The sequence below is a fragment of the Pogona vitticeps genome, chromosome 5 (genome assembly GCF_051106095.1).
Source record: "Pogona vitticeps strain Pit_001003342236 chromosome 5, PviZW2.1, whole genome shotgun sequence".
NCBI lineage: Eukaryota > Metazoa > Chordata > Lepidosauria > Squamata > Agamidae > Pogona > Pogona vitticeps.
In genome coordinates, this window is record NC_135787.1 from 33638248 (window position 1) to 33782426 (window position 144179).

Here is a 144179-nt window from a genome sequence, read left to right on the forward strand (position 1 = left end):
TTTCCTAACATCAGGGTCTTTTCCAGGGAGTCTTCTCATGAGATGGCCAAAGTATTGGAGCCTCAGCTTCAGGATCTGTCCTTCCAGTGAGCACTCAGGGTTGATTTCCTTCAAAATAGATAGGTTTGTTCTCTTTGCAGTCCAGGAGACTCTCAAGAGTCTCCTCCAGCACCACAATTCAAAACCATCAATTCTTTGGCGGTCAGCTCTCACTTCCATACATCATTACAGGAAAACCATAGCTTTGACTATGTCACTGGTTCTTAACCTTGGGTTACTCAGGAGTTTTGGACTGCAACTCCCAGAAGCCTTCACCACCAACTGTGCTGGCTGGGGTTTCTGGGAGTTGCAGTTCAAAAACATCTGAGTAATGAAGGTTAAGAACCACTGGACTATGTGGACCTTTGTCAGCAAGGTGATGTCTCTGATTTTTAAGCTGCTGTTGAGGTTTGTCATTGCTTTCCTCCCAAGAAGCAGGCATATTTTAATTTCATGGCTGCTGTCACCATCCACAGTTACCATGGAGCACAAGAAAGTAAAATCTATCACTGCCTCCATATCTTCCCCTTCTATTTGCCAGCAGGTGATGGGACCAGTGGCCATGATCTTGGTTTTTTTGATGTTGAGCTTCAGACCGTTTTTTGCACTCTCCTCTTTCACCCTCATTAAAATGTTACTTAATTCCTCCTCACTTTCTGCCATCAGAGTGCATATCATCTGCATGTCGGAGGTTGTTGATACTTCTGGCAATCTTAATTCCGGCTTGGGATTCTTCCAGTCCGGCCTTCCGCATGATGTATTCTGCATATAAATTAAATAAACCGGGGGACAATATACAGTCTTATCGTACTCCTTTCCCAATTTTGAACCAATCAATTGTTCCATATCCAGTTCTAACTGTTGCTTCTTGTCCCACATATAGGTTTCTCAGGAGATAGATAAGGTGGTCAGGCACTCTTTAAGGACTTGCCATAGTTTGCTGTGGTCCACATAGTCAAAGGCTTTTGCATAGTCATGAAGCAGAGGTAGATGTTTTTCTGGAACTCCCTGTCTTTCCCCATAATCCAGAGCATGTTAGCAAGTTGGTTGCTAGTTCCTCTGCCCCTTCGAAATCCAGCTTGTACTTCTGGGAGTTCTTGGTCCACATACTGCTGAAGCCTACCTTGGAGGATTTTGAGCATAACCTTGCTAGCGTGTGAAATGAGTGCAATTGTATGGTAGTTGGAACATTCTTTGGCACTGCCCTGGATTCATGAGGATTAGTTTTTGAAGTGCTAAGCACCCAGACTAGGCTGCAATCAGCTTCTAAAAAACCTAGGGAAAATGCTTAAATAAAACAACAGTTTTCCTGATGCAAAGAGAACTTAGTTCTTAGAAGCATTAAAATGGAGGCAGCTTTTCTATTTCTTGCTAATTAACCCATCTCGACTTTATTGCTGATTAGTATGACAGGCCATAAAAATAGCACTGCTTTATTCTCAATCTCAACATGGCTTTCAAATGGAATTGTAAGTGATGCATCAACACTGCTGACCTTCTGCATTTACTTCAAAGTACAAACAACACAAATGGAAAAATATGCATATATTACACTGTAAAGACAACACAGTTTAAAAATTATGCATCTCTTCATTAACCTTGGATAGAAAACCTGATTAGCAATGAACAGTATCTGACAGGCAGAAAATGAACAGATGCACTTACGACAAGGAGATGAATATAATCTCAACAAGGAAGGGAACAGCTTATTGTGCTACACTATTTCATATTGATAGTTTGAACTATGCACGTAAGATTAACTAAGCAAAATAAAATAGGTCATGCACAAACATGATGCAAATCCATGGAAGCATGCATATGAGAGAGATTCTTCACTATGTACAGTGTTAAATATATCTGAAAAGGGCATATGATTCTACATTAAATGTCAAAATGAGCAATGGGTGAAAGATGCTGCTCAGTCCTTGGCATCAAACGAGGATAAAAGATTATGCTCATCTGTCATTTTTGTATATTCAGTGTGCTAAATGGGGATGCCCTCCAATATTTTTCAGACAAAAACATGTTTGCATGTGTGGAACATGAAAGTCGTTAACAATCATAGGAATGGTTTTAAGAAGCCTTATAGTCCCAGTGATAACTAGGGAGAGGGAAGAAAAGTTTTCAGACCAACTGAAATGGCTAAAGAGTTATATGGATCTAATGTGATTAAGAAATACAATTCACAAGAAGAAAACTCAGCAAACATCTGTTAAATATATAGAACTTATATACAAAGTGATTAGTCTTGAGAATATCAAATCTTGCCTGTAACATTACCAGGGGATTGTGATGGTTCAGTTTTCGGGGCTGTCTGTTCTTCCAATAAAGGGCGAGTCGGTTGAGGTAAATCAAAGGGTTCAGTATTTATTGCAACATCAACTCCAACAGGGTGCACCCCCAAAAAGGGGTTCAAAGATTCTTGCAACATATTGCTCGGTTTTAACGGGGTCCATAAACCATTTACAAAAGGGTTTGTTGTCTCTGGGTTCCAAGGTCCTGTTAACAACGGCACAGTCCCCTGCCCAGGGTCCAGTTCTTCGTCCAGGGATATCAACGGTAAAGTCTCTTCATCCCCGCTCCACTCACCCCAGGACGACCCGTCTCCCCCATCGACTCCCCAGGGGCCAGGTAACCCCCCCAACTTCCTCAATTCGGCTATATGCCTTTCTTCCCGGAGCTTCCTCCTCCACTCCTTGGCTTCGGTCTCACCCCAATACGAAGGGCGAGGTTTCAGCCCAAGCTGGCGGCGTTTCTCCGCCTCCTCATGGGGGACTCGGACCTGCTCCCATTTGTGGGTCCAGGGATCCTCCATCCAGATCCACTCCCATCCCCCCCCCCCGGTATCTCTGTCGGCTTCCCTCTTATATCTCCCGCCGCTGCCTCAATCTCCTCCCTCCTTCTTCCCGCCAAAGATTCCCTGGGTCCCGGGGAAAGGGTTAACCCTTTCATAGTCGCCCCCAAGTCTCGCGTATCTACCCCCTTATTCAAGGTAAGGGGTTCGGCGACCACTTGTTCCTAATCTGGGGTCTCCATGTCTTTCTCTTCCCGACGCGTTGGGGACGGAGGTGGGGATGTCTGTGTGTGAAGGGTTCTCTTCGAGAGCGACGGCACTCCCACTAAGGCCTCCACTTTGGGGGCCTCACAGTGATAGCTCAGTGATTTAGGCAGTCCTTCTAAAGGCAGCCTATAAATGAGATAAATAAATAGGTATCTGGCTGCAGAACCAGAGGTTGGGAGTTCCATCTCCCACTGTTCCTCTTGGGAGAAGAGGCAGCCTGAGTAGTTCTGGGCAAGCTCCACAGTCCCAGGGCACCTTCAGAAGAATGGAATGGTTAACCACTTCTCAGTATTCTCTACCTAGAAAATCCTGGAAAGGGTCACCATAACTCAGAATTGACTTGACGGTAATTATTACTATTACTGTATTATTATTAGGAATGGGAAGTGGCCATAACTTTTACACATGATTAAGTAAATAAACAATTAAAAGCAAAGCAAAAGCAAAGCGTGCTGCTTATATACCGCCCCATAGTGCTTCATGCACTCTCTGGGCAGTTTACAAGTTAATTTTGCAGGCTACACATTGCCCCCCCCCCCCAGCAAGCTGGGTACTCATTTTACCGACCTCGGAAGGATAAAAGGCTGAGTCAACCTTGAGCCGGCTACCTGGGATTGAACCCCAGGTCGTGAGCACAGTTTTGGCTGCACTACAGTGGTTTAACCACTGCGCCACGAGGCTCTTCATTAAAAACAGCTGTATTGTTTTGTTTCAGCATATTTAAAGAATAAAGAGATATGGGTTGCAGAGTAATAGTTTTGTTTCAAAGTGAGCTTTCGTAAATTGAGAAAGTGAATTGTACTCCATGAAAATTCACAATGAAATAAATCTCTTAGTCTTTAAAGAACCACAAGATGTATCCTCTTTTTTTATTCTTTTCTGGCACATATATGAGGGATGATCTCAATCATGTGCTACATTACCTGGGAGTACACCCAGCTATAGACAGTTGGAGATACTGTACTTTGTTGATTTTCTAATACTGTCAAACACAGACTTCAGGTTTTACTTTTAAATGCTCAAAGCAAGGCACACTCATTTCCAAGTTCACATACACAAAGCATACAGATGCACACCCTCACCCAGAAAAGAATAACACTCTTATTAGCCATTTTAATTCAACGCTGTCATCATTCCTTAAGAACCTTTCCAGCCTGATTTGTGTTTGTTTGGAAATAATTCCTCAGAGTTCAGTGGACCTGAATCAAAAGCAGGAACAAGCGGATTATAGATTTGGCTGGAAAGGAATGTCACATATATCAGTGGCATTTCTGTCCAAACTTAGAGCCCAATCCCATGGTGTAAATTTTTCAGATAACAGGAACATTTACATAACATTTTAAGAGTGTCTTTCACAAACCTTGACTTGGGCATTAATGCCGCGGCTAAAAGAAAACAAACACCAAAATTACACTTACGAGGTAAGCCTAGATAAAAGGATTCCACAGTAAAATATCGTTGCAAGATGGATTGCATTCATCTTAAACGTTCCGTCATTGACCTCTGAACGTTTACTTTTGATCTAAACTGGTAGGTTAATAATTTTGTTACACTTTGGAGTTAAGATGAGGCCCTCTTTCGTCACTGGGCGCTCTAGTATGCGGCCTCCACGCCCCACAAGGTATGGGATTTCTGCGTTACTTTTATGGATTTGTTACTAAATTGCCTAGATCGGAGCTAAAGGAAAGAGAATGCTTGCATGCCCAACATCCTCGCTTCCAAATAAGAAAACGCATAACTTCCATATCCTTGCCACTAGAGGGCCCACTGCCCAAAGGCGGCGAACGCAGCAACAGCGCCTTGTGCCTGCTCTGAGGATCGAAAACAGCCCAGAGCGCACGCGCTGCGGGTTGTGTGCGACGCGGTGACGTCATACGCAGCCATTCTTTCGTCGAAGTGCCAACGGCGCGATTTTTCAAAATGGAACCTCGCACGGAGGGCGTTTCTCCCCGGCCCCCTTAGCGGGGAGGGAGAGGCCTGTGGATCGGCAGCGGGAGCGAGAGACGACACCGAGTACCTGGCCATGCAGCCGTGATAAGGAGGCAACGAACTGAGGCGGGAAGGGCGAACTCCGCCGCCATGGCGACCTGTATCGGGGAGAAGATTGAGGTGCGGAAACGGGCCATTGAGCCTCCGGGAACGGGGAGGAGGAGGAGGAGTGGACCGGATCGAACCATTCGCCACTTGAGGGGGTGTCTCGGCCCAACCATATCTCAGTCGGGGGAAGGCAAGGGTTGCTGCTCTCCCAGTTCGTCCGGTCCAGCCTGTGTTGACAAGGGAGTCGGCGCTGGGGAGTGGGCGGAGTTCCAGGGATGCCGTGCACATTTTAAACGCCGTGCTCGGCCCCGTTTCTTTTCCTGCGCAAGAGAAGGTGGTTGCCTTCCCAGTCCCCTTCCATCCAGACCCGCAGGCAGGCAAAAGTGGACACCGTATGGGCTCTTCTGCGTATATTTACTTGGAAGTAAGCCCCAGTCTGTTCAAAGGGGCTTACGTTGCAAGTAAGTATACATAGGACTGTAGCCCCAGAATACATGGGGTGTGGTTTTGCGATTGAAGTTGACAATATTCCCCACACTTACGGGGAGTAAGGCCCGTTCAGAGTAACAGCGCTTGGGACTGTGCTATAGAATGGGGGGGGGGGAGGAAGGAAGCCCCTTTAACCCACTGCAATAGTATTTCTTTGCCACCTGCCAATGTTATACCGCAGAGGTGGGGAATATTTTGCCTTCTAGATGTTTTGGACGACAAATCTCCTAATCCCTTACCAATGACTAAACTGATTGGGGCTGGTGGGGAACATCTGGAAGGCTGCAGAAAGAAATTCAGTGGAAGGGCCTTTTTGTGTTCTTGCTTTTTTACTGTCATTGAAATCTTTACCTGCTGAATTGCTACTTGCTATGCAGTTTTTAAAAGTGATGGTTATTTACTGTGCCAGAGAAAAGTAGTAATTCTGAAAGGGCTGTCCAAATTCAGCTAGAGGACTGTGCTTCAGGCCCCAGCGAAAGGAGAGAGCCTCTGACATAGGTCCAGTGTACATCTGCTCACCATAGCCCCCATCATCACCTGTAGCCCCATAAAGCTTTTGCCTCTACACTTTAACTCTGTTGGCATGTTTAAGGTTTTAAAATCACTTTAATAACTTGGGTGCTTAAAAGTATCCACGTTGCTTTAGAATGGATTCTAATCCGTATTAATACAGAACCAAGAAGATGAGTTTAGATGTATAGTAACACTCTCACTCAGCACCCATTTTTTGCATTTGTATCGCTATACATCCTTAAATTTTGTAGTTCCTGAAAGAAATTGAAAATGATATATGCTTGCATATCATCTACCCATGTTATTTATTCATGGTACATTTGTTGTAAAAGATCTCTTAATACATTGATGGTCAGGGGGACCTCCATAAGAGACTTCTAATTTACTAATCTTAACCTGATAGCCTGAAAATATAAACCACAAATGGCCAGATGATTGCCCCCCCACGCTTATAGCATCACAGTATGTTTGTTTGTAAGGATATGCTTTAATCTTATTTTGAAAATTTTGGCAGACTTGTTCAGATTAGGCTGTGAGCATGACAGTATGTATAAGAAAGAAAATTGCAGCCTTTCATTAAATACTTTTGTGAACCACCTGTTCATGTGATATTAATATTACCTTCGGTAACACCACATCTGTGCAATCTGTAATTCTAGAAGCAATGTACATATGCCTCAGGAAGATTCTCATTAGTAAAATAAATAAGCTGGCTGCCTAGAACAGTTGAACAAACCAGTAGGAATGGTTTACAGCAGTAGTAAACTTTACCATGTTATATTTTTGTTCATGCTGCCCAGAGGAAAAAGCAAAATTTGCCAAAACTAGCTCCTGAGCAGCAAGAGTTTGCATGCCTCACAACCTGATATTTCCCACAGAATTACTGTGGGAAGTGTGCAGAATCTGTAAGCCTCCAACTTTCATCAGCACCAGCCAGCATCACCAACAACAAAGAACCATGGAAGTTATAGCCCCATAACACCAGGAGGTTCACAGTTCTTTCATCTCCCCTGTGGAATGGCTTTGTTTACATTTAAGATACCACGGACTGTCATACTGAATTTGGAGTATCCCTTCTTATGTCTGACTAAACTATGTTTTATGCTAGTGGTAGTGTGTATATATCTATTGGATAATGCTTTTTATAGTTGATGTTGTACTTGACTATCTAAACTTAAATCAAAGTGAATACAAACTTTGACTTAAAAGACAAACAAGTTAATCTGAGAATATTTCCATAAGTGTGAATTGTGAAAAAGCAGGAATACTGTGTTCAGCAGAACTGTGTGAATACTCTGAGAGTATATGTGAATACTCTGAGAGATTGAGGCTGTAAGCTTACTTGGAAACCTGGGTCACAAAAATTAATGGAGCCAATTTCAGAGTAAATATGCATAGAGCCAACGTACAGACCTGAAGATTTATGCACATTTACTTGAGATTAATGCATACTATGCATTCTGAACCATAATAGCCTTCAAGTAAATATGCATAACATGGTTTAGTATATATAACTGGATCTTTACCACTTACTGTATTCCAACAGTAAACCAAGGTCCAACAGGTTTTATGATTTATTCTAAAATGAACTGTTATGTGAAAGGTGGCTTCAATAAAATGTAAAACTGATATATGAAATTGAAATTGGCGAACTATGGTTTTTCATATTGCAAAAATGGTCCTTTTAAAAGTACATTAAAGAATCTGAGGTAGGAAATGTTTGTCAGTGAGTCAGCAAATGTTTTTCTCTCTTATAGAAGTCTTTAATTTTAAAGTAGGCATTCTTATCTGCAGTTATTTTGGAAAAGAGGAGGGAAGCTTTTGAAGGAAAGTTTTCATATGCCCAACGGAACGGTGTCCTTCTTTGCAAAATCTTGAATGATGATACTGTAGCAATGATGCATATTTGAGAAAGTTAGCATCAGCACCTGCAGTAAAAACTATCTCACTGCCAGTGATCAAATCAGAGCCTCACAACTGTTAAGGGATGAACTTTGCTTTCTCACTTGTGTATATTGATGCCACACATACACCAGCCAACATTATTAAGATTCTAACAGTTGTTCAAATGATCACTAAAGCCTAATATTTCTACTATTGAATTTTCCCTTGATTAGCTTAAGCAAGCAATGATTTAGCTTATACAGTATTCTGCAGAGACAGAGCTCCCCCAGCAATTTGGTTATGTCACTCTTGCAGTGGTGTTTCTTGAGAAAATGGAGTGATATAAAGTATTGCTAGTGTTTACTTAAGTTTGATTTGATAGTTAATTGTGTTGACCTAATCATAGGAAGTCCTAGATTACGTTTACGTGTTCTTCATAGACTTGTAAAAGTTCTTGTCAATCACTCATAAGTATGAACTGGTACAGCAGAATTTTACAATGCTCCTCAATCTTGCTGTTAAGAGTTGGTGGTTGCACTTAAGCAAATAAACACAACTCTAATATTAAGATTCTGTTGTTTTCTACCCAAACTGTATAGTAACATTTTTAGTAATTTACCTTGTAATTTCAGCTTGAATCTGGCTCTTACGCTAACAATTGAGTTCGAGGAAAAAACTGTAATTTGGCAGATGGAGTTGTCTGATGAACTAAGTTGGCTAATGAAATCAAAATGCCAAGATGACCCATTTCTGCCTAATATACCGTGCCTGAAATCCTATTGCTCAGCCTAGTAAGTCTCAGGTGGAGTAGGCCCATTGATTCTGTAGAACGTACAGAAGAGGTGACTCATAAAATAGCTCAGTGGTTTAGGTATCAGAGCTTGGGAGTTTGATTCCCCACTGTGCCTCCTTGACAGGAGCTGGTTCTAAGATTATTATTATAAATCCACACTGATTCAGTGGGTCTACTTTATATAATAATAATCATCTTAGCTGGAAGGAACACTGTCCATCAAAATCGAGTCCATGTCAAGGAGGCACAGCAGAGAACAGAACTCTCTGCCTCTGGTTCTAGCAGCCAGATATCTAAACCCCTGAGCTATCCAGCAGTTCTTTAGTTGTGATTTGTTATGATAAGCACCAGGATTTCCGCCAATATATTGCTTTCTTGCTTTACGGTATACTCTAGCTCATATTGTTGCAATTCTACATAATTGTAACATACGCAGTCGTTTAAAATTGGAGATGAACTGCGTATAGTTTAAAGCAGCACCAGCCCTCTAAAACGGAAACAGACGGTTCTCTCCCAAACTATAGAAGAATAGCATTAACTGACAAAGCCCACCTCGAAACAAGCTCTTCATGCATATGCAGTTTTGCCCGGTTTCTGAAATGTCTTTTCGAGAGACATTTAGGCAGTTCCTTGTGTTGCAGAACTGCATGCTCTAGAGCAGAGACGTTTCTCCAAGTGAGAACAACAAGCCCTTGCTTTAGGTGTATCTACAGCTGTAGGAACACGTATAACCGCGTCTGTCGTGTGGCAGGTGCCAACGTGCCCGCGTTTCCTCGGAGACAAGCCGCGGTCTGGTCGCTAGGGCTCCTTCCCAAGTCGCTGGGAATGGGCTTGCGCTTTTCTGGGCTTCTCTGCGCGGCGGCAAGAGCGGGACGGCCCGCGGGGGCATGGCCGTCTGCTCGCTAGGCTGCTATGGCAGCGGCGTCTCCCCTGGGGGCGGGAGAAAAGGCGGCAGGGCCATTCGTCGGCCCGCGCCCCGCGGCTGTCCCTCAGTGGGTGCGAGCCTCTCTTTCTCAGGATGCCACAGTGGCTTCTCAGCCTCCTGCTCTCTCCCTTGCCCAGCGACGGCACTTTCGCCGCCGCTATGCCGCCCTGCTGCCCGTGGGAGACTTCCATTCAGGTAAAGCCGCCGTCTTCCCTCAGCCGCCGCCAGGTCTTCCTTCGCTCTTCCCGCCTCCGCCGCCTCGTTGCCCTCGATTTGCCTGAGCGTGCCTGTTCCGGGGCAGCTGGAGTTTCCAGCCCCCCAAATTCGTGCAGGTTTCCTCCAAAACACACACAACAAAAACAACCTGGATGCTAACATTTGGGGCGTTGTTTTTGGTGACGAGAGAAAAGGACAGGGGTTGAGCAAGGCAAGAAAGTTCAGTCAGATAAAGCTGAACCATCTAATGGGGGGGGGGGCTGGCTTTTAAAGTCGTTGTGACAAAGTCAGAGGAGGAAATGTTTACTTCTCTGCACTGTAGCTCTCTGTGCTGGCTGCGGGATTCTGGGAATTGTAGTCCAACAGAGTAATGTGCCCCACTTCTGGAAGACGTTAGGAACTGTGGTAAGGTAGCACAACTGAACTAAACTTGCATCCCTTAGATACTCTATTGCTCCCTTGGCTGGGACGTCGCTAGGGGTAGCGCATTGGTACCTCTACGAATGGGGGAAATTTTTACTTACGAAAGTGTGTAGAGTTATCAACTGGATGTGTTGTGGAGACCAAAGAAAAAAGGATGGTGAAGGCACTAAAGTCCTGTAAGAGGACAGTTCAGGTGTGAATCATGTACAGGCAACTGAGAGGCATGTTTTTTTTTTTTTTTTTTTTTTTTTACTGTTTTTTGAGATGGGAAACAGAAGCTAGCCTGGCTTGGTTCTTATTCCATCTTCTACTGCAAACCCATTGCAATGTGGAACAAGTCTTTCCTCCTACATTAGTATGATATACTTCAAGCTGATCTCACAATTTTCTGTTCAAAATCTTTCCTTGTGGCTTTCTTGCTTGGGATCAGGAATTTAACTTAAACACACTAGTTGAATCACAAGGGAAACTGTTATAATAGGATTTTTCCCACAGTATATTGTCTTCTACTACAAGTACCTGGTTGGAGAATTGTTGATAGAGTGTACTAAATTTTTCAACGAAAAAGCCAAAAATAAGGGTTGGCTACATCTTTATTAGACCAGCTGAATGAAGAGTCCTGCAAGACTTAAGTGCTTGCCTGTTTCTGAGATTTTAGTGGTATAATAAAGGTACTGTCCATCCTCTTCTTAAAAATGTTTAGTGACTGAAACTTGCCTGTGTACACAGAATAGAGGAACATGTAACAATAGTAACAAATTTCTTTTTCTCTCTCTCTCAGGATTTCAAAGTAGGGAACCTTCTGGGTAAGGGCTCCTTTGCAGGAGTCTACAGAGCGGTATCCTTGAAAACAGGCCTAGAAGTGGCCATCAAAATGGTAAGTACAATTGGACCAGACCAGGTGTAATTAGGGAGCCAGAAGACAAGGGAGAGTATGGAGTGCCAAACTACTGGTGAAAAGGGCATGGGATGCAGCCCAAAATATTCATGGCCCTTAATCTAATAAATATCACGTTTCCCTTCCTGATGTGTTAAATTGTGACAGTTTTCTTCAGTTCCTGATTTTCTTAACTTACCTGGTAATTTGCAACTCAGATTTCAAAGGTAGCTTTCTACTGTATGTATAGTCAAGTACCTTTTTTGCCATACTTAGCTGTGCAAAAATAATGTAAATAGACACTAGAAATCTCAGACCTCAACCCAGTTTACTTCATATTGGAAGGGCTTGATCATGAAAATGGTGCTGCAAAAGTGAATAGTTTTTTTTTTCTTTATGAGTTCTCAGCTTTCAAGATGAGGATTTTTTTTTACCTCATTAGCTAATTACATATGTCAATTTATTGCTCATTATGTTGGTTGCATTGTTTGGCCTCTTAGGTTTAAAAAAAAATCCTTTGCCAAAGAGAAAGGCCCAAGCAGTCTGGGCTAGACATTAGCCAGAACAGCCACTGGTGAGAGCTAATAAGAGTCAATCAATATGCAAAAGCTTCCCCCACCTGCTGTTGTTGTTTGTATTTTGAAGGAAGCTGCTGTTGGCACCAGTTGTAGCTTAACCTGACATAACTATCAGCTTGTTGATGATTTTTGTTGAGACTACAATGTAGATAGCAAGGGATAAAAATACCCTTGCTCTGAATTGCAATCAATTAATCAAACAATCAATGTATGAGCTCAAAGCATAAAATATGATTTATTTTTCAGATTGACAAAAAGGCCATGCACAAAGTTGGAATGGTGCAGAGGGTTCAAAATGAAGTGAAGATACATTGTCAACTAAAACATCCCTCCATACTTGAGGTAACTATTTACATGAATGTGTAGAAACATTTATAACTGAGCTTCAATTTAGTCTAATATTAACTTTTTCTTTGCTAGCTATATAACTACTTTGAAGATAGTAACTACGTGTACCTGATATTAGAGATGTGTCATAATGGAGAAATGAGCAGATATTTAAAAACCAGAAAGAACCGTTTCTCTGAAGAAGAAGGTAAGGTTGAAATATGTTTGTTGTACACACTTTGAATCAGTATGCCAGGTTGGGATAAAAAAAGAGCTATTTCATGATATAGCAAATGAGATTTTCTTATTTCTTTGAATAGTTAACTTTTATATCTGTAGCACAATCCTGTTGACTGTTTTTTTACACAAGTATAAGAGAAATGGTGTAAATCGTGGTGACAAATTGCCTCAAGTTAAGAAGTTAGTGTTGGCATTTGCTGTTGAGTGCTGAGTTGCGCAACTCAGTGAAAATGCCTACAATAACTTCTTAACTTGAGGCAATTTGTCACCAAGATTTACACCAACTTCATTATGCTGGCAAGTATAATCAACAGGATTTGGGCTAGTACTTTCCAGAGTTTAATTTTATTTCCATAAGTGGTTTACTGTGTTGGATGAAGGCTAATTTTTGAGAAAAACAGTTCCACAACTAACTGGCTTGTGAAACTGACTGTGATGTGCTTTGGTTAACAGAATTCCTAGAAATACAAGCCAAAATCATATTGGTAATTTATGTATGTATAAATGAAATATTATAAGTTGCAGAGACAAATTGCCTCTAATTAATGACATACAGGTTTTATTACTGGTTGTGTAAGAAGCATACAGCTGGGAACATGACTGGCATGTTAATTAATGGCAATTTGCCACTGCAATATAAGCAATCTTGTGTTTGAATAAAGATATGTGTTTCTTCCGGAACTGAGACTGATATATTTGTAGGGGATGTAACAGCATGTGTTGTATTAAATTCATGTATAAACTGTAAGTGCTTTTTAAATGCTTTGCTCTTGGCTTTATTAATTTGTAGCTTAAATGTGAGAAGCATCTCAGTTTCTGGATTGCAATACTGGCCTCATTCACACAAAGAGATAAACCAAGGTTTTCTAGTATCCTGACTTAGTGTGAACCAGTTACATACTATTGCACACAGCCTCTTCGGTCCCAATTTTCTGTCCTTGCTAGCACAGCCGGGTGGACAAATCAATAATGTTTGTTTAGCACCTTGGCTGCACCTGGCTTCTGGGCTTGGCATTCCTTTTACAAGCCAGGATTTAAAGATGAAGAGCAAAACCGTGGTTTGCAAAGAGACAAATTATGACCAATGTGGAGAATATGTTAAACAAAATAGCCTTGTTTTGCTTAGCTAATCATGCTGCAAGGAAAAGCCAAACAGGACTGAACAAATTATCTGTAGTATCCAGTTTATTCATAGCAAATTAAGATTATCTGGGATTTTGGTGTCTCCTTTTCTGAGAATGCGGCAAAAGTGCCACTAGATGTCTTCATAATAAGAAACAGATTTGGTAAAAAAGTTTAAAGAGATGATAGTAAAGATACTTTTTGACTTTTCCTCCCATTCTGATTTAATGCAGTTCGCCATTTCATGCATCAGATTATTACAGGAATGTTATATCTCCATACTCATGGCATACTGCATCGGGATCTCACACTGTCTAATCTGTTACTTACCAACAACATGAACATCAAGATTGCTGACTTTGGGCTTGCAACCCAATTGAAAATGCCTCATGAAAAACATTACACAATGTGTGGGACTCCTAATTATATTTCTCCTGAAATAGCCACAAGAAGTGCCCATGGACTTGAATCTGATGTATGGTCATTGGGGTGCATGTTTTATACACTTCTGACTGGAAAGCCACCTTTCGATACTGACACAGTAAAGAACACCTTGAACAAAGTAGTGTTGGCAGATTATGAAATGCCAACATTTTTGTCAGTAGAAGCTCAAGATCTTATTCAACAGTTACTTCGCAAAAACCCAGCAGATCGTTTAAGCCTTTCATCTGTATTGGATCATCCTTTCATGTCAAAATCTAGCTCAGCAAGAAGTAAAGACCTGGGAAATGTAGAAGATTCAATGGACAGTGGAAATGCCACAATTTCTACAGTGTCTCCCAGTGTCAGTACAAGTAGCAGCTTTAGGGAAAAGAAAAGACTTTTAATGGGACAACCACTTCCCAACAAAATAACCATTCTTCCCAAAAATAAAACTGCTAATGATGTCTTATCTGGTTGTGGAAGCATATCTCACAATAGTTGGGGACTTCCAGGAAAAGAAACTGGCAATATTGGTAGAGGAAGAACAATGCAGTCAATTGAAGAAAGACCACATTCACGCTACCTCAGAAGGGCACACTCCTCTGAAAGATCGAGTGCATCCTGTAGCCAGAATCAAGGAGAATCAAGTCATGTGGAAAGATCACATTCCATGGAAGTCCTCCCAAAGTCTAGGGGAGGGCTAACAGAAAGCAAGAAGGACTTTTCGCCTGCAAATAGCAATTGTGATATTTCTACTGTATTTAAAGAAAAGCTTACCACTACTGGCTCTGGCTCAATGGAAAAGCAACTTTCTCCACCAGTGAAGGATCAAACTAGGTAAGAATCTGTCTTATAACTGTTTTTAAGATAGTTGTAAAATTGCATAATGGCCTCATCTACAGTAATGCCAAATAATGGTTCAGTGTTACATAAATGAGCCCATTGTTATTTACCTTCTCCCTTCTGAGCACTTGCAACATGAGACTTGTTTTCAGTTTAATTTACCACAATTAGCCTCTAACCATTAGATCTTTGACAAATTGTTATTCAATTTTAATTGCAATTTAGAAAACAAGGTAACTGCTTTAATAGCATCAGATATTAAGAGTATTTTTATCTGAAATAAACCTATTATTTATATTAAATGGAGGAAATTTATTGGCCAGAATCCTGCTGGCAAGTGACCATGCCTAAGGGAAAATGCGTAAGTGTTGGTGGCAAATTCCTACTCGTTAATTAGGTACTAGTTGCTTTCCATGTTTTGCCCTTGATCACGTGATCAGGCATATGCTCAAAAACTCAACCAGCACTCGTTAGCAAGGTTTATGCTGTTTCCTTTATGTGGGTGTAAATTCCCAGCCAGTATCTGTGTATATGCTGTTTTTTTAGTAATCAAACTATTGGAATGAAACATATTTCTCTTTAAGTCTTTCTTGTTTTTCTGAAAAGTACTTACACATTTCTTTCTTTTTAGTTCAAATTATCTTTGCCCAATGAAGCCCAATGTTGGTTTATTAGGACTGAAGCCCCAAACAGAAATAATGCATCAGTGGCTTGGGAATATGCAACTCAATGGTATGGATTTATTTAATTAGAGTTTTTTAGTGTGAGTGTTGGACACAAATGGGCTCTATCTACAACAAATCCATCTTATGTGCACAGCTTGCACCGTTACTGTGACTGTATCCAAAAGCAGTGGCATAGTCTGAAAGATTATAAAGGGAGTTCCTTGTAGACTGATTATGCTACTTGTTATTAATAGATATTTTTATGTTTTGAGGATTCATATAAAATGAAATGTAATTTATTTTTTGAAAATAAATTTCCAAAATTTGTTTCCATTTTCTAAATTTCCAAAATTTGTTTTCGTTCTGCAATTTATGTTTTATGAAAGTAGAAAATTTTCATCTTGAAACCCCTGAATTGCCTGTATAGAATGAAAACAGCAAGTGATTGCTAGCCAGAAGGGTAGGATTACCACCAGAAGGGGAGTGGGGAAAAAAAGAATAGGAGCAGAAGGGAAGGAGGAGCTTCCTTTCCTGTGCATCATATTACATCATATACTGAAAGATTACAGGATGCAGCAGTAATTTAGGCAAGGACCACTTAAATGTTTTCAGATATTGTCTTTTTGTTTTGAATTGCTAGGAATCCCTTAGGGAATTGTAATTTTAGGAAAACAGTTGGGATTATTTGAATCCTCACTTTATTTTCTTCTTTATTTTTGTTTAATTGTCCTGGCACTTTGGCAGAAGGGCTGTATGTGATAATTCAGCCACATATCTGAACAGATGTAGCATTGTTTTTATCCATGTACAAATTCTTTAATTCACCACTCCCAAACCATCTGGCTGCACTGGAGACAAGAACTCTAAACACAGTGTTTAATTTCTACCAGTATGGCTAAGTTTGAACTACTGTACACAGATAATAAATTCAGAAAGCAAAAAATTAAACTTAAAAAAATCTGGTAAATATTTCTGCATGTTGTTTCTAATTGTTGGATTTGAAACTATGTAGAGAAAAAGGTTGTGTGACACAATACCTGGTTTACTAGATATATAATGCTGGGAACATCCTCGTAATGCAGGTGTAAGATAAAATTATGTCATAAATTAGGCCTGGCAACAAGGAATTATACAACTCAGTTATTTAATGTGGTAGCAGAAGAGTGCTTCCTGGATAGTACTTCCACTTCAGTGCTATGATATAGCTTACTGCAGGTGCAGTGTTGAATTGTATCCACGTAGTTACACATTAGGATTTTGCCCAATGGCTGAAATCCTGTTACTTAGCATAGTAAGTTGCAAATAGAGTAGGCCTGTTTAAACAATGGCTTCAGCTTCTCCATAAGTTCCATTGAGTCACTGGGCCTATTCTAGTTATGACTTAGTATGCTAAGTAACAGGATTTCAGCCAATAAATGTAAATTGATGATGTAGTTTATTTAAAAGTAATACTTCCAACTTGTGTGCCAGATCCTGAAGTAAATAAAATGAGATAGTGTTTAATGCTTGAAAGGTCTAACTAGCATTGCCTCTTTTTAGAAACAAGTTCTCTCCTGTAATTGCTGAGAAGAGACCTGTAAATGAATTTTCAAAATCATTTAAAAACTTTTTTTCTCATTTTAGCTCAGATGGCAGAACCTTCATATAACACAAATAGGAATTTTCCATTCCATCTTAGTGTGCCTCAAGAGCCAGTGAAAAGTGCATGGAATGTCTTGAAAGGCAAAAATTCTCCTGATTGCACACAGTCAGTTGTGGAACCACTGGACACAAAGAAAAGCACCTCTGGATTTCCTGCTTTTGATCTCCATCTAGTTCCTGAAATCACAAAAAAAGGAGGCAAAGAGCCACAATACAGACACCAAAAATCTACCCTGCGAAGTACTGTATCTCCTCTGAGTGCTCAAAGATTAAAAACAATCAGGCAAAGAACAAAAAATGCAGTGGTATGTGCTATGTTCTATTTCAGAATAAGAATAGGAGTCTTTACATGTTGTTAAGGAATTACAATGAAATTGATGTATTAAAATGATCAAATTTTTAAATACTTACATAGGGCTAAATGCAGTTTTCAATTCATATGAGACTAGATCCATTGAATGAATGGGATTTGTTAACCAACGTTTATGCAAGTCAGATTAATAGTCGGACTGACAATTGGATCTTGCCCATATTAGAACTGTGTCTGATTAATGTCAATTTTCTGTATTTGGCACTACAATCCCAGGCATTTAGCCACTTAAAGATTCATAATTAGGGAATGTTCCAGTGTCCTCTCTGTTGTTTTTAGATGTATTGATGCGTGCAGTGATTTGCCCAGCTAAAATGTGTACCTGCTCCTGACAAGAACAACAGAGTCAGCTAGATCTTATCAGATTGCTTTCTGTCTTTATTGCGGCACAGACATCCTATGAAAAAAATCTTGTCCTCTGCATTTTAGGGGGACTAATTTTCTAACATCACTGAGGCACAAAGCTAATGACTATCCAGCATCAGCAGTAAGTCTGCTGTTGTGTTTTACAACTTTAGTGACCAATTGTTTAACTAGTTTCACTTGAACAAATCCCCAATGAGATCACTACTTTAAGATTTTTTTTTGTCTAAAATGTCACTTAAGACAAATTATATACAACACTTTCTTGAGTGTAATTTATTTGATACCATAGAATGTGAGAAGTTGTAAGGTGATACTGGTTGGAAATAGTTTTATTTTTATCTTGTTTTGATTTGTTTATTATTGTAAACTGCTCAGAGTAGTACTTCAGCACTAATGGGGAGCAGTATACAAATTTAAATAAATAAATATGTTCATCTGTAAAACTATTCTGTTGGGAAATGTGTAAGCTTTTGATAATGTATTATTTAATGGAAATATATTTTAATTACACACTACTTCCATGTCAGTCACTGAATTTTAAGTTTGTCAGTTCTTAATTTTAAATTAACTTTGCCATTGATTTGACCTAAACTTAGGCACTTGCAAGTAACCTGGGAGAAGTAAAGTCCCATGTCCCCTCCTTTCTACAGCTTTCCTGTCATTGCTCTGTTAGTGATAAAATGCAGGGTTAGAGGACTCTACTGAATAGGGTATGCAGTGGAGTGAAAATTTTCTGCCAGCAGAAGGTAGATCCAACTCCAGGCTTTTCTGCCAAAGTATTCCTGTATGGTTCTCTCCCCCTCCCCCCACTTTAGTTCTCTTTCTCTCTCCCCCCCCCCCCAGGTTTTCCTTTCCTGGCATTAATTTGATCCTCCTATTTTCTTACCTTCCCCCAGTATTTATAAATCTAGTAGGGTTGAAACATTCAGACTGTTCCCTCATAAGCCCACAGCAGCCTAGAAGTTAATCACAGTAAAATATCTTCTGTCCAGGTGGATAGTACTTTTTAAAGCACAAAACCAGGTTCTCGACTGTACCATAATATTTTGGGTCATTTTGCTCTATGAAATATTTACATAAGATTTATAGCAAAAACATTTTATTTAGGCTGTTCTGTTTTTCAACTCATATTCTAGGTGAGTATTCTAGATACAGGAGAAGTCTGCATGGAATTTCTAAAAGAATATAATTCTAAAGAATTTGTAAAAGAGGTTCTGAGAATATCTTGTGATGGAAGTGAGGTAAGTAGCTGATTATAGTTTTTAAAGTTGTCAGTATTGAAGCAATGTGTTTATGCTTAACAAACTGCATAGAATTCAGTGATCCTGGGTTATGGTACAATTAAGGGTGTTTCTCATGCCAACAGATTTCTTGCTGTTTAGGTTTAATTACCAGAAATAACTAACCTGTATATGGCTTTAAAATATCTCTGCATCCAAGGGACTGTATGTCTTGTTATGAACCTGTTAAGGTCTTCAGGAGAGGCTCTTCTGAGGACATCACTGTATGTGGAGACCTGTTTGATAGGTATACAGGAGAGGACTTCTTTGTGTGCTGCTTCCAAACTGGAATTCTCTCCCCTCCAAACTGTGAGCAGTTCCCACTCTCTCTGTTTGGGGGGTGGGGCAATGAACACTTTTTAAAAACTGGACTTTCAAACTAATGTTAATGTGGTTTTTTAAAAAAATGTGCACTGTTTATTGTTACTTAATCATTATTTTCTTCTGAGCACAGACTTTGTTAAAATAACCACTGCTATTCAACAGTTATATGAGTGCTACTTTTAGTGGAAAAGCAGGGTAAAATGTTATAAATAAATAGTTTTCACTTCTGCAAGTGTGTTTGTACAATATGAGGTCCTAAGAGTGAGCAACTGATTTATTTTTTATTCTCTTCTGAACACTCTCTTAGTGAACAGCACCTGATTCAGTTAATCAGTCTACTCATTCTGTACCTGGGAAAACTACAGAAAAGCTTGTTTATTGTGGAAAGCAAATGGCTCCTTTTGCAAAAATAGAAAAAACAAATTTGAACATATAGTTCTTAGCTATTGTTTTTCTGTGTATTAAGATCACAGTTTACCATCCAAATGAAGGAAGAGGCATGCCCCTTCATGACAGACCACCACCACTTCCTGAAGACTTACATGTTTATACATTTGACAGCCTGCCTGGTAAGATCAGTTTCTATGAGCCTATTTGGAAATACAGACTAATGTGCATCTCAGTCTTTTAACATGAGAGCAGATGACTTTTTTTCAACTCTGACACAACTGGATTTTGAGGTTGGGTGGATGGGAACTGCATGGAGAGAGTAAATCATTTCCTGTTGTTCTGAGGGAAGCCATTCCATCAACACTATGAGCACCTCTACCTTATGTTTCTCTACTTATCTTACCTGCTCCATAGTTAGCAACCCTATAAAATGAGAGTGTGGAAATAATTTCCAGAAAATTTTTAGTGTGGTTGTTTATTTAAAACTACTACTATTATGGCTGTACAGGAATAGCAAAACAGTAGTTCAGTACCAAGTACATAAGATTTTTTAAAATAGCTATTCACAGTATGCACAGTTAGCTTATTTATAAGGAAGAAAGCACAGACCATTCTTGTTTCAGTTACATTTCTTAGACAACAGGTTTTTGCTAGTTTTTGTGATTTTCTTGGCTTTCCAAAAACCTTCCAACTTCCCCAGTTCTTTTTCTCTCTCAACATATGTTTACATACTTTACTGTTACTTCTGTAACTTTTGGCTACCCAACTTCATTTTTATTCCTCTTGGCTTCTTCAGGTTGAAGTAATTCTAGGGACATTTTGCCAATAATTATACAAATAAATCTCTAATGTGAAGACTATAGTACAGTGGTGCCCCGCATAGCGATGTTAATCCATTCCGGATTAATCGTCGCTATGCAAAAACATCGCTAAACGGATTGAAAAACCCCATAGGAACGCATTAAACTTAGTTTAATGCGTTCCTATGGGGCCCAAACTCACAGTTCAGCGAAGTTCCTCCATAGTGCTGCCATTTTCGCACCCTCGGTAAGCGAGGGCAGGGCGTGAAAACTTGCGGTGGCCATTTTGGGCACTCGGCGGCCATTTTGGAACTGCCAATCAGCTGTTGTAAAAACATCGCAATGCGAAGATCGGTAAGCGAAACGCTTACTGATCATCGCAATGCGAGTTTTTGCCTATCTAAACGTTGCAATGTGATTGCTTTTGCGATCGCAAAAGCAACATCGCTATGCGAATTCATCAAACGGTGCGCTCGTTAAGAGAGGCACCACTGTACTTAAATGTTGCTCTAGTAATGTTTACTGTATTTTCTCACTGCATGTTCTTTTGTATGCAATAAGTAACTTTAAATATTAGGGTGTATAAGCTAAATGTAAGCTGTTCAGCCAGTTTCAAAGTGTGGTATCAGAAGCTTCTGAAAAATAAAAACTTCCACTAATTTCAGTATTCAATACTAGCTTTTTAGAAATGTGTAACAAAAGCTGACAGCAAAATTTGAAAATGTGATGAACAATGTGACCCATGGGCATGTACTCCCAGATCCTACTAGGAATGTCTGTCAGTTGTGCAGAAACTCAGCCTTGCAGCTTACTTATTGAATCAAGGGACTGTGTATTTAGACTATTATATAAGCCAGCAACTCCTTCAAGTAGCATTCAGTGGGTACTGTAATGTATGTTGCTGCCATTAGTGCTGCTTAAAGAAATATATGTAGAAAGAACAAAAAATGCAGACTGCTTAGGGCTTCCTTTCCCAAGTCCAGATTGTGTGCCTGTCCTTTCCAGCCACAATGCTTGGAATTGTGTCCATGTGCTTCAGGGGCCCATCTCCCCAGGTTAGTAAAATGGGTAAGATCCAAATTATTTATTTGCATTGAGGCAAAGGAGAACTGATGTCCTTTTAATAGCCTTTTAAAATGGCATATGTCTTTTGTGGGATTGTAGCAAGAAGAAAATAAATTGAAGACTTAAAGCTATATTTGTTGTTGCAGAGAAGTATTGGAAGAAATATCAGTATGCTGCCAAATTTGTACAGTTAGTAAGATCCAAAACTCCCAAAGTTACTTTCTATACGAGGTATGCCAAGTGCATGTTGATGGAAAATTCTCCTCCTGCTGATGTGGAAATTTGTTTTTATGATGGTATGTATTCTTATAAATTTCCTAAATAATAATAAATTTATATTATCCAGCAGCTATGGCTCTATAAAAGCATGTGCACCTCAGCTACTCATGATACTTGTTTTAAGAAATTTTGTCAACTGACTCAGTATATTCTACCTAAAACATATACTTCTGAAAATTCCATATTAGAATTGTAATGACTGAATATTAGTTTTGTTTCACTATCAAAAGCAGCAGTAAATAACATTTTTGTGATATTTTTATTAAATGTTAATTATATTCATTAGGAACTGATAATAAAACTGGCACTATATTTTTCTTGACTACTTATCTGAGTGGTTGATATGTGTTTCATCCAGCATTGTGCAAGTAAAATTCTGGTTGTGCAACAAGACATTTTCCTTTGTACCCTTTCACTCTGAGTAGTACTGGATAGTATTATTTGTAACTCTGTGCTTGTCAGCATTTTTATTTCTACTGTAAGGAGATGTCCAGTGTCAGTATTTAAAAAAAATATTATGATAGAATGGAATCATTGCTGCTTCAGCTGAAGAAACATTTCCTTTTTTAATAGGAGCAAAAATTCACAAGACAGCAGGAGTAATCCGTGTAATAGAAAAATCTGGAAAAATCTATACAATAAAAGAAAATGAAATGGAATTAGAGAGAGAAATTCGGATATATGTTGATCATGCCAATGAGGTAAGTAGTGTATTTTTAAAAAGTAAGTGTGATGCACAAAGTAGCTGCTTCCAAACAGACTGGAAAAGCCTATGTGGCTTTTGTCAAAAAGGTTTTATGGATTTAATAGCCATTAAAAGCCCATGGAAATTTATTAGCATAATTTGCTTTGTTTCATCCTTCTTCATTCTGAGTACCACATTCTTGTTACATGTTTAAACCATCAGTATGTTTTCATAGTATGTGTGTGTTTTTTTTAAATACAGGGACATCGTATTTGCCTGGCACTGGAATCTGCCATTTTGGCAGAAGAAAGAAGTGAAAATGTTCCATTTTTCCCCATTATTGTTGGGCGGTAAGCATTCTCTTGGATTTTATTTCTAATATAAATGTCTAAGTTGTAACAGGGAATTTTCATATTTTGCTTTGTTACAATCTTACTAAAAATAGTCAAACATATGAACATAGTTTTTCTTAACCTTTTTTTCAGGAAACCAGGAAACCCTGAGTCTCCAAAAGCTTTGGTACCACCTTCTGCTTTAGAAGATCAAAGTGTGTTCGCACATACAGCTGTGGTAAAGAGTGATATTGGTGGCAGATCGGAATTGGCAAGTGAAGCACCCAGCAATACCCCCCCTGTAAGCAAACAAGCATGTAGATGTTTTTTCCCCAACATAAAAAATAGTTCTATTGCAAATCTAAGTCTGAATCTCATTTTTTTAAAGTAAGCTGTGGATTCTATAGTTAGTTTCAAATTCTTGTTATTTTAAAAGGATGAAATTCTTGTTTAGGTATCATAGGAGGAAGAGCATTCTTAAATATTAAAGCTTCACACAAAAATAGAAGGTTCAATTGCAACATTTTTTTTTTATTTCCTTCCAGATGTTGTCGTATGAAGGATCTGCATTTACAGCAAATACAGCAGAATCAAAGGGCTCCTCTGGTCTTCCGAATGAGCGTGCTGCAAATTCACCTCAACTGTTGAAGTCTGTCTTTGTAAAGAATGTTGGCTGGGCTTCACAGGTGGGTCAGTGTTCCATAACCAAGAAGAAAAGTCAGCCACCTGGGCTAAGAGAGAAATGAAAATGCAAAGCAATAGCTAGCAACAGAAGTTGTGAGGCATCTTTTAACTGTATTGCTTGCTACTAGGCCTTTTTTGTCTCCTTTTTGGACCTGACCTTATCTGCAGATCAGGCAGTATCTGATCATTGCATTAAGAAGAATACGAAGACTGGTACCTGTTTAATTCCTGCATTTTAAATTAGAACATTCGCAACATAGAAAAAATAATCAGAACTAGCTAGCACGTGAAAGTGCTCAATGAAACAAAATGTTAACTCCTGTGCTGATCTTTGTCATGTGATCTCTTTGCAGTTGTGTCTGACCTTGCTAACAAAAGATTAAAACATGAAGTATAAAATGTGTTAAGTGACTCTTAAAATTTAAGTTTTTGGATTAATTTATAATCCTTGCTTTCCTCTGCCAGCTGACCAGTGGGGCAGTATGGGTTCAGTTCAATGATGGATCCCAGCTGCTGGCTCAGGCTGGCATTTCTTCTATTACATATACATCTCCAGCTGGTGACACTGTCAAGTAAGTACCCATCTTGAAGCATATGCATTCTATTTCAATTACTTTTATATTGTTCAGTATTAACACTCTTAGATTTCGGAAGTCTGGTGTTCCATACCCTCTGCTACTGCTGAAAATGGAGAACTACCATATTTTTCCATGTATAAGACAATAAGTTTGTCAAATCTTTAGACTAAAAATTGAGGGTTATCTAATACATGGAAGTAAGCTGAGGAGAGAACAAAACGGCCCATACCTTGCCTCTGCAAACAGGTTGCCTCCAATCATGAGGTTTAGTTTCCTACATTCAGGAAAATTTGCTTCCTCCAGTCACAAGCCTTATGTAACTGACGTCAGCTGATGCAGAACAAACCAACTGCAACACATCTCGTGGAGGTGGAGCATGTAGGCAGTGCTCAGATGCAGCAGAGATTCGTAATGTCCGAGCGTTCTGAGCCCAGAGGCTGAATAAAGTTAAAGTGTGACGCATAATATGACAGTACTGGTATTTAAATGTTATCTAATTACTAAATTAAATGTGTTCTGTTTTATGTTTAAAATATTGATTTCTTAATTTTGGGTTAGAAGAGTTGGGGCCATCTTATACATGGAAAATGTATAATTGTATACATTTGTATATTTTATACTGCATATTATTTACTGGCAATCTTCCACTGAGCCCCATCTCCTTTGGGGGCCATAAAAATTATTGGGCATGTTTGCACATATCTACAAGTAGGGATGAGCTTATGCAAAATATCAGGCTCACATAGATCCCTGCTCTCCCTTCCTATCTAAATGGTGAGAAGAATAACCTGGGCTTCAGTTTTATTTTAGCACATTCCTGGTCTGGTGTCACTGGAAACCTAGGAATTATTGTTTCAAATGGACTTATTCTTTTTAAATAAGCAACAAACCATCTGCGGAGTCTGAAATTGACTGTTTAGCAATTTCCTAGAGTTTATTTTAAACACATATTCTTGGTTTGCTTTGTAATGACTGACCGGGAATCTGGAAAAACAAAACTGATTTCTGAGTTATTCGCCCCCCTCACACTGAAGGGGAGGAAGCCATTCATATGGATGCTTTGCTTCTTGTGCATGCAGCTCTAAACTATGATTTACTATTATGTGCAAATGTTCCTGTGACTCAACAAATGCAATAAAGGTTCACTATAATTCCAGGAGAACTTTGTGTATCATTTGCAGTTGAGCATCAGAAATAAACACAAGATTTGACTAAACAGTTGATTTTACTATTTACCTTGTCTCTTATTCTTATTCCTTTTAATTAAACTACTAGTAGAAGTTTCATTTGTAGAATGAATTATTGTACAAATGGAGGATAATAAGATCTCTTATCTGTGCCCTTAGGGAGTGAATTGAAAATTAACCTCGCATGAGAAGATCAGGGACAGTTTCTACCTTTGTTCATCCTTAGATTAATTATCATGGAGAGGCATAAGATGGCTCTTTCTGGTGCATGAAGTTACCAGTTCTACAGCAAATTAAAAACTGACCCACTATACTTAGTTTTAGATTTTAACTTTTTTTCAGTCTCTTAGGTTCCCCCTGTATAGATAAACATAACGATTTCAAGAGTGTTGGGGAAGAAAACTTGTATTGGGCAAATCCAAATATTCTATTCTCACAGAAGAATCTCCATAGAACAAAATTTGTAGTTTCAACTTCCAAGATAAACCACCCAGTTTTTCGGGTATAAATACCTATCTCAGGATCCAGAGGCTAACAAGCTCTAGTAGTCCTTGTGTATAAACTGTTACCTAAAATAGAAGGTAGTTAATTCCTTCTGTAGCTGGTTAACTTCTGCCATAATCTGTGTGGTCCCATAAAGCACTGGTAGTTCTTTCTTGTTTGTTCCAAGTTGGTAGGCAAGATTTTTAAAAAATGCAGTGGTGCCTCACATTACAATGTTAATTCGTTCCAGCGAAATTGCTGTAGAACGAAAATGTAATGCGAAATAAAAAAGCCCATAGAAACGCATTAAAACCCAATTAATGCGTTTCTATGGGATTGAAACTCACCGTCCAGTGAAGATCCTCCATAGCGCGGCCATTTTCACTGCCCGTGCAGCGAGGAATCTGTCCCAGAAAAGAGCGGGGAGGCATTTTTTTACCTGGTGGCCATTTTGAAACCGCAGATCAACTGGCTGAAAATCGTTGTTTTGCAAGAATCGGTTCCCGAAGCAGGGAACCGATCATCGCAAAGCGAAAAAACCCCATTGGAAACATCGTAACCTTCATCGTAATGCGATTTTGTCGTTAAACGGAGCGCTCGTCTTGCGAGGCACCACTGTACAGTAAACTCTCTGCCAGGACTAGCATTTTAAGCAGCAAAGGGAATTTTATGGCAGAATACAAGTGGACAAAATATATATGAAATAATCTACATCAAACTTTAGATTTCAATTCTGATAAAACTGTTAAACCAAAAACTAGACACTGACTTAACAAACTATTCAAACATTTTTCTTTTTAAATGAGAAATATTGTAGTTTAATGGTAACCAAAAGTGCAAAACATGTTAATAGACAGGGTCATATCAGTATTCATGTCAGATTTCCATAACTTGCATTGGCTATTTGATGAGGTACTAGAATGCATTTCAATCGTGTGGCGGGTCATATGCCAAATTTTGCAATTGATTCCCCTTGACATTTTTAGTTCAGTCATGTCCAACTCTAGGGGATGTTGCTCATTATGTTTTCAAGCCGTAGAGCCAGCGCTTGTCCGAAGACAGTTTCCGTCGTCATGTGGCCAGCGTGACTAGGGAATGCCGTTTTACCTTATCACCGAGGTGGTGCCTATTTATCTACTCACACTTACATGCTTTCGAACTGCTGCTGGGACAAAGCGACGGGAGCGTACTCCATCGCATGGATTCGATCTTATGACTGCTGGTCTTCTGACCCTGCAGCACAGGCTTCTGCGGTTTAGCCCGCAGTGCCATCACATCCCTCTGTTAAAAACAAGAGGATCCATTAAAAGCAATTCTCAGCAATAGTGTAAAGTGGTACAGGCTTCATACTTTTAAATTTGGGATTGATAAGAACACTAACCCACCCTATGAAGAGAAGTGGAGTTAAAGAGAATGGCTGTACTGGGTTAAGAACTGGAACTTCCATACGTTTGTGGACTGCAGTTTCAATGAGACAAGTACATCTGAAAGGACACAGGTTTCCCATCCTTCATAGCAGGGCTTGGGAATGTGTGGCTCTTTAGATGTTGTATTGGGCTCTAGTTTCCATGAGCTTAGCGGCAGGTAAGATATGGGGGTAGCAATTTATTAATATCTGGAGGGCTGCAGTTTGCCTCTCCTTAACTGGATAGGTAGAAGGCTTTCTAATGCTATGTAAACACTGATTTGTTGAAGCAAGTATAAATTAGCAGTGGTATAAGCTGTGAACTGGATGAAAGGGACTTTTTATGTCAATTAGTTTCCATGTGCTATTGAGTTTACTTGAAATTTTTCAATTTTCTAGGTATGGAGAAAATGAAAAATTGCCAGAATATATTAAAGAGAAGCTACATTGTTTATCTTCTATTTTGGTAATGTTTACCAATCCAGTGGGTCCTCACTGACAAACTGTTTGGATATGGCTTGGGAAAAAACAACTTCAGGGTAATAGAGGCATTGCTGTGATATTCAAAGAAGAGTGCTTTCAGTGAACTCAGTCCTTCCTTCCATGATGGAGTTGCAGTGTTCATTTCAGCTTTTAAAAGCATGATTAGTCAAGGTAAAATTGCTTGCATTTTATATAATGGATTGCAGTAAATGTTAGTTCTCCAATTCTTTCTCATAAAGGGAGTCTGAACTTGTATATATGTGTGTGTTTTCCCACTATTACAGCAGTCATCAAGTGTCTCTCTGAACTGTATATGTAAATACCTTGTATTTTACTTTCTGCAAACATGTAAAGTGTACTGTTTTATAAGTGTTTTATATTTTGAAACTTTTTCTAATGAAATATCCCTGCAAAAGCTTTTTAAAAAAATAAATGCAGTGGAATTTGTTCAGGTCATTTCCTTTATTTAACACAACTGCCTAGGTGTATTCTATTAGAACATTGATAGTAGTTAGACAGTAAAACTTCACTTCTGTGGTAAAAATCTGCAAACATTGTACACTTGCACACACTGTGGGGTTTTGAGTTCTTGAATTAAAGGAATAGGCTCAATTCACAGTCAGTCCTGAAGAACATGGTTTAATGTAAACAAAGAACCCATTCTTTCTAGCTTTTCTTTTTAGTGACACAAATGAAGCAGCTGTCTTGTGTAATTAGCAGACATCGAAATGTTGGAATGCAGTAAGGCATTTATTAGAACTACCCGTAATGGCTAAGAGAGAAACAAATATAAAACTTCTGTTGTGACTTTTGCTTTATGTTTTCTAAATAGAAACCACATTTACTGTGACATTTACTGTATTAGTTTGTGCATGCTTTTCCAAAGTAAAAAATGTAGATCAGTTCACTGACTTCACATTATATGTGGACCAATTCAGGGGTGCATGTATTGTTGTATGTTAAGACCAACAGTGCACATCCATACTTTCTTTTCTTTCTTACTTTATTCTCATCATAGTGGTGCACAATTTAAAATTATGGACATACATGTAATATTGGTAAAATTAAAAAACAAATTGATATGTTGAGATGATTAAGACTATTTTGGCCAGAAGTGGGTTACTTCAATAGCATTACCGTGACCATTTGCTAAATCTTTTGTACACATGCTTGGGTATAAATTGCATGTAACTGCTGCATTGACTAAATTTCTCCACAGTCACAGAAAATTTGTCCTGGATCCAAGTTGCCCCATTTTACTCGATTATTCTTTGATCTTCTTACTGTGCTTCAAAGTATTAAGTGACTTCCAGATGGTCCAGCTAGTCTTGTCCTGGTGGAGACACTCTTTTAGCATTCATCAGCGCGTGTTGTTCTTTTTCTACATAGGTTTAGCCTAGCCTCTTCTGGTTAAATATTTACAGATTGAGGTGTGCAGAAAACTTTCCTTTGATTTTGATAGTCATTTAGGGGGGTTGGTGTCCATGAAGTAGATGAGTTTGATGGTGTATTACCTTATTTTATTCATTATTTGCTAGCACCTCTCAATACCCTTCTGTAGGGGTCCATGCCAGCCCAATAATACACTTTTTCAATGGGGGCAGGTTTCAGTCAGCCAGTAATAATCCTGCATGATTCATTAAGAGCTATATTCAATTATTTGACATGTGCTGATTTGCACTATGTGGCACTAGTATATTCTACTGTGAAGAAGCCCAGGAACAAAGCTGCTCTTACTGTTTGTTGGGTGTGCACCCCAGCCTGACCCAGCCACTTTCCTAAGTATATTATTTTTGATAGCAGCCTTGTAGGTCAGGCTTCCAATCCAGAGTGATGCCCAGATATTTTTTGGGTAAGGCAGTGTTCCATATCTTACCCTACCAAGTAACTCAGAGCTTTTTCTCTGCTTCTCTGTTCTGTAAATGGAAGGCACAGACTTTTTAAAGGGTTTTGTTTCAGCTGGTTTTTATAATGTGAGAAAAGATTTTCTAATACCAAAGTTACCTGTTGCTCAATGGCCTCAAAGGTTTTGGAAATGTTGGTTGACCGTTTGTATAAATGTCAAAAAGTAATGGTGTCAGGACTGTCAAACTAGGGGGGAGGATTACACTTCATATCTATGCACTTTTCTAGTCTTTCCACACTGTGAGGGTTTCCACATTCTAAATTAAATGCCTGGCTCAACAATTGTACATTTGAACTGTATTCTACAGTTACTTTACGTTTATCACATTTGATGTCAAGAAGTATCTCTACAGAGCTTTTAGTGGACTGTAGTTCTGCCACAATGCTTCTTCAGACATTTTCCATTTATGAAGCTCAGTTACAAATTAAGATTTCGATATAAACTTTGATGACTTATAAACATGCAGCTATCAGAAGCCAATCCACATGGAAAACACAGAGGGAGAGGAAGCAGGGTTAGGCCCATCTGGCTCTTTTCTTAAAAAACACTTTGGGGGAGTGTTGTCTGGCCTTAATATAAGAATGTTTTTGGTATTTACATATACTGTATTTTTCCATATATAAGACTATACTTTTGTCTAAAATCTTTAGACTAAAAATTGTGGTTGTCATACACGGAAGCAAGCTAAGGAGAGAACAAAAACAAGTCTAAGGGAAAGAAGGAATCAACGTGATTCTGCAGGGCTTTGTGCTTTCCCTTCCACTTGCTAAGCCCCACTTAGATTTCTTAGTTTTGGATCAGAAAAGTGGGGGGGGGGTTCTTATACATGGAAAAATGCAGTACTTTTTTTCTGTGTGTTCTTCCTTCTCTATTATGGCTTTTACATTTTTAGGCATGAGTACTTCCCATTTGATTAATTCTTGTATAACAGAAGGGACTGCTAAGGCTAAGATCATTAGACACTAAACACAGTGGTGCCTCACTTGACGTTAATTCGTTCCAGGAAAATCACTGTAGAGCGAAAACATCTTCAAATGAAATGAAAAAACCCATTGAAACGCATTGAAAACCGTTCAATGCGTTCCAATTCCGCTGAATACCTGCTCGTCCAGCGAAGATCTTCCATACGGCGACCATTTTCGGTGACTATAAAGCGAGGAAAACAGCCGGTGGCCATTTTGAAACCCGCCGATCAGCTGTTTGCTGATCGTCGTAAAACGAAAATTGGTTCCTGAAGCAGGGAACCAATCGTTAAACATAAAAACCCCATTTAAAACATTGTTTTGCGATCGCAAAAACCTAATCGTATAGTGATTTCCTCGTTAAGCGAGGCAATCGTTAAGCAAGGCACAGCTGTAGTATTAAAAAACAGACCATTCTACTTCTATCTATAGTATACTATTTCCTCATTTCTCAAGTATTTAACTGCCCCCTTATTACCCTGTTTTCCTGAAAATAAGATCTAACCTAAGCCCTAGTATGGTTTTTCAGGATGTTCATATTATAAGCCCTACCCAAAAAATAAGCCCCAGTTAAGTGAAACCCCGCCCTCCACCATTGTGCAGCAACCAGAAGATGACATGACTGTATTTGAATAAATGTAGATTGTTGTACATGGAGAAAATAAAATATCCCCTGAAAATAAGCCCTACTGCATTTTTGGAGCAAAAATTAATATAAGACCCTGTCTTATTTTCGGGGAAACACGGTGTGGCAGTAACTGAAGCACCATTAGGTTTTCTGTGAAAATCCATTAAGGAATTTCCATTTCTGGATATGAGGTAGTTTTCCCACACACCACTAGCTTCCCAGTTGGCAATGCAAAAATCAGATAAACAGAAACAAAATCAGGATTCCTTTAGCAGGGATGTGCTTCATTATCCTCACTGTGTGAAGGTGCAAGCTAAGCAAAACAGGCTTCTTGACCCAAGCACCAGCCCTAGAATCAGTTCTGCGGCTGATGCCTGAGTCAGTGTTACTGTGGAGACGGAGGCAGGAAAGGGGCTTTATCTTGCTGAGGAGAGTGTGTACACAGCAAAACTAATTCCTAAGAGCCAAACAGCTCCAGGTAAGGCTCCTGCCATTATGCAGCTCAGTGAGAGATCTGCGGGATGGATTATTCTATGCTTTACAATTAGCATTACCAACTATTGCCTCACAGTTCTGCTTAAAACAATCAATTTAACAATTAGATTAAGGCATGAAACAAAGACATGACTTTGAAGTGAACAGCAACATTACTCCTGTGTAATACCATGCTTCCCCAAAAATAAGACAGGGTCTTATATTAATTTTCACTCCAAAAACACATTAGAGCTTATTTTCAGGTGGTGTTTTATGTTTTTCATGTACAACTATGTACATTTATTCAAATACAGTCATGTCATCTGGCTGCTGCACATGGTGGAGGGCAGGGTTTCACAACTGGGGCTTATTTTGGTAGTAGGGCTTATATCATGAGCATCCTGAAAAATCATACTAGGGCTTATTTTCGGGAAAACGGGGTAGAAAACTACAGTGGTGCCTCGCAAGACGATTTTAATTTGTTCCGTGAAAATCGCTGTCTTGCGAAAAAATCGTCTTGCGAGGCTCCCTATGGGAACCTCGCAAGACGAATGAAATTTATTCGTCTTGCGAAGCATCGCTCGGGGAGCGCGTCTTGCAAAGCATGGTCATAGAAAAAAAATGTCTTGTGAGGCACCATAGGGATCAGTAAAACCAATCATCTTGTGGGTTTTTGGCCCCCCGAGGCAATCATCTTGCGAGGCACCACTGTAGTTGATCCTTTCATTTCTATTCATGAACAACTTTACAAAACACCTTTGTGAAGTAGTGTCAATTCACAAGGAAGTAAATGATAAATAACCTAATCAATAGTGAGTGTACTACTAGAACAGCATCTGTATATTCTTCAGTACTCAGGGGTACAGCTATCATGGAAGCAAACACTTCGCAGAAGAAACTGATGAAAGTACTACTGGCTTAATACCTTCCTAAGAAGAGATGCTTTGTTGATAAAATGGAAACAATTGGTTGAATCTAAATGATGTTTTTGTACTCACTAAATGACTTTTTAAAACTCCACACTGCAGGGGAAGGCAAATGCAATCCCAAGAGGACTTACTTAAGCAGAAGCAAAGTAGACACTCTACACCTCATCCTGTTGCATTTGTAAAATTCCACTGGTTATTTTTTCTTCTACTCAATCCCTTGAGTCTAAAGTATTCCGTTTGAGATGTCAATACAACTTTAATTAAAATTAACTGTTGCCTCATTCATTCCTGTAAATTGCCCAAGTACTTCTGCTAGCAAGCTGCTGAACTTTTTATAATGAAATGTTAATACCATGCTCAAAGCATGTTTAATGGAAACACCGGATGATGAAACAATCACTCTATCTGAAGAACAAAATCACCTGAGTAGCTTGAATTTAGTGTTATCTAAACTCAGCAGTTTCTCTGCATCAAGATACAGTATGTGGCATTATCATTAAAACAGCACTACTGTGGACAAAGTGAGGTTATTCCCAGATAAGGTATCATGCCACGGGAAGAGCTACACTCAGGACTATAGAGCAGCAGCAAGTAAGTAGAAATGAAAGATCTAAGAAACATTACAAATAATTGTTTCACTTCGAAGTCCTACGACAGAAAGGTCAAAATCCCGTTGGGCAAACTATGCCTGTGGAAGAGTAATAACTTCTCTGGCACGGGAAACTGCTGAAAGATTTTACTAATTAAAGCTTTCCTCCTCCTGCTCCACAGCATGAAATGGATTACTTGTAAACTGGACATGTCAGAACAAAGAAGGTAGAAGTCCTTTATTACAAAAAGTCTTCCCTCTGCAAGTTATACACAGACAAAAATTATACTGCAAGATTACGGGCACATTTCCACTGTTAAAGAGGATGACAAAATTAATTTTTCTTCAATAAATATTTAGTATGTGCAAGAATGAGATAAAAGGAACTATAATTTTGTTTACTGTATTAGCTTCTGTAAAATTTGTTACACAGCATTCATTAAAATGGAAGAGGTAGCATAAAAACATGTTTTGAACTTCAGTTTGAAAAATATAAAACCTTGATTCACAGAATCAAGGTTTTTTTTAAAGGTACCACTGCCAAGTAATTATACAGAATTAGGATCAGTGCTTTCTTGTAGCAGAACTGTTCTATTACCCACTTTAATCACAGCATTCTATTAAATTGAGTATTGCACCATCGATAAGTCTACTAATCAAAATAGTATTTTAGTAGTAGTATGGTATTTTGTCAGAGGACCTATACTGGCAACGATTCTCTCTAGCTGCAGTGAAAAACAAAACATGATTTGTAGTTATACACAATTAAGAGCTCTGCTCTTGAAGTCTCTCGTATCTGACAGAAAATGCAACAAGTCTCTTGTACACGATTTCTAAGAGTAAAAGAGAAAGAACAACAATCCAGCATACTAGGCTGAATGCCCAGCGAGGTCCCAAATGTGTGTAAAGTTGGCTGACAAACACTGGGCCAAGTATACGTGCACCACTTCCACACGCAGTTAGCCAGCCCATGTAGACTCCCTAGAACAGATCAGAAGACATTACTAGGTGTTAATTGGTTTTATTCAATAATTACTTTATTCATTTAGTTTTATAATTCACCTTTCCCACAACCAACTAAGGGACACAGCTAAAAAATAATGCATTTTAAAAATCACAATAAATTGAGATTTTTATAACTGAAACAAAGATACAGTGGTGCCTCGCTTAACGAGCGCACCGTATAACGATTAAATCGCATAGCGATCCCGGATCGCTAATGCGATCGCACAACGTTGTTCCAATAGGGAAAAATTCGCTTTGCGAAGACCGGTAAGCGTTTCGCTTACCGATCTTCGCAAAACGACCCCCGCCGATCAGCTGTTCGGCGGCCGAAATGGCCGCCGGAAGCCGGGAAATGGCCTAAAATGGCCGCGCGCAGCGTTTTCGCGCCCTCGTTAAGCGAGGCGAGGGCGCGAAAATGGCTGCCGGCCATCCTGAAGCTTCGCTGAACGGTGAGTATTTGGCCTATTTGGAAATCGCTGCCCCGTTCAGCGATGCTTCAGCATAGCGAAGGTTAATCCGGAACGGATTAACCTCGCTATGCGAGGCACCACTGTACTGTGTTTCTTACTACCAAAACATATTAAATGTACTTTGTAAACTCTAAAGTCAAATTTGAACTAGATATTTTAAATATCAGTTTCTGCTCTGATTATTGTATAGGTGCAGCCACACTGTCATATACTGCTTAGCAGTCAAGATAGCACAGTGCAAGCCAATACACCAATTACCAACTCATCAGCTTATCTAACAGCAAGAAGCTTGGCAAAAGATGAAAAGGGAAAATTCTTATTTGAATTTGCTACAGTAAAACTGGTAGCAATCAGCAATTAGAAAATGATAAACATTCAAAGATGTCTAAGGGAGCACTAAAATGAATGAATAAAGACCAAAATGCATAAAATGCAGAAAACTAGAATATTGGTTGTATAATGAGAAACAAACAATTAGTATTGCTGCACCATATCATTTAAGGGAAAATGAATGGGAAAGGCATTGGGAAAATTCAAGGAAGGGAAAAACATTAACAGAAAAAGACCCACACACCAGTCCTGCAGCTGGTGCATGTTGTTGTTTAGTCGTTTAATCATGTCCGACTCTGACTGTAGAGCAGATCATTCAAGCCTTCTTAAGATGGTGCTAAAATCAACCTAGGCAGTAGTCTTCTAGTCGTTTAGTCGTGTCCGACTCTTTGTGACGTCATGGACCAGAGAATGCCAGGCCCTCCTGTCTTCCACTGCCTCCCGGAGTTGGGTCAAATTCATGTTGGTAGCTTCAATGACACTGTCCAACCATCTCATCCTCTGTCGTCCCCTTCTCCTCTTGCCTTCACACTTTCCTAACATCAAGGTCTTTTCCAAGGAGTCATCTCTTCTCATGAGATGGCCAAAGTATTGGAGTCTCAGCTTCAGGATCTCTCCATCCAGTGAGCACTCAGGGTTGGTTTCCTTCAGAATGAATAGGTTTGATCTCTTTGCAGTCCAGGGAACTCTCAACAGTCTCCTCCAGCACCACAATTCAAAAGCATCAATTCTTCGGCGGTCAGCCCTCTTTATGGTCCAGCTCTCATTTCCACACATCACTACTGGAAAAAACAGTTTTGACTCTGCGGACCTTTGGATTGGTTGGTTGGTTGAAAAGTTGCTTTGTTCCTGTTAAACTGTGTTTGGTTTAAAAGTTGGTTTTTAAAATGTTCTTAAAATGTGTTTTGTTTGAAATGTGTGTTTTAGCCTTCTCTCTCTCTCTGTGCTTCAAAGCACAAACCTTTGTCTGAGGGGTCTGTGTGTCCCAGTGATGACCTTCTTTCTTTCTTTCCTCTTTTCCACATTGTTCTCTCCCTCCCTCCCTCCTGTCCTGCCTTTGGCTTGGCTTGGCTGAAAAAGTGAATTCCAGAGTCCTGCCTGTCTTTTTGCTGAAGAATTCTGTGGGTCAGAACGCTGGCTTGCAAAGACTGGGCTAAGGTGAATTCCAGACTCCTGTCTCTGTGTTAAACATGCTTTAAAATTGGCTTTGTTGAAAAAACGATTTCAGAAGTGCTTTTAAAACTGTTCCTGCCTCTCCCCTCCTTTCTTGAACTTTTCTTGACCTAAGGAAAAAAAAGAAAAAATATCCCCCTCTAGTGGTAGAATGCAGAATAGCAGCTTCCCATTAGTTTCTATGGACGGAAAACAGCAGATACGGATTAAATGGTTTTCATTGCATTCCTATGGGAAATGCAGATTCGACGTGCGAACTTTTCAACCTGCGGACCACTTCCAATATGGATTAATTCCGTAAGTCGAGAATCTACTGTATTTGCAAGGCCTTGTTGGACAGCCACTTTGCTTTCTTACATTTCCTTTCCTTTGGGATGGTTTTTGTTGCTGCCTCCTGTACAATGTTATGAACCTGTATCCAGTTCTTCAGGCACTCTGTCCACCAAATCGAGTTCCTTAAATCTGTTCTTCACTTCCACTGGTGTATGTAATTTCCTCTAAATGTGGAAAAGTGGCCCACTGGTCACTTTCTGTGAAAGCTCGTTCCTGTCTGGCATGGAGACATTCTCTAGGACAGTGGTGGCAAACTGCTTTGGGTTTGTGTGCCCAGACTGGGGGGGGGGGGGGGGAGAGAAAAAAACCAGCAGGTGGTATGACACGGCAGTGGCTGCAGAACTGGAAGTGGCAGCGGAAGGGGGAATCCTGGCACGGAGGTGCCTCGAGATCCCACTCCAGATCCACTGCCAGCTGCTCCAGATTCACCTGCTGAAGCGCCAACACTGCGGCTGCAGCTGCCTTCTCAGGTTTGGCTATGCGGGGGGGGGGGGAGTAGCGATCTGGCGACTTATGGCTTGCGTGGCAGCAGAAAGGGCTCTGCATGCCACCTGTGGCACGTGCACCATAGGTTCGCCATTGCTGCACTAGGAGATATGGCCCAATCAGGGTCTTTTAACTTAGTTAAGAGACAGAATGAATTGGGAGGGAGACACCAAGATGACTCAGGCAAGGGCAATGTGATCTCTGGTCATGTGTTATTTGCCTTTTCCTGGTACAGTTGTGGAGTTTACCAGAATGGGGAAAAATTAAAAGTATCTTATGCTGCTGTAATTGAATGTTAGCTGATGGCCTCCAAGTGTTACTTGGTAAGGAAATCTGTCTGCTCCTGACAAAAGTATTCCTCTGTGTTACACATCCCAAGCGTCGAAAGGCTCTAGAAATTGAGTTGTTTGTTCATTTGAAACAGGACACGTGGAAGCAACTTGGGACTTCCTTCATTATAGCTGCACTGACTGTAAAAACAACTGCTATGTGGCTTTATCTCCTTATTTCAAAGAAAGACCTTCTCTAGTAGCAAAACAATGTCAACAAGAAAACGTAAGATATGTTCTAAGTTCCAGATAGTGCCCTGTTGTTACCTGCACTTCTATAAGAACTTCTGGTTGAATTAGATATTGTATCTGTTTTTTTAATTCAAAGTTTAAATCTTACCTGAGGTTTTGGACCCAAAATCTTGGAATACAAAGTGTAGGACATAACATTACAGGCTGGATAACCCAGTCCCATAAGAATATCAGTGGTGATGTACTGGCCCAAAGAGATTACTGGAGTATAAAGGCACCAGGACTGCACAACAGGACACCCTGTTGTTTCAACAGTATTATTGGAAGGCAACTGTGTTTGCAGTGTCCAATATACAGCAAGATTTTCACCAAAAGCTGTTCTTGGAACAGAATTATTCTTTATATCTGTTAAGATAAATAAAAATAAAGATTAAGCTATTGAACAGTATATCTATACCATGTAAAGACACATATTTAAAAGATAGCAGAACTGAATAATTTTAACATTTATATATGTACCTTCCCACTGGATATTAGGTAGCTGATGCCCCCAAGGTAATAAAATAAAGAATCCAAGCAAGATTATCACTAGGCCTCCATAAAGTACTGCACGTTCACCAGTCCTGTTGGATAAGGAAAACTAGAATTACAGCTTTCATAGTAGTTAGTGTATTGCATTTTAAAATACATTTGATTCTGTATACATACAAAGTTCTGTTTTTTTCTATTTAATATATGGAATACTGGTAGAGAAAATATTTTAAGTGCATACATGCTTAAATCTTAAATAAAAAATGGAGAAAATTAGCAAAGCCACCCCAAAACAAAGAACCACAGACCAAAACTAAGCACTGAGTTAATTAACATATGATTGAATAACCAAATATCCATATCTAATTACTCTGCAACTAACACATGCTTGAATGCTGAAGAATTGTTAATGTACACTTGGCTCCTACTTTAGTGATGCTTGTTTACAGACAATGAAACAATATAGTTTCAGCAACTTACCTTTTGGAAAGGACTTTTACTGCTAAGAACACAATAACAGATTCAATGCCAATAGCACCAAGGATTATGCTGTTAATAAACACAGCTTTTTTCCTGGTCCAGGAATACATATCCATTGTCAATGGTGTAACTATGCTAGAAAATAAAGATACATGAACAGGGTTTGTTTGTTTGTTTTTTGCAGAACCCAACAAGGGATCTAACAGATCGGGGATCTTACAGGCATATATCTCTAATAAATCAAGATGCCAAGATTTTTACTGCTATACTAGCAAATAGACTAAACATTATAGCAAATTATATTAAAGAGAATTAATGTGGTTTTATAAAGGGAAGACAAATAGATAATTTACATATTTAAGGCCTTTGATTGTGTGGAATGGTCAACATTAAAGCTGCTTATAAAGGGTTGGGGATTTGGTAGAAGACCTATAGGGGTTACAGACCAATTATATTCAGATAATATTTCAGAAGTAATAGTTAATGATGGTTTAACACAACATATTTTTCTAGGCTGAGGTACAAGACAAGGCTGTCCACTTTCACCACTATTGTTGTGTATGGTTATAGAACTGTTAGCTAATGCAATAAGAAATGATGAATCAAAGGATTAGGTAAATATGATACAATTAAGATTAATTTATTTGCTGATTACTCATTATTGACCATTAAAAACCCATTAGAAAGTATGGATAATATTAAAAAAATGTTATGTCCCTTTACTTCACCACTAAAATTAGTGACCGATATAGAAAATTTCCCAGCAAACCTGAAGGATTTAGCTGATATGTTTAAGGACAAAAAAGTTGCCAGATTGAAGGATTAAAATGAGACTGAAGGATCAGATTATAGTTAAATTTCAAACTAATAAATTATCATGGTATAATTATATCCAGTTAGATAGTTGGACAAATGAACGGTTGAAAACTAATGGCAAATGTAGAGAATGTATTAAATACGAACAATCACATGAAGACATGCAGAAAGATGCTTTGATGAAGGGAGTAGTAAGTAGAATTTATAATCTAATTTTGGAGCAAGAGGAAAAAAGACAGAAACAGAAGGTTTGAAATCAGTTTGGGAAAATGATTTAAAGGCAGAAATTAAAACAGGATTGGATAAAAATTTGAAGGATGAGAGTTTTAAGATTAATGTCAGTAAGAATAAAGGAAATTTAAAAAAAAATAGTTTAAGGTGGTGTATGACTCCGTGAAATTGAACATAATAAATTCAGACTATTCTAAGGCTTGTTGGAAATGTGATGAAGAAATTGGCACGTATTATCATATGTGGTGGGAGTGTGAATGGATTCAAAAATTTTGGAAACTGATTTTTAAGGAAATATGTGATATGTTTGGAAAAGATATTGAATTCAATTCTAAAATTGCTTTGTTGCCAATTTTTGGTAAGACAGAACTTGATTCAAAGGCACTGATTTCCAATTTTATGACAAGTGCTAGAATATTAATGGCTAGATTCTAGAAAGATAAAAATGTTATTAGGTTAGAAGATTGGTATAATGAAGTATGGGACATTGCATTAAATGATAAATTGACTACTGAACTTAAGATAAAAAGAGGAAAAATAAGTTCAAATATTTTTATGCTATTTGGGGTAGATTTGTTGAATTTGTATTAGTGAAAGTAAAGGGGAAAGTCTCTAAACAACAATCAATACAATTTTGGAAAGGAAGTTTGTATTAAAAGTATTGCTCCAAGGGGTTCCGTGGGTATAGGGTGCATGTTGGTTTAGACTGCAGAGTAAGTATTTTATATTTGTTTTGAAAATTAAAAAAAAATAAAAAAAATACATAAAAAAGGAATACATATCCATTGTCAATGGTGTAACTATGCTAAAAAATAAAGATACATAAACGGGGTGGGGTTTGGGGTTTTTTTGCAGAGTAGTGTGTTTTGAACTGATTATAGGTAAAAACAAAAGTAAAAACAAAAACATGGTGGCATCTTAAAGACTAACTTAGTGGACCCTCGATTTACAGACGGCTCCACTTACAGACTTTTTGAGTTACAGACTTCTCTGGCCGCAAAATTTAGGTTCGACTTGCAGCCGGAGAATTGACCTACAGACCAGAAACAAAACCAAAATGGAACAAAAACGGCCGGGTACGGATTAATCAGTTTTCAATGCATTGTAGGTCAATGGAGCCTCGACCTACAGACTTTTCGACCTGCAGCCACCGTTCCAGTATGGATTACTTCCGTAAGTCAAGGGTCCACTGTATATGTTTTTTAATGTGAGCTTTCATGGTCAAGTCCACTTCATCAGACCTTCATCAGACATAAGAGCTTATGTGTGATAAAGTGGACTTCTACACAAAAGCTCACATTAAAAAAAGTTAGTCTTTAAGCTGCTACCATTTTTACTTTTGATTTTATCTGTAATGCTTGTTCAGACTAAGACAGCTACCCCTTCTACACCCTGAACAATTGAAAATGTGAAACTGAAGCCATCTGCAATGGAACTAAATTGGTAAAGTCAATTTGGCATCCATCCTAAGAGCACAATGAGGGTGAAAAACAAAAGGAAGCATCAAAGCAGAAAGCAACTAATAAGAAATAAAAACAGATCCTTGCAAAAGACATTCAGAAACAATTATTAAAAACATCACCATCGGGCACATCACCATCCAGAGAGCTGCTGGTGAGCCTGTTCACTTATCTGTTAGGAGAGTGGCAGGCAGCTCCCGAATTGCCTCTTTCTTTCATACTGGGTCAGCACTAGGGGAGGAGCAGCTAGAAAAACTGTTTCTGACTTGGCACAGCCTATTTTTCCAGTCACTGTTTGCATAAAGCTTTGGCCCCAAGGTTCACATGAAGCCTACCACTAATTGAAGAAAGAGCCAGAAAAAGCATAAAAGAACTACGACTGTTCTTTCATGCTTTTTCTGAAGGTAAGTATGCCCCTGTTGCTGCCACATATCTTCCTTCCCTCCCTTTCTTCTTTCCTCTGGAGAACTGCCCTCTCCTTCTACATCAGTTTCCCAAGCTTTTTTTTTGACACATTGTAGGTACTGACAGAAAGAACCCTGCCTGAAACCATACAGGGGAAATCAGTATCAGCTATACTGGACTAGATGAATCAATGGTTTGACTTAGTACAAGGAAAGTTTCCTATGTTCTTAGGTATACTTACGTTTCAAAGATTGCAAAAACAAATAAGATGACAAAGAAAAGAATGTTTGTTGATACTACAGCAACATGGTCAATATTTCCTTGATTATCTTGACCCAACTCATCATTTTCTGTGTAAATAAAAGATGATATGATATAACAAAGGGATACAGAAACCCAGTTCAGATATAAGTTTCATTAAATAAATCAAACAATAATAATTTAATGTAACATTAAAACTACATATAACTATACTTTTTTTGGAAAGCATTAAATATTGGCTGTTAAATTTCCTTTCAGAAACCGATGGTTTAAAGGGCATGTGTGAAGTAAAGAAGGAGGAAAGTGAGCCATCCTCACCCACAGAGACACCAGAGGAGGAGAAAGGGAAGCTAGAGGTCTGTCTGGCAGAAGGAGGAGAGGGAGGAAAAGGGGAGGAGCTAAAGTGTCAGTATGGGAGGAAAGGATAAAAAAATCAAGGAGACAGGAGATTAGGCAGTAGTTTCGAGAATGAAGGAGTAGATTCAAAGTATGAAATAACGCATGGACTTTTGAAAGACTTTCCTAACCTAAAGGTCGGTGAGTTGTCACCAGACCCGGAGGTGAAAAGAGAAGAAGAGACGATGTTTGAAACTCAAGAATGGACAGTGATTGTTTTCCTGTGGGTACAACGAGGTGGAAGGAAGGTGATCCGGCTGGATCAGATGTAGAACAAGCCACCGAAAAAGGGAGACTGGGTTTGACACCCATGTTGCGACACCATTTGCGTGGTACGGAATGCCCCTCTGCGGAATCCCAAGGATCAGGAGCATTTTGGTCCAGCCCCTCAGTGATCAAGAAGAACTTTCCTCATCTAGTTATGGACCTTTGCCTGATTTGTCTTATGATAACCCGGTTGCAATGGTTGTTGAAACACCAAGGGTTAATAAAGTAAAAGTTGTAAACAGTACGGACAAGTCTCAGTCGTTATTTGAGGAACTCCCACAACTTTCAAATGAACCCAATCACAGTATGTCACACAAAGCAAGAGAAGCAAATATACACTGATATTTATCACAATATTATGTTGGAAAAAAACTGAATGTGTGCAATGGTATCATGCAGGTAATTTTCCTCCTATGTCGCATGACCAAGGTAAAGGTAAAGGTTCCCCTTGACAATTTTTGTCCAGTCGTGTTCGACTCTAGGGGGCGGTGCTGATCCCCGTTCCCAAGCCATAGAGCCAGCGTTTTGTCCGAAGACAATCTTCCGTGGTCACATGGCCAGTGCGACTTAGACACGGAACGCTGTTACCTTCCCACTGAGGTGGTCCCTATTTATCTACTCGCATTTGCATGCTTTCGAACCGCTAGGTTGGCGGGAGCTGGGACAAGCGACGGGAACTCACTCCGTCGCGTGGATTCGATCTTACGACTGCTGGTCTTCTGACCCTGCAGCACAGGCTTCTGCGGTTTAGCCCGCAGCGCTACCACGTCCCTGTCACATGACCAACTTCACATCTAATGTAGAACTGGTTGTGACAGACATGCTGGAAATGTGTGGTATACCCACTTGAACAATTACTGTTGTGTTCACAGTTCTTTGTGCTTCAGAGTTTAAATGCATCTAAACTGAACCTGTGCTGAAGTGAATTGCAAGGACACCCATCAGGAAGCGAAGACTAAATACAAATCCCTACAATGTATTTTTTATAGTGGATGGGGGGTGAGGAATACAAGGACATGTAGTTCTTTTCCTTTTACAGAACAGAGGAATAGGATAAATCATTAATGTGCACTTCTTTCAATTGCAAAATGTGACAAAAACTTGCACAGTAAACATTCTGTACACAAAAGGTCTATAAATGCATGTTGAGCCAATCTCTGTACATATTACAATTTTTCATTTGCTTTAACCAGTCTGAATCATTTCACCAGATGTCATTCACCCAGCTGAAAATCTTCTCTCATGGCACATTAACTACAGACCTAAAGTCACTACTGTGGCTAGCAGCAGTTAGTCCTTTCAAGGAGCCACAAAGCTCCACAAAGTTACAGCAGTTGTAAGAATTTGCTCCATCGTCACCTTGTCCAATAAGGCAACAATTCTTCCTGATAGTCACACTCATTGCCTAAAGCTCAGTAGATCCCCCTTGCCTAGTTGTTTCTATTATTATGTCAAAGGATACAAAAATATATTAAGTTCTCTAGAATTACCTTTTGCTGCATAGTTAATGCTATTCTGTGGATGTCCTGTGTCATCAACACGATGTTCTCTAAAAATTAAAAATGTATTAAAATATTATTTGAAAACACTAAACAAATTTTTCAGCAACAGTAATACTTAAAAGATCCAGTGCTATAGTACCACCACATTATGCTACCAATTGTTTTAATATTTATAAGTACTATCAAAGCTATGTTGAAGTAGTGCTCAGTACCACAAATTACCTGATAGTCCTTCTTGACCAGTGGTAAGAACAGCTAACTATATTCGACATAAACCTTTTATTGCAATGCATTCCTATCCATGATTACTCAAATTTTTGACTGCACATGGGTGTTCATCAAGCTTGGCATTACAAGCCTAGGTTTGCTGCACAAGAGACATACAAATTCAAAAATCCACATATAAATGTGTGGGCCGGGTTTCCTTTTTTAATATAAGTTCCATAAAGGGGGCTGCAAACTCAGCTCTGAACTGGCATATGCCTCTATCTCAAACGAAAAGATACCTGTGTTTTGATATAGGGCCTTTGAGTTTTTCTAAACTCACCTGAATACTTGAAAGAAACAACCATATGTGGGAGATCTGTAATTATAATTCTGTAGGAATGCATTCCAAGTCTGGGTGTAACACAGGACAAAACTACTTCTCGTGTGCTTGATAAATTAATCTCTACGGGCAAGAGCATCTTTAGGCATGCCTCTTCTGCAAATCTTAATATAAAAAGGGAAATATATCTGAAGATTCTCTGTCATCTTATGATTCATCTGGAAGTTGAGTCACCGCAACTGGACTTCTTATTAGGTTGAAACATTTCGCTACTCATCTAAGTAGCTGAAGAAGAAGCTACAGTATTTGGATGAGCAGCAAAACGTTTCAACCTAATAAGAAGTCCAGTTGCCATGACTCAAATTCCAGATAAACAAGAAAGGCTCATAGCAAACCAGAAAGCTAAGGCCTAAGCCATTTAGGGCTTTCAAAATGAGAAATGAAACCTTTTATTAAGTTCAGAATACCGTAAGTAATAAATGGCTTCTTTAAATATTGGTGTAATGGCTTCAGTATCATATTAAGGACAGTAAAAATTTGGTAATGTTAAACACAATATTTGTTAATCAAGAAATTCAAACAAAAAGGAGGCCACTTTCCCATTTTTTTGTCTTGAATACTATCAGTTAAAATGCCAGTAGGGTCTATTCTTTAAGTTTGTACTCTGAAAGATATTATTAAACAAACTGCATGAGGATTTGTGGTCTAAATCTAACATAAACAAAACAAAAACTGGTAGCAGAGGTCTGTTCTACCTTCTACCTGTGCAAGTAATAACAAATGGATAAATTAACAAATCATAGTACTGGACAAAATAGCCATAACACTGTTTTCAGAAGCGTAGTTTCTGAAACTTGTGAGAGAATACCAATGTTTGCTAAACAGGAAGAAAAAGCAACTCTGTCTTAAGGCTCTGCAAACACAACTGCACTAGATCCCCTCCCATTATGCTATTTAGAATTGGACTGTCACCAGTGCGATTGTGCTTGAGCCACCAGAATAAAACCTCTGGATACTGGCCAGAATTGTCTTCCTTATCTACAATGTGTACAAATTACCTTTCATAAATGAACTTTTCAACTTTCACTTTAAAAGGGCTTATGTATGAGGGAAGCTTAAAATTTCATTCAATGCCAAAAGAAAACAATCTGCAAGCCTAAGGATAACAACTTGGAAAATTAAATGTGCATAGACAAAAAACAACAAAAAAGGGGGGGATATTTAGTGTAAACCATGTTCAGAAACATCTGAAGTTGCCAATTACCTAAATAAAGCTAATATCAGAACAATGTTAATAATTCCTAGGAGAGCTCCGAATAGAGCGGGTGCTGTGTACATGTTCAGTTGAAGATGAATGATTTTCCACGTGATTCCTTGTTCACCCACAAATGTAAAGAGTGTCTGAAAAACTAACAAATTGTAATTAAGTTAATTACAATACAACTTAAAGAGCTTCAGTGAAAAGACTACAAGTTTTTAGCAAATTGAAACTACAATTTATTTTAATTTTCTTAGAATAGTTACCATTCTAAAAAAGGATTACAGGCAGATTTTGGTTTACATATGCCTCGGTTTATGTAATTTTCAGTTAATGAGCCAAAATCCATAAGAAATAATGCCTTGGTTTATGTTTTTACGTGGGGTTTTTGCTGTACGAAAAGGACGCATTGCGCCTGGAGTGCTGCCCCCATTGCTACAGCAATCCGTGTTCTGGTTTATGTAATTTCTGCATTATGTAACGTCCCGGATGATGGATTAATTTTGTAAACCAAGGTACTACTGTATACAATATTTTATAAATACATCACAGTATGAAAAAATGAATAATTATTACCTCTGCTGATGAAATGCAAAGAAATCAAATAGTACTTAAAAGATTTCTAATCCAAAATATCCTACATTAGAAAAGAACAAAAGCATGACATATATTGTACCTGGTCCCAATATGAATCCCACTGCTTGGCAAGCACTAGTATTTGCCATGGCACTAGTTCTTTCAGAAAGAGAAGTGGCACCTGCAATGTATGACCGAACTACTGCAACATTTCCTAAAAACATGAGCAGAAGAAAGCATGTTTTCTCAACACTCAATAATATGAAAAGCTATGTATCTAATTGCATCCATAATCAGCCCATTAGCTACTACAAGAGCATGCAGAAGTCTTCTTTTATCTTCTTGCCACATTTGAATGTATGTCACTAACTACACAAACCCACCCAAAAGACATGGGAAGTACAAAGGTGTTCCCCATGTTTGTTCTAAAATGATTAACTGTACAAAACTGTGACTTTCAGAACTTTTTCAACCTGAACTCATAAAGCACAAACAAATCCTGCTTTCCCCACAGCATTTGCAGTCTAAAATTAAAAACTGAGTAAATACCCTTTTCAAGACACAGCAAACAAGAACGTCTTTAAACTAATATAACATATCCAGCTATTTCAGGCCCTCCGATGTCACAGAAGATCTCTATTACTCATGAATCACCTACATAAAACACTGCTTTGAGCTACCACTGGCTCACGCCACAGATCTGTTAACAGAAATGATATCTGTGTACATTTATATCGAGTTCACACAATGGAATTACAACTTTTAAGCAAGAGCTTCTGAAATCTATTTTGCTGGGACAACAACACTGAATGGAGCCTGTCAGCAAGAGACTTCTGTAACTGCTTATAAGATACGGCAATGTAGGTTGAGTTTAGCATTACCTAAACACAGTTCATCTACATCAAAAGATGTGCCATTATCATAAAAACAGGAGTACTAAGGACAAAGAGAGATTACCAAATATAGCCTCATATACTTTCTAAAGGCAGTAACACAGGAACAACTACACTACAGCGAATAAGTAGAAATAGTATGTCACAAATTGCTCCATTATGAAGTTCAACTAGATGAAGGACAAAGCAGTGAGTTATGCCTGTGGAAAAGTGTTAACATCTCTGGCAAGGGGAGATATTTGGTAATGAAAAGCTACCTCTTTCTGACTCATGGCTTGTCCGACTTATGAGTAACCTGTTTCATTGCATTGGGAACTGTGGAACAAAAGATGGAACACTCTGATTATCAAAAATATCCCCCTGCTAGTACTGTATCTACCAATCATCAATTTAAATGCTTCTATTACCTGCACCAAACCCCACTAGTGTTCGCGCAACCAACATGTAGTATTTGTTGTGTGCAGCAGGTAAGTGGACATAGGCATACAGGCAGTTGGCAGCCACTGAAATAGCAGTTGAAACAACAAGAGGTTCTCTTCTTGGCCTGTAATTAGACCATGCACCAAACAAAGGTGACGCTACCATTTGACCAATGCTATATGAAGCAATAATCCAGCCCAGGAAACTTTCATCTGCAGTTTTATCTATCTGTAGAAACAACAAAAGTAACGAAGAATGGCACCATTTTATTGATCAGCTTCCCAGCAACACATCTAGAAGTACCACACAATATTTAGAGGTAATGAGAATATTTTATCAGCCGTTTTATTGAAACATGGTCATTTTAAGTAAATGCAATTTTAATCACAGTCAGATCAGATATACTGAAATCAATGGGGACTTTGCACTGATTAACAATTCTCATTCATTTAAATGGGTCTAGTCTAGCTAGGATTAAAAGTGTGTTGATTCTATTAAGTAAACTTGAAAATGAATATTTAAAATGGAAAACAATACTTCTGAATGTTCAATGTCAAACTTTGGCGAGAAACAATAACAATTAAATGTTTAAAAGTTAGAAATAGAGATGGACACGAATCTGGATCATCGGATCATGCCTGATCATTCTACCACCATAGGTACCACACTGTCCCGCTCTCCCACTCTCCTGGCCAGATTCCCCCACTCACCAGCTGGCATGTGCTCCGCTTCTCCTCCTCTTTGGTCGCTTCACCAGTCATGGCTGGAGCATGGACTTCCCTTCTCCACTTCCTCCAACAGCTGCCCACTCACACAAAGAGGCAGAGCAGGGATTGCTGCAGTGCTGCCTTTGAGTGGGCAGCTGCTGGAGAATGTGGAGAATATTAGTCCACACTCCTGCCATGAGTGATGAAATGACCAAAGTGAAGGGGTAGATCACGTGCTGGCCGGTGAGTGGAGGAATCCGGTCTGGAGGGTGGGGGACAGGACCACACAGTACCTGTGGTGCCGGTACAATGATCCAGCAGGATCCACATTTGTGCCCAACTATAGTTAGAAGTTAAGCATATTAGAAAGCTAGATATGGAAGAACTTGGGTAAACCCACTGTAGCTGCCTTCTTGTATTGATTTTGGAATAAGTCTATGCAACACCCTCCTGCCCCATGCCAATATTTAAGAAAAGATTATATTTAGTCAGAGTGCGATCATTCAGGGAAATAGCTTGCATTTTGGACCACTTATGGTCTAGTGTGAACTATTTTCCTGGAATCACATTATGCTCAGGCAGTAACAATCTAGCTCAACTACATTCTGTGGCAAAGCTGGACACTTTTGTAGGACTACTCTTTCTCTGGGGAGGAACTGGAGTGTTTCTCACATGGACAGAAGGGTTGCTTTATTTTATTTATTTATTTCATTTATATCCCACCTATCTGGTCAGGTCAGAACCACTTTATGAGAGATGCTCCCAGCAAAGCAATCCTTTCCAGTGCAATATAATGCAGGACTCTGTTATATCTAGTGACCATTCCTCCAGAAGCTACCCCAGGCTGAATTCACACTTTTGAGAACATGAACACTGAAAAACTGAAAGTAGCAGCGCCAACATTAAGACCATGATTACAGAAAAGGATGTTTAAAATTAGCATCCTATGTTAATTGATCTCACAGACTCCACAGATTGTAATTATCACAGCCAAAAACAAAGTTTTCAGACACACCCACCCACTTCATTCTGTTTCATATTTCAGTCCACCCTAAATTACTCATTCAAATGCAGGGTATTACAAACCTTTTGAAGATAAGGCCATATCGACATGATCACAATAGAAAAACCTGCAACATAAATATTGTTATTTTAGATTGCTAGAAAGCTTTTTCTCCAGACATCTGACTAAATTATCATGCTTTCCAACGCTGAAGGTTCATAGCCTATCCTTGTCCTTTTTTAAAAAAAGTTCACAATCCCTAAATAACTTTAGAATGGCACATATATCACCATCTTTTGTGCTGCATGTCCACTGAAGTCAAGGAGTAGTATGGCAGGGATGGTAAAATAGCTTACTTTGGGGTGCAACCACATTAGCAAAAATGGCAGAAAATTCTATGGGATTTGGATAGGCCAATTCATACTTTTTTCCCATTTACCACATGACATATAGGAAAATGTGGATCAGTCTGAAATCTGCACCATCCATATTTTTTGCTTCTGCCACTGAAGCATCTACTACTTTTTTTTTAAATGAACACATCTACCTAAGTTCAAGGTAAATTGAGATTGCTTGAACCAATGCAGACAAGTGTGTTCTGGTAGTTGGTGTGACAGTGCAGCAGGTGGCGTGAGCACAAATCAAGTCTGGATGGGTTGCATCTTTGCACACAATTTTTTCCTTTCTTTCTTTTTTAAAAAACAGCTTTGTGTCAGTACTGTTGTACTAGGATATCTAGACACTACCACAAAAGTAACTGATAATAAAAGGAGGAAAGAACATCACTGCTATAGTAATTAGGAATGCAGCTTAAGTCATAAAAGCAAACAACAAATTGAAAAAAAAATCAATTATAAATATAGATTACTTCTAGGAGACTGAAAGAAGGGAGATTCTACTTCCCTGGACATAGGAACAGTGTTCTTACTGCTAGTCCAAAGACTGCAACAGGGTTTGAGCAGTATCTGCAGATGGTCATTCCAAACTACTATAAAACTTTGCTTAGTTTCCTTTTCCCACCTCATCCCTTTCTTCTTTTGCATCTGTTGCTCTGGGAGAAGTGCTTCAAATAAATATTATGATAAATTATCATAAAGAGAATTCCCACTTTTAAAAAATTTACATCCAATGCAGATATTAAGGTAACACTGCAAAACATAACATTGTCTGACATCACTTTTACAAACCGACACTGCTGAAGAACATTGTAAGGTACATTATCCGGATGGCTCTCCATCGGCTCTTGTAATGCTGTAGGGTTTCTATAACACCACCGGGGCTGTAATAATAAGAGTAAAACCAAATGTTTGAGAAAGTCTACACACTTGTTCTTAATTAGGCACCAGCTAGGGCAAAACAAACACTCAAAATAATCTATTACTACAGTAATTTATTTGGACACATACAACCCGTTTCCGGGGGAGGGGGGAGAGAAGAGCCCTTGGCCAAGGAAGCTTGAAGGAAATCACAAGGTTAAGCTTTACAATAGCAACAGTACCACAATTGCCATGTCAACAACAACCAGCTCAAATCATATTAACAGCTTCCCTATTTAAAAAATAAATAAATGAATGGTAAAAAGAAAGTTTTAAGAGGCAATGGTTGTTGTAGGTTTTTCGGGCTGTCCGGCTGTGTTCTTGAGGTTTTTCTTCCTAACCTTTTGCCAGTCTCTGTGGCTAGCATCATTTAAGAGGCAGTTCAAAAGCATATACTGATAATACCAGCCTCCTGCAACAAAGTGGTGCTAGGCTGTGTCTGAAAATGTGAAATTAATCATTCCTACAAAGCAAATCCCAAGTGATTCGCTGAAGAGAAGTTACACCAGTTCAACGGGTCTCACAACTGGAGTCAAGTAATTAATTTTAAGACGCTAACCAGAGCCTGTGAGCTTCCTGGATAACTCCGTGGTCTAGGTCTAGGAAACCACTTCTGGCACAAGATTATTATTATTAAATAGAGTCTTTGACCACCGATTCCTCTACTTCTATTTCTGCTGCCCAACTCCAAAAGCAGGCCTAAAATCAAAGACTACAATCCCCCATTAATCCTCCTTCTTCGGCCCTGACAGGCACCCCCGTCAGAGAGCCGCGCCAAAGCCATCTCCCCACCTGTGATCCTCGTCGCCATAACAACCCAGCAATGGCTCATCCTCCACCTCGACCACAGGCTCCACCAACACCGCCGCCATGACAGACACCGAAACATTATATATGGGCGTGGCCCAGTCCTAGGCCACGCCCATATACTCACGAGTCAAAACACCCCGCGTGCCCCGAGAGTCCAACTACTACCTCCCCGCCCTCCTTCCTCTGACATTTAAGAGGGCGTGCGCAGGTACGACATCCTAGCCCCGCCTTCCGCCCGGTCTTCCAGCCCCATTCGTCGGCTCGCCAGTCACGTGAAGGAGAGAACCGAGAGGTACCATTGGAAGGTCAAAAACGAGAGACAGACAGACAGACGGACGAAGAGGAGAAACTTGATTGGCTCGCGAGGTGTCTTTTTCCCCGCCCCTTCGCTCAATCATTGAAGAAAAGCAGGCGCTCGGAATCCAATGAGAGCTCGACTTGTCGCGCGGGGAAAGGAACCAGAAAGGAAGAAGAGGTGCGTGCGTGGGTGGGTGGGAGGAAGGGAGTGGCGACCTTCAATGCCTTTTCTCGTTCGTTCGAGCCGGGCAGCGAAGCGTGCTGTGTGAAAAGAAAGGTGGCCAGGACTTGTAGTAGATGCTGCTCCCTCTGCAGCAGCCGGCGCTGCCTTTCTCTCGCTCGCCTTCTCCGCATCGGTAATTTTTTTTTTTGGCCATCTTTCGGGTGCGGGGAGGGCGGCAAAAAAAAAAGAGTCCTCGGGATTTGCCCCGGCTCTGGGGAAACGTGCAGCCTGACTCGTCTCTCTTTGGCGGAGGGCGGCCTTGGGGTGAGGAGATAGTAAAAGCAACGCCCCGCTCTCTTTGCAGCTCTAGGTGTTACGTGTTCTCCAGCCTTCGCGTGACCGTCACAGGGCTTGCAAGGTATGGGAAGAAACGGAGGAGTGCCTCTGGCAGCTCCACACTCGCTGTGAGTTTCTGTGGCCAAGTCGGGATTTGAATCCGAGTCCTAGTCCATCCCTCTATCCACGCATACTTAGAAAATGAGGAAGCATCGGGTTTTCCTCTTAACGTGCACGAGGTCACTATCAAACCATCCTTGTTTATTAGACCAACCAGTTTGGCATGGCTCTCTTTTGCCATGGTCCAACAACCCCCACAACCCCTTCTGGTTGTGCTAACAAAAACATTGTCACACTGTGAGTTTTGGAATTGGGTCTGTAGCCGCTTGATAGGCAACAGGTGCACCGGATACTGAACTGTCTTCTCTCAGGGGCTTACTCAGGAGGAAGTGGAAGGTCTTTATAAGCTGAAAGTACATTGATTTATGGTTTTGATTTATTATGCTGCCTTTCTCCTCGTGAAGGTACTCAAGGTAGATTAGAAGAAACAGGAATTTAAAATGAAGGAAATTAAACCATTAAAAAGCAATTGAAGTCATGAAACATTTATTTAGAAGAGTTCAAGAAAACATAAGCAACATTAAGAGGATATAAAGGCAGCATCTAACTTGTATGAAAAGCCTGTCTGAAAAACTTTTTGCTTGTCACTGAAATAACAGGAGAGAGGGAGCCAGTTTAGCCATATGAGGACATTCCATAGCCTGGGTACAGCCACCAAGAAAGGCCCCTTTCTTAGGTCCCTGTAAAATGTACCTATAAGGAGGACAGAACTGAGAGCAGGGTAAATTAGTTCCATGGTTTTATCTTTTTATTAGGGATTTATCTCTCTGTGTCTCCTTTCCTGACTTTTCCAGCATTACAATCTCCTGTACATTCACTGAAGAAACAAAATGGATATATTTGAATAAAAAAGCCTAGCCCTGTGCTGCTCACAGTATGCTGATCTATTTGTCTTGTATCTATATGAGGAAGGGTAACTTCAGGGGCAAGTTGGCGGTGAACCATTAATTCCTCATCCTGCAGTCGCCGCCTCCATATGTGGAAAGCTTTGTTTGCTCACCAAGGTTGTGACTTTTGGCAGGCTAGAGGTGTTTTCCATTTTAAAGGATTATCTGTTCTCCAAACTATGTTTATGACAGCGAGTGGGTGTTCCTTGTTTCAAATTGTTTTCTGGAATCCTGAAACATGGCAATCCTACTTTAGCCAAATGATCTAGTAGTTGTGGGGGTACTGTACTATCATTTTAAAAAATGTACACTAAAAGAAAACTATCATGTGCACTGGTTCAGCTGCATTGCCCTGTGGGGAAAAAAAGTAGTTCAGGTAATTTAGGTACTTGTACCATTGCCATTAAAGAGAGAAATGGCTTCTGTAGTAGGCTTTTCAAGGGACCATGTGTTAAATAGTCTGTCCCCTAACAATTCTTTAGGAAAAGTGCTAAAGGAGAATTTACAGTATTTTGGGAGCTAACGCCATCTGTTGGTCTCCAAAAAGAGTAGACTAAAGTCCAGTTTGTTCAGTATGTTTACTGTAGATGGAGCTAACAATTGTATTTATTCCTATGTTAAAAGTTATTGTTATGACGTGGGCAGTATTATGTCTTCTAGACTAGATGCTGTTAATATTTTGACATGCACATGACTCATTTTTTTGCACTTTGAACTTTCAGGTATATCAGATGAAGAGACTTAAGATTGAGCTAGCAAGATCAACAGGTATGAAGAAATTACAATATTTATTTATTTAATTTATATGCCGCCCATACTACCCAAAGGTCTCTGGGTGGCTTATAGATGGATTCCACAGAGGTGTTAAATATTTGAGAAGTTTGGCAGAAATGGGTATTTAATTAAAAATTAAATCATACAGCTGGTCTTGATGCATTCAAAATCATGGGGTGGGGTTAATCATAAATTGCCATAGATTTGGGATAGGGAAACTATACTTCACTGTAGAAACATGTCATCGGTAAGCTTTGTTCTACTGCTACAATTAATACACTGATCTGAAGTAAATCATGGTGGTGGGTGCACAGTGTGTCCAAATGATGACTACAGTAGGCTGCTATATCTGCGGGGGATTAGTTCCAAGCCCCCCATAGAAAACCATGGATAATAGCGAACCTGAGAGAAAGATTCTTATTGATTTTATTGTTCACTCTTCTTATTTTCAACATTTGGGGTTACAACACAGGCTTTACTGCACACCAAGTCACTGACTCGGTATGCAACAGATAATGTCTATGGAGAATTCTTAACTTACAGCACTTTGCTTCCAAGGGTTATGCACGTTGCATACTTGTGCAACATAATTTCAGACATTATATTGTAACCTTAACATATTTTATTAAAAGTTTTAAAAACATGACACAATTTAAGCCTTGTTAATTTTCGTATGGTATATGTCCTAGTAGGGGACTTTACATATTGAACAGCTATCAAAATTTTTGAAATTTTTGCAGTGTCAGGTAAGCATGTGATTTAATAGGTTTTTCTAGACAAATACTTGAATTGAGGTTGCTACAAGGAACAATGAGCAGACTTCATGGATATAGTAAAATGAGAAGACAAGTGACCCTGGTGAAACATTAACTGTCTTTATGTTATGTCAGAAGTATGGCAGGTTAGTGCTGTTTGCTTTGTTTGATAAGCAGTAACTGAGCACAGCAACAGTACTGAAATTGTTATTTTATATCAGGGTTAAAAGAGGAAAATTAATTAAAATTCCTCCCTATGTATTAGGTGTGTACTCCAACTGTTGGCACCTCAATTTAATATGGACTTGTACCTATCCACAGTATTGCTAATTTCATTTTGGTAGACTCAAGAAGAATTATGCTTGAGAGGAGCCTAAGGCTTTGACTATCTCTGCAACTAGTCATTCTCAATTGTCTTTTTGTTCTCATACCATTGTGTGAGGTTATCATAGCTGTTGCATGGCTATTCTTTGGCCACGGCAGCTCTACACAATTACATTGTGTCGCATCCAAACCAGTCTCCAAGATTCACCAGTAGTACCTTCTTCCTGCACATTTTCTCCTATTTGTTTTGCTTTTCTAAAACTTGTTCCCAATTAGACTGTTTTCTCAATACCCTTTTGTTCTTTCAAACAAAATTTGATTTGTCTACTAGTGAATAGAAAAACATTAAAGGTGTGTAGAGCAAGAAATTCACTCTATTAAAATGGGAACAGGAAGTTAAAAATACAGCTAATAATATGATTAACAAAAGCATTATGTTGATGTGAATCATGCTTGAAAAAAGGCCTAACTAAAAATACATTTTAAGTAGGAATAATTAGGAAGAATGTTCCACACTGTAGGAGCTGCAACACCAGGTTACCATTATGTTTTTGTGTTAAAAAAAGTTTGATTTCTTTCAGCCAACACTGTATATGATGATAAAAGGATGCTCCAGTTAACAGCCCAGCAGTTGCATTATGTAATAACTGTATTTTTTGGACCTGTCCCATGAAAAGTCCCATAAATGCTCATTGCAGTTATTAAATCCTGAATATACTAGTGCAGTTATGCAATCATGGTCAAGGAAGGGCCATAGATGGTGTATCAGCTGATGCTAGGAAACATCATTTTATTCCACTAAGACATCCAGTTATAAAAATGGATCTAGGAGTATCTCTTGACCGGTGAAGGCAAACCATTTTGGGTCCGAGTGCCCAAACTGGGGAGGGGACAACGAGTTGTGGGCCGCAGTGGAACTGGAAGTGGTGGTGGAAGAGGGAATCCCAGGCACGGAGGTGCCTCAAGACCCCACTCAGGATCTGCCACCTGTTCCAGCTGCTCCAGATCCTGGCCTGCCACCTGTCGAAGCGCCAGCACCGCAGCTGCAGCTGCCTCCACAGGTTTGGCTACGGGCAGGGGAGTAGCGATCTGATGACTTATGGCTCGCATGTCCGCAGAAAGGGCTCTGCGTGCCAGCTGCGTCACGCGTGCCATAGATTCGCCATTGCTGCTCTAGAGCAATAGTCCCTGTGGTGTTTGACCTTGTTGCCCCTGTTTATTTTGGCCCTCACAAAAGCTCACACCCTTTTCTCTTCTAGCTGCCACCAGGTATTATCCTCCTAATACTGATTATGTAAGTGATACATGTGTGCTACTAAAGCTAAGGTTTATTGAACTTAGGAATCAGAGGTTTGAGTAACAAATATTCATTTATTGTCAAGTAAATCACAAAGGTAAATCACGTATGGACTGTATCGGGTGTTACCAAGGATTTGATTATGTATGGGGTTGCAAGTACGTTTATTCTGAACTACTATATACTTTTAATCAATATATTATAGTACTTATGATTTAATTCTTGCTTATTCAATATATTTTAACCTTCTCAATTCCCTCTCTTAACTCTCTCAGTTCAATTCACTAACCCTCTTCTTTTCTCTCCTAAACCCTAACTGCCATTTCACATCCCCAACTGTCTCTCTAACTCCGCCCCTCCTGCCCTATCCTTGGCTCCCCCTTTTTGAGCTGTGATGGACAGCCAGGAATGATGTCACCTGTTGGCATTTTGCCACAGTCCCCAACCTTTGTGACACCACAGTTGGGAGAGGACAGGGTCTGTGTGCAGGGAAGGCGGGGCACTCTTGTGTGCATGGTGGACAGAAGAGCAAAATTCCTGAAAAATGAGGGTGGTTCGAATGGTGGATACAGAACCCAGATTAACTTCCAAACAAATTCAAGTTGATCTGCAGACAACAGGGCACAACAGTGTCAGCTCGCACTATCCATCGCCATCTGAATCAAAAGGGACGCTATGGTAGCAGACCCAAGAGGACACCACTGCTGACACAAAGGCATAAAAAAAGCAAGACTGGAGCATGCCAAAACTTATGTGACAAAACCACAATCCTTCTGGGAGAACGTACTGTGAACAGATGAGACAAAAGTAGAGCTTTTTTGGTCAAGGACATCATGGCACTGTTTACAGAAAAAGAAATAAGGCCAGATCTGAATCCCATAGAACAGAGGTCCCCAACCCCTGGTCTGCGGCCCAGTGCCTGTCCGTAGGCTTCCTTGAATTGGGCTGTGGAGATGGATCTCCGCACACGCGCAAGGTGGGTGTGTCACACTTGCAGGTGGGCATGTTGCATGCATGCATGTGGGCGCAACATGCTCCTCTAAAAGTGTGAGGTGCCCCTGCTCACGGAGCCTGCACCCCTAACCAGTCTGTGGTCCAAGAAAGGTTGGGGACCACTGCCATAGAACACCTGTGGAGAGGTCTCAAAACAGCAGTTGGGAGAAGGCATCCTTCCAATCTGAAGGCCCTGGAGCAGTTTGCAAAAGAAGAGTGGTCCAAGATTCCACTAGAGAGGTATAAGAAACTCATTCATGGTTACAGGAAGCGATTGATTTCAGTTATTTTTTTCCAAAGGGGGTGCTACGAAATATTAAGTTAAGGGTGCCATTAATTTTGGCCAGTGCATTTTTGGGTTTCTGTGTGGCATTGTATCAGTTTTGACTTTTCTTCTGTTTTTTTGTGTTGTTCCAACGCAACCCAAAGAAATGAACATGTGAATACCAAAATAGTTGCAACTGCAATGATTTTCTGAGAGTAGGGTTTCATTTTCTGACAGAATTGCAAGGGTGTGAATATTTATGGCCATGAATGTACTTCGCTTCAAATTATTGTTATTGGGTGGCTAAAGTCTAAGATTTACAACACATATTTGAGATTTCATCACATTAGTAAGTTGAAGTGTCTGTGAACCAACAGTTCTGACTCCTAATAGAACCCCCCCCCCAAAAGCGGGGGGGAACTTTAAGATTACTGTCTGAAAAGCAGCTTTGGGAAGTCTTCTAAAAGTGAAGTAATCTCAAGCCAAACTCATGCAATTAAACTGATTTCTCAGTGTGAACCCTAACACCTCTTTGCAGCTTTTTTCATCATTATATGGTGCACTATCTTTTTCATCTAAATTGTTTGAACTACTGGAATTTTTCCAACATATCCATCTGCTAAGACTCAGATCCTAAAATTAGGCTACTCTGTACTCTCTGTTATGCTGCTTATTCAATATCAAGCCTCTCTCTGTTTAACCATCTGTCCTGTTTATCCTTCTGCCCATCTTAATGTACTTAATGTCCCTGTTTTTTGTTTATTGTATTTATTGTATAAAGCAGTCTAGTATAAAATCTTTTAGATATTTACAGTGTAAATCTTGTTATATAATTATGTGCCGTGTATAAGACTATACTTTTATCTAAAATCTTTAGACTAAAAATTGAGGGTTGTCTTATGCACGGAAGTAAGCTGAGGAAAGAAGAAAAATTAAGTGGAGGGGAAAGCAGGGATCAAAGTGATCCTGCATGGCTTTGATCCCTGCTTTCCCCTCCACTTGCTAAGCCCCACTTAGATTTCTTAATTTGGGTTAGAAAAGTGGCGGGTGTCTTATACATGGAAAAATACAGTAATTATTTTTTGTGCTAATCTTTTTGTGACTAATATTGAAGTCAAAGGTGATATAATGTTTGAGGCATGGAACTGTGAGCAAGAAAATTTCTATCTCAGGTCTCTCCAAGATAAAACTCTAAGCTTCTGTCTGCGACATAATTTTTCATGTAGAATTAGCAACGCTTTCTCCACCCTCTCACCATTCCTACACACTTGATATTCACGTATTGAACGAAAGTTCTCATGAGAACACAAGAACCATGCTGGATCAGACAAAGTTTATATACTTCAGCATTCTGTTTACTCAGTTGCCTATGGGAAATCAGCCAGGAGGGCATGAACTGAAAGCTCAGTAGACCTTTCAAACAAACATTGCAAAACTGCAGAGTACTATTTCATTTCATACCTTCAGATAGTATGTAGCAGGAACCCTCTTGTAAGTTCTGCTTAGATTTGTATGAACAGGGGTACTGCTTACTAAGTTACAAGCTAAAATTATTGTGATATGCGTGCTATGTTGCATGTACTTTATTTTTTGAGCCACATTGAAAAACGTTTTGAAACTGATGGGTGAAGTTAATCACAATAAACATATGTCATGTTGGTTTCCAATGTATGAATGTAATGACTGACTTGGATCAACACCTAGCATTTAGAATATGCATTTTCTCCTTTTGGGGAAAGACGAAATAGACAGAAAGGCTTGGGTCCTTTCAAGGAGAAAAGGGGGGTAAAATATTTTAAATAAATAAATTTATAGTATTTTTGTTTCTTCTATAGAAAGGACTACAATTCACCCTGAGAGATTTCTCTCACTTGGAAACTCTTGAATTTTCAATAAATTATAAGGTTAAGTCTATAATTTCCTCAGAAAGTCCATTTAACTTGCAGAAAACTTTTAAGTGTGTATCATGAAGCTTTGCTTGTGTTAGTCTGAGTAAAAAGGTTCAGCAAAAGGTCAGTTTATTGACCACACTGCTATTCTTACCTTTTACGTTGTTCCTGAAGTCAGGGGGCAATTCTTTCACAGTACCTCTTGTTTTCCAGGGTAGTGTACAAAGGGAATTTGGAATACAGGGGCATCAGTTTCTTAATCAGGTCTCCAGGTTAACTGCAGTTTGCAAGGGAAAAAAAGGTCTGTTCTCTAATTTCCCATTAGGCTTTGAGGAAAGCCTGAAGGAGAACAAGACTTGTTCGGCTTCTGACATTTCCAGAGCCTCAAACAAAGTGAGAAGACAAATGTTTTTCTCCTTCCAGATTCTCCGTCCACCACAATTAACAGGCTAGAGTAAATGCCTGCCACACAGGATGAGACACCTTCTGAGTCCTCTGTAACATCCAAGGGAATCGTAGAGAAGTAGTGCTTCACTTTGTACTGGTTTTCAGAGTTTCAGCCATGTTAGTACTTTGCACTGGGTGTAGGGGAAAGGCAGATACTCTTTTTGTGGTTGTATGTAGTCTCCCACTTCTTATATATGTGTTGTCGCTGTGTGTGTGTCTAGACTGTCTTACATGTTAACTTCCAGAATTTTTCAGCGAGCAATACAAGCGATTATATACAAAGAATGAGATTGCTACTTAATCATTTTTGTCTGTGTTAAAAAACATAATATTCCCTCATACCTAGGTCTACAAATATGATAATAGATGTGCCATCAGTTCAGTTCTGACTTATGATGATCCTTCTCATGATTTTTTAGGTATGTAATACAGTGGTGCCTCGCTTGACGACGTTAATCCGTTCCAGCGAAATCGCTGTTAAACGAAATATCGTCAAGCAAATTTTAAAAAACGCATTGAAAACCCTTCAGTGCGTTCCATTGGGCTAAATACCTCATCGTAAAGCGAAGATCCTCCATAGGGCAGCCATTTTCCAGTGCCTGTGTAGTGAGGAATCCGTCCTAAAGCACAGTGGGGAGCTATTTTGCACAGCGGGTGGCCATTTTAAAGCCGCCAATCAGCTTTCTGAAAATTGTCATCTAGCGAAAAATCGGTTCCCGAAGCAGGGAACCGATCATCATGAAGCGAATTTTTCCTATTAGAACATCGTTTTGCGATTGAAAAAACCTCATCGTCAAGCGGTTTTGTCGTTTAACGAGGTAATCGTTAAGCGAGGCACCACTGTACTCAAGAGAGGGTTACCAGTCCCTCCTTGTGGGAGCTATCTGAAACTGTAGCTTTCCCAAGGCCACACAAGCCGGCAGTTCTCCCAGGAGGCACACTGGGGAATCAAACTCCTGACCCCTGGCTTCAGGTGCACCACCTAGCTATACAAGGAATGGATGCTTTAACCAACATGTTTTTGTTAAGGGTTCTTGACTCTTGTAAAGTAATCAAATGCCTGCCCTGCCATTTAGGAGATTAAGGAGGTATAATTTTTATTGACTGTCTGATTTCATCTCGGATGCAAATAAAATGAGCAAATGGTTTTATAAAAATACATCGTATCTAAATGGTATGAAGTTCTAATTTAATTCCTGAATGGCTTTCTGAAGCAGTGCATGTATAGAACTGTGTGACTACGGAAAAGGATATACAAAACCTAGTGCACAGTTTCTAAGATTGTTGTCTGAAAGTTACATTATGCATAGGTATTTTTATGATTAATGTTTGGTGGTGTTATAAATAAGCACAGCTGCACTTCATAAAGTAAGAAGCAGTATACAGTACTACTTTTCAGCTATAACGCCCTGCCTCTGCTATTTTTCTAGATGTCTTTTACTAATGGGCGTGAGCAAGCTAGATGTCTTGTACAGGCGCCTTCTTCTCACTAAACTTTTCATACAAGGATGGGGTAGACCAGAAGACTTGAAAAGGTAAATTATCTCACACTTTTAAGCATGCATACTCTTTATTCATTTTAAATATGACAAAATGTGTGCTCCATAGCTTCAAAGTTTCTTCACACATTGAGAGCTTAGAATTTTTTGATAACTGCATGTATCAGAAAATTGCATACCACATTGCACAAAGACTAATATTTGTGTTGCAGCATTCTGAGAGAGGGGGCAAGAAGAACTGAACATCTAATTTACACAGTTATAAAATAGAGTTATGTACATTCTTTTTGGGCTATATGTGTATTAATATCTGAAACCAGATCCTATTTTTTCCTTAACAGAATATTTGAATTCAGAAAGATTATTGGAAACAGGGAAAAATGTCAGAATTTGGTTTCAAGAGATTATCCAGTGCACATTAATAAGGTATTAAAATGAATCAATACATTTATAGTTTAAGATTCTATTCCATTTCCCAGTTTCATCCTAATTATAAATATGTATGACTATTTATACATAGTCTTTGACTTTGACATTAGAATCTCCATTTGTTCTGGGCCTGTTAAATAAGATCAACCAAAGTAATTAATCCATAAATATTTGCTGAGCTCTAATCTGATTTAATTACCTGGGAGCTATCATAAGTATATCACAGAAGTGAGTACATCCTCTCACATTTCATAAATATTTTCGTATATCTTTTCATGTGACAACACTGAAGAAATGACACTTGGCTGCAGTGTAAAGCAGTGAGTATACAGCTTGTATAACAGTGTAAATGTGCGCCCCCTCAAAATAACGCAACACACAGCCATTGATGTCTAAACCACTGGCAACAAAAGTGAGTATACCTCTAAGTGACAATGTCCAAATTGGGCCCAAGTAGCCATTTTTCCTCCCTGGTGTCATGAGACCTGTTAGTGTCACAAGTCTCAGGTGTGAAGGGCGAGCAGATGTTATCTCTCTCTCTCTGTGTGTCTCTTAGACTGGTCACTGGAAGTTCTACATGGCACTTCATAGTAATGAACTATCTGAGGATCTGAAAAAATGAATTGTTGCTCTACATAAAGATGGCCTAGGCTGTAAGAAGATTGCCAAAAACCCTGAAACTGAGTTGCAGCACGATGGCCAAGACCAGACAGCGGTTTAACAGGACAGGTTCCGCTCAGTATAGGCCTCGCCATGGTCGACCAAAAAAGTTGCGTTCCCATGCTTAGCATCGTATCCAGAGGTTGGCTTTGGGAAACAGACTTATGAGTGCTGTCAGCATTGCTGCAGAGATTAAAGGGGTGGGGAGTCAGCCTGTCAGTGCTCAGATCATATGCTGCACACGGCATCACGTTAGTCTCCACAGGTGTTTTCCCAGAAGGAAGCCTCTTCTAAAAATGATGCACAAGAAAGCCCGCATACGGTTTGCTGCAGACAAGCAGACTAAGGACATGGATTTTTGGAACCATGTCTTGTGGTCTGATAGACCAAGATAAACTTATTTGGTTCAGATGGTGTCAAGCATGTGTGGCGGCAACCAGCTGAAGAGTACAAAGACAAGTGTGTCGTGCCTACAGTCAAGCATGTTGGTGGGAGTGTCATAGTCTGGGGGTGCATGAGTGCTGCTGGCACTGGGGAGCTACAGTTCATTGAGGGAATCATGAATGCCAACATGTACTGTGACATACTGAAGCAGAGCATGATCCCCTCCCTTCGGAGACTGGGCCGCAGGCCAGTATTCCAACATGATAACGACCCCAAACACACCTCCAAAACGACCACTGCCTTGCTAAAGAAGCTGAGGGTAAAGGTGATGGACTGGCCAAGCATGTCTCCAGACTTAAACCCTATTCAGCATCTGTGGGGCATCCTGGAATGGAAGGTGGAGGTGCGCAAGGTCTCTATCATCCACAAGTTCTGTGATGTCGTCATGGAGGAGTAGAAGAGGACTCCAGTGGCAACCTGTGAAGCTCTGGTGAACTCTATGCCCAAGAGGGTTACGGCAGTGCTGGAAAATAATGGTGACCACACAAAAATATGGACACTTCGTGCCCAATTTGGACATTGTCAGGGGTGTACTCACTTTTGTTGCCAGTGGTTTAGACATTAATGGCTGTGTGTTGCATTATTTTGAGTGGACAGCACATTTACACTGTTATACAAGCTGTATACTCACTGATTTACATGGTAGCCAATTTCTTCAGTGTTGTCACATGGAAAGATATACTAAAATATTCATGAAATGTGAGGGGGTGTACTCACTTCCGTGATATACTGTGTATAGCACAGAGATTACAGAACTTGACGTATTGTTTTGGACCCAGCTATTGTGTTATACTAATTTGAAGGTACATATTAAATTTGGCAGTCCAGAGCTCTGGCAGAAAAGACTTTCCATTCACAAAGAACATTCCAATTTTATATATTCCCTTTCAGTTCCCTCCATCCCCTTCCAAAACATCAAAGAAGGACTTTACCTTTAGGATGTCGAAACAGCCAGCAGAGCTTGTTAGAGATATAGAGTGGTCATACAGTAATTGACTAAATAGGCGGGATATAAATACAATAAATAAATAAATATAAAGCCACACTTTTACCTAGATGTGACATTCCCCTTCAGTATCATGTCCAGTTAAGGAAACACTGGAAAGGCTTCTCCTGTCATTGGTGAATCCTCTCAGTTACTAGTTACTTTTTGTTCTTCTCAAAGCTATATCTAAAAGAGTTTTGTTTTTAAATGGGAAGTCCATAATTTAGAATCTCTGATAATAATAAGAGTGTATCATCAAGTTGATTATGACTTATGGTGATCCTTTCCGGGGTTTTCAGGGTAAAGAATACGCAGAAGTGGTTTACCATTCCCTTCTTCTGGGAGTGCCCTGGGAATGTGCAGCTTGCCCAAGGCCACACAGGCTGGCTCTTGTCCCAGGAGGCACAGTGGGGAATAAAACTTCCAATCTCTAGCTCCATAGCTTGAACTCCTTGTAAGCTACTAGAGGTTCTTTCATAGAACTGGATTTCTTTTGGCAATAGATGTTTATTGGACAGCCACATTAAAAATGCAATGTTGTTCCAATAGGTGGAAGAGCATTCAGACTGTAAACTCCTGGATGGACACTTCATTTCCCCCTTGGCTCATTATGTTCCAGGCATCATGCCATCAGAATCCGTCACAGCAAGGTAACAATAATCCAATAAACAAATAACAGTGTATATATTGCTAACATAGTGAGATTTATTTGTTACTGAGATAGCCTGTTTTAGAATTTCTCAGGCAATGGAGAATAATAATTGCATGCCACTGAATGAGCCCAACCTTGCTACACTTCTTACCAGTCAATAAGCTGGACTGCTTGGGCTAATACATGCATCTATGTTTGTCCATGTTTCAGTTAAAAACATCTGAAAAGGATTTGCAAATTATTGGATTATAATTCATAAATGTGTCTTCAGTTTGAGTAAGGTCTATGTGGACCAGTCTGTGTACTGGTCTACCAGCACAAAGTCATCTTGGGAATGGTTAGAGCAATCAGGACTTACTCCATATGTGGTCCGGGAACTTCATTTTAAAATACTGTCATAGTAATAGTGCAAAATCATAGAATCATAGAAAAGTGAAGTTGAAAGAGGCCTGCAAGGCCATCGAGTCCAACACCCTGCTCAGTGCAGGAATACAATCAAAGCATATCTGCCAGGTGCTTATCTAAGTTTTTATTGAATGCCTCCAATGTTGGAGCACTCACCAACTCCCGAGGTTACTGATTCCACTGTTGTACTCTTCTAATGTTTCCAAAAAGTTTTGATACTAGATTATTATTTTTTTAAAAAGTAGGTTATGAGTATCATTGAAAGGTTTTTGAACAGAGGTTCACTCCATTGCTAATTGAGTTTGGAAATCAACTGGTTTTCACAACAGTTCTTATAAAAATTGTGAGAACTCTTCCAACCATGATCTTCTATACTGGGTTTTTGTTTTTGTTTGCTTGTTGCCTCCTGGATGCTACCCCAATACATTCTGGAGGTTTAAAAACCTGTCACTCTTTATCTGAAATCTGTTTTTATCTGATTGCAAGACTCAACTACAGTAGGCCCTTTGAAAATATCATGAGTCATCTCTGTAATTTCCATGGATTGAAAAGACCTGCTCTCATTGTGACTTACTACTGGATTTCAGCCCAGATGGCAGAAAAAATATCAATACCATCAGAGCACAACTGGGTACAAATGTTCCATATGAATATGCATTAACAGGAATTACCCCAGTGTGGAATCCGTGGCCTTTTAGTCAAAAGTTGCCTTTTTCATTGATTAGTGAAATGCTTTGGGCAAAAATGTGTCAGTAGCATTTGATACATTGAAGAAGTATATATGTTACTTATTGGTTAATTTTATTTAATGCATATAATGTTTGATTTCTTTTCTACAGGTTTCAGTTTATAGTACCAAAGACATGGAACAGCAAACACAGACCTGTGTGTATTCATTTAGCTGGCACTGGAGACCATGTAATCATACAATATTCTTTATTAATGCTTTTTGAAAATCTTGTTTGAAATACTTATTTTAAAAATATGTTAGTACTATCTAACCTATCCTTTTTAAATATTTGTCTTCTAGTACTTTTGGAGGCGGCGAACTTTGATGGCCCGTCCAATGATTAAAGAGGCCAGCATGGCTTCAGTATTATTAGAAAACCCTTATTATATCCTTTTCATATCAAAAAATTACATATGAAATACAAATCCAGAGAATAAAGTGCTTACTATCTGCTAAGCTTGGTAATATAAGAGGAGAAGATGTTGAAATGTACCAAATTTAGACCAAAATTCTGCTGTATAAATTATATCTATGGGAGAGTGATGATGTCACCAGCAGGAGGAGAATTTTTTTTTTTAAATTAAAGAGTTTGTCCTTCCGTCCTGCAGTTTGACTCATGAATAATCAGTTTCATTTCGTGGGAGCTATGGGACAGAAGGAGAAAGTCTTTAATTATAGAAAATCTCCCTCTGCTGATGATGCCATTACCCTTCTGCAGGTGTAACTTATGCAGCAGAATTTTGGCTGTTATAAACTATTCATATGATACCTGTTTGCATCATTGTGGTGCAAATGGAGTTTAGAAATTGATTGAAACTATATCTGAAAAGAGAGCCAGTGTGATGCAATGGATAGTCAGACTAGATGTTAGACCTGAGTTCAAATACTCTATCAGCTGTGGAAAATAGGGGTGTTGGAGAGCTGGCAATAGTAAACCACTCCTTGAGGATCTCACATACCAGTTGGAAGCAGATTGCTGGCACATGACTACAAATACCAGGAAAAGATGGCCTACAATTACCTGATCTAATGAAGGGTGTCAATAGTTTTAGTTGAAAAGCAGGGTTATCAGAGCAGGATTCTAAATTTTCAATAGAAATCTAGTAATACACCTATGTTATATGTACCTCTAAATAATGGTATGTGTTTATAATTTTATATATGGTTGAAATGTTTTTGAAATACTCTCTTTTAATGGCTGTATCCACAGATCCCAGAAATGGCTACCAAAATCTTCTGTTTAAAGAAAACAGACTTTCCCAGGCACAAAGAAAAGCAGGCAGAAGGATAGTTTTAAGGAAGATTAATGGAATGTGTATAGCCTCTCCTTTGAAATAACTTCTGTGGAAAATTCCCACACTTCATTTGAACATGGTTCTCCTGCAGCTCCTGAGAGGCGAACTGTCAGAAATATGTGAAGGAGTGGGGGGATGAAGTGTTGTTCTCCAATTTGAGTGCTGTGTAAGAGCTGCTCTTCAGTTTGAATGCTTCACATTTGATCTATCGGTTCACACTGGTCTTCTTTTAATTGATTCTGAGGATGTTAAATGTGCCTTTCCTTCTACAGAGATTCAGACAACTACGATTCAGATAAACTGCACTTAACATAATATTTGTATTTAGTGTTAATTTTTCTTTGGTTTTAAACTTTTAAATGACAATAATGTTAATGAAATTTTAAGGCACGATGTGTTTCAGTATTAGTTTCTTTGACTGATATCTGTACATGGATACAGAAAACCTAAAGATCAGAGGTAAGTATCCTTCAGATATTCTTGTCAATTTTCTTTCTTTTTGTCTTTGTGATATTTTGTGATTATTGGAGGAGGGAGGAATAATTATTTCAAGGCACATTAGTGCATGATGCAAATAGAAATGTTGAAAGTTGCCAATTCAGTGGTTTCACAAATTTTAAAATGACTTGCTACCCCTTTATTGCTATAATGTTTTCAGATCGTTTAAACTCTTTCCATCTTGCCCAGGAGCTGGATAATCAAAGCTATAGAAACTGGGTCATTACATAGAAGTGAACATTCTTAGATCACCATGGTTTTCCCCAGTTAAGTTCATGAAACCAAGAAAACATGTAAGGAAGCTTTGTGCAAAAGAAACAGTTTTGATCTTGTAAATAAATTCATGAGCTGAATGTAGCTATAATGTACTGGACTCCAAGTTTGTCCATTGTACAACCTCTAAAGTTACGTTGTTCAGTTGTATCTGTAATGTTACTATAACACTGTTTCTATTTAATAAAACACAACCTGAAGTTTCAGAATAAGTAGCACTGTAAAAATAATTTATATCAAGATTATGGAAAATCATTTTAAATACTTTACATTACACTAGTTGCGTATTCTACAATTTATCTGATAGCCTCTATTAAACTCTGCAGCTTTTCTCCTTTGTCATTTCTATCTACAGCGTACAGCCTTAGGTTAAGACACTTTGTGGGGATTATAAATGTTGCTAGCATATTTAATTATTATGAGCATTAAATATTTAAAAATCAGTTTGCTTTTCTTTACTTGGGAGGAAAGAAGGTCATGTCTGAAAAATGTTTCTGACCTGTTCGTGATGGGAGGCGCTCTTGTGCTAGAATCAGCTGCTCTTTTGCACTGGCTGGAGAGGGAAGGCTATGGACCCCTAGGGATGACTGGAATATCCATGGGAGGACATGTAAGAATTTTAAACAAAATTAGTGGTTGTGATCGTGCATTCAAAGATTGCTTAGGTTCGTTATGCTCATGCCCTTATATGTTTTCTATTTCTTCTAGGAATGTTTACAGTAGAACTTAACACCAAACATAAGCCATAAATTACTGCATATGAGATGTAACCCCACACCAAAGACTCATTGAGCCAATGAATATTTAGAATGTTTTGCTTGTGAATTTGTTTCATTTCCCTTCCCCACCCCCGCATGTCTGATGAAGTGGACTTGTCCCCAAAAGCTCACATTAAAATATAATAGTCTTTGAGGTGCCACATATTTTTGTGTGTTTTGTTTCTTTGGATTTTGCCTGATATACTTGCACAGACTAACATGGCTACTTCTAAAACTACAATTTCCTTCAGTATAATAACTGAAACAGCTGGGTTAGTTGCTACTAAGTGTTGTATGGAGTAATGTAAGTGAGCTGTCTAGTACATGATTTTGATATGAAAAGTCAGATGTACAAATTTGGATATGCTGTTATATTTCTATATTCCGCTAAAGTGAATAGATGGCATAGGTTGTTCAGAACTTTAAGGACACTGAATGTGCATAATCTCAACATCTGTATGTAGGCAGTCATCTGGAGGTCTAATACATCATGTATTTACATCACTGTCAGAAATGTATCCTGTCCTTGTTTGTCTTCTGATCATCAGCAAGTCTGATATACAAATCTGCTGAGACTTCTAGTGCTTTGTTTCAAAAACATTTTTGTGTGTGCAATTATATCTGTAGAAAAGTGAAAGAACTGGTGTAATGCAGCTGAGTCCCAAGCCTTTTCATGCCATCCCATCAACAAACTACGCTGTTCTCTCCTTTTATTGATGTCATTGCTATTTGGAAAGTGTATCATTTGCTTTTCAGAAAACAGTGGTAAACATTTGAAAAATAACTACACGATGTGAAAAAATACTAGCAAAACACATACATGGCCTGAAAACATTTTTAAAAATTCAGAACCTTAAAATATAAAAGTATGTGTCCTAATTTCTCCAAATGTGACATATAGCAAGCTCATACTGTGTACAGTGGTGCCTCGCAAGACTATGTTAATTCGTTCCACGAAAATCGCTGTCTTGCGAAAACATCGTCTTGTGAAATGCGGTTCCCCAATGGAATGCATTGAAATCTATTTAATGTGTTCCAATGGGGGGGGGGATCATCATCTTGCAAAAATCGTCCATAGGAAAACTGTTTTGCGAAGCGCGGATCCAGCTGTCAAAATCGCTGTCTTGCGAAAAACTGTCCTGAAAAAAATACTGTCTTGGGAAGGATGGGCCGAAACATCGTCTAGCGAAAATTGCCCATAGGGAAAACCATTTTGCAAAGCGTTATAGCGATAGCAAAAACCCATCGTCTTGTGAAATAACTGTTTTGCGAGGTAATCGTCTAGTGAGCCACCACTGTACTTCCGCTGTCCCAAATATGGTCCCAATTCAAGAAGCTGTACAAAAGGTATAACCTCATGTGTGGACTGCCCCTCCTATCAGTAGTGATTGGAACGCTGTTTTGTCTGGTCATGCAATGTCAGAGGTGCACTCTTTTGCACAACTTGTAAAATAACAAATGCTGTCTGAGCATCTATGAGAACAAATATATGTCCCAATTTTAAAATTGGCTTTTTCCTTTTTAACAGATGGCATCATTAGCAGTGTCAAATTGGCCTAAGCCATTGCCACTAGTTCCTTGCCTCTCTTGGTCTACAGCATCTGGTGTTTTTACTACGGTAATTCTTTTGTAGTTAATAATATCTGGTGCCAATATGTTGAGATCTTGAAATGTTTCAAAGCTTTAACATAAATCAAGTTTTTGTTTTTATGGTGGATATTGGTACTTTGTACAGTATCTTCTTTCTAGTCTGAACTAGAGCAAATCCATTAATTCAGATGCATGTACTGTATATAACTGTTGAGTGACTGTTCAGTTCATTCAAGCTATCTCTTCTCAATAGGATACAAATATTTGCGGGTTTGGTTTTATAGTGGAATTTATTAGGTTTTGAAGGGTTTTTTTTAAATTATGTACTTTTAAAATTGTGACATAAGAGTCTGATGAATGAAATGCATGTGCTCAGGCCCTCCATGGGCACATAGGATTGCTTCTGTGTATTTCTTCAACACATTTCGTGGTACATTGATGGATCTACAGAAGCATTTTTACAAGTGAAATTTTTCACAAAGACTTGTACAAGAAATAACTGCACCTTTTAAATTTCAGGGTGTACTCAGCAAAGCAGTGAATTGGAGAGAACTAGAGAAACAATATTGTACTCAAAGTGTTTATGAAGAAGAAATAATTCAAATGCTTGAATATTGTGGAGTAAGTGCAATTTTTCTGTGAAATAGTAACCCAGCAGTATTTGAAAATGAGTAATTAGCTGGCAGTGTGCTCAAACACTTAAGCAAAACTCATTAAATGTGAGATTACTGGAGTTTGCACTGATCTTTTTCTGTAAATTATGTTCAGTTATGTAAATTATATTTTAATAAATTTATAGCAGTGTCTTGTTAAAGTTGTAAGGGATTCCCTATTGTGCCAAACTATGTTATAGTTTGTTAGAAAGTTCCTCACAGGGTGTTATGTATGGTAATACTTAGAACCAACAAACTAGAAAAACGAATTTTTAGTCACCTTGGTGAAGATACCATAATCACTGTATGTGCATTGCTGAAATGCTATATTAATGTTAATATGATATGTATTTATGTGCTGCCAAGTCAGAATTGATATAGTGACCCTAATATCAGAGCAAGTGAAGCATTTAAGGATGGTTTACAGTGAGATTACATGGCAGAGCTAGGGAATCAAACCTAGGTCTCCTAAGTCCTAGTCCATTGTTCTATCCCCTACATCACAGTGGAGTTGTTCTATGTTTACCAAGTTCTTAATAAAACCTTCATAGGCATGTATAAATGCTTTCTCTCAAGTTCATGATGATAAATTATTGCCCCATGGATGATAGTATTAAATGTTCTTTTTGAATATGAAATCAAATTTTGTACCCCAGTTTTGTTCTTCTTTGGGGTTGGCAGTAGTTACGCTTATTTTGTTTCTGACCATGTTTTTAGAATGTGGGCAAGGGGTCATAAATAGGTAACAGAAAGCTACCAAAAATGCTGTGACAGAAAACATTTCAATTTAATAATAAATTGCTGGCATAAAATACACACAGCTCCCCCAAAAATAAAGTGATACAATATGAAATAGAAGAAATACAAAAATGTCTCTCTATTCATGTTTAATTTAGGGGTGGTTGACTGGGTGAAGTCCTGAACCGGACTGCCAAAGAGGAGCCCGAGCAGCCTCCTAAATACCTGTTCGGCAGACAAGACTGGAAACCTCTCCACTCAGGTCTGCCAGCAAAATGCCCCCCCCCCCAAGGTTGGCTGGCCAGCAGGCATACGAAGAGAAGCTTTCCCAATCAGTGTGGAGCACTTTGGGAAGAAAACAGGGACTCTGAAAATGGTGGCTGGCCTCTCAGCATCCTGGAACTTGCTGGGCTGCAAACAGAGCCCTGGGTGTATTAAGGAATCTTTGTATATTCCATATTGTATTAGGGGAGCTTTTGTGATATTTTAGCTTAAGTTAAATTGACCCAATATTGGTATAACATATATTAGAAAAAGGAATTTATATCCCAAAATGTGAAATATCTGGTAAGCAGAAGTAGGTGGACAAGCTGCCTTTTAAAAATGTCAATTAAATGTTAGTCATAGCACCTTACTTTTAATTCTGCTTATCCAGTGGCATTTCTGTTTTGGTAGACGAGCTGAAATAGCTCTAGCAGACCAAACTGTATATTCTATTGGTCAATTGAGTTAACAAAAGTTATTTTAAAATAAAATGATCTCCTATAAAATTTCTGAGATATAAATTTCAGTCCTCTTCTGTTCTCCATACTACTGTGTGGGACTATCATGAGGGTAGAATGTCAGGCATGTAAACAATATAATATTTACCCTTCTTGTTCCTGTTCCCTCACATTCTTTTAGACCTCCACTCTTGTTTTGCTATTTGTTTCAGCTGGGATGTAAGTGTGGGAGCAAATAATGAAATTCTGAAGTGAGCAAAAAGACCCTTCTTCACCCCTAGTGTGATTTTTCAGGATGCTCATAATATAAGCCCTACCCCAAAAATAAGCCCTAGTTAAGTAAAACCCTGCCCTCCAACATGTGCAGCAACCAGATGACATGACTGTATTTGAATAAGTGTAGATTGTTGTACATGAAAAAATAAAACATCCCCTGAAAATAAGCCCTAATGTGTTTTTTTGGAGCAAAAATTAATATAACACCCTGTCTTATTTTCGGGGAAACATGGTACCAGTTTTTTGTCAAAGTCCTATTACTTAGCATAGTAAATTGTATTAGAGTATGCCTGTTGAACCAGCATGCTAAGTTACAGTTGGGGTATGGCCATTTGATGAATCAATGGAACTTATGGAGGAGTTGACTCACTGTGGAGGATTAAACTACTGGTTAACTATTTGATTAATGAAGTTCAGGAATAGGTAGATCAGAAGTTGTTTAGGAGGGAGCAGTTCTGGGTTTATACTAAGGGCAATTAGAGAAACCTGATTGACTTCTTCACTTTCATATGTGTATTATATCCCACCGCTGATAAATCTCATACATCACAATATAATGTCTCAAACGATAAAATGTGTTCTTTCATATTTCATTGTTTAAAAGCAAAGTCTTATAAAAAGTTGCCAATCTTCTGTGCAGGTCTGTTGAAGATGGCCAGCATGTTTGAACTTGTGCTGCAAGCTATGTTATGTCCCAAACACTGGGCAAGATCTTTACGTATAAAACTATGCCTGCATTAACTGAACCTGAATAGTGAGGGGCAGGGATAGAAATATTTCAGTTCATTTAAAATAAATACTTCTAGTTTATGCCAGCATAAATTTACACAACAGTATTTTGCACACTATTATATAGATATTATCCTTCAGCTTTCCCAAAGGCTTACAGATTTAAATTACTCTATTTTTATTATACTTTCCTAAGGAATAAATACAGAGAAATATCTGTATATTTCAGATTAGTTCTTAATTTATTTTCTCAGGCAATTTTATCTTAAAAGGGTAATGCTGACTAATCAGGATATTATGTCAAGTTTACAGATTTCTTGCTATGTTGTGTTTATATATTCCGTAGTTTATGCTTGGGTAAGGAAAATCATTTAACTCTTGGTGGCAAATTTATGCTCATTAATGAGTTCCTAGTTGCATTCCTGGACACATCTCTAATTGCAACCAGCATCTTGTTAATGAACAGTGACAGAATTCCTTTTTATAAGCATAAATCAGTGGTAGGATTTTGCCCATCTGTCAGAATTTATTACAGACGTGCATTGATTTTTTGTGTAATTTTAATACATTCACCATTTTTACCTCTCCAAATGGTTAATTATTTTTCATTGAGCATTTTCATTCAGCTGTGACTTGCCTTTTCAAAAATAAAATACCGTAATTTTTGCACCATAAGACGCACTTTCCCCCCTCCAAAATGTGGGTGGGGAAGTCAGTGCGTCTAATGGTGTGAATGCAGCAATTTCGTCGCTGCTGGCCCTGTGGGGGGGAGCGTCGCAAGGGTCCGGGTGAGCCTTCCAGGACCCTTGCGAGGCTCCCCCACCCCCCCACGGGGCCAGCACCGGCGAAATCGCCAGCTTCCAGGTGGGGGGAACGTCGCAAGGGTCCTGGAAGCTCACTCAGATCCTTGCGACGCTCCTCCCACCCACGCACGGGCCAGCACTGGCAAAATCGCCAGGTTCTGGGGGTGTTTGGAGGCTTCCCAAGCCTCAAAACACTCCCAGAAGCTGGCGATTTTACCCCCCCTGGTCCCATGGGGGGGTGGAGGGTGGCAAGGGTCCAAGGGAGCCTTCCAGGACCCTTGCCACCCTCCCCCCCCCGCGGGGCCAGCCCTGGCGAAATCGCCAGGTTCTGGGAGTGTTTGGAAGCTTGATAAGCCTCCAAACACTCTCAGAAGCTGGCGATTTTAAAACCCCCCCGCTCTGTGGGGGGTGGGGGAGGGTGGCAAGGGTCCAAGGGAGCCTCCCTTGGACCCTTGCCACCCTCCCCCCACCCCCCGCGGGGCCAGCACTGGCAAAATCGCCAGGTTCTGGGGGTGTTTGGAGGCTTCCCAAGCCTCAAAACACTCCCAGAAGCTGGCGATTTTACCCCCCCTGGTCCCATGGGGGGGGTGGAGGGTGGCAAGGGTCCAAGGGAGCCTTCCAGGACCCTTGCCACCCTCCCCCCACCCCCCCGCGGGGCCAGCCCTGGCGAAATCACCAGGTTCTGGGAGTGTTTGGAAGCTTGATAAGCCTCCAAACACTCTCAGAAGCTGGCGATTTTAACCCCCCCCCCGCTCTGTGGGGGGTGGGGGGAGGGTGGCAAGGGTCCAAGGGAGCCTCCATTGGACCCTTGCCACCCTCCCCCCACCCCCCCATGGGGCAGGGGGGGTAAAATCGCCAGCTTCTGGGAGTGTTTGGAGGCTTGGGGAGCCTCCAAACACTCCCAGAAGCTGGTGAATTTACCCCCCCTGACCCCATGGGGGGGTGGGGGAACGTGGCAAGGGTCCAAGGGAGCCTCCCAGGACCCTTGCCAGGCTCCACCCCACCCCACCCCCACGAGGACAGCGGGGGCAAAATCGGGAGCTTCCAGGACCTTTTCTGAGCCTGGAAAGGCTCAGAAAAGGTCCTGGAAGCTGCCTATTTTGCCCCCTCTGTCGCCCGGGGGAGGCAGGGTGAGTCTCCAAAGGGTCCTAGGTTGTGTTCTAGGACCCTTTGGAGACTCACCCTGCCTCCCCCGGGGGCCAGAAGGGGCAAAATCGCCACCTTCTGGGGCTCTTTTGAGGCTTGGGAAGCCTCAGAAGAGCCCCAGAAGGTGGCGATTTTGCCCCCTCTGGCCCCTGAGGGAGGCAGGGTGAGTCTCCAAAGGGTCCTAGAACACACCCTAGGACTCTTTGGAGACTGACCCTGCCTCCCCTGGGGGCCAGAGGGGATGAAACCGCCACCTTTGGGGGCTCTTCTGAGGCTTGGGAAACTTCAGAAGAGCCCCAGAAGCTGGCGATTTCACCCCCTCTGGCCCCCGAGGGAGGCAGGGGGAGGCTCCAAAGGGTCCTGGAACACACCCTAGGACCCTAGGGTGTGTTCCATAAGATGGACCTCTCCATAAGGCTCACCAAGTTTTAGGAGAAGAAAGCAGATAATTTTTTTCCTGTTTTCTTCTCCTAAAAATTTGGTGCGTCTTATGGAAAGGTGCGTCTTATGGAGCGAAAAATACGGTAGATTCTCTTCTAAGTTTTCAGATAAATTACTAGCATTTCAGTAGCCATTTTTGAAAGTTCAGAAAACAATCTTTTCTCTTAAAACCCAAGACAGTTTTAGAAGTTATATTCAGCAGTGATTTGATTGAGAGTGATTTAAAAATTTATGACAGGAAAAGAAAATAGATTAAAAGTGAGTTTTCTGGGATTCTTTGTAGTGAATCTCAGGAATATCTTGTCACTTGATTAAATCTTAAAGAGCTGAAAACACTGTTTTCCAATTTGTGATTTAATATAAAGCTGACACAATATTCTTATTTATTTAAAATATTTTACCCTTTCTCCTTAAAAAGGAACCAAGGTGGCTTACACCATTTAAAACACAATATTTTAATGATTAAAAATTACTACATAAATATTGTAAAAGAATTTTAAAATTATATTACAAATGATCAATAAAATCAATAATACAGACATGTTAAAACAACAAGGTAAACAGTCCATTTAAAAATCTTCTCAGAAAGCCAGTCACTAAGGGAAAGCCTGCCTAAGGAGAAAGGTCTTTGTGTACAGCGGTGCCTCGCTTAACGATTGCCCTGATTACGACAGATCTGCTTTACGATGATCTTTTTGTGATCACAATTGCGATCGCAACACGATGGTCTAAATGGGGGAATTTCGCTTAGCGATGATCAGTTCGCTCCTTTTGGAACCGATTTTCGCTTTACGACAATCAAAAATAGCTGATTATCGGGTTTTCAAAATAGCCGCCGGGTGCTTAAAATGGCTCCCCACTGTGCTTAGGGACGGATTCCTTGCTATACAGGCAGCAAAAATGGCCGCCGTATGGAGGATTGCTGGACGGTGAGTTTTTACCCCATTGGAACGCATTGAATGGGTTTCAATGCGTTTCAATGGGGTTTTTAATTTCGCTTTACGATGTTTTCGCTTAACGGCAATTTTCCTGGAACGGTTTATTGTTGTTAAGCGAGGCACCACTGTACTTGTGGAATTACAGCAAAGTTGAGGCCAACCTAGCCTCCCATAGGAGGGATATCCAGAGTCTGGGAGCAGTGACAGAGAAGGCCCTATTCCATGTCCCCACCATATGCACCTGTGAGGGTGGTGGGATAGGTCTTCCCAGGCAGGCTCATAAAAGGAAATGCAATTCTTGAGGCAGCTTTGATCCAAGCCATTTAGGGCTTTATAGGTCAAAATCATCACTTTGAATTGTGCCTGGAAACAGATTGGCAGCTAGTGGAGCTGTTGTAATAGGGGTTATGTGATCCATGCAACCAGCCCGTTAACTGGCTACAGTGTTTTGGACCTGCTGAAGTTTTTGACCACTTTTCAAAGGTAGCCCCCCATAGTAATTCATCTAAGATTGTAACTAAGGCATGTGTCACTGTGGCCAGATTAGACCTCTGCACGAATAGGCGCAGCTGGTTCACTTGTTTTAATTCTGCAAATGTGCTCCTGGCTACCTCTGAAACCTGGGCGTCCAGGATCAGAGACAAATTCAGGAGCACCTCTAAGCTGCACAGCTGTGTTTACTTAAAGAGGTAGCGTAACCCCATCTAGCACAGGCTCCATCCCTGTTCCCTGATCTGCCTTTAACTGACCATCTCTGTATTTTCTGGATTAAGTTTTAGTTTATTCACCCTCATCTAGTCCAACATGAGGACATGAGGCAATTTGACCATAAAATAATGATTTCCTTATTTGAAAAGAAATTCTCATTTAAATTAAATAATAACTAATGGCTCAACACTGAATTATCACAGACGGTGTACTCTCTAATTTTCAGTCCTGCTGGGTGGGACTGTGCCTCTTTCGTGCACAACTTTGCCCCTGCATCTGCTTGCGACTCCATCCCCACCCATCTCCGGGCGTGGGGTTCCATCATGACCAGAACCAAAGGGGCTGAAAACAATCGCTGCACGGAGGAGGAGAAAAGCTGCACGAAGGGAGGTGGTGCTACCTTAGAGAGAACCTTGGTCACAGATTATAAATGCACATAACACAAACATTTAATTTGTACATGCTCAAGGAATGTATTGGGTTGAAATATAAGTGCTTCTACATTAGAGTAATGCATGATCTCACTCTTTAAGAGGTCATATTATAGATCTTTATACAGTATATATTTTAAAAACCAGGCCAAATGTTTTAGGGTTACAGGATCAAGGGATAACTTGCAAAAATACTAAATGTTGTGCATATATGCCTTAATTGAAAAGGTGTTTCTGTTTAGACAGATTCATTCAAGATGGGACAAGACTTTGTTAAAAACTCTCCCAGCAGTGTGGATAGTTTGAGAAATCTGGAGCTGAATTCTGGTATGCTAAACCTGGATATCAGGAGTGAAGTTCTATCTTCAGAAGTTAGTCGCTCTCTTGGCACTAACAAGGATTCTCTAGATCCCTCAGCGGAAGAACTGTTAGTACAAGAGGCGCAAAAAATGCAGTATGTAAATCAGACATTTTCTCCAACCACCAGTAATAAGGACTTTTCCAGTGAAGGAAAGAATCTGATACGTGGAAGAAGAGACCGTTTACAAAGAGAATCTCTAAGGTTCATGAAGGGTGTGATGGATGAATGTACCCATGTAGCTAACTTTTCAGGTACATCTTCTAATAAGAATTCTGAAACCACTGTTTTATTGTACCTTCTGCTTACTTTTGCTGCATCCAGTTTGAAGTTGTATAAACAGTTTTTGTTCAATGTATTCACGAAGGCTTTCACAGCCGGGATCTAATGGTTGTTGTGGGTTTTTCGGGCTCTTCGGCTGTGTTCTGAAGGTTGTTCTTCCTAACGTTTCGCCAGTCTCTGTGGCCAGCATCTTCAGAGGACAGAGGACAGTTTTTGTTCAAGTTTTAATTTCTGCTTTGCTTAGTAATCCCCTTTGAATGCATTCAGCTCCTAAATATGCAGTTATTTCTGTGTAACACACACTTACATTTACTTTTTTTCCTAGTTTATCTTGTAGGATCAGGAAGGTACCTGATATTGGAGATTACATGATGTTTTTATTAATTAAATTATTTGAAGCATAGCCTGATCAGTAGCAGCATTGGGGCCAGGCATTTAAAACAGGTCCAGTAAAGCTCCAATCAAATGGAAAAAGGCCAGTATTATGCCCCAGACAAGTAATGTGTTTAAATTATAGAATCATAGAATAGTGAAGTTGGAAGGGGCCTATAAGGCCATCAAGTCCAACCCCCTGCTCAATGTAAGATTATACAAGCCAGTCAAAAATCCAGTCCCACCATCCCCTATGCCTGTAGTGAGAGATGCTGCATACAGATTCTAGGTACATGTGCAACCACTGCAGATTGCAGAACTATCTTAACTTGTACCTGTGCAGGTGCAGTGTCTTTAACTCCAGATAGAGAATTATACTATAGAATACTTTTTCAGTGGGAGAAAGGAAAATAGCTTGCTGTTCAGATTCTCTTGTACATGAGATTATTGCTAGTATTTTAGTATTTTGGGAAGTTACTTCAAAGACATTTTGGTTTTCAGTTCCAGTTGACCCAACACTGATAATAGTTGTTCAAGCCAAGGAAGATGCTTATGTTCCAAGAACTGGAGTGCGTAGCCTGCATGAAATATGGCCAGGATGTGAAATCAGATATTTGGATGGAGGTCATATTAGTGCCTACCTCTTCAAACAAGGATTATTCAGGTTAGTCATTCATAATAAGGAATACAGTTTAAGCATATATGTTTAATAGCATTGTGCTTGTTAAGTGCTCTGTACATGTTTCCTGTTGTGATTGCATCTAAAGCTGTCTGTATTCAGTATAGACATAAATCCATTTTGAGCTAGGGAGCAAACAAGTTGTGGGCTCAGGCACTTTTTTTCTCCTCCTCCTAGTTTGTTCTTGCCATGTTTCAACTTGTCAGTTTGATTTCTCTTTCAGTTTGCTCAAAATAAGATATACCCCTTAAATCAAGCACAGTCCCTCAATTTTGTAGAAATGGCACACTGGTGACATACATAGTTCAAATTGCAGCTCGCTGAAAAAGAGATTCAACACATTATGTAAGACATTCTTATATGTTTTGAAAGAGAGTAAAAGTCATGTGCCAAGTACTTAGGAGATATATGTTGTATATTCATGCAGCATTAAAATCATGTCATAACACAAAATGTGGACCATAATGCTGTAAGTGATCAATGTACTTTTACCAATAGAATTAATCGTTTTTCTTCTCTCTTTTCAGGCAAGCCATATATGATGCATTTGAACGTTTTCTCCAGAAATATGCTGTATAGGTCTGTCTCACTGAACCTTTGTGTAGTCTTGCTCAGAGCTTTCTTCTTACACATTATGTTCCTCTGGTGGATTAGTTGTTATATACAAAATTAAAACTCACCAACTGAATGACATAGTCAGCAGTGTCTCATAAGTATGTAATGGCAATGGTGATCTTGCATTAATCTTATTTATGACAATTTTAGCCCGGTTTGTTAATAGAGGCACTGTCTGTAAAATATGCTATTTTTGAACCTAATTTTAATTGGAGTGTGCACACGTCAATTGAAAAGAGACCAATGTAGTACTGATCATTTTTTAAATTTTCGTTTGTATCGATTTCATTATTTATGTGCCTCAATATATGAAACAGGAATTCAAAGATGCCATTTTAACATGCTATGTATACTACTTTCTGATGCCCATCACTGCTTCTTCAAGGAAAATTATTTGTCTGGGTGCCATTCTTTTAAATGGGCATGGGGTGGGAGAAAGAATTGTATATTCCTATCCAGGAGAAACCATAAAGCTGTTCACTGAATGAGCTGCTACAACTGAAATGAAAATATGAAGATTTCTATACATGTGCTAGTATTAATATTTTAATGTTTTTTTCTTGATTAATATTTCACTGTTTCACACCATGTTGCACCAACAGAGATATTTATATTACTGTATTTTTTTTATTATAGGATTTTGTATATATCTGGAATAATAGATCCATGAAAATATGGGGTGTTTGTCTATGAAAGAATATTTCAGTAAAACGTGGATCTTTATGATCTTTACAATTCCAATTGTAAATGATAACTTGAAAAATAGTGATATTGAACTAATTGGGATAGATGTGGAAAAATAGGAATGGAATTCTACTCATACAGGAAGGGCTTCTTGGTTCTTTGCCTTTATAACCTGTGTTCCCCCAAGAAAATCTCTAGAGAGTTGAGCAACCTTATAGAGTGGCATTTAAATACTCAGCATTGAATAATGAATGGTGGAACTGTCAGAAACTGGTAAAGTTGCTTTCTGCAAAAGAAAGTGTCTCTTCAGTGTGTCCAAAAACGTATTTGAACCCAAGTCATTTTATACATTATAGAAAGTACTATATGAACATATCTGAGGTTGAAAAGTGTTTTCATAAAATCTTTAAAATGAAGTGACACAATGGAATGCATGTCTTCAGCTATCAGCTAAGCAATTTTTTTGTATTGTAATGTAATGAACACTAGATGTTTTACTGTTGAGCTTTCCAAGTAAGATGCTTAGTATTTTCTATACTGAAAATAATAACACTCTAAAAATAGCATTGTATTTTTATAATAAACAGAAATGTCTTCTGTAAATTAGCTATTTTTTTAAACACTGTACCTAATGTACAAAGGCTGCAATCAACTCACTCACTGATGAGAAAATCCACTTATCTCCTGGAACTTCTGAGTAGACATGTATAACATTTCATTGTAAGATCTGGTAAAAATCCATCTCTCTTTTGTAGCAACTTTTTGAAAGAACCAAAACTGAAGCTGCAAACATGTTGAAGACCTCAATAAAAATGTTCAGATAAGATTAAAGGAGCTGCTTCAACAGGAATTCTAATTTTTAATGTCTTTGTTACTGCTGATGCCTTGTAAATAAAAAGCACAATGTTTCTTGGCAAACTGCAAGTTAAATTCATTAGAATTGGTATTAAGGTGTTCATTTATACACAAAATCCAGTGAACTATAACTCCGCTGATCAGTTGTACAGTGGTGCCTCGCATAGCGAGGTTAATCCGTTCCGGATTAACCTTCGCTATGTGAAAACTTCATTAAACGGAAAGTAAAAAGCCATTGGAAATCGGCTGAAAACTCACCGTTTAGTGAAGTCTTCCCATAGCCGGCAGCCATTTTTGCGTCCTCCCCTCGCTTACTGAGGGCGCGAAAACGCTGCGCGTGGCCATTTTGGCTGTTCCGGCGGCCATTTTGGACCCGCCGAACAGCTGATCCGCGGGTCGCAAAGCGAAGGCCGGTAAGCAAAACGCTTACCGACCTTCGCTATGCGAGTTTCGCCCATTGGGGCCATTGGTAAGCGATCGCATTAGCGATTGTGGAAACCGCATCGCTATGCGATTTCGTCATTATACGGTGCGCTTGTTAAACGAGGCAACACTGTACATCTATTTATACTGAAAATTATTATACCAGAACCCACAGCCAGAACCTTACTACTGAGCTTGGACATTCTTGTCAAATATCTCGAGTACTGATACTACTAAGAACTGGCTTGAAAGACTTTCAAAATGGTATCTGCCAGAAACGATAAGCTTGCCAAATAATACCTTTTCTTGATGGTGCAGGAGCAGTATTTTCTGCCTCTTAATTAGCCTACAAAGTCCTCTGTGGTAGAAGCAGTAACGTGTTTGTATGACTATGAAAGTCCTGTGCAGGCATTTGCCTACAATACAAAAAAGATGAAACTGGTGAAGGTACATAGAAGCTCCACATCTAGTATTCATACATGCCTGGTGAAATTGGGAGCTTGAAATGGGGCTTTATGGGGTATGAACAAAGCTGTTTTAAAAACCTCTAAATCTTAAAAGATTGTCATATTTTGTGATGAGTGAGCCATGAGTAATTTTTTTCTCACCTGGAGAATTGCTTACTTGGATTAAACTAGTAACTTTTAAAGGACTGGCAAATAGGCTTTTCTTCATAACAAAATACTGTGTGGCCTTATTATGCTATGTTCGAATGTTTAAGATTCTGCTCTAGCACATGTGTAAAAGAACTTGCCAATGGTGATATAATGCTACATGAAAATCTTTAATTCAAATGAAGTGAATTTTAAAATTCTGTAAACATTTTTCTTGAATGCATTTTATATTATACAATAAAACCTTACAAAAACACTCATGCCACTGTGCTATATTGTGAAATGCTTTTCTATATAAATTCCTGAATCATTAGGATTTTAATGGAATTTATGGTACTGGAATTTCAAGCCAAGAAATACACATATGCCACATTTGGGGGTTCTGTAAAAATCTTAAATGCCAGCACCTTATAGTGCAGTATTCTTCTTTGTGGCTTCTGTGAATGCACACACATTGGTCTTGTCTGCGCCTGCGCTGACATTCTCAGAAGATTCTAGAGTTGAAAGTAACAATTTAGTGGCGTGATTCCCCCACAAGGCATATGCCTTTCCCACCTTCCATTCCCCTCAGTTCCTTTTTTCCGCCAAGCTGTACAGTTCTCCTTTGGAAGACTGAGCTTTCTCTAGCCTTATTGGAGCTAATTACCTCAACAGCCCTTTTCAGGGCTACTCATTTCTCTTCTCATTTCTCTTTCCTAATCAGTTGGAGCTATCTACTTCTACTGCATTTTGTCGCTTTTCCCTGCCTTTTTGATTCCCTCCTCCCCTTTCTTATGGCCTACAAGTCAAGTCATGCACTTCTTGTTCCAATAAGATCTCTCTCTCTCTCCCTGACACTCATGATCAGTGTCTTTTCTGTTTGGGTGAATCTCACCCCAATCACTCTTGTGCTGCCTGCAAAAATCTCACTCGGGCAGCACTCAAACAGAGACTTAGATCTCATCTTTGGCAAACTGCGACAAATCCTTCTTCCCCCTCCAGGGAACCAGCAAGATCCCCTGTTTCATTGGGCGAGTGACTCCCTGCAGCCCAGACTGCCCCTGAAACCGTGGTCTCCGTCCCACCTAAGGATAAAGCACAGAAAAAGAAAATTTCTAAACCAAAATCGTCTACTAAATCCTCCATTAAACCGATTGATCCCCCTTCAAAGAAGAAATCTGCAATGAAAACTCTAAAAGCGGATACCCCCCCCGCCTTGAGCCCCCTCAACTATCTCTACCCTCTCCCATTTTGGAGGAATCCTCGAGGGATGCTCATGATTCTGCCTCTGATCAGGAGAGGTCCAACAAATAACAGTCTCTGCCATGACATCAAGCTTAACACAGAGTATTGGCCATTTCCCGGCTGCGCACCAGCCCGGCCTCAGCCCATTCCAACCCTACATCAGGGCGGGCAGTTGAAATCTCGGTTTCCAATCCTGAAACTCCCCCTCTGTCTCCCAGAAAATGAACGGAGAAAAGGAAGCATGTCTCCCCACAGAGACCTATGACACCGTATGGGGACTTTCCCCTTCCTGATGATGCCATACCGTTTTTTCGACCCTTCTGTCTGGCAATCACATTTCGAGCAGTATCATACCAAGCAGCACAAATGAGCTCATCTTGCTTCTAAACCATCTCAACCTCCGTCCCCGCAAAATTGAGGTCGAACCAAGAAGCATATACCAGTCCCTTTGGCATCGTACAAGCCCAAACGTACGACGTCATGGAGCAGGCATGATCACTCGCTACATACTCCCATCAATGTCATGGAATGAACAGCCACTTGGGAGCAGCAACCCTGTGATACTCGACATCACGAACTGTCGCCAACATCACCTTATTCATCATCTTCCTCTGAAGATGAATAATCTATTCTCGCAACTCATCTCCTGATCTTCCCACTCCTGCTGATGAGACCAAAGATAACCAACATCCTTCTCCTTCAGAAGATTTTTCCTCATATTCTCAATTTATATCGAGAATGGCTAAGCTAAGGCACTTTGTCTTAACACTGAGGAACCTTCATCGCCTGAAACAGATCCTGTTTTGGACAACATCATTCAGGAAAGGTGTCCACCAGTCAACCTTTCTTTCAACAAATCTGTCTTACAATTCATTAAAGACACATGGGATAAACCTCCTTCACTGATGCAGATTTCACGCAGAACTGAAAACCTCTAAAAATCTCGTGGTGATGACACTGAATTCCTAAATAAACATCCTTTACCAATTTCCATAATACTGTAGTGGAATCTAGACAATCTAGGGGCTACAATAAATCTAAGGTCACCCCTATGAATAAAGAAGGGAGGAAGATACATATTTGAGGTAGAAGGATTTATTCTCTACAATCTTTCTTATTGAGGAACATTAATTACCAAGCCACTATGGGAGCATATTAACGCTATCTCTGGAACAAGGTATTTCCCCTTGTTGAATCAGCACCCGAAGCGATAAAGACTGACCTTATTAATGCCCATTCCGAAGCCATTATTCTGGCTAAACACCAAAGAATTGCTGCACGTCATGCAGCAGAAGCTGCTTCTAAAACATTGATCTCCATCTCAATACGACGTCATGCCTGGCTCAGATCATCTGCAATATCAGACGACACCAAATCACGGGTTGAAGATCTACCCTTTGATGGGACTGGCCTATTCAACAACAAAACTGATGAAATCATGGAGAACTTTCATAAGATGCACAAAATGGCATAATCTTACTCCAATCAGCAATTTTTGACCTTCCAAAGATCGTCCCAATCCTATTCTCAATATCAATACCAGTGATATCATCCATACAAGCAGTTTCGACCTCAACAGTCAGAACGGTCTCTCCCGACCCTCTCTTTTGTCCCCGCAATGCAACTCATCAGAGACAATCCCTTCCCAAGAATCAAAGAAAGGGTAAGCAATTCTGAATATTCTTTTCAATGTCTCCCAACTCCTAGATACCTATAACCCTCTTTTCAGAGCAGATTGGCACCATACTTACCTTACTGGTAAAATATTACTAACGATCAATGGGTCCTTGCTATTGTTGCCCATGGTTACAAAATTGAATTCTGTACCCTACCCCCATGGGACTCATCCAACCCACGCCCTTCTCTCCCATCCTTCAGGGCGAAATCGCCACTTTAATTTCCAAGCAGGCTATTATCCCTGTACCGCAATTCGATTGGCATAATGGATTCTGTTCCAAATATTTTACTGTTTCCAAAAAAGACGGAGGACTCCGTCCCATTCTTGACTTGAGACACTTAAATAGTTTCATTCAACCCCATGAATTCTGAATGCTTACCTTAGATACCATTATCCCTTTGCTTTCACAGAACGACTGGTTCATCATAATCAACATACAGGATGCCTATTTCCACATCTCAATACATCCCTCATATCAAAAATACCTCTTTTATTTTGCCAATGCTGCCTACCAATTCTGTTCCCTCCCATTTGGACTCTCTGTGGCACCAAGAACTTTTACTAAATGCATGGCACTGGTCGCAGCTTTTCTCTGTCTCCAAGGTATAAATATCTACCCTTACATTGATGACTGGCTGATAGTCACGACATCATACCACAATGCCATAGCCGCAAGAGACACCACCCTACATACACTGAATAAACTAGGGCTAAAAATCAACCTGGAAAAGTCCCATCTCCAGCCAAAACAGACAGCCACCTTCATCAGGGCAGAGATAGATTCTATACAAGCAAAAGCTTTCCTCCCTCATGAAAGATTTGCAAAAATAAAGAAGTCAATTGCCTCATTCCAACCTCTTCAAGCAGTATCTGCACATCACACACAGCGCCTCTTCGGCCTCATGGCTTCCACAACAACGCTGATACTGCATGCCAGACTCAAGATGAGACCACTTCAGACCTGGTTTTTAGCCCTGTTCGATCCCATAATGGATCCCCCTACAAAAATGCTAACAGTCACAGAAGAACTAGCCACCCAACTTACATGGTGGACTTACCTTCCAAATCTGCGGACCGGGCGATCGTTTTCGCCCCTTCAACCTGCAATACAGGTCACTGCCAATGCCAGCCCTTCTGGATGGGGGGCCACTGTCTGCATCACAAAATTCATGGCTTGTGGTCAAAACAGGAACAGACTCTTCACATAAACTACTTAGAGTTACTCGCGATCATCAGAGCTTTCAATGCCTTTCTCCCACTCATCAAAGGACAAGTCATCCAATTAGCAACGGACAATACGACAGGGCTTTTCTATGTCAACAAACAGGGAGGCACTCACTCCCTTTCTCTTCTGTACCTTGCCTTCAACCTATGGGAGTGGTGCTATCAAAACCACATATTTCCAATAGCAATTCATATCATCACAGACAACTATCTCGCAGGCCACCTCAGCCGTCTACCATCAGAAACACACAAATGGTCCCTGAAAGATACCGTATTCCATCAACTATGCAGTCGGTGGGCCTCTCCATCAGTCTTTTTGCAAGAAAGCTCAACCGCAAATGTGCGATGTTCTGCTCCAGAGCCGGGTTGGACAACCACTCGATCTGGGACGCATTCATGATGGACTGTCCATGGATTTCCTTTATCTGTTTCCACCGGTACTGCTAATCCAGCGTACAATTATTCGACTTTGAAAGTTCAGGGCTCATGCAATCCTCATAACCCCGAATTGGCCCCGACAACCCTGGTTCACTCACCTGCCATCGATGTCCGCAGACCGGGTTCATCTTCCTCTAATCCTGGATCTTCTGACTCTCAACCAGGGCATGAGCCACCATCCAAACCTGACCTCTCAATCTTACAGCATGGAAGATATCCCCGAGGTGCCTGTGCATGGTGATTGGTGGCATTCCGCACCAAGAGCAGCGATTCAACAGCCGGTCAGCTGGAGTCAGCTCAGCCCTGCTTTTCCTGTCAGTCGGAGGATTGTTTGCCCCAATCCTCCAAAGTCTACGGGAGGCTGGTGTGTGGGGAGTGCCAGAATGTGACCCAAGAGCCCCCCGGCCACTACGTCTGCCAGAGCTGCCATTTTGACTTGATGGAGAACAATGGCACCCTCTACTACAGCCACATGGAGCCTCTGGTGTACACCGTCTCCCTGCTGCTTCCTGTAGGATACATCTTCGGCCTCATCTTCACCCTGAAGACGCACTTGCACATTTATGACATTCACATCAGTGATTGCCCCCGTCCCAGTCATCATCACAGTGCGGTGGTCCACAGGTCACGTTGGAGAGCCATGATCATCCTCCTTGTGGCCACGCTCGGCATGTCTGCCTGTGCCGACTTGGCCATGGAGCACATCAGCCCCATCCTGATCAACTTGCCAGTGTCTCAGTATTTCATAGGGGTGACTGTGCTCGCCATGGTTCCCGAGCTTCCAGAGATTGTCAACGGCATCCAGTTTGCCCTGCAGAACCTCAGCTTGAGCATTGAGATCGGGAACAGCATAGCTGTCCAGGTGTGCATGTTGCAAATACCAATTGTGGTGCTTTTCACAGTCTTCTGGATCCATCCTGGTCTTCAGTGACCTTCATATCTACGTCAGCATCTTCAGCGTGGTCCTCATGAACTATATTTTTATGGACAGCAAACGTGACTACTTCCAAGGGATCGTGCTTGTGATGGTGTATTTCATTCTCCTTGCCATCTACTACTTTGCTCCGTCTCCTGCTGGCTGCTGCTTTTTCCAACTCTGCTGGGCTCCATCTTCCTGCCTCTTAGGAAGGCAGGTGTCTTTCCCCCAAGGTGTTCCTTCCTTCCTTCCTTCCTTCCTTCCTCCCTCCCTTCCTTCCTTCCAGGAAAGATCTCTCTGGGATTTGACCAATCTTGGTTTTGTGAGGGGCGGCGGGGGGGGGAAGAGAAGAAATCCGGCAAGACCACCAACCGGATCCAACTCAAAAGTTTCCTTGGACATCTTTCCCAACCAAAAAACGTTTGCTTTTCTCACAAAGAATTCAAGAGTTTTAAACGACAAAGGCCGGAGAAGGCATCACGGAAGGTTTTGGGGTCCCCTGGCATTGGCTGCGAAAGAAGCTTAGCAGGAGAAAAGGAGGGATGGTTTCAGGAAAATTCTGGAGGACCAGAGACCCGCTGGACTTTTTAAAGACTACAAGTTGGAGAAGAGCGTGTTCTATTAACATCTGTTTGTAGCTGCTGCGGATGCCACCAGGAACACCTCCAAGTAAGGTAGTCACTTGCCTTTAGATGGAGCATAATAAGCAACTTATATTTTTTAATTTTTTTTTAAAAGAAGATATCCCCGAGGTGATGGCGATCTTACAATGGACACATAAACCTTCGACTCTCTATATGAAAATAAATGGAAATCATTCATCAGGTACACCACTGATAAGCACTTACCTGCTGTACCTGTTTCACTGAACACCTTACTTACCTTCCTCCTCCATCTTTTTGAACTTGGCCTGTCATTATCCACTCTGAAGGTATTCATTTCTGCCATTGTTGTCCACCAGCCTGACAACTCCCCTTCTGCAAAACATTCTCACACCCTACTATCAAGAAATTCCTCAAGGGACTCAACAACACTCCCCCACCACATAAACGTATTATACCACAATGGTCTCTCCAGACAGTGCTAAACACCTTAATGCGTCCACCATTTGAAACTACGTCATCTTCAGGCCTGCAGTTACTTACCTCTAAAACTGTTCCTTGTGGCTATCACATCAGCAAAAAGGGCTAGTGAACTTGCCACCCTTCGATGTGACCCACCCTTTACCCAATTTCATCCTGATAAGGTGACACTGTACTTTGATGTGTCCTTTCTGCCTAAAGTGGTTTTGGACTTTCATATCAACCAACCCATTATCTTGCCGTCGTCTAGTCGTGTCCGACTCTTTGTGACCCCATGGACCAGAGCACGCCAGGCCCTCCTATCTTCCACTGCCTCCTGTAGTTGGGTCAGATTCATGTTGGTTGCTTCGGTGACACTGTCCAACCATCTCATCCTCTGTCGTCCCCTTCTCCTCTTGCCTTCACACTTTCCCAACATTAAGGTCTTTTCCAGGGAGTCCTCTCTTCTCATGAGATGGCCAAAGTATTGGAGCCTCAGCTTCAGGATCTGTCCTTCCAGTGAGCACTCAGGGTTGATTTCCTTTAGAATTGATAGGTTTGTTCCCCTTGCAGTCCAGGGAACTCTCAAGAGCCTCCTCCAGCACCACAATTCAAAGGCATCAATTCTTCGGCGGTCAGCTTTCTTTATGGTTCAGCTCTCACATTATCTTGCCATCCTTTAAATTCCCATCATCTCTACTAGAGCATATGCTCCATACTTTGGATGTCAGGAGGGCCCTGTCCTTTTACTTAGACAGGACTAAGTCCTACAGGAGGTCCAATAGACTTTTCATTTGCTTCCATGGCCCCCACAAGGGAGCCCATGTGTTGTCTCAGTCCATCTCTAGATGGATAGTTTACACCATTTCTCTAGCTTATAAACTTTCAGGAAAGTCACCTCCTGAGCATCTTCAGGCTCATTCAACCAGAGCCCTGTCAACTCTGGTTGCCTTCCAACGTGGAACCGAGATCCCAGGTATCTGCCATGCTACTAGATGGTCCACACCATCAACCTTTGTCAAGCACTACTGGCTAGATGTCAGAGCAAGACAAGATGCTTCATTCGGCAGAGCTGTGTTGGCATCCTTCCTCCTGTGACGTCCCACCTGCCAGTAAGTGAAGCCTGCTAGTCACCCATACGTGTGCATTCACAGAGGCCACAAAGAAGAAAAAGAGGTTACCTACCTGTAACCATGGTTCTTTGAGTGGTCCTCTGTGAATTCACACTACCCACCCATCCTCCCCTCTCTCCGTCACAGTTCACTTAAAGTTCTACTCTTATTACACCTGAAGGAAAAAATTTTGGAACTGAGGGGAATGGAAGGTGGGAGGAGCATATGCCTAGTGGGGGAATTACAGCACTAAATTCTTACTTTCAGTTCTAGAATCTTCCGAGAACATCAGCGCAGGCGCAGACAAGACCCATATGTGTGAATTCACAGAGGACCATTTGAAGAACTATGGTTACAGATAGGTAACCTCTTACTTTATTTTATTTTATTTATTTATTATTAGATTTTTATGGCACACTTTGCATTATTATCTAAACTTTCCCAAAAACCTGAAGGGCACAACTTCCCCTTAACATAGATATAAAATGTCACATGCTAATTGTGTTACATAATAGTTAAATCTAACCAACATGATCAGAACTACAGTGGTACCTCAACCTACGAACAAAATATTGGCACCCTTGCAATTCTGTCAGAAAATGCAACCCTTCTCAGAAAATTGTTGCAGTTGCAAATGTTTTGGTACTCACATGTTCATTTATTTGGTTTGCGTTGGTAGCACACCTTTGGAAAAAATAATTGATAAATAGCTAATATTTTTGGCCATGACGGTAGAGCAGATCATTCAAGCCTTCTTAAGATGGTGCTAAAATCAAACTAGACAGTCGTCTAGTCATTTAGTCGTGTCCGACTCTTCGTGACCCCATGGACCATAGCATGCCAGGCCCTCCTATCTTCCACTGCCTCCCAGAGTTGTGTCAAATTCATGTTGATTGCTTCGATCACACTGTCCAACCATCTCATCCTCTGTCATCCCCTTCTCCTCTTGCCTTCACACTTCACACACCAACATCAAGGTCTTTTCCAAGGAGTCTTCTCTTCTCATGAGATGGCCAAAGTATTGGAGACTCAGCTTCAGGATCTGTCCTTCCAGTGAGCACTCAGGGTTGATTTCCTTTAGAATGGATACGTTTGTTCTCCTTGCAGTCCAGGGGACTATCAAGAGCCTCCTCCAACACCACAATTCAAAAGCATCAATTCTTGGCAGTCAGCTTTCTTTATGGTCCAGCTCTCACTTCCATACATCACTATAGGAAAAACCATAGCTTTGACTATTCGGACTTTTGTTGGCAAGCTGATGTCTCTGCTTTTTAAGATGCTGTCAAGGTTTGTCATCGCTTTCCTCCCAAGAAGCAAGTGACTTTTAATTTCGTGGCTGCCGTCACCATCTGCAGCGATCATGGAGCCCAAGAAAGTAAAATCTGTCACTGCCTCCATATCTTCCCCTTCTATTTCCCAAGTAATGGGACCAGTGGCCATGATCTTAGTTTTTTTGATGTTGAGTTTCAGACCATTTTTTGCACTCTCATCTCATCTTTCGTTACTTATATATATATATATATATATATATATATATATATATATATATATATATATATATATATATATATATATATATATATATATATATATATATATATATATATATATATATATATATATATATATATATATATATATATATATATATATATATATATATATATATATTTATTTATTTATTTATTTATTTATTTATTTATTTATTTATTTATTTATTTATTTATTTATTTATTCAATTTATATGCCGCCCACACTACCCAGAGGTCATGAGGTTCTTTAATTCCTCCTCACTTTCTGCCATCAGAGTGGTGTCATCTGCACACCGGAGGTTGTTGATATTTCTTCCAGCAATCTTAATTCCAGCTTGGATTCCTCCAGTCTGGCCTTTCGCATGATGTATTCTGCATATAAGTTAAATAAGTTGGGGGACAACCTAGTCAGCAGTAAAATCAAAAAGTTTATTGAGGCAATGCCTCTACTGCCCAGAGAGGAAGTATAAGGCAGTACAGTTAATCTTCAAATTGTCCTGGTAAGACTACAATTATTTGTTCAGAGCTGTGTCGCTTCCTCTGTCAACTAACGGATCCTTCACACTGTGAGCAAAGATTGTTTTTTTTGGACCATACCTGTTTTCCTAATGATCATGTCACTATGCAACCAAGGACTTGCTATGAGATAAAGTACAAGCACTAACCAGCAATCAAACAGTATTTTTTAAAAAATCAGCTTTTCTATGGCACCTGTTCTACACATGTTGTGGTCCACAACAAAACAGCAGTGATTACAGCAAGAATGGAGAACAGCAGCATTGAGAAGCCAATGCTGACAAGAGTCAAGAGTGACATAAATAGTAGGAAAAACATCACCTGCTTTATCCCTTAGGTTTTTCTGTTACTGTGTGTAAAGTTGTAGTCTCTGTAGTTATTGGGGTGGTAAGGATGGACTCTTATTTTGATCTATCTCTTATAACACAAAGTATTTTGCAATGTCTCAGTATATTTGGATAATTAAAAACCCAACACTGCCACAATATGTACAGGGTACATTGCACCTGCTACAGAGAAGGGACAGTGAGCCCAATGATCCAGTTTTATCAGATGAATGGATTTTATACCAAAATGTGAAAGTTTGAGGTTCAAGTCACAAATAAACTATGCATAATGTGAACATATAATCCCTTTTTTTCCTAATATGAATATGCATTCCTATGGGATCCTCGCAAGACAAAAATAATTCGTCTTGCGAGGCACTGATCTTGCAAAAAACATTCGTCTTGTGAAGCATGGCCATAGAAGCCGCCGTCTTGTGAGACACCACAGCGATCGCAAAAACCATTCGTCTTGCGGGTTTTTCGTCCCGAAAGGCGTTCATCTTGCGAGGCACCACTGTATTGCGCAAGAGTGCGTAATGCTCTCTTTAGACCTATTGGTGTCTGTAAAATTAGGACTGCATCATCTGGGTATAACAGAAGGGATATATGTCTATTGGCTAGTTTTGGGGGATGGAACTCCAGATGGCTGAGCACCATTACCATTGAGTTGATATAAAAATTAAATAGCAATGGAGCTAATATACACCCTTGCTTCACACCATTATAGGTAGGAACTTTATCAGACAAGCGTCCTTCCTTCTTACATCTAATTCTGAGTGTTGTATTTTCATGCAGCTTATACATAAACTATGCATAATATAGGCATATAATCCTTTTTCTTCTAATATGAATAATTTAATGCAGTATTTTGCATAACAATTTGTTTCCTATTCTTACCACATAATATATAGCTGTTTTGGCAACTGTTTTCTTCTCCAACATCTATTTTGCAATGTGTGAAACACTTACCCCTGTAACATATTTACTAGTTTTTGTTTTGGCATAATTATCATCTTTACACATTTGAAAGGAACCAATCTCTAATTTATGTTGCTAAGTAGAACTGACAGATTCACACATATAAACTTTTTATTCTGTAACTCAATGATTTCCCGAAGAATATACATATATAAAACTGCTATTACAGTTTTTCAAGAGACTGGAAAAAGAAAGGTTTCAGTTTTCTTTAAAACTTCAGCCTGTTAATTTGTGCTATGAGAGAGCAAGCCAGAAGAAAAGGGAAGAAATTGCCTGTTAATTTGAAGAGTATTGCCAGCTGCATCTTCTCAGTCAGTGAGAGAAGCAATTTCCAAAGTTATAAAACATCTCCTGGTACCTAGCTAATTAGTGAGGAATACAGTACTGTCATTTGAGAAAAAGAAGAGAGAAGGAATGAAGTTGCTTTAACAAAATTTACCTTCTGGAAGATTCGAGGCAGTTTGGGCCTTGATTTGTGGAACAGACTGGAAAGGTGCATGATAGGTATAAAAATGGTATGGGGAATTTGCTTAGTGTAGCCTAGTTTACCTAAGAATGCTATGCTTGCCTGCTCTTTTGCTAATTGATTTACACTCTGGACCTATGCTGAAGTTCTGTTCCTACGTAAGTAGTTTAAGATAGTTTTCTTATGTTTTATGAGGATTGTTCCGGAATTGCCCTAGCCTTAATTCTTTTGAATGTTCATTTGCTTCACATACTTGATTGCCTTTAAACTTTTTGGTACTGCTTGGGAGTTTGGTTTTTTAGCAACATTTACAATAAAATAATAAGCAACTTACAGTAGTTTGGTTATTCTGGGAGAAGGTTTGATACTAAATAAAGGCCTTGTCTCATGCCCTACTGCATCGTTTTAGATGTTGTGGGTGTTTCGGTATTCCTATCTGGAAGGGATGGCATGCAGTCTTGTAAATTTTGGTAACTCCTTGGAGCACTGATTAGCAAGTGTAATTTTTGGGAGAGAGCACTGGCCAGGAAGATTTCACCCTGAAACTTAGCGACATTAAAGGCTGGGTACTGTGGTTCAGTGGTTTGTGAGAACCTCTCTGTCCTGACCATAAACTTTACATAGATAAATACATTGTTGTGTAAATAAATTGAATATTATAGCCAAGTAAAATAATTTTAAATTTTTGACCATATAACCTGAGTATTTGTTGCATTAACACAACAATCTCAAGGAAAACAAAGTGTGGTAACTCTGAAAATATTTGACTGAAACATTTCCCCCTCTTTCCTAAAAGACAGAGTGAATAAAAAAGTAGTAATTTAAAAATACTTAAAATGAATGAAAACTATTTAAAGCTAAACTGAGAAAGCAATTATTTGCAAAAATGTGTTTTACTGGCTGAAATTGTGTTGCTTAGTATAGTAAGTTACATATGAGCAAATCCACTGAATCAGTGGGAACTTTGTGAGTCAACTCCTCGATTAAGTTCCAGACTCAAATGAACCTATTCTAGCTCTGGCTTACTTTAGCGCAGTCACATCTACAGTTGAATAAACCGAATTTACAGAGGAGTTGACTCATCAAATCCCCCCTAAAATGGGTTAGTTTGGTGTGACTTACTTATGCTTAATCTCAAAATTCACATTTTCTCTCCAAGGTTTTTAAATATTAGAGAAACAGATTGTGTACGTCTTTCTCTCTCATGAGTTGTGAAAGTAATATGTGCAGATTTTGATATTTGTATTGACTTTAAATTTAGTTTTAAACCAGTTCAATTTCATACAAATTCTGAAAGTTAAAAAAAAAACAAAATCAAATATAATTTAAAGTCACTATGTTAGGAACCCAGTATTGCTTTTGGAAGATGGTACATTAGAACAGTGGTTCTTAACGTGGGCGATAATGCCCCCCAGGGGGCGATTTCATTTTTCAGGGGGGCAGTAGAACGAAAAGGGGCGGCGTGGGGGCACTGGAGCAGAAGGGGGGCGGTAGGGGGGCGCTGGAGCAAGTCAAACCTATGAAGATGGCTGGAGCCTTTTTACAGTGTGCATGAATATATATTTTCTTCCAATTTTAATTTAGTTTCAGACTTTTTGTCTTGAAATTTTTAGTTCCTGCATTTGTTTTTATGCCCTTTTTATATTTCTTTTTGTGTCTTAAAATTCACTTGCAACTAAATCATTAAATGTTACTTTTTGGGGGGCATTTCATTTTCTTGGAATTTAACTGTGTTTTCAGGGGTCATTGGATTTAAGTGTCTTTAAAAAATAAAATAAAATAAAATAAAATAAATAAATAAGATATCATCACCACGGGGAGGGGGGCGATGATAACTTCCTCAATGGCTCAAGGGGGCGTTTCTTTCAAAAAGGTTAAGAACCACTGCATTAGAATATCCTGCCAAACTAGCAGTTCGAAAGCATGTAAAAATGCGAGTATATAAATAGGTACCATCTTGGTGGGATGGTAATGACGTTTTGTGTCTAATTACACTTGCCACGTGACCACAGAAACTGTCTTCGGACAAACACTGGCTCTGTGGTTTGGAAATGGGGATGAACACCGTGCCCTAGAGCCGGACACAACTGAACTAAATGTCAAGGGGAACCTTTACCTTACATTAGAATAAAATGTAAAGTATAATGCAGTTGAACTATTTAAAATCTTGAAAGATGATGCTGTTAAGGTGCTACATTCAATATGCCAGCAAGTTTTGAAAACCCAACAGTGGCCAGAGGATTGGAAAAGATCAGTCTACATCCCAATCCCAAAGAAAGGCAGTGCCAAAGAATGCTCCAACTACCGCACAATTGCACTCATTTCACACGCTAGCAAGATTATGCTCAAAATCCTCCAAGGTAGGCTTCAGCAGTATGTGGACCGAGAACTCCCAGAAGTACAAGCTGGATTCCGAAGAGGCAGAGGCACTCGAGACCAAATTGCTAACTTGCACTGGATTATGGAGAAAGCCAGAGTTTTCCAGAAAAATATCTACTTCTGCTTCATTGATTATGCAAAAGCCTTTGACTGTGTGGACCACAACAAACTATGGCAAGTTCTTAAAGAAATGGGAGTGCCTGACCACCTTATCTATCTACTGAGAAACCTATATGTGGGAAAGGAAGCAACAGTTAGAACTGGACATGGAACAACTGATTGGTTCAAAATTGGGAAAGGAGTACGACAAGGCTGTATATTGTCCCCCAGCTTATTCAACTTATACGCAGAATACATCATGCGGAAGGCTGGACTGGAGGAATCCCAAACCGGAATTAAGATTGCCGGAAGAAATATCAACAACCTCCGATATGCAGATGACACCACTCTGATGGCAGAAAGTGAGGAGGCATTAAAGAACCTCTTAATGAGGGTGAAAGAGGAGAGTGCAAAAAACGGTCTGAAACTCAACATCAAAAAAACTAAGATCATGGCCACTGGTCCCATCACCTCCTGGGAAATAGAAGGGGAAGATATGGAGGCAGTGACAGATTTTATTTTCCTGGGCTCCATGAACACTGCAGATGGAGACAGCAGCCACGAAATTAAAAGATGGCTGCTTCTTGGGAGGAAAGTGATGACAAATCTCGACAGCATCTTAAAAAGCAGAGACATCACCTTGCCAACAAAAGTCCGAATAGTCAAAGCTATGGTTTTTCTGTCGTGATGTATGAAAGTGAGAGCTGGACCATAAAGAAAGCAGACCGCCGAAGAATTGATACCTTTGAATTGTGGTGCTGGAGGAGTCTCTTGAGAATCCCCTGGACTGCAAGGAGAACAAACCTATCAATTCTAAAGGAAATCAACCCTGAGTGCTCACTGGAAGGACAGATCCTGAAGCTGAGGCTCCAGTACTTTGGCCATCTAATGAGAAGAAAAGACTCCCTGGAAAAGACCCTGATGTTGGGAACGCGTGATGGCAAGAGGAGAAGGGGACGACCGAGGATGAGATGGCTGGACAGTGTCTGCGAAGCAACCAACATGAATTTGACACAACTCCGGGAGGCAGCAGAAGATAGGAGGGCCTGGCGTGCTCTGGTCCATGGGGTCACGAAGAGTCGGACATGACTAAACGAAACGATAATGCAGAATCTTATTAAAAATATTTGAATTTCATTAACTAGTGAATTTATTTTTACATTTGAACAAAGCCTTTAATAGAAATCTAAAAAATGTGATTTCCAAATTCACGAGTAAATAAATGTATTTGGGTTTTTTAAAAATGGAAAATGGCCAGGCTGGGGAGAAAATAGAGAATTGGCAGTCTTTCATTTTAACCAGCCAAAAGAATGTAATTATACACACAAAATAGTAATGTTTTGGTCTGCTCTTTACCTTCACGTGGGAGCATTAAACCTTTGGGCCTCAATCAGAGAAACACCTCAACTCTGATAATAAATGTTCACCAATCTTCGCTTTGCAAGGAAGGGCACTGGCCTAATAGCAACTCAAATAGCTTGGAAAACGGCTACACGTTAAATACACCAAGCCTTTAAAAATGAAGCTGCCTACATGAATGATCAATAAACGGGTCTGTGCCTTCATAACAATAAATCACTACTGCGACTGTGTGTGAGCACATTCTCTGGGGGCATCGCTGTGTCAAGCTGTTGCCACGACCGACCGACCACCACCACGAAGTCTGCAGCACGTCAAAGACTAACAAGCGTTATTTGGCATAAACTTCCATGGACTGTCGCCCAACTTCTCAAGGGACGCCTGACCAAAGCGCGCCCGAGACGCCCAACGAAAACTGCTCCTCTTTTAAGATGCCACAGGACTCTTCGTTGTGATGGAAATGACGCAGAAATGGTGTACAGTACTGTAATTAAAACTAGCTAGTTCAAGTACTAGAAAAGGAAAAACTGTCCGGAAGTTTATTGCATGCGCCCCTTCTTTGAGACGCATCTTCGGCTGGAGCGAAGATCTATCCTTCCATCCTTTCCAATCCCACCGATTCCGGTCAAGTATCGCTTCCTCACAGACACGCGTGTGAGGGGATTTTGCGAGGCTTCCGGCAACAAGCCCAGCCACCTTCCCAAGAGCCCTTTGCTCGGGCACTACCCTCGCTGAAGGCGCGGGCGCCGCCTCCTCCTCCTCCTCCTCCTCCTCCTCCTCCTCCTCCGGGGTTGACCGCGCCTTCTCTGTGAGAAGGGCAACAGGCATCGAGCTGAGGGAAAAGGGCAAGACGCGACGAAAAAGGACGGGGAAGGAGCCAAGCTCGCGGCCGTTGTGACGTCACAGCGCCTCGAAGAGTTCGGCGACTCCGCCTCGACAGCGACCCAACAAGCCGACCTTCCCTGGTCTACTCCGCCCCTTCCCACTACGCCCCCTTTTACTCCCTTCCCGGTCTCTGACCCCGCCCCCTTTCCCACCCAGTGCGGCGCGAGGTAGCGCGCACGCGACTTGCCGCGACGGGGTTTTGCCAGCCTCCCCACAGGCCCGCGCGAGCTGTTTCGCTCCCCTCACCGTTCCCGGCGGGTCTCTCTCGCCTCTTCCTTATCCTCTGGACCTTTCGAACTCTTCCTGGCTTCGCCTCCTTTCTCTCTCTCTCTTTCTCTCTCTTCCCCCCTCTTTCTTCCCCCCTCCTCAGGCGTCGCAACGGGGCGGTGGCGGTTGAAGCACTCGCTGTGGTGAATGAGTGGTGACGCCGACGCCCCCGGAGGCCGCTGTTCGGGCGGGGGGCGCGCTTCCCCGCCAGCTGCAGCCCCGGCGGGGCGGGCAAGGCCCCCGGGGGCACACAACTCCGCTTAGCGGCTCCCTCTGGTCGCTTTCTCTTCAACCGCCTCCCCCGGGGTCTCTGCGGTCGCCCCGCCGGGAACGCAGAGAGTGGGGCGAGCAGCACAGCGGCGCGGCCCCCTCCCGGCATGTCCTCGGCGGCTGCCTCTCAGCCTTTACTTCGCAGTTCGGAGAAGAGTCGTGGCACAGCCCGGTTGCCTGAAGATTACCACCCGGAGCAGCCCTTGCCTCCTTCCGGCCGAGTAACCGAAGCCTCCCAGGAGAGCGGCTCTGGGGAGGGGGCGCCGCAACACCAAGAGGACGACGACGAGGAGGAGGAGGGCGGCGGCAGCAACAACAGTGCCGGTAACGACAACCAGGAGAAGTGTCAACGGGGATTGCAACCGCGGCCGCCTCCCCCTCACGTGGCGGAAGCCCCTTTGCCTAAGGAGAACCCCTGGACCCGCTGGAAGCCTCCCCCGGCCTCTGGGAGTAGCTTGTCCCCTTCCAGCGCTTCCGCCGGCAGCGAACTGGCACCGCAGGACTCGGGTGAGCAAGCGAAAGTTGTTGGGAACCCCTGGAGCGTCGCTTTGATCTCTTCGTAAAGGCCGCGGGGGTGGGGATGGGGTGGGGACGGCGTGTGGCTTCGGGTCTCCTGCGACGGCCTCTCAGGTTTCTCTCATGCGCCCTCACCCCCCCTTTCCCCCCCCCTGGGGGAAGCGGCGACCCCAAGCGACACGGGCTTGGAGCGAGAGAAAAAAGCATGAGCTTGCATCTCCGGCTAGGTGGTGCTGGCGTCCTCTCGTACGTTGTGGACACGCTCAGTTTAGGAAAATGAGCGTAAAGGGGTGTGACATGTCCTTGAAGTTGTTTTACGAGAAGGGTGTCGAGAACGGAAAAGGCTGACGGAGCTCAATTTTAGTTGGTGGTGGCGTTGTCTGGAGGCCGCCCAAGTTTTTATTTGTATGTAAAGGGGAACATGTTCTTGTGGACGGTAGACACCAAAGGCTCTTACAACTCTCACCCAAAGACAGAGGGAGGAAATACTTTTGCTCTCACCCTAAAGCTGTAGAAAAATTGGTTCTTTTCTATTTTTGCACGATTTGGATTTTTTGCCTATTTGGTTGAGTCTTATGCTAGCCACCAATCTTTTCGGAATACTATTTCCATTTGCATGATTGTTCATAATTGTGCCTACGGGGAAGGGAAATAATATATAAAACAATTGTCTCTGGTGTTCATGTGTGAGCATTGTGACTGTAGATGCAGTGATCCTTTATGCATTAATAGTGCAGTTAAGTAAATTTCTGCAATCTGGTTTCCAGTTTTGGTAGTCTGTTAAATAAAACATTTCGTTGATACTCTGCCATTATGTACCATAAATTTAAAGACTGAAACTTCTTTACACAAACATAATTTGTGTTGAAATAGTACGTTGGTATCTACAGTTTTGTTTCTGTGGAATTAACTATATTTTTATTGAATCAAGACTTAACTATTCATAGTTGATGTACACGGTACAAGAGAAAATACACTGATGGAAGCAAATTCATTAGCCTGTTGACTGGATTGGCTGATAAGGAGATGCACTCTGAAAGTAAAATGATTTCTCTTGATACAGATTAAATACATTCCTATCCATGTGATGTGATTATGTGACTGGTTTAAAAACTAAGGTACAGTGGTGCCCCGCAAGACGGGCGCTCCGTTTGATGACAAAATTGCATCACAATGAACTTTTTGTGATCACAAAAGCGATCGCAAAACAATGTTCTCTATGTGGAAATTTCGCTTTGCGATGATCAGTTCCCTGCAAAGCGATGATTTTTTAACAGCTGTTTGGCGGTTTCAAAATGGCCGCCGGGTAAACAAAATGGCCGCCCACTGTGTTTTTGCACAGATTCCTTGCTGCACAGGCAGCGAAAATGGCTGCACTATGGAGGATCTTCGCTGGACTGTGAGTTTGAAGCCCCTAGGAATGCATTAATCTGGTTTTAATGCGTTTCTATGGGCTTTTTAAAATCACATCATAACATTTTTGTTCTACAGCAATTTCGCTGGAACGAATTAACGTCATGATGCGAGGCACCACTGTATACATAAACTATACATAACAAACAAAAGAAAAAAGTATGTTGTCACTTTTGACACTTAGATTTATTTCACAGTGAGCTTTTGTGGATTACTAAGCCACTTTCTCAGATAATGGAAAAACATTGTAGAGTCCTTATCACATGAATTGTATATAAAAATGACTTTTATATCCATAGTTTTCTTTTTAAAAATAGATACATTTAGATAATAAGCACTGTATTAATTGCTCATGCATTTCTTCATGGTGCTTTGTGTTCTTCCAAGTAACTTTAATGTATCACAGATCACAGTACAGTATGTCACCCAGTAACAGGGAACAATTAGGGAATGCATATGCCATAAGCTCTTTGAAAAGACAAAGTGTCTTGCATCAGTGACCTAGGATTTGTCTATGTTAAATTAAAATACTAAAGAACATTGAAGCATATATGTAAAGATGCCTTCAGTCCTGATCAGAAGGTTCATGAGGGTCTCAGACAGATGAGGATGCTGCCATTGCCTTCTGTGACAATCTATTTGTTCATGGCTCTGTTGCACATTGTGGGCAACAATACTCAAGTGACCTGTTACTAGAGGATCTTTGCTTTGGTGAAGCAGGAATAAATTCATTTGAATTCTTACAGATGCACTCTTTACTAATGTGTAGTTTTGCAGCTTAAATATTTGCACAAATCTAAGTTTTCCTTCAATAATTTGCATTTATATAAAATTGTCAGAGTAGTATTGTAAGGAAAAGGAAAAGGATAATAGACATAAGTAAGATGTTAATGTTGAATTGAAATTTTGGATTTCTGTTCATGGAGATGTGTTTCTAGATCATATACATGTTTAATGTAGAAGTGTCATGAATTCACCTAGGTAGCAATTCAAAGTTTGGTTATATAAAAAGATTTATAGAAGTATGAGGTGCTGTGGCAAATGTTAGGGTTGTGTGAGGCCTCCCAGTTTTTTGAGGGAGTTAGAGATTAGTGTGTCTGTGGGCCTGTGAGCCAAAAAGTCAGTGAGAGAAGAGTCTGTGTCTGTCAGTGAGTGAGAGACCTTGATTAACAACTTGTGATTTACCCATTTTATTTTGTTATTCAAATAAACACATTTTGGTTTTAAAACAACACTTGTCTTCTTAAATATTTCATACTATTGGTGGCAGCAGTGGAGTAGGAAGAGTGAGCACCTCCTGGAGGCCTGAGACAATAGAGGCTTCAGCGGGCTCGCTACATAAACTGATCAAAATGACTAGATAGGTGGGGTATAAATACAATAAATAAATAAATAAATTATGAGCCTTAATAGGTTATTTATATTTTGACTTGGTTTGGTTTGGCAAATTCAGAGCTAGTTTAGTTTGATTCAGGTTAAAATTGAAATTTAGGAGACTGAATTTTCTGTTGCACATTGATTTGTATTGGGAAGACAAAATTGTCATAACTTTTTTTTTTTCATATAAGTGCATGAAATTTAGACACATGGTAGTTCCCTTAGAGGAGATTAATCTGCCAAACTGCAGACAAATAGTTGTAGTTTTATAGTTTAAAAATAAACAGAACTTTTTTTTGCTTTCTCACAAAAATATATGAAATTTATTATCATAGTAACTGCTCCAATGAACCATAACCTTGATAAATTGAAGACAGGTAGGCCCAGAGCTTTTTCTGCAACAACCTTTAAATTTTTTGTTGTATATGTATAGGAAAAGTCCATGATGGGGATGTATAATCTCCAGGCTTAAAAGGGAAGGTACAGTGGTGCCTCGCAAGACGAATATAATTCATTCTGTGAGTAGCAGTGTCTTGCAAAATTTTCATCTTGCGAAAAGCGGTTTCCCATAGGAATGCATTGCAATGCATTCCTGTGGGAACCTTGCAAGATGAAAATGATTCATTTGTCTTGCGAGGCATCGGTCTTGCAGAAAACATTTGTCTTGCGAAGCACAGCCATAGAAGAAGCTGTCTTGTGAGACACAACAGCGATCGCAAAAATCATTCTTGCGGGTTTTTCGTCCCGCGAGGTGTTCGTCTTGAGAGGCACCACTGTACCTCCAAATGCCAGATGCAGGGGAGCGTTATCAGGAGACAGGTACCTCAGTGTTTTGTGTGCTTCCAGAAGCATCCGGTGGGACCACTGTGAGATACAGGGAGCTGGACTAGATGGGCCCTTGGCCTGATCCAGCAGGGCTCTTCTCATGTTCTTATGAAGAATTTCAGCACCACTCTCCAACCATGGTGTTTGCCAGGAGTGGTCACTGACTTTACACAGCTATTACCCCTCTTAGCAGTTACTGCATTACTCACAGATCACCAAACTATCTGATAATTGCTCCAAGTCCCTTTCTCTCTTTGCTTTGCATTACTTTGTCCTACGAATTGGAATAGTTTAGCCTAATTCTTTATTTGCTGATTTATTTCTTTTCTGTACATTTGATAATGTAATTTATTCCCCTCCATCATCTCATTGGCCGCACCTCGCTTAGCGATTGCCTCGTTTAACGATGTGTTAACTGCATTTCGCTTAGCGATGTTTCCTATGGCGATTTTCACTTAAGTACGGCAATCCGTTCCCATTGGAATGGATTATCCGGTTTTCAATGCATCTCTATGGGAAAACGCGTTTCGCTTAGCGATGTTTTCCCATAGCGATGTTTTTTCCGGAACCAATTAAAATCGTTAAGCGAGGCACCACTGTATTTGTCATTAGTTGTCTGTTTTGCTTTCTGTGTGCTTTCTTCATTTTGTTACACAGAACACAATCGATATTTTCTCAGGGTTCTAGAGCAGTGGCTTGAAATACTCAACTTTAAAATGTAAATTCGTTCCACAAAATGGGAATGCATTTCAGAACAAATCTCCTATTAGGTTACATGAGTTCTTGCTTGACCAAATACGACACATCTCTGAAACAGCCAGCTAGTGATATGCATCAATAGTGTACACAGTTCAAAACATGTTTCCATTCTAATTTTATACTATCATAAAGCAGACACAGATAACACACACAAACAATGATCTGTTTCATTGCATATGTTTTTAATTTCCTTTCACTTTTGCTGTATGAGAGTTGACAAGCTATAATCTAGCACAGAGGTCTCCAAACTACGGCCTGCAGGCCACATCCGGCCCGCAATGCGTTTTGTCCAGCCTGTTCCCTTCAGCCTGTGCGCGTGCACATGGGGGCGTGTGTACCAGGGGTGGGTGTTGCATGTGTGCATCTGCGTGCAGGGGGCAGGTGTGCATAGGCATGCACATACACATTCCTGTTCCTTCAGCTCTCTAAAACTTTGAAAGTATTTGGTATGGCCCTCACTGTAAACGTTTGGAGACCCCGATCTATCACATAAATATCTAAACAAGATAAAGCAAATTTTATGATGTAAACTTGATGTCTAACAAATGCTGTCATACACATTTGATAGCTTTTGTTTTATTGTTTAGATCTTTGTGTGCTAGATTATAGCTTAGTTGTCATGCAGCAAGGGTTAAAGGAAATTAAAAACATTCAGTGACACAGATCAGTAATGTTTGTGTGTGTTTTCTCTGTCTGCTTTATGACACTATATTAGAATGGAAACATGTTTTGAGCTGTGTACAGTATTGATGGATATCACTAGCTGGCTGTTTCAGATATGTGTAATATCTGGCCAAGCAAGAACTCATGTAACTCAATAGGAGATTTGCTTTGAAAATACAGAAATGAATTGTGCCCAAGTATGCATAGCTTTCATCTTATAAATAATTAATTGGGCATGAAAATAGTGACCTGGATGTAGCAATGTGTGTGTGGAAGGAACTTAGCAAATTGTGATTTTTCTTTGCTCTCATTTGGTACCTACCTCAGGGTACACAGGAGTAGCAAAGTGGAACTTACTCTAAAGAGCAAGAGAAGAATAAAAGACATCTCCAAAGGAAAGGGACCAGATCAGTCTGAGCACCGGTGGTGGCTAGAGGCTTGTCAGTTACAGAGTCTCTACTTTAATTAATTTTCAGATGCCATAAATAGGAATGGTGTTGTATTCCAGTCAGTGGTATGTCTAGGGTCTTGTTTACTTGAGTGAGAAAGTAAAAAATGATTTGGAGTAATTACCCTCTAATGTTTGCAGTAGAAACGGGTACGCCGTATATACACTAGCCTAACAAAGTGGGAAATATTTTGGAACAAGCACTGGCTCTGATTTGATATCCTAGGATAATCTTGGAGGACTAACATGGAGGTAAACGCATTTGTATCCACCATGTGTGTCTTCTAGTAGTTGAAGAATCCTGAAGAATTGGAGGGGGGGCAGGACTGAGGTACAAGGGGGGCACTGCCTTAATTTTATTTTAATAGATTCTTCCCTTCCTATTTATTGTTGAACTACACAGTAATGTGATTTAGACTTAGTAAGAAAAAGCAAAGTTTAAAACATGCCAATAAACTAAATCTAGAAATTAGTTGTTCTATGGAGGAATAATTTATTGTTACTAGTGCTTGAAGTTTGGGAATACAGTACTCAAGCATAAATCTATTTGAAGAAATTTAGTTTACTTTAATCAATTGTCTTTTCTCCCCTTTTTAGAATTGCAGATTTCTGCTAAAGTTATCAGAGCAGGAAGATTAAAGACAAAGAAATCCAACAAGGTGTGTATTGATATGGAAAAACAATTGTATATTCTTTTAGTTGCAGCCACTTATTTAACATATAAATATATGTATAAACCTGTATTGTGTTTATGAAGCAGTGAACAATTACGAGACAGCTGGTGATTCAGCTGTCTTTAAAAATGACCAGTTATCAGTGGGCTTACTTTGACTGCATTGCACTCTGAATCAGGTGTGAGAACTCAAGAAAATTATCAAGTAATTTTGCAGCATAATGTAGTTGCTATAAAATGGCAGTGTGTTCTGTCATACGCAACAAAACATTTGCCTGTTTGTTCGTGAAATGATTCTGAACATTAAAGTACTTTTCTTATCATCACAGGCAAATAACTTCAGTGATGCAGCAGACTGGCCAACACCGAGTGAAATCGCAAATTCTGAAGTAAGTATGCTAGAAGTGAATTTATAACTTTTCTATAGCTGATATCACCTCTTTCTGAATGTACAAAGGAAGAACCCTTTTGCACTTTACTCTTCTTCCCATCTTGCCTCCTTGTTTGATTCCCTTCTCCCTCTGTGCCGCCGTCATGCTATATCCCCAGCTAGTAACAGTGCCATAGGTTTTCCCAGCTTTTTAGGTCTGAGGTGATACAGATAAGATCTGAAACTGAGTTGTATAAGGAATCAGATGAGCTGATAAGTGTAAGAACATAACTGCTTGTAAGGTTACTTTACATGGAAATTTATTTCTTTATTCTTGAATGGCAAAGACAATATAAAATATTTTGTAAATTTTTTTCCTGAACTATAAATGTCATTTCATTTTGTCGCCTTTGTAGAACACAGTACAGTGGTGCCCCACTTGACGATTACCTCGTTAGAGGAGGAAATTGCTTAACGATGTGTCTTTTGCAATCGCAAAATGATGTTTAAATAGGGAAAATTCACTTTACGATGATCGGTTCCCTGCTTCAGGAGCCGATTTTTCGCTTTACGATGATCAGAAAACAGCTGATTGTCAGGTTTCAAAATGGCCGCCCGCTGTTTAAAATGGCTCCCCGCTGTGTTTAGGAAGGCTTTTTCGCAAGATAGGCACCAGAAAATGGCCGCCCTATGGAGGATCTTCGCTGGACACTGAGGTATTTCGCCCATTGGAACGCGTTGAACCGGTTTTCAATGCATTTCAATGGTCTTTTTCATTTCGCTTGATGAGGATTTCGTTCTACAGCGATTTTGCTGGAACGGATTATCCTCATCAAGCGAGGCACCACTATATACACAAATGGGGTTGGAATTATTATTATAGAGAACATTTCAATTACAGTGGTACCTCAATTTATGAACTTAATCCGTATTGGAATGATGTTTGTAAGTTGAAATGTTCATAAGTTGAAGCACCATTTCCCATTGAAATACATGGGAATGGGATTAATTCATTCCAGCCTTTAAAAAAAATACCAAAAATAAAAATAAACAAAGCAAGTCCCATGCTGGGACTTCAAAAAAATCATGATCCACAATCAAAACAAAACTCCCCATCCAAACCCACTCTCCAAAACCCACCCAGAACAGTTTTTTAAAAAGGAAAAGGCAGCACCTTACCAGTCCGAAGCATCCTCAGCCTCCCGGGCTTCCACTGCTGCTGTGACCATTGGCGACGGAAGGCTTGAGCCTGGCTGGGGTACTTCAGCCGCTCACCTCCCAGCTCGCCTTCCACTTGCTCCGCGCCACCCTCCGTGGGCCGATGGCGGGAAATTCAAATGGCGGAGGGTAGTGAGGAGCAAGCAGGAGGTGAGCTGGGTGGCGAACAGCCGAAGAAACCCAGCCAGCTCAAGCCTCTTGGTGGTGGGCGATCGTTGCCTCCGCCGCAGCCAGGGGCGAGTGGCTGAAGAAACCTGACCAGCTCAAGCCTCCTGGCGCGGGGCTACTGCTGCCCCTGCCAGAGCACCCAGGAGGCTCAAGCCTCCTGGCTCTGGGCTACCCCCACCACATCCCTTTCCCTGTTGGGGCAAAATAGATACAAAGAAGCAGCCTCTTCGCCACCAGCAGTTAGCAAATTCAAATTTCCCGCTCTTTCCCCCTGCCTTTTTGTGTTCGTAAGTGGAAGCTCAGTTTGCAAGTCAAAGCAAAATTTTGTGAACAGAGCCGGTTCGTAAGTCAAAATGTTTGTAGGTAGGGACATTTGTAAGTCGAGGTTCCACTGTACTCTGCAACTTTAATTGAATTGTGCAGGGCAGACTTGTTTACTAACAGGAACCCTGGTTCTTTGTGTAGATGACTGGGGGCTCAGCAGAGCCACTAGAGTTTTGAAAAAAAAATATTCCAGAGCAATCAGACTTGGCTCCCTGCTTCAGAATATAATGTTCCTGATGCACTAGCCTCTGCCAGCAGGACTCCTAGTACCTGAGATTGGAGTCCTGAATGAGGAAAGGAATTATTGAGTTGAAAGGGCCATTCTCTTCTCCCTAAAGTGCTTATGATTGGTAGGTGTGGCTGCATTCAGTGCGGCCCATGGCCTCTAAAAGGATAATTATCACTATTGAGAAGCATACAGAAAGTTGATATGGGATGAAATCTTTGCCTACTGTAGTGAACTGCACTAGAGTATGCCAGGTGAGCAATTGGGGATTTGGGGAATCAACTACTCTGTAAGTTCTAGACTGGTAATAGAATCTGGCTTTTTGATAACATTGCTTTTGGTTTCTCTGGCACATCAAAACTCTAATTGTGAATCCTACTGTATGCTACAGTAAAATGTAGTACTTTTAAGAATGTCTCACAAAGAAGAAAATTAAGTTTATTAATTGTAATGTTCTGATACAAATTTGTTAACACTGGGCAAAATAATAGGTTTCTACCCATACCTAAATTCAAAGCAGGGACAATGGGTATTGGCTAGAAATATAACAGTCATACTGGTTGCTTAAACTAGAAAAAATACCCACAACTTTTGTTGCTTTCCATTCAAGGCTTGAGAGACTGGGAGATTGAAGTGAAAGTAAGATAGCTGTGTGAACTAATCAATATAACTATAAAACTTGAAAGAAAATAAATAATATTTCTTAAAGTGCATAAGAACAATTTGAAAGAGATGCAGTTGAATGAGCCTTCTGAAGGCATCTGTATAACCGAGTCTTCCAAAATTAGAATTTTGTTCAACAGTAAACTTTGTAATGTTGATAGTCCTGCAGAGAAAGCACCTTCTTTTTTAAAACTTCATTTCAAATGAATTATTGTAAAGGGTTGTTTAGTCATGATTTTTTTTACTTCATGCTGCAAGAAAAGTAAGGGAGAATGAAGTATTGTACTATAATTGAAGTGATTGAGTTTGTTTTAAAACTGAGCATTATCTTGTTCATGATTCTTCAGTCCTTAAAAACCTGGTAGGAGTAGCATCTTGTCAAAGAACTGCCTTATAATGAATGGTGGCATGACTAAAGAGCAAATTCTTTCTTCCCTTTTACCTTTCTGCTTCCCTAAAGACTTCTCAAAAGAGGTTGAGGTCCATCTTAAATTATGATGTTTAAGAAGGGCTGCAATGCACAGAGATAACTGCCTGGAGATACATTGTGTTCTAAAAATTTCATATTTTTAAGATGAACATAAGTTAAATTCAATATAAACTGCTTGCAGTTACTACATATAACATGTCAGGATTTTATTAAGAATCATTTCAGACATCTCATCTGCAGGAGACACTGTCGAAGTACTTTCTGTTTAGGTCTAAATTTTATACAGTGGTACCTCAACTTATGAACTTAATCCGTTTTGGAACGAGACTCCGTTCCTCCAGTGTCCGGGGGGAAAGCCCTTTGAGACCTCTAAAGCCAAAAAGGCAGGGAGAAAGGGTGGGAAATTGGAATTTCCAGCCCTTTCTCCCTGCCTTTATGCAGGGAGCCATTTACGAATGGCTCCGTTTGCAAAAAATGGCATTGACTTGCAAACAGCCTCGACCTCATTCATAGGTCAAGGCTCCTTTCGCAAGTCAATGCCAATTTTTGCCAATGGAGCCGTTCGTAAATCAAAACGTTTGCATGTAGGGACGTTCGTAAGTCGAGGGTTGACTGTATTTTGTGTATTCCAAGTGTATACAGTATTTGATTATTGTTGTTGTTGTTATGTGTCCAACTGTTGGCAAACCCTGTGAATGAGTATTCTCCAAAATAGCCTGTACAAGCATAGTTTGTACGTTTGATACATAATCATATTATAGTTGTAAGTTTAAGCGAAAATACTTCGTTTTTTCCTGTCCTTAACGTGTGTGTTGGGAGGGAGGATTTAATGCCTCTCTTCTGGCTACCACAATTTTCAAGCATGCACAGTTTTGGAAGTTTGGCTCTTGCATCTTTAGCAACAAAGCATAGAGTTTTAGTGAGCTGTTTTTGAATGAGTGTGCAGAAATATTTAAGGCCTTTGAGGCCTGTGAGGGTACAATGAATACATACAGTGGGAGAGTAACAGCACACCTTAGCCCATGAATGTTTACTGTGTTATCTGTGTTATCTGTACAGTCCTTTAATGCATAGGTTCTGCATGTGGGCCCTGTTTTTTGGGGCTTCTGAGTATATGTACAGAATTTTCATTAATGCTGAATTCCTGTTGATGTAAATTTATGCCATGCAGCTAAGATGATGCCATCATCTGGCAATCGTCGTTTAGTCGTGTCCAACTCTTCGTGACCCCATGGACCAGAGCACGCCAGGCCCTCCTATCTTCCACTGCCACCCAGACTTGTGTCAAATTCATGTTGGTTGCTTCGTTGACACTGTCCAACCATCTCATCCTCTGTCATCCTCTTCTCCTCTTGCCTTCACACTTTCCCAACATCAAGGTCTTTTCCAAGGAGTCACCTGGCAATAGAAATACTTAATTAAATGAAATACTTAATTAAATGAAAACAAAGGCTTCCTGTCTCCCTGTTTCTGAGGTTAATGGGGATCCCTTTTGCCTTTGGGAGCCTCAGGAATGGGGGAGCCTTATTGGGAAAGTGCTGCCAGATCACCAGCAGTAGGACTGCCTGCACATTTACAACATTAAAGACTCCCCCCCCCCCAGCCCATTCGTTACAGATTTGTGCTTTTTACTATCTGTAACCCCTGAAGAAACCACAAAATATTAACAGGTTAAAATCTATTTGCCATTTAAAAATATTTTCCCATTGTATTTTGACATGTGTTTCCTTCATGCAGATGTGTTCAGAGGGAAGAACAAACATGCATAATATGAAGCCCAGACTTACTCCTGTGAAGCCACTCCTTCACTTGTGTGGGTGATCTAGAAAGTTATTTCATGAGCTGCAAGTGTGGTAGAAAATACTGTAGAGACTTTGAGCTGTTGCGGGAAAAAAGGCTAATAGTTTAAAGCAGCTAAAAGATCAGCTGTGTTGTTTCTGTTAACTGTTTTCCAGTGTAAAAATGTAAGTAATCAAACTAGAAAAGCTCCAATTAAGAAGGAGAAAGAAGAGAAGAATGAAAGGAAGAGTATTAGTAAAATCAAGGAAAACCTGGAAATAAATCTAAATATTCCTGGAGACAATGTTAGCGAAGATGAGACTCAGATTAACAATCAAAGAAAAAAAGGTTAGTGTGGATTGTTTTATTAAATGTTATTTATTGCTTTAACTACATTAACTGTGTTTAAACAGTGGAGGTCTGGTATTGTTTCCGACACTTTTGAAAGAATGAAATAGACCAGTGGTTCTTAACGTGGGCGATAATGCCCCCCAGGGGGCGATTTTATTTTTCAGGGGGGCAGTAGAACGAAAAGGGGCGGTGTGGGGGCGCTGGAGCAGAAGGGGGGCGGTAGGGGGGCGCTGGAGCAAGCCAAACCTGTGAAGATGGCTGCAGCGTTTTTACAGTGTGCATGAATATATATTTTCCTCCAATCTAAATTTAGTTTCGGAGTTTTTGTCTTGAAATTTTTAGTTCCTGCATTGCGGTTTGGTTTTATGCCCTTTTTATATTTCTTTTTGCGTCTTAAAATTCACTTGCAACTAAATCATTAAATGTGACTTTTTGAGGCATTTCATTCTCTTGGAATTGAATTTTGGTTTCAGGGATCATTGGATTTAAGTGTAATTAATTAATTAATTAATTAATTAATAAATAAATAAATAAATAAATAAATAAATAAATAAATAAATAAATAAATAAATAAATAAGATATCATCACCGTGGGGAGGGGGGGCGATGATAGCTTCCTCAATGGCTCAAGGGGGCGTTTCTTTCAAAAAGGTTGAGAACCACTGAAATAGACAATAGATTACTGTACTTTTTGTACTGTATGCTGGCAAACCTGGCTTTACTAATGTTTTATAATTTGGCACATTTTAGCAGTAATTTTTGCTTTAAATTTGGATGAGGATAATTTTGGTTTAAATAAATATTTGTGTACTCTATTAAAAAGGCCTAAAATATGCCACAAGTCATAGTTTGGATCCAGCTCATCAATGTTTTGCTCACAGAAGGGTCTTTTTGTGAAAGGGATGGATGGTTTGGATCCAACCCAGCATTTCTAGCCTTAGGATTGAATCTGCTTGTTGTTATTTATTTGATGTAGTATTTACTTTTCAGCGGATACAGTACTGAACGTCAGTAAAATCAGGTGGACATCATATGCACGGGGAAAACAATCTCTCCTGTTATTCAGGATGAATATTGTCATTGAAAAATATTTTGTGCCTTACATGTAGAAAGTATTTCCCTTGCCAAAGAGATGTACATTTTTTTTAAAAAAAATCTAAAAATATTTGTGTGTATTATGAGGGCTTGTAATTGGACAGCATCTTCCCCTCCCTTTTCTTCAGTTTTCTTGTCCCACTTTTCTTGTAGTGTAGAACCTTCTGAGGGCCACATGGACCACCTAAAATGCAAACAAAACAAAGAAATAACCACCCCCACTCCTTCTAGGAATTTTGCAACACAACCTCAGGATGGGATTTATGTTCCTCCCAGGTCTGGCAGAGATACTGATGTCATCCATGTACGCCATTGGGAACTCTTTCAGGCCATACAGGGTTTTATCTACCAGCCTTTGGAGAATGTAATTGACATAATTGTTTTTGGAGACCTCTGTGTACGGTCCAATCCATGCTAACTGAAACTTATTTCCTTTTATGGGTCTCAACATTAATACTTCTTCTTTAGGACCGAATGTTCTTTCTTGGGCTTTTTTGTTGTAACAACTTTTCTGTCTACCTTGGGCCCCCTTTAAGTTTTTCCCAGCTATTTCTAGAGATCTTTGTAAGATGTTTATTAAATTATCCATGTACTCTACAATCGACTCAGGGTCCCTTTCTTTATAATCTTCCCAGTTCTGTTGTAACAGATCTAAAGGCCCTCTTACTTTATGACCAAACAAAAGTTCAAAAGGACTAAAACCTGTGCTTTCTTGGGGAATATCTCAATAAGCCTATAGCAATGGTTGTAATTTATCCCTTTCATTTGGGTTCTCTGCCACATATGCATGTATCATTCTCATTTAAGTTCCATTAAATTTTTCCACTAACCCATTCGTTTGGGGGTGGTAAGGAGATGACATCACATGGGAAATTCCACAGACCTGCCATCAACTCTTCATTAGGTTGGAAGTAAAGGAAGTTCCTAAATCTGTTATTATTTTTGACGCAAAACCCATTCGGCACATATAATTAACACATTGGTCACAGATTCTGTCTCTATGTTTCTTAGGGGGACTGCGTCTGGGTATTTGGTGGCAAAATCCATAATAGATAAAATACGCTTATTTCCTCATCTAGTCCCCTTGGGTAGGGGTCCCACCAGGTCCAGACCTAAATGTTGGAAAGGGATCGAGATAACAGGTAATGGGCATAGTTTAGCTCTAGTTTTGTCATTTCCAGTACCTTGCTTCTGACAAGTATCACAAGTTTGGCATTATTGCTTAATTTGCTGCCCCATCCCTGGCCAATAAAAATTCTGCGCAACCCTTCGCTTAGTGAGAGAGATGCCCATGTGTGCTCCAAATACATCTTTCTGTGCTTTTTTCCAGAATCTCTTTTTGGTATTTGTTGTTGTTGTTTAGTCGTCTAGTCATGTCCGACTCTTCGTGACCCCATGAACCAGAGCACGCCAGGCCCTCCTGTCTTCCACTGTCTCCTGGTGTTGGGTCAAATTCATGTTGTTAGCTTCGGTGACACTGTCCAACCATCTCTCCTCTGTCTTCCCCTTCTCCTCTTTCCTTCATACTGTCCTAACATGAGGTTCTTTACCGGGGAGTCTTCTCATGAGATGGCCAAAGTATTGGAGCCTCAGCTTTAGGATCTGTCCTTCCAGTGAGCACTCAGGGTTGATTTTCTTTAGAATGGATAGGTTTGTTCTCCTTGTAGTCCAGGGGATTCTCAATAAGCGCCACAATTCAAAAGCATCAATTATTTGGCAGTCAGCCTTCTTTATGGTCCAGCTCTCACTTCCATACATCATGACAGGAAAAACCATAGCTTTGACTATTCGGACTTTTGTTGGCAAGGTGATGTCTCTGCTTTTTAAGATGCTGTCGAGGCTTGTCATCGCTTTCCTCCCAAGAAACGGGCGTCTTTTAATTTCGTGGCTGCCATCACCATCTGCAGTGATCATGGAGCCCAAGAAAGTAAAATCTGTCACTGCCTCCATATCTTCCCCTTCTATTTGCCAGGAGGTGATGGGACCAGTGGCCATGATCTTAGTTTTTTTGATGTTGAGTTTCAGACCGTTTTTTGCACTCTCCTCTTTCACCCTCATTAAGAGGTTCTTTAATTCCTCCTCACTTTCTGCCATCAGAGTGGTATCATCTGCATATCTGAGGTTGTTGATATTTCTTCCGGCAATCTTAATTCCGGTTTGGGATTCCTCCAGTTTGGCCTTTCCCATGATGTCTTCTGCATATAAGTTAAATAAGCAGGGGGACAATATACAGCCTTGTCGTACTCCTTTCCCAATTTTGAACCAATCAGTTGTTCCTTATCCAGTTCTAACTGTTGTTTCCTGTCCCATGTATAGGTTTCTCAGGAGATAGATAAGGTGGTCAGGCACTCCCATAGCGTGTGAAATGAGTGCAATTGTATGTTAGTTGGAGCATTCTTTGGCACTTCCCTTCTTTGGGAGTGGGATGTAAACTGATCTTTTCCAATCCTCTGGGCACTGCTGAGTTTTCCAAACTTGCTGGCATATTGAGTTTCACATTGGGACCAAAAATGTCCTTTGCCACAAGCATGACATTGCTTATTTGCCCTATGTTCAGAGTAAAGGGATTTATTAGCTTTTCCATTAGGGTTATTCGATTTCAGAAGGCTCTGAGAATGAAGGTCTTGCTTTAAAATGGCTTTCTTTAGCTTGAGTATGACTGAGGTAATTCTGACTGAATGAGGATGCTTGCTTACTGACGTCCCAAATTTTTCTGTCAATTTTTACCTCTGCAAATCGAGGATATTTGATCCCACTAATAGAATCGGCATATTCAGACACCTGTTGCACGTTTTTAGGATCCTTGTCTTTGACAAGATAGCACAACTTCCCTGGTAAAATTGAATAAAATTGATCTAATCCAAACACATTCCTCATTTGGTCTGAGGAGGTGGCCCATTCCTGTTCTAGCTATTTATTAAAATACTGAGTTAAATGTGATCCTAGTTGAGCAAAAAACTCCTCAGGTTTCTTTGAAATTGACCTAAATTTTCTCCTGAGATGCTCTGAATTAATCCCAAATCAGGAGTACACCATCTTTCAGTAAGCCTCAAAACCTCTAGCTTGTTCAAGAGGCATCTGTGAATAGATCTCAGATAAAACTCCCCCTATCTGTGACCTTAAAATTATCATCCTCTCATCATTTTTAACCCCGAAATCCCAACAAGCTCTCTCAAAGGAAATCAGGAAAGATTCAGGACAGTCTCCTTTCCGATATTGGGAAAATTTATTTAGATCAATATTTGAGGGATTTCCCACACTGGAATAATAATAATAATAATAATAATAATAATAATAATAATAATAATAATAATAATAATAATAATAATAATAATAATAATTATTATTATTATTATTATTATTATTATTATAATTATTATAATTATTATAATTATTATTATTATTATTATTATTATTATTATTATTATTATTATTATTATTATTATTATTATTATTATTATTATTATTGGCAGCTAATTCCAATTTCTTCATCTCAATTTGGAATTGTATTTCTCTTTGCCTGTTTTCGTGCTCAAATTCTCGTTTTTGGTTTTCTTTTTCCGATTCTGATTGGGATTTTTCTTTTTCCTATTCTAATTGGTTTTTCATAGCTAACTCCTTCAGTTTAAATTCCTGTTCTAGATTCCATTTTTCAAAATCTTGGGAGCTTTGGATATTTTCACCTTCTAAGGAAATTATTACTTGTCCCTCAGTTTCTTCATCACTTTGAATTTGAAGGTTCCCATTTCCCTCAGCAGCTTGGAGCTCAACCTGTGCCTCCATAACGAACTTTTTACTTCGTTTGGGTGGCATAAATAATACAATTTCTTATTAAATTGGACTGGTTCCTTTCCCTCACAAGAGCCAAAAGGACCTCCTCTTGGGATTCCTCAGACCTGGCTCTGAAGCCCCGAAACGAAGTCTTCCACAAGACTCTTAACAGGTAACTACTTCTTACACCACAGAGCCTAACCCCTTTCCCCTCCAGACTAAAGAAAATTCAATTTCACACTGGATTGTTTCGGATCCAACCCCTATGCCACCAATTTATCATGTTCTCGCCTGTCCCTTGGTTGTTTCACCAAGCAAAGGCACACGCTACGTATCGTTTAGCTGCCACCAGTTGATTAGATCAATTTTTTTCACTATTAATGACAGAGTTCCTGGCAACATATCATTTAAGAACCATGTAGAAATTGTTTATTGTTCAAAGTGATAAAAGGTCCAGTCAAAGTTGTTAACTCTCAACTAAATAACCTTCTTCTTTCCACTCTCAGCTGCCTTCTCTCCCTCTCTGACTCTCCTCTTTTCTTCTCCCCACCCTTCACCAACTCCTATTGGTGCATGCAAATCTCAGTATAAATATTCATCTGCAGGGTGAGCGCTACAACAATCTTTCAAGTATTTGAAAAGTACTATCATATCTCCCTCCAGTCTTTTCTCAAAGCTAAACATGCCCGTTTTTTTTTTATTCTTTCCTCATAAGGCTTGGTTTCTAGTCTCCTGATCATTCTTGCTGCCCTCCTCTGAACTTGTTCCAGTTTGTCGGAATCCTTCTTGGAGTGCGGTGTCCAGAACTAGACGTAGTACTCGAGATGAGACCTAACCAGTATAAAATAGAAAGAAATCCATGCAGTTTTGGATAAAACAGAGTTGTTTTCAAGAGGAATTTGAAAATAATAGCTACCCACCATCTTGAAATGCAGAATGGCATTTTCTGACATGATGATGGCCTATCAGAGTGGATTTGATTTAAATCAAAATTTAAATTGTCATTTTAATTTTTAAAAAGCTGGGGTTTTTTGACAATGTAAATGTTAAAAAATCAGTTTTTAAATTTAAATTGTTTTAAATCAGTTTGATTTTTAAAAATAATTGACTTTTAGCCACCTAAACTGAGCAAAGGCAAGAAATTATGTGATGAAAGACATTGTGGAAGTTGTAAGAAGTTTGCTATGATTAAAATGCTCAAAATCTCTCTAAAGATGTATGAAAGAAAAAAAGAGTAATGATGATGATGTTGCTGAGTCTTTACATTCAATGGATCAAAAGTCCTTCAGCTGTCTGTTTAGTATCTAATATTAAACAGAAACCGGCAACGAAACAGGCATTTGGAGACCTTCATCCTGATCTGTCCTTTAGTTTTCATTCACTTTTCTAGCAAGGATGACTTACAGTATCAGAACTTGAGTTCTGTCATGAGTTCAGCTGAAGATCCGGAACCTGAAGGGTTAACTGTAGCTGAGGATAATGCTGAGCAATTAGAAATACAAACACATGAATCGCCTCCAGATTCTCCTCCCCCAGTAGACAGGCTGAGGGCCAGGCTTCGGGGAAGACTTATGACAAAAAGGTCAGAGGATCACTTGAAAGCTGCCCGCAAAAACATCTGATCAACTAGCTCTGAGTTCTGACAGGATGAAAAGGCTTCCAGCAGTTCAAGGGCTGTTTTTACTATATAAACAGCTCTTAGATGGCTGAAAGTCTGTGGAAGCAACAAGTCAAACATCTGGCTTGCATCCATGCTCCTGACAACCTTGAACTTTGTTCTCTGGACCCTGACCCTGGACTACATTCTGTGTTTTGGCTTTGTACTCTGACCCTGGACTATGTTATATGAGTTGGCTTTGGTATTTGGTTATCAGCTCTGCATTCCCTGAATTCCTGACATAGGACTGGCTTATCGGACTCTGCTGTTGTAACTCCCGGGAACGTGACAAGTTCATTAATAATCAATCTAAACAAAGTCAGCCAGTTATGAAACTGAAGAAACTTACTTTTTCAAGATCTCATTGAGGTCTGTTGCTGCCAAATGTTATTCATTCCTTATCTATTACTATCTGTGGAAAAGTTTGCTAGCAAATATTGCCTTCATACAGGGGTTTAGATTTAGATGCATGCCGCAGAGAATTTACAACTATTGCTTTTCTTCAAAAGAATTAATTTAATTTCCTTGCAGGTGTGTTTCCTAGCCCTCAGGTTAGAATATTGAAACTGATTAGATAATGTGTATTTAGTTTTTCATTTTAAATATAGGATTTTAGGAAAGCTACTTTTAATTGTCCTTGTTGAAAATGAGCCTTTCTTTTTATAGGAGAGATTGTATTCAAAGTAATTGTGAAAAGTTTTTGAACTGAAAATTATTAATGTCCTCTGTTGTTGTAGGGGTGTTGTATCAACTCTTGATAAAATATGTCATTCTAAATGCAACCTAATAATGTAGAGTCTTTGTCAATATGTGATAATTGTGATGTTCCACCCAGTGTTCCCTGTTTCCCCCCAAACCAAGGTTCACTCTTTGGATACGTTTCATCTTTCTTCGCAGCCACCACAGTGAATATCTCTCACCCACACTGCACCATATATGCCTCAGACACATGCTGCCAATATAATTTATTTAATTATCTTTTGGTATTTAAATCACATACAGTGGTGCCCCGCAAGACGATGTTAATTCTTTCCATGAAAATCGCTGTGTTCTGAAAACATAGTCTTGCAAAATGCGGTCTCCTGTTGGAATGCATTGAAATCCATTTAATGCGTTCCAATGGGAAAAAAATCATCATTTTGCAAAAATCACCCATAGAGAAACCATTTTGTGAAGCGTGGATCAGCTGTAAAAACAGTCCTGAAAACACCCGTTTTGCGAGTCGTGGACTCAGCTGTCAAAATAGTTGTCTTGTGTAAATCGGCCCTGGGGGAAAAAAAGTCTTGTGAAGCACGGTCCAAAACATCATCCAGTGAAAATTGCCCACAGGAAAAACTGTTTTGCGAAGCGCTATAGCGATCGCAAAAACTTATCGTCTAGCGAATTAACTGTATTTGCGAGGTAATCGTGTAGCGGGGCACCACTGTATGTTCTTTTATTGTGTAGGATCACTCATTAAAACTTCTTGTATTTGATTTCACGTTTGTTTATTCAGGTGTTGTATTTACTTATTCACAGTAACCAACTCATTAATAATCTCTGACTATCTCTTTATCTTGACTATTCAGTTTATCCCTTTCACAACTCTCCTCCTCATTATCTCTCCACTTTCCAACTCTTCTGTTCTCTCTAACTCTCCATCAACCCCTCTCTCATTTTTTCTCTGTCTCCCTCTCCCTGTCTAATTGACTCCGCCTCTCCTGTCTTCTCATAGGCTCCTGCAGTTGAGCTTCAGCTATGATAGACAGGAGTGACATGGGCATTCTGCCACAATAATGAATTCCAATCAATATGAATATTGTATTTTAATCACCTATCAGAGTGTTTTCTTAAGAGTCTGAGATTGGGATTTGGATGGGATATGGTTTTTTGCATGCACTGGCCTTATGTTTTTGCATAGAAAGGCATTTTCTGATATTTGCCCCTATTTTAAGACTAAACATTTTAATTTAAACTATGACAAGGAATCTTTAAGAATTGTGTTTTGTGTAGGTAGGGGATTTTTTAACAACATTATAATTCTGTATTTTATGCTTGAAGGTAACAAGCACAGATGGGTGCCACTTCATTTAGATGATGTGAAACCAGATAACCAAGATAGATTAGGAACTCGAAACGGTTTGAGATCTCAGCCAGAAACTAGCAAGCTTGTGCCTCCCAGTAGACGCACTGAAACAAGAACCGGTATGTCGTTTAATATTCTTCTGTTTTGCTTTTAATATAATCACTATTTGCATGTTAAAACCTCAGTTGTATGCTCATAGGAATTTATACTGTACTCTTCTTCTGTGTCCTAAAGGCTGGCGACGAGAGAGGGAAAAACGAGATGATCATGATGAAGTTTCTAGTGTGAGAAGTGAAGTTGGTAGTGTTCGAGGATTTTATCGAGGAAGAGGGAGAGGACGAGGACGAGGACGAGGACGTGGAAGAGGAAACCCTCGAAGTATGGAAATAGCAGATTATTAATAAATGCCATTCAGTGGTAGAATATCAGATTGCAAACCTGTCTCTTGTAATATAGTTTGGTTAAGATTTAATGCAAAGTTTATCTTGTGAATAAGTCAGGTACTTGCAATCATTTATCTTTCCCTACCCCTTCTGCATGCTTCAGTTCCCCAGCACCCCAAAGCGTGCTGCTTATATACCACCTCATAGCGCTTAACACACTCTCTGGGCGGTTTGCAAGTTAATTATGCAGGCTACACATTGCCCTGTCCCCCCAAGCGAGCTGGGTACTCATTTTACCAATCTCGGAAGAACAGAAGGCTGAGTTGGCCTTGAGCTGACTGCCTGGGATTGAACCCCAGATCGTGAGCACAGTTTTGGCTGCAGTACAGCTGCTTAACCACTGTGCCACCTCAACTCCAAGGTAATACTTAAGCTCAAAATTGAAAGGGGGTTACCAGCAGCCAGTTTTCCTTAGTTAATAAAGTGTTAACTAGGGATGGGCATGAATCAGAAGAGTGATTTGTTTTGATTTGTGATTTGTCAAGGTTGACAAATTACAAATTAATGATTTTTTTACCAATGATTTTTTTTTACAATTCGATTCATCAATTCATTTTTTGCTTTAAAACCCTATAAAACAGCCTCCAAAGCACCTAGAGATATCAAAATTTCAAAGAAGCTTCCCCTGACTACAAGCCACACATGTTTGGTAAAGTTAGGATTTTGGAGGTCTGAGTTATTCAGCCACAAGGAGCCCCTCCCATAAAGTCCCCCCCAGGCACTTAGAGACACCATAATCACAGAGAAGCTTTTACTCACTCTCCTCTGCAGTCCCTCCAGGTTTTGTGAAGATTGGGTTTCAAACATCCAAGTTATACATCCACAAAGTCTGCCCCCCCCCCCGGAAAGTGTCCTTTAGCAACTGACTTGGGGAAACCCAATCTTCATCAAACGGAGGGATTATAGCGAAGTGTCAGTAGAAGCTTATCTATGATTTTGGTGTCTCTAGGAGTCTAGGGGCCCCTCTTTGTGGGTATAGAATTCAGACATCTGAAACTCAATCTTCACTAAACTTAAAGGATTGTAGAAGAAAGTCAGAGGAAGCTTCCCTGCAGTTATAGTGTCTCTAGGTGCTTTGGGAGCCGTTTTGTAGCCAAACGAATTGACGAATCAGCAAACTGCTAAAAATCTGTTGATTCATATTCATTGGGGCATTGATTTGCACAAGTACAATTGAATTTGCAATTTTTTAAAATAAATTTGGTGATTTGTTTTTTTTAATTCATGTCCATCTCTAATGTTAACTTATAATGATACAGCACGTACAGGTACTGCTTTCTAGTGCTCTTTTAGTAATGCTGTGTGTTGGGTGGGAACCTGATGCTGGATTGTACTTGGTGTTTTCATCCTGTTCTCCTTGCAGATTTTGCAGAGATGCCACTCAGGCATCCAAGTTTAATTTTTAAAGGTCAGAAATAGGATTCCATTTGTCTCTGCTCTCTTGATTTGGGGCACAGTATTATCCAATACAACATCTGTTGTGTCCCCTGGTAAACCTTAGTGGGGGCTGTTCCACACTCTCCATTTTGCCTCGAGATTCATCCTCAAGTTCTGCTTTGTTAGCAAAAACATGGGAAAACAGCAGGTTTAGCAGAGTATTAAATACTCCAGGTAGTCCAGAATAACTCACGCACACACCAGCAGCTTCTCCTCCACCAACGTGTATTTACAAGATATTTACAGCAGTTCAGTCTGGCAGCATAACAGGTAACATTCATCACAAAGGAGGAAGATACACCAACTGTTCAGTTTCACATATATATATACATATACAGATCTGCTTGTGTCCAGTCACATTATGTGTTGCATCATGCATGAGTCAGCACTGCTGAGTCATCATGACTCAGTTTCTACACATATTTTCATTATGGCTGCTCATTAATATACTTTATTCTGCTCAGACCTGTAAATTTATCTTGACATACTTTGTGGAAATAAGAAGAAGCTCTCCCTCCAAATCCCTAACACCATCCAAAGTAGACTACAAGTACAGTGGCGCCTCGCTTGACGACGTTAATCCGTTCTAGCGAAATCACTGTAGAGCGAAATTGTCATCAAGCGGGGGGGAAACCATTGAAAACCGCTCAGTGCGTTCCAGTGGGCTAAATACCTAATCGTCCAGCGAAGATCCTCCATAGGGCGGCCATTTTCCGGTGCCTGTCTTGTGAAAAATCCATCTCAAAAACAGCAGGGAGCCATTTTGCACAGCGAGCGGCCATTTTGAGAACCACCGATCAGCTGTTTTTAAACCATCGTTAAGCAAAAAATCGGTTCCCAAAGCAGGGAACTGATCATCGTAAAGCGATTTCCTCCCATTAAAACCTTATTTTGCGATCGCTATGGCGATTGCAAAAATCTCATTGTCAAGCGGATTCATAGTTTAATGAGGTAGTTGTTAAGCAAGGCACCACTGTGGTGTTGAAACTGACCTTAGTCAGATTCTCCTAGCTTTCTTTCATCTGCAAGTGACTCGGTGAGCCTACTAAGCAAGCTGCCATCTAAATGCAGATGATACTGAACAGGATAGTTTCAGTTTATGAATAAGATGCAAAGCCATGGTTGTTGCCCTTGCACCATATATCCTAGTGTTTTCTGGACCTGTTTTTCAGATGAGATCCTGCTGTACTGAATGACAAGATCTGAAAGAATGCTTTGCTTAGATTTCCATGAACATTAATAGAATTCTCTGGGTGATCATAGACTCTAGTTTACCAGTTGCCCCAGTCACACTAGAGAGTCTTTGGTCTGATCAAGCAGAATTCTCAGTACAGTTAGGGGTCCTGATCGAGCAGGGTCTGCAAATCATATATAATTTTGCCTATATGTTCAAATGAACGTGAATAATAGAATAATGGTGTCAGAAGGGGTCTATAAGGCCATGGAGTCCAATTCTCTGCTCAGTGCAGGACCCTAATTCAAAGCATATCTGACAGATGGTAGTCTAATTCTCCTATATTCTCTTATCATTCATTTGCCAATCAACAGAAAGGTGTGAACTGAGAAGGTGGGATCAGTACACACTTCGTGATGGATCATAAATACATGGCCCTGTAACATACTCATACTTTGAGATCATGCCGAATGCCTGAAGAGGATTTTTGGCATCTTAACATTGATTGGTATCCAGGTCATGACGCTTTGGAACTAAATTTATCCTCAGGATCTAATTTTTAATTGTGACAATAGATAAGTGTGTTATAAGAAGAGTCCACATCCATAAATAATATATAATTAGAAGACTGAGGTGAAAATAAAGACCCAGATTAAAATAATGCTCCTAAAACGCTCTGTCTTAAGATCTAATGTATAAAACTTTGCTTTATGTTAGTTTAGCATGAGGGGGAAAAATCAAAAGTTTGTCTCATGAATGCAAAAAAACAAAAGTGTATAGCCTCCCTTGTGGACATTCAAGGCTCAACACTCTTTAACAAGCTTGCTGCTTTTAGAAGCAAGGTAAAATCCCTGAAAGCAATAACCGCAATGGCCACCAGAGGACACTTTTGGTGAACCTGACCTTTCATCTTTGGAGGAAGCCTCAAATTAAAATGTTGGTACACTGATGATAGTTCACACAGCTTGAAAAAGAAAGAAAGAAGGCGGGAAAGCAAACATTCAGTAAGAACCAGAAAGTTTCGGCCGCAGGTTCATCTGCGCTCCAGACACATAATGGGTGTTACTTAATTTTCAAAGGGCATACCCGCAAGAGTCCTGCATCTTATTGATGGTAGTGAATGATCCAACATCTGTCTCAAGGACTGTCTTCCAAGAACACAGTCCTTTGGCAAAAACAAAATTGCTCAGGCCCTGGGTCTATGCAATAGACAAGTCATCTTAATATTCAAGCCTTCACATCCACAGTCAGTCACATATCTTCATTAGGGCACACATCACTATTGCTAAGACATCTGAAAATTGACATGGATGGAACAATTTAGGTCCCTCCACAAAAAAGTCCTTGAGCTACTACTGTGAGCCATAAACAGTTTGCGGCTTACCCTGTCAAGGAGGATTGAATACAACAGTGGACTGATCACCTGCCATATTTCTGAAGCAAGAGAGAGGGGCCTCATTCTGACCACATTCAAAGCTATCTGGAAGCAGTTCTGCAGTATATGTGTTTTCCTCACCAACCAAGCATAAGATCTAAGGTTTTGCTGAAAATAACAGAGATAGGGGAAGTTATAGGCTCTAAACACAGACCTTGATTCCTTGGGTTGTTTATGTGTTCTCTCTGAAATACTTTCTTTTCAAAGTAATTTAGAAGAGTTACTTAGGTAATTGTGGTATCCTACTAGCCCATGGTTCTTGAACATTTTACAGTATATATCCTTGTTACACATCAAGTCACTTCTGACTTACAGTGTCTGTGAATTAATGATCTCCAGAAGTTGCTATCATTAATAACTGTGCTCAGATCCTGCAAGTTAAAGGCTGTGGCTGTCTTTGTGGAGCCAGCTGATTTCATGTTGTGGCTTTCATACTTTTCTGTTGTCTTCCACTTTTCCTAATTGTACTTTCTTTTCTAGTGAGTCTTCTCATGATACATCCAAACTACAAGTTTAGTCATAATAGCTTCAAATGTGAGGTCAGACTTTCAACTCATTTTCAATAAATTTTTCTCTCTTTGAGCTTTCTACATTGTCCGCCTTTCATATCTCTACATAGTAATTGGGAGTGTCATACTAAAGTTTATCTCAGCTATGGTCTCCCATAACGTATCCTTATACTTAATGTTTATCTATTTAACATATACCACCTAATAGTGCATTGTGCACTCTTTGGGCAGTTCACATAAATACAAATAATCCAAAAAATTAAAAAGAATTAGCATACAAGTAAACAATGCAATACAAAATTTTAGTGTTAAGCTGTAATCCTGCTTTTGTATTTTTTTAACCTTCATTGGCAGTTACTTCAGATTTTTTCTGTGTTCTGCCAGTAATATGGTATCATTTGCATATTTTAAATTACAGTACTAGCATTTCTTTTGCTAATTTTCACTTTTTTTGTATGATATGCTGCATATAAATTGGACAATATAGAGATAATATACACCATTCTCTGACACCAGTAACCAATGAGAAACCGTATTGTTTCTCTTTGTTTTGTCCTATTAGCCTGTTCCAGTGATGGAGAACCTATGGCACGCGTGCCACAGGTGGCACGCGGAGCCCTTCTGGCACACGAGTCATAGGTCGCTACTCCCTCTGCCTCCCCTATGCAGCCAAACCTCATGAGGCAGCTGGAGCTGGGATTCTCCCTTCCGCCGCCACTTCCGGGTCCATCGCCATGATTCCCCCTTAAACCGCCACTTCCGGTTCCAGTCTTCTGGGTCCATAGTGGCGGCGGCACGCCACCCGCTGTCCCCCCCTCATTTTGGGCACGTGAGCCCAAAATGGTTCGCCACCACTGGTCTGTTATATAGGCTGTATAGCAAGATAGTCAAAGGATGTGGCTGACCCATTTTTAAGAAGAATCCATATGTTTTTATGACCCATACAGTGAAAGGCTTCATTGTAATCTATAAAATACAAACTGGTTTTCTCATGAATTCTCTTCATATGCTCCAGTAACCAATGCATATTTGTACCATGATCTCTAGTGCCTTTTCTTTTCATTTTTCACTTCACTTTCTTAAATTGCAAAGTTTCCATCAAATAATTCTTCTTTGAAGGAATAGGTCATCCTCGCATCTTTTCTGTATAGTTAATATGTTGTTTCCATATTTTAAGTATCTTGCTGTTATTAATTAATATGTTTCCTATTAGATAATACTTTTCAGCATCCCTAATCTTGGTTTAAATTTCCCTTTGATTTCTTGGCTCCTCCCAATATTTTGCTTTTCTTCTTTTGTTTCTCTCCTCTATTTCTTTGTAGAGTTATGTTATATTGTTATAATAGTGCTCTTTGTCTCTACATAAAAGTCCCTGAAAAGCTATATTTAGGATCCTAACTCTTATTTCTTTTTTGTAGTCTCTGAATCACACATATGAGTGTTTCTGCACCTGTACGAAACTCATTGTAACATTCTAGAGCTTAAATTGAGAACTATTAGACTAGCCTTCTCTGCTGCACATGTCGCAACAATTATTCTTCAATCCCCTTTAGCCACTGATGAAAATAATAGGGACATTTGCTATGAGCTGTTTTTCTTACTCCCCTCCAGAACCTTACCTGTTGTTGCTGTTGTTTATCTTTCGAGTCCTCTTTTCTCTGTGAGTCCCCCTTAAAAATAGTTTTAGTTTTTCATTGTTCTGAATCCTTCTCATTCTGAGGTATTTCTCCTTTTGTTGCAGCAAGGCCTTCCTGTCTTCTGTGGCCCCTTTTCAATGGGTCCTACAGCCATTCAAAGTGTTTTTGCTGTCTTGTGAGGGGCATCAGATACCATCTTGCCAGCATTGCTGCAAGTTTGTGTGAGTTGCAATTAAGAACTAACAATCTCGTTTAAAGTTTTGCTTGTGGGAAAAATCCCTTCAGATGGTTGACTTGCTATCTCAGCAATCTTCGCGGTTCCAGAAATGTCTGTTTCTGAGACTCTTTCTAAGCAGGCCATCATTTGGGGCCTATTGCAACCACCCAGACCTACTGGGCACCAAGAGGGGCTGTGATGGTTCAGTTACCACCTCTTGGTACTTACGACGTACCATTCAACTCAAAAGCATTGTCAGCGCCAAAGTCCTCTTCCTTCAATGGGATGGCACCGTCAATATTGAGAGCATCTTGAGCGCAGGTTTTGAAGAAAAGAATTCCACAGAATCAGCAAGTGAATTGTACACTGTCGGCCATGACCGTACAGAAATAAAGTCACTGTTGTCCCTGATTTGTCTTTTCTGTCCAAAGTGATTTCTGATTTCTACTTCAGCTAACCCCTGGTTCTTCCAACTTTCTCCCCATCCCCTTACTCTGACCTGGATATGTCACTTCATCCCTTGGATGTCTGTAGAGTTCTAGCATTCTATAGTTCATGGAATAAGTTTGGAAAACTGACTATTTGTTAGTTATCAGGTCTCAAGGTAATGCTCCAGTGACTGTCAAAGTGGCTTGTCAGTATGCTCCAGCTGGCAAAGAGAGGACTTCCTCGATCATTGAAGGGTCACTTAACTAGAGTTGTTGCTGTCTCAATGCCCTTTCTTAAAGGGATCCAGCTAAAAGATGTATGTAAGGCTGCAAAGTGTTCTCAGCCCTCAGTGTTTATCAAATATTACAGACTGGATGTTAAGGCCAAGCTTGATGCTGCATTTGGCAGGGCAGTGAGCTCTCCTATATTGGTGTGACATCCCACCAGCTCATAAGTGAGCTTGTCAGTTGCCCATATGTGTGATTCATAGAGACCATGGAGGAGGACAGGTTGCCTACCTATAACTGTAGTTCTTGGAGTGGTCATCTGTGAATTCACACAACCCAGTCTTCGCTTCAGTTTGCCATGCTACTACACTGCCTCTTATACAGCAGTGGACAACGAACGGGAACTGAGAGATGACTGTTAGGAACAGGGAAATGCTCTATAATGTTCTGACAAGTGTCATGCAGATGCAGAAGCATCTGTATATGTGAATTCACAGATGACCACTCAAAGAATTACAATTATGGGTAATAAACCTATTATTTTATCATTTTTTTCTTTTGTTTCTCATTTATATTTTTTTAATGTTACAATATCTGTCTATCAGGGTTTTTCTCTTTTTTTGGCTACAGGAGCATTCTTTCCTGGTCCTTCCTATCTTGGTTTTAGTGTATAATTTGTGGGCAGTTGCAAATTTTTTACATGGACTTTAATCTGGAATGTTATTTAGATTATGGACTTTAATCTGGAATGTTATTTAGATTATGTGTTGGCATTGTGATTAGTTTGTCCTCTTTTTTTAGCTTTAACCTTTAATATTGATGGGTCATGGTCTGTATTGCAGTTTATCTTTTGTCTGGTTTAGGCTGACTTTGATTCTTATTTCCACATTCTATAGTCCAGTTATATGTGTTTTGCAGCATTGGACTTTCCTTTTGCATCTATGCACATCAGCAAGTACAGTGGTGCCTCGCTTAGCGATTGCCTCGTTTAACGATGTGTTCGCTTAGCGATGAGGTTTTTGGAGTGATTTTGCACTCCGTTTAGCGATGTTCCCTATGGGGAAATTTCGCATAGCGATGTTCGGGACCTTGCCTCGCTTAGCGATGACAGTTTAGGTCCCCCTGTTTTGCTTAGCGATGTCCGTTTTTGCTATTTTTAAAGTGTCTTAAAATGTTCAAAAACTGTTTTAAATGCTTGGGATCTTTAGTGCACCTTGTAAAACCTTTGCAGAATTAATTTGGCTTTGTTCTGAGTCATCATTAATTTTTGGTGAATTTTCCCCCCATTGGAATGCATTGAACTGTAGGTTTGACAGCTGTATAAGCTGTATGGAGTATGTAGGTTAACCTTTCTAAAAATATATACCATAAGATGATTTTCAGAAGTTGGTCAAAACCAAATATATTGGGCAACAGACATATGGGCTCCTTGTATCTATTTATTCTTTTATCATGGGGGGAATATGTCTAATTGTAAGCCTGCATTTCCTTCCCTCGTGGATTTCATTTCAGGATTCACAACAGTTATAGCTACAGCAGCCACCATATTAACTACACTACCCCAAAAATGCATCTGTACCACATTTTAATATGTGATCACATGGTTCTTGACAAACATCTTCACACCTTTGTTTTTCCTTTTCTTTGTTTTGTTTTCGTAGCAGGAGTGTTTTAGCGCATCCATACAAACCTTCATAGGTCACCCACCTAATCCTCCCTGGCTGCTATATTAATATTATATTTCCCATAGTTGGATGTCTCTTGCATCAAAAATAACATAATTTTTGCAGGAAGATTCCCTTTTTGATTGGTACATGGTGGCATCGAACACTGCACTCATCAGGATGGAGGATTACCTTTAATTTTATAGCCATAAGATACACATCCACATAATTTCCACAGTTAACAACTCTAGATTCTGTACTTTTTTATGATAATGCACGTCTGTTTCTGCTGCAAGCAGAATCACAAAATGAAATTGAGAAGGCACATACAGAGAAATTGGTAATTTAAAAAAGAAGCAAATCAATCATGTTTATGATTTATAATAAATAAATAAATAAATAATAAAAAACCCCAGAAAATATGGTTCTTGTATTCTCATTATAGGAATGTATATTCACATGCTTCCAGATGCCAGACAAGAAGGACTCTTTAAACGGAGTACAAATGTTCTGTACAAAAACTATAATGTACATGTTGAGTGCATTTAAAATTCTTTAACACATAGGCTGAAATCCTGGTGCTTAGCATAGTAAGTCACACTAGACTTACTATGTACTTTTCAAGTACTCATAGTGGATTTTTTACTTAATTTTTCTCTCTGTACCAATTCTGTAGTAAGCAATGAATATGCGTATGGCTACCGAGAACAGTATAGTGAAAGGACTGCTCAGCCATTTCAACTGGATCTTAACACTAGTATGTTGTATTACTACGATGATGGAACAGGAGTGCAGATGTATACTGTGGATGAAACACTACTTAAAGAATACATTAAACGCCAAATGTAAGTAAATTGCTTAATATATGTGCTCTGGGTATGTTTGGAAGCAAACTTTTTGCCTCATGCAAAATTTGATGTCTCTGGCTTTTTTGATGTGTCAGTGGAACTGCTTGAAAGTCAGTACTAATCATTCCCCTCTGCTGACATTTTACTGTGAGCTTTTAATGAGGATTGCTCTTGAGTCTTTGTGGAATATTTGCAAAGCACATCTATCCTAACTCTGGAGTATGTAGGTTAATTTGTTTGCATTGTAATTTAGCAGCTGTGCTTACAGTTTAGCAGTAAAACAGAAATAGGATGCCTTTAATTAGATAATAACAGACTTGAAATAATGTTGCACTTCTTAATTGTCTCACTGTTTAAGTGAGCATCTTGACAGTTTGTCATGTCTGAGGAAAGCAATTGCTTCTAGCCATGTACAGTAGGATTCCTGTATTCGCAGGATCAATATCCACGGTTTCACTTATCCATGGTCTGAACATATTAAAAATATTAAAAGAAAAAAAATCCAGAAAAACTGTTTTCACATTTATTAGCAGATACAGCCAGTAGGGGGAGTCAGACATCGTGCTATATAAGTGAGGAATGCATAACATGGTCTCTATTGTTCTCCAGTGGCTAGTTGTGGTAATGCACGTGAATTCCCGCCCCCCCCCCCCGTTTTTATCCTTTTACCATGCTATCTCTCTGTATATCTAGTGTTCACTATTATCTGCAGTTTTCAGTATCGGCAGGAGGCTTTGAACCAATCCTGAGTGAATATGGGGTCCTAATATATGAAAATGGATGCCAGTCATGTGCAAGGGTACTCAGAAGGCCACACTGGAAAATCATGAGATCTGTAGCGAAGAGGTAGTTCATATGCTGGCAGGTTTTTTCCCCACCTGGTACTGTTTCTTTGTATATTCTATGCAACTTACTGTACTTTTCCTTTCTTTGTTGCGATAGGTGCAAAAGTAAGGAAAAAAACATTTTGAGAACTAAAAATATTTGACAAGAGTCTGTCTGTTTCAGATTTTATTGCATACCACCTGCCAACAATTCTATTTTTCCGAGCCTTGTCAGTCCTGATTGTTGAGGCTGATGTAGTGTTTTGTTGTTTCTGCTGTCTTCAATACCCATTCAGGCTGAAGGGAAAAAAAACTTTCTTAGCAACATTTTCAATTTTATAGGTAGAAGGAAAATAGAAATTAAAAAGTTAAAAAAGAGAAAAACATGGTGGCACCTTAAAAACTAACTTTTACGTGTTTTAATTTAAGATTTCATGGACAGGTCCACTTCATCAGACTTGTCCACAGAAGCTCACATTAAAAACATAAAAGTTAGTCTTTAAAGTGCCACCGCATTTTTGTCTATTTTTTACTTTTTATTTCTATTTTGCTTTTACCTATAATGCTTGCACAGATTAATATGACCGCCCCCTTCTACAATTTCAGTTTTATATATGTTGTTTCTGTCTTGTCATTTCCATGCTACAGTTAAGCTGTCTTTCCAGTGTCACAGTTTATATGCCTTAATTAGGGGAAGAACTGTTATTGTTGGTTCATCAGCACCCAAGTTCAGTAAATCATCATCTTATTAGTATTTCTGTCATTAGTATCTGTAATGTTTACTCTATGGCCCCTGTTTGCTTCACCAGACAAAGAGCTCATGTGAGTATCCCAACACGTCTTTTACCCTGTTGACACCAGTTGATCTCTTTACCAACTATATTTGCTATGAAAGACTGAGGTCCATTCAGTATTTAACTTTGAAATAAAAACAGGTTTATTGGTTACAAGTTGTTTTAGGAATAGTTCCTAAGCACATTCTTAAAGTTACACAAAGCTTCAGTATTTTCCTTTAGCTCAGTGATGGCGAACCTTTTTGAGTTTGAGTGCCCAAACGGCAACACAAAACCAAATTATTTCTTTCGAAGTGCCAACACTGCAATTAAATCTGAATACTGAGGTTTTAGTTTAGTAAAAACAACTCAGACAGTTGTCTGAACTAAACAACACCTTTTGTCTTTAAAGAAAAGCATAATAACAGAACTTTCAATGATACAAACCCTTTTTTATTGAAAAATAACCATTAACTCTAGTAAATGGAAAAAAATATTAAAGTAATACATGTACACATAGCCTGAAGCCAGGTAATTTATACAAACTTCAAAAATAATTATGTGCATGTATTTTTTAAAAGGGATACTCAACATGGCATGCTTTTGCACAATTGATGTGATTTTTGATGTTGTATGCATGCTGATAATTTGTCAAACCTTGGCTTATACGCTGTTAGTTTGAGAGCAACACATGCAGCACTCAGGTCATTTGTCAGTCTGTTTCTGGTATACAGATATAATTTGATATAATTCAAAGCTGAAAATAGCTGCTCACAAGCATAAGATGACCCAAACAAAGTAAGAAGAGCAATCCCAAGTGCTTTCATTGACTTAAAATTATTTGGCAGAGAATTCCACACTTTAAAGATTTCATTTTCAGAACTACCAACTGTTCTGTGCTTTGTCATCATTTCACACTCTATCTTCTCCAGTGTTGCACGCAGGTCATAGAATTTATTTTTTTAGATAGTTTTCTTGAAATTCCAATAGCTCCATTTCCAGATTTCCAAAATTTAACCATTGTAAGCAGGAAATATCAAGTTATTCATATTCGGCTTTATCTGGAGAAGTAAGAAAACAAAGAGTTGTCTCCATCTTACAGAACTGTAAAAATCTGTTCCTAAAATTCTCCTTTGCAGCTGCTACAATACTAGAAAATTCCTTGCAGATTTCCTGATGGCTTGTAGGATTGTCCATAAAAGTTGTAGAATTATCCAAATATATTTTTAGATTTGCAAAATATTTCAGCTGCCCATTTCCAAGGTCTCTCTCAAAAACCTGCAGTTTTCTTTCAAATGTTCTGACATCACATCTCCTGTCATAGGCTCCCACACCATTGCTCTAACCTGATGGACAGGAGTGATGCGTGAGCTGTCCATCACACTTACCTTTAAACAAGCTTGATTAATCCACCCGACGCTCTCTCGCACCTTCCTTCCCGCCTTAATTGGAGCTTTCCCTCCTGCTTGCAGTCAAGTCCGGGGAAAGTAGTAATTCACAAGCTGGATTGACTGCCCCGGGCTGTTCTACAGTAGAAAACAATAAAGCAACCTTATCTCCGATCTGTAAAAGAACTGATTTACAAGTGCTGCAACCAAGGAAGGTAGCAGGGATAGGTGGCTTACAATTGTGCAGTTTGAGGTTCAGCTGCAGGGAGTGAGGGTAGGCGGTAGTGCTCTGCTCGCGTGCCCAGGGAGAGATCTCCACGTGCCAGCTGTGGCAGACCTGCTGTAGGTTTGCCATCACTGCTGTAGCCTCTTCTATCTTAACTAATACAGTTAACACTCTTAACTATTCACTCCTTAAATTCTCTCTGCCTCAAATTCAAAATATCTTCCTTTCTTGTCAAACCTTTCTCTCTATGTCAAAAACCCTATATATGTCGATGTTCCCTCACACTCTGCTACAGACCCTCTTCCATCTAGTTGGCTCCGCCTCCGACCAACTCCCATTGGTGCAGAATAATACCCTTACATATATGGGAAGGCAGGGTGTCCGCTACATATTGTTGGTTCATCAGCACTCAGGTTTAGTAAATCATCATCTTAATAGTATTTCTGTCATTAGTATGTTTTCTGGTCTATTGATCTCCATTTCTGCCTTTGGTCAGTTTTAAATCATGTTGATTGCTTTAAGCACTTACAGCTTCTGAATAACATGCTAGTTTCCTGTTACGAGCAGGTTCACTTTTTTTTTCAATTCAGCTATGTTATACATTTTGTTCTACATTTCTCACATTTCTTAATAGAAGCATTTTGATCATCACGTACTTTTGAGAGCCATTTATTACTTATATGAATGCAAGAATGAATATTTCTTACTAGGATTTTATAACAATTTGGAGTTTTTCCATAACTCGTGTAATAACTATATTTCCTTTTTTAAAAAACATAATGTGGATCTAAAACCTGTATCTTTTTCTAGTCCTCTGAGATGTGTGCTTAGTCTCTTTGATTATTTCTGAGCTGCTTCATTACTTCTATATGCTTCAGTTTTTGTTTCTTGTTATTGTATGTGTTCCTTGTTGATATTAAGGTAATATGATTTAAATATTTATAAAACACTGTATTCTTTTTATCATGCTTTCATTCTTCCTGGAATTAAGTGATTTTTTCTAATTGAAACAGGATCATAATAAAAAGAATTAATATATATAAGATGAAATGCTGTTGCTTAGCATAGTAAATCACACTGTAGTATTGAATCAATGGGGATTTTATCTGAGTAGACTCTGTCTAGAGGGGCGGGGTAGAAGTCAAATAATAAATAAAAAATATAAATAAATTTTGTGAGTCAGCTCCTGTGGAAGTCTGTTGATGCAAATAGGTCTACTCTAGTTGTGACCTACTGCTTGTAAGCTGCAACTAGAGTGTGCTTATTTGAAATTTATAAAGGGAGATGACTCACCAAATCCTCACTGTTTCGGTGGGCCTAATTATTGTGTTTTACTGTGCCAAGCAACAGCATTTTCATCCATATACATGCTCACTTTTTCATTGCGAATATTTTGAGTTGAAGGAAAACCACAAATAAACTTGCTTGAATGCATGGCCTTGGTGGTGACAACTCAGAACTACATAAACATTGGCCAAAATCCTTTTGCCATATTATGGTGACATAACACAAATGATGTAACTTTTGGAAGCACATTGCCAAATATTAATCTATATAGGTATTATCCATTGTTTAGAGTCATGTGGCCTACAAAGATTTCTTAATTGGAGGCAGCTTTCCTCCCAAAGTTGCACCTGTTGTGTAGTTGTACCAGAGGATATTGACCATCTTTAGTGAAGAGACAAAATGATATGGTTTGGTTTTTGTTTGCATTTATGCAGTCACTTCTGTTCTGTATGTGTGATAATGTCCAGCACTCTCCACCTTCTTCTTCCCAATATTGGTCACGGAAAAATCAGGCAAACCAAATTCTTCCAAATAAACAGGTTTATGAGGGGGTGCTGAAAAGTATTGAGCCTTTCCCAGAAAAAAAATGAGCTTGGAAGCTGTAACTGCCACACTATTCTACATATTCCCTCAGGAAGTCAATGCATTTGCGACATCTGTCCTGCAGCTTCTTAAGTCCCTGCAAATAAAATTATTTCGACTGTTGGTGTAACCACTCATTTGCAGCATTCGTTGCCTTAAGAACACTCCCAAATTGTTGTCCCTTTAGGTGTTTTTTGAGTTTGGGGAATGGATAATAGTCAGAAGGAGCCAGGTCAGGAGAATAGAGTGGATGGGGCATCACTTGAATGCCTAAGGATGTCAGTTTTGCCATTGTTTCACCTACACTGTGTGACGAGGCGTTGTCATGCAACAGGATGACACCTCTGGAGTGCTTTACTCAACGTTTTTCCTTGATGTTTTGCCTCAACTTTGTCAATAAGGCACAGTAATATTTTGCCTTGATGGTTGAACCCTGTTGGAGGTAGTCCACCAGCAGAACTCCCTTCTTATCCCAAAAACTGTTGCCATTTGCTTCTGCACTGACCTTTGCACTCAGAACTTCTTTCACCTGGGGGAAGCACTGTGCCTCCATTCCTTAGACTGTTCGTTTGTCTCAGGATCATAACAGTAGATCCATGTTCCATCAGCAGTTACCAGTTTACCCAGAAAATCTGACTCATTTCTTGCAAAATGTTCCAAAACAGCCACCGATGACTCCACACGTTTCCTCTTTTATTCGGTTGTCAAAAGTGTGGGGATCCACTTTGCTGCCAGCTTTCTCATTTCCAAGTCGTTGTGGATAATGGCACCAACTCTCTCACGTGATATTCTCAGATATATAGCAATACTTTTGGCTGATATTTGGCGGTCCTCCATGATCATATTATGGATGGCTTTCACATTTGGAGGCACAGAGACAGAAACAGGCCTTCCACTGGGTTTTTCACTTTCAACACCGAAATGGCCAGTTTTAAAATTGACAACCCAATGGTAAACTGTTGCATATGAAGGGCCACTGTCACCCATCGTCGTTTCGTTTAGTCGTGTCCGACTCTTCATGACCCCATGGACCAGAGCACACCAGGCCCTCCTGTCTTCCACTGCCTCCCGTAGTTGTGTCAATTTCATGTTGGTTGCTTCGCAGACACAGTCTAGCCATCTCATCCTCTGTCGTCCCCTTCGCCTCTTGCCTTCACACTTTCCTAACATCAGGATCTTTTCCAAGGAGTCTTCTCTTCTCCTGAGATGGCCAAAGTACTGGAGCCTGAGCTTCAGGATCTGTCCTTCCAGTGAGCACTCAGGGTTGATTTCCTTTAGAATTGATAGGTTTGTTCTCCTTGTAGTCCAGGGGACTCTCAAGAGCCTCCTCCAGCACCACAATTCAAAGGCATCAATTCTTCGGCGGTCTGCATTCTTTATGGTCCAGCTCTCACTTCCATATATCACGACAGGAAAAAACATAGCTTTGACTATTTGGATTTTTGTTGGCAAGGTGATGTCTCTGCTTTTTAAGATACTGTCAAGGTTTGTCATCGCTTTCCTCCCAAGAAGCAGGCATCTTTTAATTTCGTGGCTGCTATCTCCATATGCAGTGATCATGGAGCCCAAGAAAGTAAAATCTGTCACTGCCTCCATATCTTCCCCTTCAATTTCCCAGGAGGTGTTGGGACCAGTCGCCATGATCTTTTTTTTTGATGTTGAGTTTTTTTTGATGTTGAGTTTCAGACCGTTTTTTGCACTCTCCTCTTTCACCCTCATTACAAGGTTCTTTAATTCCTCCTCACTTTCTGCCATCAGAGTGGTGTCATCTGCATATCGGAGGTTGTTGATATTTCTTCCGACAATCTTAATTCCGGCTTGGGATTCCTCCAGTCCAGCCTTCTGCATGATGTATTCTGCATATAACTTAAATAAGAAAGGGGACAATATACAGCCTTGTCGTACTCCTTTCCCAATTTTGAACCAATCAGTTGTTCCATATCCAGTTCTAACTGTTGCTTCCTGTCCCACATATAGGTTTCTCAGGAGATAGACAAGGTGGTCAGGCACTCCCATTTCTTTTCCGAACTGTCACCCATAGTTTGTGACATTTCCTCGTGGATCTGCTTTGCACCTTTCCCTTGGAGAAACAGGAACTTGATTATGATCCTATGCTCTTCCACATTGAACTTTTCTAGAGGTGCTGCCATGTTCACTTTGGACCTGAACATGAAAGATAAGTTAAAATCATAGGTAGTTGATTTTTGCACCATTGAATGCAGACCAATTGGCCAGTACACCCTGCAGTTTATAGCTTCCTAGCTCAATTTTTTCTGGGAAAGGCTCAGTACTTATCAGCACCCCCTCGTATTCACTAGCAAGTTGACTGGTTCAGTTTTGTTCATATCTTGCGTTTCAGGCTTTATCAACAACTCACAAGTTTTAACAGTTTCATAACCAGAATAATCCTCTTTAATCATGAGATGAACCCATAACTTCTTGGTTCCATTTAGGACTGTAGCCCAATGTATGAGCATTGAGAAATGTCATTGTTGTGGGTCGTAAACTTATGCTGCCTGTGGCTCCCAAACTTTCATGCTTTTGTTTAGTCTCTGTGGTGGTCGGAATGGACTGTTCCTATGGGATCTCCCAGGAGTTTCCGAACATCTCCTGTTCTCCTGTCTCTGTACCTCTCTTTCCAGCCGTACTTTATATTCTTTTCTTTCTTCTGTCTCCCCTCAGTATGGTGGTTTCCCGTATACCTTTTTTTTCTCCACTCTCTTTCAGAATATTCCCTTGGTACTTTGAACTCAACCCATTCTCTCGTCCACGGATCCTCCTCCACCAACTCTACCAAGTCACCTTGTGCCTTTCCCCTCTCCTCCTGTGCCCAACAACGCTCTTCCTCTTCTTTTCCCACCTCAGTTCCTCCTCCTCCTGTTTCTCCCTTCACACTTTAACTGTCCCACCCCTTCTATCAGTGTGTCTATCTCCTCTCCCCTCTCCTTATTACGAGAGACAGATGGTGCACTCTGTGTAACGCCTTGGTTGTTACCCTCAGTCTCACAGTATGTAAAACAGTGATGCAATCAATGTACCATGTCTGTTTATCCAACTATGCAGCTCATTAGCTATTAATAAAAAGCATAATTATTTTGGCTCAAATCTTTTGTTACTATATAATATTGTAAATTACTTGAATATGCTCAAATTATATATTCTGTGGTTGTTTGTCCTCTTCAAATGATTTGTTATAGTGGTTCCCATATTAGATAACTTTAACTGCTTCTTATCCTACACCACAGCAAATCATTTAACCTTGAAGCTAATGAATTGTAAAGATCAAGATTTATTGTGAATGAATTCAGTAAGTCAGCTTTAATGAAGGGTGGTGGTAGTTTAGAAAAGTATATAGTAAGCTAATCTAAACATTCTTCTGTCTTCAGTGAGTATTATTTCAGTATAGAAAACTTGGAAAGGGACTTCTTCTTGAGGAGAAAGATGGACCAGCGAGGATTCTTGCCGATTTCTTTGATTGCCAGCTTCCACCGAGTCCAGGCTCTTACTACAAATGTTAACCTAATATTAGAGGTAAATTTAGTTTCTTATAGAGAGTAATATAAGTTTTGCTAGTACAATTTTTTAATGAACTTGAATCAGAGAAAGTGCAGTTCAGCAAAATATTTCAATGTTGGCTTTCCATTGCATTTTAAATGCTGAAACATTAGTGGCAGAATAATGAATTAGACTGGATTATTATTTTTAGCTGTCTTTTTGGTACCTCAGTTCTCACATTTTAGCTACTATTACATTTAATGTTAGAAGATGCTGAAGTAACATCAGTATAAACTAGGCTGTATAAAGTACATTAATACATTCTGGGTACCTCAGTTGCTAATGAAAATTTGTCTGAGTGGGAAGCTTTTTTAAACTGAAGATGATATTTTAAATTACTCTGTTGGGAAAGGTTAAAAAAAAGAAAGAGGAAGAAAACCGAATGCTTTAGTAATTCTTTATCAGAAAGTAAAGAATAGTCCCTTCTGGCTGTTAACCATACAAAGTATGAATAACGGAAACTGTTACAAATTTTATTTAAAAATAAATTGAACAAAACATACATACAGCAAATGTAAGATACAGAGTGAAGTGTAGTGATGGTTCATAGGAATCTTGCTAATTTCTGACTGGAAGTAAAGTGTTTTTCCATACTCCTGCAGGATTTAGAGAGGAACAATGAAAAGTGTCACATGAAGGACATTTTTTTTTGTTCATGGGCTGTTCAGCTGATTTCCCAGTATTCTAAAATATTTCTCTTTTATGTTTGAAAAAGATCTAATTTTATGAAACAACTCTTTAAAACTAAATACCTACTATTAAGTGGCATTATAGTTTACTTGAGTTAAGCTATATTAATAACATTTACTTGTATTGTCTAGGCCTTAAAGGACAGTACAGAAGTAGAAATTGTAGATCAGAAGATGAGGAAAAGGGTAGAGCCAGAAAAATGGCCAATTCCAGGACCTTCTTCAAGCAGTCTTCCACAAACTGACTTTTCCCAGCTTATCAATTGCCCGGAATTTGTACCAGGCAAAGCATTTGGTTCACATACTGGTAAGATGCTTTTCTTTTCCTCTTTTCTGCCAAACTGTGAAGTTAAATTTTTCAGCCTTTGCTGAATGATGACATAAATGTAACTTTCTTATGCGAGAGATTAAACATATGCTACTCTTAGTACTGTAGTATCTGAATTTTGAACTTAATTCCAATTCCATCAATTAATCTTCCTCCAGTTTTGTTCTAGAAAGAATGGGAACTGGGAGATCAATCTGGTAAATTTTCTCAATTGTAGAATCTGCACCAAGCTCTCCAAGAATGGGAAGTCAGAGTACTAAGAAAAGCACTGAAACAAATAGCCTTCAAACAATGTGCAAAGGATTATCAACAAGTCTGCCAGATCTGGACTCTGAACCATGGATAGAAGTAAAAAAAAGACATCGTCCATCCCCAGCCAAACCAAAGGTATTGCAAGGTGGCCTAAATACTATATTTTTGAAATAAAATGCATGTAGTATTTCCAGCTCTTTTTTGCAGCCTAAGGAAAGATAAGGTATATTCAGGTGACTGTTTTGATTCAGTGGAGACTGTGCTTTGATTTCCCCCCTCTCATGTGAGGGCTTATTTTATGAGTCAGACAGTTTTGATGAGTGAGAATATTTGCTTAGTCTCATGTTATTTCTCTTTATTTATTTTAATGAGATCTGCATTCAGTCTTGGAGCTTAAAAACCAAAATATTCACAAAGGAAGAGAAGTTGGTGGGAAGAGATAGAGGAAGGCCAGCATTAGAGCCCCAAGAGTTTGTAGGTTGTGGGCGGGTAAAGGGGCTCCTAGACCTCAGGCAGACTTTGGAAGCTCTCGTGGGAGAAGAAAGTCCCCTAGACAAAAGTCAGCAGTGCCCTTCTGCAGTGGTACCTGAAAGTTGCCCTTCTCCTTCATCCCTTTCCAGCCTGTCTGCATCCAGGTATATTTATTCAGTTGAGGACAAAAGGTCTTGTGCAAAGATATTCCTTAGGGTCCTTTAGTCATTTGAAAACCCTCTTTAACTCATATGTCTCTGTTTAGATTGATGTGAACTTTGCTTACTGAGCATGCATGTAGACCTTAACACAGAAAAATTCTTATACTATAATATACCATTGATGAGGATATCAACTTAACAAATATAATATATTTCAAGTCTTCATTAAGACCTCCCTCCCCCAGGGGGAATAAACTGTTCTATCTGAGAATCCATAAGATACCTTATTTCGGCAGAAGCCTTTCTTGCATTTTACTCTCCTTCCTTAAATGTTAAATCAACACTAACATGACCACATTCTTCAAAATGACTGACCAAAGTGTCCTATTCATACACATGTTATGTAAGTGTTAAGCTGTCCTTCTTATAAGGGATCTCTGGGTCTTGCCCACACACTTTTTTTCTACAGGGACATTTAGTGAATACTGTGGGTAGAAAAGTGGCAAATAATTTTACTCTCTCTGAAGAACAAAGAGAGTTCTTCAGACAAATAAGAGGTGTTCTAAAGCTCCAGCCCAAAAGGCTAGTTGGCTCAGATATGAGCCAGAAACATTCATCATCATCATAGGCATCCTTCAGTCTCGAGAGACCATGGTAACATGCTCTGAATTGAGGAATGTCCTCTCCAGGGCATGAAGCCTGGGTAAAGTAATAAGGAGGATAGGCTGTTACCCAAGCAGCAAATCCCCCCTCTCCACATTGCTGAAGTGGTCCAATGGAAAGGCAAGAGCCAATACAATTGGTTCCAGCAACGTCGCAGGAGTTGGCAGAACGAAACGAACTGCCTTCGGGACTCCAGCTCCGGATTTTGCCTCGAGGTTAACTCCTGAAGCCTTTTCCACGAGTGGATATAGCCACAAGGCAGTGGAGGTTTGAAATCAGAGTTTTCCTTCTCCTAGATGGGCTGCGTTCCATGGCTGATGAGCCCCACCTAGTCAGACTAGGTGTACTCAGAAACATTAATTGGCTGGTCATATTGGTATGGACCAGCCAATTAATGTTTCTGGTTTGTTTATACACACTCATTAATTTTTTATCACATCCTAAAATGTCTTGTACTAAATTCCAGTGGTGTTGAATCCTTCTGTGCAGATGTTTGCTGAAATTAGTAAAAATAAGATCTCCTTTTGATCATTAAAATGTCTTGCTACTCTCTGAATTTTGGTTATTATGCAGCCGTGCAAGCGTTATTGTTTGAATTCAGTTTTAAACCTAAAATACATACTGAATGAGTAAGAAGTGTAAATGATCATTTGTGGCTCCCTTTGTTCTATTTTGTATGACTTAGTGACTTAGTTGCTAAATCTGTTATTCCTGCTATTAATCATTCCATTAAACTTCCTTGCATTTAGATACTGTCTCAACTGTAATTCAAAAATAATGAATTAGCTCGTGTCTTTGATTCACTGAAAATATAAAACACTTTAAACATTTTCAGGAATTGGTACCTACACTTGAGGAAATGGTGCAGCAGCAGCCACTGCCTTCAGAAGAACAAGAACAGGAAGAACTTGATTTTTTGTTTGATGAAGAGATGGAACAAATAGACGGCAGAAAAAATAAATTCACAGAATGGTCAGATAGTGATTCAGATTATGAAATTGATGATCAGGACTTAAATAAGATTCTGATTGTAACACAGACACCGCCATATATGAGAAAACATCCTGGAGGTGATCGCACTGGTAACCATGTTTCACGGGCAAAAATTACATCAGAACTTGCCAAAGTTATTAATGATGGTTTATACTATTATGAACAGGATTTGTGGATGGAGCAGACAGAAAATGACTGTGTTGCTATGAAGGTAAATTATGCATTTAAGCTGTTGAACAGAATATGATTTGATGACTAGGTTTGTTGCCATAACTCTTTCCAGAGAACATTTGCTTAAGTGGATGAAAATAGTTGTGGGTTTTTCGGGCTCTTTGGCCGTGTTCTGAAGGTTGTTCAGGGCTGTCCTCTGAAGATGCCGGCCACAGAGACTGGCGAAATGTTAGGAAGAAAAAGCATGCTGCTTATATACCGCCCCATAGTGCTTCAAGCACTCTCTGGGTGATTTACAAGTTAATTATGCAGTCTACATAACACAGCCAAAGAGCCCGAAAAACCCACAACAACCATTAGATCCCGGCCGTGAAAGCCTTCGCGAATACATTGGATGAAAATATACTAAAGTTTTGGGATTTGTGAATCGAGTGTTGATACTGTTTTTATTGTTGCTTTGTTCTGTTTAGAATAAAATAGAATTATTTTATATATGGTGTGTAATCAGCTGAGTATTATTTCGAACACAGTATTAGTTGTCTGGTACTCCATGTGATCCAGCTAGCCATGCCACATTTGACACACCAAGTCCCGATCCTTAACAGAATACAAAGTACCACTTCAAAGTACCTGGTTCTCCCTTATCTCAGTAGATAAGGGAGAACCGAGCCTTGCTTCCAACATCCAGATTTACAGGCTTGGACCAAAGTCAGTGTTTTATTATACTTGGGTGGATGTAACAAAACAGATCAGCCACCAGGACATTGAGCTGTCCTGTTAGAAATTTCCACTAATCTGTATTCAAAACACTTTGGCTGTATCAACAGCAATTTCTTCCATAAGTTGCAAGATAGTAATGTTCTTCAGGTTTCTAGCAAAGAAAGCAAAAGAAATTGTTTGGTAATGTCAGTTGTCCTTCAGATAGCCTTTATACTTCCTGGTCGTCATGAAAATTCTTCTCAAGTTCTAAAAGGAGCTGGCATCTGCTTGTAGAAAATCAGAAAGGCTTTCTCATTTTATACTGCTTGCATGGTGAATATTTTATCCACCTGTACCATAGCTTGATAGAGTTAAGGTATACATTTCATAAATGTGCAAGGGCAAACATATTCTTGTTCCAGACATCTTAGCACCCTCTCACCAGGGCTGCCAGCTTGTTGTCACCGAACATTTTCAAACTATATTGATCAAGACACCTATGCATTTGCAGAGACAGCTCTTGGAGGAGAGTGCTGAAGATCTTACTTCCATCAGATGAAAAGAGAAGTTTATTTCACCCAATGCCTTAACACACTTCATTTTCCCAAACTGGATACAGTGGTGCCTCGCTTAGCGAGCGTTCCGTTTAGCGACGAAATCGCTTTGCGACAAACTTTTTGCGATTGCAAAAGCGATCGCTTTGCAATGTTCCCTATGGAGGAATCTTGCTTTGCGATGATCGGTTCCCTGCTTCGGGAACCGATCATCGCAAAGCGACCATTTTCACACAGCTGATCGGCGGTTTCAAAATGGCCACTGGGTAAACAAAATGGCTGCCCGCTGTTTTCTGGG

At 39.9% G+C, this 144179-nt stretch overlaps 4 protein-coding genes across 18 annotated transcripts in view; 3 read left to right on the forward strand and 1 right to left on the reverse strand.

Annotated features, from left to right (window-relative positions):
* Window positions 1-5043: 5043 nt before the first annotated feature.
* Window positions 5044-28254, forward strand: PLK4 (polo like kinase 4). Of its 2 annotated transcripts, none has more exons than XM_020781508.3 (16): window positions 5044-5209; window positions 11162-11257; window positions 12082-12177; window positions 12256-12370; window positions 13758-14784; window positions 15422-15522; window positions 17079-17401; window positions 18969-19073; window positions 19903-20005; window positions 21838-21987; window positions 22544-22671; window positions 22917-23005; window positions 23141-23288; window positions 23533-23673; window positions 24137-24243; window positions 27724-28254. In XM_020781508.3, exons 1-16 carry the CDS (start codon window positions 5180-5182, stop codon window positions 27821-27823), a joined length of 2859 nt encoding a protein of 952 aa, XP_020637167.3. In that variant the 5' UTR covers window positions 5044-5179; the 3' UTR covers window positions 27824-28254. The 2 variants fall into 2 exon arrangements, with proteins under 2 accessions (XP_020637167.3, XP_020637166.3); XM_020781507.3 differs by lacking the exon at window positions 5044-5209 and adding an exon at window positions 9767-9936.
* MFSD8 (major facilitator superfamily domain containing 8) lies at window positions 22784-51675 on the reverse strand. Of its 4 annotated transcripts, XR_013536932.1 has the most exons (15): window positions 51475-51675; window positions 50554-50645; window positions 49450-49493; window positions 47644-47884; window positions 46444-46557; window positions 45774-45918; window positions 43951-44009; window positions 41778-41886; window positions 38625-38759; window positions 38133-38236; window positions 37762-38018; window positions 27068-27200; window positions 26267-26323; window positions 24479-24686; window positions 22784-23718 (listed from the first exon to the last, which is right to left on the reverse strand). XR_013536932.1 is itself a non-coding variant. In XM_073001659.2 (14 exons), exons 1-13 carry the CDS (start codon window positions 51552-51554, stop codon window positions 26301-26303), a joined length of 1536 nt encoding a protein of 511 aa, XP_072857760.2. In that variant the 5' UTR covers window positions 51555-51675; the 3' UTR covers window positions 23581-23718; window positions 26267-26300. The 4 variants fall into 4 exon arrangements, 3 of the variants coding, with proteins under 3 accessions (XP_072857760.2, XP_020637169.3, XP_072857761.2); XM_073001659.2 differs by lacking the exon at window positions 24479-24686 and having other exon boundaries at window positions 23581-23718; XM_020781510.3 differs by lacking the exons at window positions 22784-23718; window positions 24479-24686; window positions 26267-26323; window positions 27068-27200 and adding an exon at window positions 33519-34276.
* A 133-nt stretch (window positions 51676-51808) lies between these two features.
* On the forward strand, window positions 51809-81663 carry ABHD18 (abhydrolase domain containing 18). Of its 9 annotated transcripts, none has more exons than XM_078376703.1 (15): window positions 52019-52145; window positions 52317-52416; window positions 54018-54063; window positions 61470-61574; window positions 61880-61964; window positions 64606-64706; window positions 65953-66031; window positions 66144-66228; window positions 67570-67597; window positions 68381-68519; window positions 70196-70285; window positions 70777-70878; window positions 78085-78454; window positions 79356-79518; window positions 80061-81663. In XM_078376703.1, exons 4-15 carry the CDS (start codon window positions 61483-61485, stop codon window positions 80110-80112), a joined length of 1386 nt encoding a protein of 461 aa, XP_078232829.1. In that variant the 5' UTR covers window positions 52019-52145; window positions 52317-52416; window positions 54018-54063; window positions 61470-61482; the 3' UTR covers window positions 80113-81663. The 9 variants fall into 9 exon arrangements, with proteins under 9 accessions (XP_078232827.1, XP_078232830.1, XP_078232831.1 ...); XM_078376702.1 differs by having other exon boundaries at window positions 52020-52145; window positions 52317-52370; XM_078376701.1 differs by lacking the exon at window positions 52317-52416 and having other exon boundaries at window positions 51809-52145.
* A 17692-nt stretch (window positions 81664-99355) lies between these two features.
* The window catches only part of LARP1B (La ribonucleoprotein 1B), a 65421-nt gene continuing 20597 nt past the window's right edge, over window positions 99356-144179 (forward strand). Inside the window, exons 1-11 of one of the 3 annotated variants that reach the window (XM_020781522.3) lie at window positions 99356-99961; window positions 106053-106114; window positions 106458-106517; window positions 111483-111654; window positions 120221-120364; window positions 120480-120623; window positions 130094-130262; window positions 138732-138876; window positions 139722-139896; window positions 140135-140304; window positions 142300-142668. In XM_020781522.3, the coding sequence (XP_020637181.3) occupies window positions 99562-99961; window positions 106053-106114; window positions 106458-106517; window positions 111483-111654; window positions 120221-120364; window positions 120480-120623; window positions 130094-130262; window positions 138732-138876; window positions 139722-139896; window positions 140135-140304; window positions 142300-142668 (2010 nt within the window). In that variant the 5' untranslated portion in view covers window positions 99356-99561. Of the gene's footprint in view, window positions 99962-106052; window positions 106115-106457; window positions 106518-111482; window positions 111655-120220; window positions 120365-120479; window positions 120624-130093; window positions 130263-138731; window positions 138877-139721; window positions 139897-140075; window positions 140305-142299; window positions 142669-144179 lie in introns of all 3 variants that reach the window. The other 2 variants (XM_020781523.3, XR_013536931.1) reach the window with 2 other exon arrangements.

Bases quoted from the DNA above. Each gene is read 5' to 3' on its own strand.
- PLK4 (XM_020781507.3), top strand. From the start codon at position 9,835: ATGCCACAGTGGCTTCTCAGCCTCCTGCTCTCTCCCTTGCCCAGCGAC. The intron at 9,937-11,161 runs GTAAAGCCGCCG...TCTCTCTCTCAG, and splicing joins CGTGGGAGACTTCCATTCAG to GATTTCAAAGTAGGGAACCT. The intron at 22,672-22,916 runs GTAAGTAGTGTA...TTTTAAATACAG, and splicing joins ATGTTGATCATGCCAATGAG to GGACATCGTATTTGCCTGGC.
- MFSD8 (XM_020781510.3), bottom strand. From the start codon at position 51,554: ATGGCGGCGGTGTTGGTGGAGCCTGTGGTCGAGGTGGAGGATGAGCCA. The intron at 38,760-41,777 runs GTAAGTATACCT...TTTATTTTCTAG, and splicing joins GTTTTTGCAATCTTTGAAAC to CATAGTTACACCATTGACAA. The intron at 34,277-37,761 runs GTAAGATTTAAA...GATCTGTTCTAG, and splicing joins TTTTGGGTCCAAAACCTCAG to GGAGTCTACATGGGCTGGCT.
- ABHD18 (XM_078376701.1), top strand. From the start codon at position 61,483: ATGGGCGTGAGCAAGCTAGATGTCTTGTACAGGCGCCTTCTTCTCACT. The intron at 61,575-61,879 runs GTAAATTATCTC...TTTCCTTAACAG, and splicing joins AGACCAGAAGACTTGAAAAG to AATATTTGAATTCAGAAAGA. The intron at 70,286-70,776 runs GTAATTCTTTTG...TTTAAATTTCAG, and splicing joins CATCTGGTGTTTTTACTACG to GGTGTACTCAGCAAAGCAGT.